This window comes from Diadema setosum, chromosome 12 (genome assembly GCF_964275005.1).
Source record: "Diadema setosum chromosome 12, eeDiaSeto1, whole genome shotgun sequence".
Classification (NCBI taxonomy): Eukaryota; Metazoa; Echinodermata; class Echinoidea; order Diadematoida; family Diadematidae; genus Diadema; species Diadema setosum.
This window is the reverse complement of record NC_092696.1, coordinates 31,510,391-31,654,569: the sequence shown is the minus strand read 5'-3', so window position 1 is coordinate 31,654,569 and position 144,179 is coordinate 31,510,391. Positions and strand designations below refer to the sequence as shown.

Genomic DNA, 144,179 nt, shown 5'->3' with positions numbered 1-144,179 from the left:
ATGGCTTGCTCGTTTTCATTTTTTTTCAAAAAATCATTACAGGCTTATCCTGGGTTTTACAATCCTCTCTTTCCAGTAGTAGGCATCAAAAAATGTAAATTAGAATTATCAGACAATTAGAAAATGTCAGTACAGTTTTCTTTTAACCATTTCTGTGCCAAAGACTTTGGACAGTGTGTACAATGCTATGGGGTTTTCTGAGCCTATCGGTATTAAAAGCACGTGCACAAAGGTTTAGTGTCTGAAACAATTTAGCTATACATGTTCTTTACAAATCATTGCCAATTGTCACGAAGTATTCTCTTTGCAATATATAGCTTTTCTTTTTCAGCCTACAGCTTTCACTTTCACATCAAGCGGTCATGATGCATTAGTTTCAAATGACGAAGATATTTTATGGTGAAGTGCGGCGACATTAAATAATATATCCCTATAGTTCCCCCTCTCTCTCTCTCTTCCTCTCACTCTCTGAAACCTGGACATTTCTGGTATTACGTACAGTACTTGTGTGCGTATTTTATTGAGTTCTTCATGCTTCAAAACACGTATACTTAGACACTTGAATTTTATTGCCTGGTTGCCTGGTTGAAGGGTTATAAGAATTTCAGGAAATGGCGGCCGTTTTGGACGCCATCTTGGATTACGGTACTTATGGGCGTCAATATCTTTTAATATGTATCTTATTGAGTTCTTCATGCTTAAAAACATATATTTAGACACGTTTATTTTGTATTTGGTTGCCTGATTGAAGGGTTATAAGGATTTCAGGAAATGGGGGCATTTTAGACGTCACTTTGGATTACGGTAGTTGTGTGCGTCAACATGTACTTTACTGAGTATTTCAGGCTTCTAAACATATACATGTATTTGGACATTTACATTTTGTATTTGGGATACCTCGGTGAAAAGTTATAAGAATTTCAGGAAATGGCGGCCATTTTGGATGCCATCTTGGGTCAAAACTAATAATCTTGGACTATATGTGACCCTGCATCACAAAACCAACAAAAAGTCGCCAGACATGGATTTTTAATTTAGGGTAGATTCTGAAAGAGCAGACTCTAAGCTTTAAAATGATGTATAACTCCATTCAAATGGACTCCCCTAACCTACCGAAATACTGGAAAGAAAGCACACACTCTGGAAAAGAGTGAACTGAGAAAAGAGGCTCTGAAGTACAGTGTCTATCCAAGTGCTTAATCTTTACCAAGCCGTGCTAGCTGTTCGATGAAAGGGACAAAAATGAGGATGTAAACCACAGGCGCAACAACAATGAAGAGATTGTCAAATTTAGCTGAAATTGAGTATGTTCTATTAACACATTCTGTTCATGATTATTGCCAACTTTCAAAGCAGTAGAATTATTATTTCAAAAGTTATTAGACTTGAAAGTGAAGAAATTGCAAGGGATTTCAAGAAATGCACAGATACCCTAAAGACATACCTGATCATTTTACTCTCCCCTAAAAAGGGTTGTAGAAAAAGTTACTGCTGAAAACACACTTTCCAAATCATGTTATGATCCCAAACTAAAGAATAATGTAGGAGAATGATAGCTCTTTTGGAAAATATGAAAAAGTAAAGACTCGATGGACCCATTTCACCTTTTTTAAATTCTACTGTAAAATCAAGGGGTGCGACTTTTTGTTTGTTTTGTGATGCACGGTCATATATATCATATATGGTAAAATCTTTGAACTTTTTTTTTTATTTGTTTCTCGTCAGTTTTCCCTTTCTTTGTTTCAATGTATGTATATACACTCAGCAAAAAAGAAAAAAAAAAAGAAAGTAAACACTTTTTCAAGTTTATTTTCTCAAAGTCTACGCATGAGTGAACACTTTTGTTTTTCTCTTCCAAGGCACAAACGTAAAAATTGCAAAAATGAACAAGTTGTTATTCATGCGTAAATGCTCTTCCATGTAACAATAACAACAAATGACAAATTGAAGACAATAAAAAACATACCTACAATGTATGATCTCCATGATATCTTAAAAGCCCGAAAGATCAATGAAAGCTACAGGTGACGATGAAAAGTGAAAACATTTCTGTCATTCCAAATTCAAATAAAGTGAGAAAAGAAGCAATATTACGACAAAATGGTAGAATTTTGCATTGATTTCTCAAATGAGGAGAATTGTAGATAATATTTGGTCCTTGAATTTGTCACATGGATTCTTAAATTACTAAATTAAATGAATTAAATCAAGATAATTTGTTGACTTAATCATCTTTTTGCCCTTACTCCCTATGTCATTTGAAGTTTCAGCTGATAAAAAATTCACATTTTCACCACTTAAGTTTCCCTCTTTGATATTGTTTGAGGTTATAAAGAGACAGAGAGAATGAAAACTTATTTCGGCTTTTTCATTCTTGTCTCTCATTGTGGTAAAGTATTTTTTATTGTTATCTCAAAAGGCATTTGCAAATGAAAGACAATTTGTCAATTTTGGTAATATTTACTTTTGTGCCTTGAAGGACAAAAACAAATGTCTTCACTCATGCATAAGGTTTCCCTTTATATTGACCTACTAGGTTGATAGCCAATTGAATTGCCTTTAATATGATATATAATACATTGATTTTCATTAAAATCTTCTATGAAAATTATGAACTCGAAAAAGTATTTACTTCCCGTTTGTTTGTTGAGAGTATATATATATGATGTATAAATTTGATTTTCTCCTGTGGGGCACATCACTAGACGTAAATTCAAAATAATCTACTTTGATACATAATTGACTTATGAATAATAATAGCAAGAATAACGATAATAACATGAAAAACTTGTATAGAACCTATTACAAAGGCATTCTAAGCATGATGGTGGTAAATTGAGAAATATTCAGAAAACGCCACCGATGATATCTTTATTATTATTATCATTACTCTTTATTCACTTCATACAAAGAACATAATTACTTTGTACAATAAGATATTTTGTAAAAACATGCAAATACACAAATACAAACATAATGCTTTCAACAAAAAAGCATACACATAAATTAAAAATGTTAAAAAGAGTGAAAGTTAAATACATTTCCAAAAGGGCTACAAATTAGAAAGTCCCTTTAAAGAGGAAAGAGATAGAAAGAGAAAACCGTGAAGAATTCGGAACATGAATTCACTTTCAAACACGCACGCAAAAGGCAATAATATTAAACACACACATGTATCGATTTTGAAATTACATTTCAATCTCATTGCTTATACAGGGTGGCCCAAAAAGATCGGAACGCCTAAGATTTTTAATTTTAGCAATATTGCTCCTAATATGTCATTATTCTGTATACTATTGAAAAGGCCATTCTTTTTCCAAAAGAATGATACCAAGTTCTTTAATTTTGGTTAATGCATCATGGTTTTAGGACCATTTTTGTCAACCCTTGCAATTTTCAAAATGTGATCATTTTGCACTCTCAGAGACACCGAAATCAGCGAGAATTCGGCTTGCCATGGAAGCAGTAACGTTTACAATGTGTGGAATGTGGCTGTCATTGTCCGTTACCATTGTAAATGAGGCAACCTGACGACAATAACACTGTCCGCCCCGCATTCCGCACATTGCGAACGCTACTGGTTCTACGGTAAGACGAATTCTCACTGGTTTCTGTATCTCTGAGAGTGCGAAATGATCACATTTAGATAATTGCAAGGGTTGACAAAAATGGGCCTAAAATCGTAACACATTAATTGAGATTAAAGAGCGTGGTCTCATTCTATTAGAAAAAGGATGGCCTTTCTAATATTATGCAACATGACGACATTATTTGCAACGATATTGCTGAAATTACAGATCTTAAGCGTTCTGTTCTTTTTGGGCCACCCTGTATAGGAAAAATAAACTAGGCGAACTTAATAACATAAATATCACACATCTTGTGTTTTTATACAAGTGGACTATTTTCTGACATGCCTATACAACTGTTTGGATGATATGCTTATCTTTGTGTATATGCATACTAAAGACTGTAGTCAGACCCGACCTCACATATTCCAATAAACCGTCATGTGATCGACTTCGGGGACATTCACTACTTATATCGCAGAATATAGCTCTTTAAATTGTGACGTAAGGTTTTGTTTTTTGTTTTTCATGATTGGTATTATGATTGGTGAATCAGCTGCGTTAAAGGTATTTGAGATACTTCATGTCGTACAATAGCACATAGTAGTGGGTGGATATCATCTGTTGTTGTTGTTGTTGTTTTTTGTCCATCTTCAGTTGTTTATTGCTTTTTGATAGGTTTACAAAATTACTTCCTATAAGATTATAAGTACGTCAACCAGTGACTTTAATTATCGTCAAGTTTGACATGGCTATATCCAATAAACTTTCACGTGAGCCCCGTCTGGGATAATGAGTACTTTAGGAGAACATTACTTGTTGGGACATAAGCTTTCGTTTAACTTTTCTTTTTATAATTGCAGAAACATTGAAGTTATTTGACGATCTTTGTGTCGTATAATAAGGCCTATAAAAGTAGATATAATCTGACATTGTACCGTCACCCACCTCTGCTCTTCCAGCTGATTGTCTGCGATTTTATGGACCTCATGTCGCTAAAAAGATACCCTATGTTCCTCTGCGTCATGCAATGAATCCATCTCCATCTGATGTCTGACCACTTGTACTCTAGGCATGCTGGAATCATGTATGTCTTCGTGACATAAGGTTTTGTCCCAGAGCTTTTGCTAATTGCTCAATCAATTTAAGTTATTTGCCGATCTTCGTGTCGTACCGGTGCTGGAAGATATCCTCTAGTTTTTCTGTGGTCATAAGAAACTGATCTTCCAGCCGACTGATCTATGATTTCTGGGGTTCCATTGACATAAAGATGCTGGGGAGATCCCTTTTCCTCAGCGCCATGCAATGTTTCTATCTCAAGGCTTTATGCTGTGTGATCTTGCAAGAGGGTTCGTGGTTCTTGATCCTGCACAATACGCCTGCCAGCAATGGTTGCGAAAGACTAAGATGACGATGGAGACTACGACCACAGTAATTGTGATCACGCAGAAACTCTCTACGGATAAATCTATTTATCTCGTCAGGAGTTGGTGGTACTGGAGTGAGGATTGGAAATGCTTATGCTGATGGTGACTGAAGTATACCACACCAGATTGGTTTGTCATTCGAAAGGGTTCAAGTATGATGCTTAATGAATGATACGTTTTGAGGTCTTGATCCTTTGCATACGTAAACGTCGAGCCGCTAGGCAATTTCACTTTGGCATCCTTAATATGCAGGCTATGAAGTCTAACTATCCAGTCATACACTTCACTTTGTAGTCCCATGATGTCACAGTTCATGGTGTTGTCCCTTGGGTGTTTGTGGCCTGAACGTGCGTCAAAGAAACAGGTGCATCCAAACACACAGACATGGTAGGTGGTCATCCTTGTATAACTCGTACCACGGCCTGCTATTGAAAGTGTATAGTTGCTCGAGTCTCTGTAGGAGATATTAGTGAAAGACAGGTGAGGGGATCCAATTCCGTCCACATCTTCTACATATATGTGCTGATGGCGTGGTAATTTATGATTTTAAGTCTTGGTAAGTTTTTGTCTAATTTTGAGTAAACTCCGAAGTACTCGTAGTTGTTCTTTGTATTCCTAGCTTGGTCCCCATTCTCGGAAAACCGAAAAGAGACAGTACCTACATAGCCACTGCATTCCAATGTCAAATTATCTTCTGCGTTGACAGATATTTTGACAAAGTCCTCTCCATTGCATACCACGCAGACTTCCAAGATCATCGCAGAAAATAACACGTCTGACAAGAAGAAAATCATTCCAACGTGAATTCCAATTGACTTTAAGGGACTTCATCATGCCGTTCCGTCTCTCTCCGCGATTGATACAAACAAGACAATATTGTTTAGTCTTTTTGCGAGTAGACATGCAATGATTTAGTTACCAAAAGACGTAAACTCATTCCATATCAGCAGTCTTACCACATGAAAGTACAGATCATCAGTATAGCAATTCACCACGATGCTATTATCCCGACTGCGACAAGATGATACAAATCACTTTCTTTTTTGCTTCCATCTAAGCGGAATATCAAAAGAAACGTCGCGGCAAAATCAGTTAACATGAAGTTTGTGATAAGATGTCAGTGAGTCTTGGTCCTGATCACAGAAGTCCTTTCTTTCTCACTGCCGATACTTCTAAATGATTCGTTCTCAGAAAGAGGAAGCGACATTCTATCTTCAGTGACAAAGATGAAAAATACTGTATAATTTCTCTCCTGCCGGTCACCACCCACAATACGTATGAAAAGAAAGACAGTCAAAGTAGCTAAGCCCTAGTTTCATGTCCTTCACGAATTTCGGTTGTATATACTTCTATGGTGGCTGGAGAGAATATACAGAGAAATATATCCAGTTCCAGCCTTCTTGAACATGAGTGCTTTCTATAATGTTTGCGAAGACATATTAGTTAGTTTGGATATTGATGTTGTGTCTTACTTGTCAATGTCCATCATGATGTAAATGGTGCTTAAATCGAATGTGCGGAAGGGATATTACCTTTGCATTTGGAGGATGCAACCAACAACCGAAACAACAAGCAACAAACAACATCTTACCACTACAAGATTGTCAAAGTGACTTAATCCCAGTGTTGCCTCGATATTTGGTACTTTATTGTCAATAGCACGTACTATCAATATCAAATTGAGATGTGTGAAAACTTTGCCCGAAACTTTACACAGCAATATATTGTTTCCCATTACTCAAAACACTCTTAAAAAACAGGTTGTGTACTAATCGACACCACGGCACTTACAACGATAATTTTCCTTCATATTGTTCTTCTGTTACAGGCTACATCTTTCACTTTCATATCAGAATGTAGTGACGCAGTTGTTAAATGACCAAGACATTAAATATCTTCTAATGCGGTAGAGCGATATCAAATGAAGTGTTCTTATATTTACCCTTTTTTAAATCTCTTTGTAACAATTCCTCTTGTCAATTATATCACGTGACGGAAACTAAGCACTTGCATGCTAGTTTAATACAAGATGTAATGGATGTTCATGAGATCAGATGTTGCAAACAGGGCCAGTTTAGAGAGTACAGATATGAAATTTGATATATTGTTTATGTTTTGGGCTGAGATTCTAAGATACACAAAGATAGAAGAACACGATGGACAGAAAGGGAGAGAGAGGGAGAGAGGGAGAGAGAGAGAGAGGCCAAAATACACAATGTAAAACATGATAGATTTGCATACACTCAGGTACCACATACAATAAGGAAACGCAAAATGATATATCATTCAGTTAACACTTTGATTGAATTCAAGAAGACAAAATAAGCAAAAACGAATAATTCATGAATTAATGACAAATCAGATATTTTCGGAGAAACACGTTTTTCTAACGTTATATGGGTCTACAGGTTGTTGGATGATATCATGCTTATCTTACGAGAATATGACTTTGTACAATTATGGCCTCGCTAACTCAAATTTATCATTCAAGGGATATTGAGTTGTTTGTCCTTCGATTCGACGAAAACTATCTCTACACGAAGATAGCGAAATTTAACAGCAATTATTGTTCTTTATCACGATGAAAGCGTACATGGCTTATTAGTCAAGTCCGTACCTTAATCTCGAATTCAAGGATGATGAATAGGAGTTAGATATCTCAGCTATTTAAAAACCGAAACAGAACTTTGAATTGCTCATAACTTGTATGTTTCTAGATATTTCATAAGTAGTTTCTAGTTATCTCGCAAAAACTATAAATATCAATCCCCTGTCTCAACCAAATCTATATCCATCCCTTTAACAGGTCTGAAATGTGTTAAATGAAAACAATCAATTGATATCATAATTATTATCAAAAGAGGTTAATATTCCTATTGTGTCATAATTCTGTCGTTGCCAACTTTGGGAGAAAAAATTGGGAGTCGCGAGGTTTAAAGGGGATGCTAGTAACGGATCAGTGGGAATCAGTGGGAAAGCTGGGGGATGATTGTTCCGATCCTTGTGGGATTCGTTTAAGAGTACATGATATATCTATTGTTGTGTGAAAATTATGCGCTTCAGAATGGGCTCAATTCAAGTAATGTGCAGTTTAATGTTAATGATCGCCCCGTCATTGTACAGGCATGTTAACCTTGAAACATCAAACTGCACATTACTTGAATATGAGACCATTCTGAAGCAACTAATTTCCACACAATAGATATTTAATGTACTCTTAAATGAATTCCACAAGGACTGGAACAATCATCCCCCAGCATTTCCACTGATTCCCACTGATCACTTACTGGCCATCCCCTTTAAAGCTTGCATAAAAGATCTATGATCATACCATATATGACCCTGCATCACAAAACCAACACACAGTCGCACCCCTTGATTTTACATGAGGACTCACCAAAAGGTGAAATGGATCAACCGAGTCAATCTTGAGTTTTTCATATTTTCTGAAATAGCTTATCTTCTAGATTATTCTTTGGTATGGAATCATAACATGAATGGGAAAGTGTGTTTTCAACACCTTTTGTACAACCCCCTTTTGGGGGAGAGTAGAATGATGAGGTCGTCTCGTCTTTGAGGCCCCTTTTCATTTCATCCTTTGCACACTCTTCACTCTCAAGTCTAAGAACTTTTGAAATGATAAAGTACTACTTTGAAAATCGACATTAATCATGAACAGAATGTGTTGATAGAACATGTTCAATTTCAGCTTAATCTGATAGTCCCTAATTCCCATTTCTGTTGATCCGGTGGTTTACATCATGTGTTTTGTCCCTTCCATCGCAAAGCTAGCACAGCTTGGTAAATATTAAACGTTTGACCAGACCCTGTACTTCAGAGCCTCATTTCTCAGTTGACACTTTTTCAGAGCGGGTGCTTTCTTTCCAATATTAGTATAGGTTAGGAGAGTCCATTTTACTTGAGTTATACATCATTTTATAGCTTAAAGTCTGCTTTTTCAGAAAATGCGCTTAACTAAAAATCCATGTTTGGCGACTTTTTGTTGGTTTTGCGATGCATGATCATACATACAACCGAACATATATAGACTGCGTTTTAAAATGTATCATCGCGGGTTCCCTTACTTTGTGTTTTATATTTCGATTGAATGGTGCTTCTTATTAGATTAATATTCCTTGTTGGAATCACGTTGTTTGTTTGTTACATCGCTGGATACGTAGAGTGGGTTGACAACCACTTCGTCGTCCTCGGCGAAAAAGTCATAATCGTACAGGTGAAGATCGATGTCATCCAACGTTTCATCCTCATCTCCAAATGATGTTTGCTTTGATCGATCTGGAATTGTTTCGTAGACCGGAGGGTGCTGCAGAGACGCACCCTTCTCAGCATCATCTCGGAGTGCAGTTGCTCCGGGTGAATGAGCAGGGATCGTTTCGTAGAAGTCACCTTGCTGAAGAGATCCACTCGTCGCGGTTCTGTCGCCCACTGAGTCTGCTGAATCCCGCTGATTCCTCTTATGTTTCATTCTGCATGTGTGTTTCAGTATCCTGTGTCTGCTAATTAGACAAAGAACGATCACGAGAGCGAATATCACGCTGCCTATGATGATGCCAGTTGCTGACGAAGTAGGGGGAGATGGCATAACATCCGTAAATGTAGAATAAAGTGGGAATGGCGAAGTAGATGGAAACGGCTTTGCTGATGGTGACGGAAGTAGCCCTATATCACACAAGATCGGAGTGACATTTGAAAATGGTTCGAGTGAAATGTTCATTGAACGAAATATCGGAAAGTGTTGATCCAATCGATATGTAAATGAGCCTCCCGACATTTTCACTTTGACTTCCTGATGCAGGCTACGAAGTCTAACTGTCCAGTCATATTCTTCGCTTTGTAGCCCAGTAATGTTACAGCTTATATATATATTTGGTGTTGAATTTTAGGTTTTTTATGGCCTAATGTCCGTGCATCAAAGAAACAAGTGCATCCGAACACACGCACAAGAAACGTTGTCGTCTTTGTATAACCAGTATCATTACCACGACCTGCTATTGAACATGTATAGTTGCTGGTGTCACTGTATGAGATATTAGTGAAAGACAAGTGCAGGGAACCAGTTCCGTTCTCATCTTCTATGTATAAGCTGCTGGTATGGTCATTTATGACTTCATGAGTTGAAAAAACTTTATCTAATGTCGAGTAAAAAGCAAAATAGTCGTTTGTATGATTTATTTGATGGCCCCTTCTGGAAAACCGAAAGCTGTCTGTTTCTTCATAGCCATTGCACTCCAATGTCAAATTATCCCCTGAGTTGACGGGTACATTTACAACGTCCTGTCCATCACACAATATGCAGACCTCAGAGAACACCAGAGATAATACCACAAGAAGAAAAATATTCCAATGTAACTTGCAGATGACATTAAGGAACTTCATCATGCCGTTTCATTTCTCTCGGCGACTAATACAAACGATATCAATATTGTTCAGTCTTCTGGCGAGTAGAATTATTCATTGGTGTCGAATACTCAAGAGACGTAAGCTCACTCAATCCAAAGCATTCTCATCAAATGGATGTACAGAGCATGAAAATCAACAATTCATCATGATGCTATAATTCCGAGTACAAGGATTAAATACAAATCATTTCCTTTTCCTTTCCATCCGTGGCAATATCTCAAAGAAAGTAACAGCAAAGATCAGTTCTGAAGTTTGTGATAAGATGTCAGAGAGTCTTGATCGGGAGCGCCTTTTCAAACGTCCATCTCGCACTGTTTTTTACTTCTTAATGATTCGTTCGCAGAGAGAAATGAGGAAGTGATATCCTAACATTGTGATGAAGGCGTCAAGGCGTATACTGCAGCTCTGTTGTCTTCATTGGGTACATCTGCAAGGATCGCCTTCCTCATAAAGAATTTTCAACCCCTGGATTACTGGATTAACCCAACTACTTTTGGATCTTGAGGCGACTGAACAGGAACGTACAGACTCTTTCCCAGGTCGAGCATTATGTGAATATGAGTACTTACGATTGGAGAAACAACAGTTGGTTTTGATATCAGTGGTCCTTCATTAATGGTGATTGTACCGAGTATTTCTTTCAGAAAGTACCCTCTTTAAATTGAGCGTGAAGAGAGATGCACATCGTATTTGCAGAGAGCACGTCTGCACAGTTAAGATTGTTTAAAGGAGACTTCCGGATGATTTTCAGACTTTTACATAAACAACTATAAATTGGTTATACTGAATACAGAGTTTCAGAATTTATCGTGATTGGGATGAGGCATAAGAATGTTTTCAAATTGTATAACAAATCATAATGAGCAAGGATGATGACATGGTATATCCTCACTATGAGAATGCATGAGTAAGGGCCCAAGGAAGCAGAACAAAAGAAGAAAGCATGCATAAACTATACATAGGTGAACTTGTTAAGCATGTGGTATCGTAATGGAATCACATCACTACAATTCTGAAACATGTGAGGCTGATATGTCATCATCATTGTTCAGTGTAATTTGTTTTGGAAATTTCAGAGTATTAATTTCTCTATTCAAGGGCCACAATGAATTCCACAAATCTGTACACGGAGCTGCTGATTTATGTACTCCATGATGTCAAATTATGAAAGTCGTCTGGAATACCCCTTTAAGTGACGTCCTGCCAGAGTCGCTACAATATAAAGTGCATATAATACTTTTTGTCGTTTGTTGAACACCCCGTAGAACAAGTTCCAGAGGGGGAAAAAGTTAAGTGATTTTTTTTTTTTTCAATATGTAGCTGGTGTAGTATGTTGGTATAGTGTGAACAAATTCTTTTAAGTTCTTTTTCAGAAAGTGAGAAATTACGAATAAAAAGTGATGTTATTACCATCTGTTATGTCACAGTTCAAAATCATTCTTCCTTGATAACTCCAGGCTTTCCATGCTGGAATGATAATAACTATAATGATAATGAGACCTTTAAACTTCGATCCAAGTGTGATATTTCAACGGTCAAAAGCAAATCTCACATACTCTCAAAACCAAACTGACATGAACAAACTTTACCCGAAAGCATGAACGCTGTGATATCTTAACCCTTTCTGTGTCAGGGACTTTGGACAGTGTGTACAATGCTATAGGGTTTTCTGAGGCAATCGGTACTAAAACCACGTGCACAAAGGGTATAGTATCAGAAACAATTTAGCTATGGTATACATGTTGTGTACAAATCATCGCCAATTGTCACGAAATATTCTCTTCGAACTCCTATTTTTCAGCCTACAGCTTTCACTTTCACGTCAAGCGGTCATGATGCATTAGTTTCAAATGGCAAAGATGTTTTATAGTGAAGAGCAGCGACATCAAACAATATCCCAGTAGTTAACGTAATCCCCTCTCTCTGGCTCTTCTTCTCTCTCTCTCTCTCTCTCTGTTGTCTTTGTATGCCAGTTTTATCTCTTATAGTCCTATTTACATGTCAATTGTTCTCTGTATTGGGCTTCTGATATCAAAGTATGTTGTATTTTTTTTTTTTGTTAGAAGGTCCAACATTATGACAAGGGCTGTCTGTTTAATAGGTCCATCCACTTTCATACAGTATGTATTAAAGTTTGTTCTCCTAGGTGATTAATTACAATGTTTTGCTATGTCAATGATGTATCACAATTTCTTGCCATTGTTTTACAAAGTTGCTTTATCAATTTGCCTCTTATAATATGAATGTATATGTTTTGTCGAAAAATTTGCATAAATTTTTATTGAATTGACTTGAATCTTAAGAACTCGTATCATAATAATGCATGTCTACAAATAATTATTAAAACTAATCTCGTAATGTTGTAAAGAAATTGATATCGTCTGCTTCGAGTATGGTTAAAATAAAAATGAGTAATGGTTAAAAATTTGCACATAGGCGATTCTTCAACTTATGCAAAGACTATGCCAATACCATGCCAAAACTGGTAATACCCCATCTACGGTGAATCAATGCCAGTCTGGTGAAACCTGAGCAATATTCAGTCGGCGGACGGTGTATCATCCTTACTGAATGAAAAATAGGGAAAACTAGTGACCACACATGACCAATGAGAATGTAGGATTCATCGTATGACGTATTGATTATTATCTTATAATTACAATAGAAAAAGTAGAGAAACGGCTCAACGTGCCAATTAACATAGTTATTTGATTATCATGCCCAATGCCCGAGCTCATTTTTTTTTTTTTTTTTTTGCTCTTGTTGGTCTTATTCAAATCATCGAAAGGCTTGAGTTCACAGAGCACTCAAACAGTTTGCGAAGGACGCAAGTAGTCCAAATTTAAAAAGAGTACTTTTTTCCTAAAAACTGATGAAATCAACAATAATATTTTATCTGATCTGCCATGAAAAACGCTGAAATAAATGAAGGAAAAGGAAAATACCCAGGTTGTGTGTGTGGGTGTGCGTGTGTGTGTGTGTTTGCTAATATTGCTGCTGATAGATTACATTTATATTTGCCGTTTAGGCTTTGGTTTTTCTTTAGGAGCTCTTCGTATTACTGGTCGTTTTACATTATGTTGGTCCTGAATCGAGGTGCACTTAACACTGGATGTAGGTATTGTATTATATCACAAACGATAAACTGAACAGTTTTGCGAGGTTTCACCGTCCCCGCCACCGAACACCTGGAAACCTTCGTGTCACGTACCTAACACTCACACATCATCTTATGGACAATCCTTGCTGTTTACTATCGGTTTGTGAATTTGAAAGAAATCAAACAAAAACCGTAAACACGCACGCACACACACACACACACACACACACGCGCACACAGACACACACACACACACACACACACACAACAATAGTCCAAGAAAATGTTACTGAGCTTCCATTTTGATATTGATTTAACGACACCCGCGTTCACCAACACTTACAATTATTACTGTCTGTTTAAACAATGATAAGAATCTTCAAGCTTAATAATTAACATTAAAGAGAGGGGGACTTTGTTTAAAACTCTAACGGTCTTCGTTCTACTTTGTTTTTCTCTACATAAGGACATATTGTCTGGATTGTAGGGTGATCATGGTCTTAATGACACAAACGAGTCACTCGAGTTATTCCCACTTTGTTATCAGAGTTGAAAGGCATTTTATGTCATTTGTGCGTTAGGAGACAATGTGAGTGATATTTTTATTCTATCTCTTTACATTTGCCCTACCTGGCATGGACTCAAATTTGTTTGACAGATGTGACTGAAATTGAAAAGAAAATGCTGTGCTTGGTAGGGTTCAGGGTCTTTACCTGTTATTGAATTTCCACATGCAATTGGAGCTGGTGTTATTGTTTCACAGAAATTGTAGAAATTCTATTCCTTCCTTATGTTACATTCTTCTACCACCTTAGATCATCCACTCTTTTGTTGTTTGGACATTAGTTCAATGTAAGTTAGTAAAATTGAGCAATTAATAAATGAAGTAGGTTACCATACATTTATAACATTGTGGATTCATGAGACCAGTGACACAACTCTTAAAGCTCTGATTGAGAACAAAGGTTACGTGTGATTGATAAGGTCTGTCTGTATCTGTGTTAAGCACAGAGTCTCTGTGGTATAGTGTATGAATTATGTGTGTTCATCACGTTTATTCAATTACCAGGACCTCATTTTGGTGGATGCCTTATTATTTACAAACTTATGCTTGAACACTTCTACATTGTGTAGGTATGTCACACTGTATAGACCTAGTAGGGCGTATTTCTTACACCTATAGGATACACAAATGCAATGGTGTTTTTTTCCGAATTATAATTTCAAATAGATAAGTGTCATCTTACTTGGATGAATTGCTAATAAGCTTGTACACTTTCCATGCTTTATCGAAAAATCACTTTTTCGCAAAAAGCAATCTAATAGGTGTTTTAAAAACAAAGCATACTCACATAAACAAACAGACAAACAAACAATCAAGAGGTATATCGATTGCTTTTAGATTCAGTGGAGACAGACAAACTTTTTAGTTTATAAATATTCTCCTCCTGGCTTCATTCAATATCGACAAGACAATAATCTGAGATAACCTATGTCACAATAAAGCCATTAATTCATGATGACAGTATGAATTTCATCAAATTCAATGAAGTTTGAAAACTATTCAAGACAAACAAGGTTAATCACAAATGTCTACCCAAGATCATCACAAATTAATGTCTACCCAAATCTAATAGTTTTGCATTCCCCTGTCATCATAAAATGAATCAGTTGTACTCTTTCATTCATATCATAATTCTAATATGTAATTCACGTCAAACTCACTCACCTCACCTGAAACACAACCAAAATGGAAGCATGCTTTATAGAGAAAGAATTATGTATATTTTTATTCCTTACTTTTGTATGTTTATCCCTTTATGTGCCCCCTGAATTTTGCACACCAGTGCATAAATTGCACAGGGAATAGTAATGATGGGTGATGCTTGTTATTCCGTAGGTCCGTTATTCCAAAACACACAAATTCCGTATTCCACCATGTTCGCTGATCCCCAAATGAAATTGGGTTTGTTAAAATGGTCATCTGAAGCCTTAGTCCAGAAGTTTGTTACTCAGAAGTTTCGGTGTTCTGAAGGATATATATATATATATTTTTTATTGTTTTGAATTTCGAACCATATTTCAATGTCGGATTAATGAAGTTTGGAAACCGTGAACGTACAAGAACACCCGACACACTGGTATATCTGTGCCTGTGATCAAGATTAAAGCTAACGTACTTCAGAGATTGTCATTCGTGTGGCTTACTTCTTGTGCCCTTTATATATATATATATATATATATATATATATATATATTTTTTTTTTTTTTTTTTTTTTTTTTTTTTTTACAGCTCGTTATTCCGAAGGTTCTTTAGTCTGAAGGTTCGTTAATCCAAAAATGAAACAAAGCTCGTTGTTTCGAAGGTTCGTTACGAACCCTATATCACTTCGGATCAACGAACCTTCGGAATGACGAACCCTATTTCATTTTCGGAAGTAACGAACATTCGGAATAACGTCACAAATGTTCGGATTAACGAACCCTTTTCCAAACTGGGATTAATGAACCTCTAGGTATAGGAAATTGTGTGTTTCGGATTAACGAACTTTCGGAATAACGAACAGCACTGTCACTGAATATTGAGAAGACAAAGTATATCGTCTGTTGAGAATGAGAAGGGCGTTAAGTTGTCTTGAACACTATGGGTTTACTGACAACTTAATGCCCTTATCATTCTCAACCGACGATATGTTTTTCAGTAATTCTTTAGATAGATTACCAGGTAATGTTATATTTGATACTACTCCCCTAGAAGAGGTTTCGTCTATCAAATTCTTAGGTGTTTGTGTTGATAATAAGTTATCATGGAAGTGTCACATAAACAATATTTGTAATGTAATTGCACGTAACATAGGCATAATGAATAGATTGGAATATTTTCTTCCTTCTTCGGCTTTGATTACGCTTTATTCAAGTTTGGTATTGCCGTACTTGAATTACGGAATTCTTGCTTGGGGGAATACACATTCGACATTGTTAGATAAAGTTTTTCTTCTGCAAAAGATGGCGCTCAGAATCGTTTTTAACCTTCATATCCGAGCACATACTGACAAACTTTTCTTTGTAACACAAAAGTTGTATTTGTTTCAACTTGTCAATTTATGTTTAATTACAATTGCAACCATCTACCAAAATTTTTTAATTCTTTATTTCACTGTAACAGCCACGTACATAATTATCCCACGAGACAATCTAAAGAATTTCATCTTCCCTTAGTGAGAACTGTACACACTCAAAATACATTTGTTTATACCGGACCCAGATTTTGGAATAGCTTAGATAATGATCTAAAAGAATCTGTGAAGTTAATTACATTTAGGTATAAACTAAAAAAAAAAAAAAAAAATGTTTTCTAAATATACCAGTTAATTCTGTTCAATGCAAAAACCCGTCATGTTTCACTTTTCCTTGAGATTTTGAGACTTTTCCATCCCTCTCCTTTTCCCTCTCCTTTTCCTTCTCTATTCTTCCCTGCTCCTTTTTCCTCGTTTTTCGTTGTCCAGTATCTGTGCATTTCCTCAAATTCTGTTATTTCTGTGTATAGTGTTATTGTTGTTCTTGTCGTCGTTATGTTTTTTTTTTTTTTTTTTTTTTTTTTTTTTTTTTTTTTTTTTGCGGCCGATTGCATATCTTCCTTTCCGTTCAATTTTCCTGGCACACCTGGTCCCATAGCGTATGTGCCACAAATGTGATATGCTACATAGTTTATACGTTTGCATTCTAAAATCCTATAGGAAGTATTGCTCATAGTATCAGCATCAATGAGTAAAATGTACAATACTATATAATAGAAGAATTTAAAATGAATATGTCTTATTGGTATAACAAATTGGTGGTGTTGTTGTTTTGTTGCACGTCTTACAAGCTTGGCTTTTTGAATAGTGGAACACTGTTTTCCATCATTGTGATTATTTACTATTTTTGTTGCCATGGCAAAGTGCATTGTTTCCTTTTTACGACATCATTCGTGTATAATATACTTTATACTGTATTGAAAAAATCCTTTATCAGTGTACGAGTGTAAGAGAAATGAAAAAAAAAATGTATCACTTTGGATTATGTCAACTTTTTCTTTTCTTTTCTTTGTGATGATGGAAATAAATAAACTACTACTACTACTGAACGAACAGCACCTCCTCCCCCCCCCCCACCCCCGTGGCACAGTTTATTATAACGCGATCACCGAAAGCACTGCGTCGTACTGTTGTATCTGTCGATTTAACGCAGTTGTTTAGGAGATTACATGAACAGCACCAGCATTAACTGGAATGTACAATTTATGCTTTTCAAAATTTTTCAATATGTTATCATCCATTACCTTTTTTCTTAAGGCGATATGAGCATATCGAGAACAAATATACGATAATTCTACCGAAGACACTAGTACCGTAAAACTTGCAAAAATAAGGACAAAATTGATGAGGCATTAAACGTTACATTTACTCTCTGTGCAATGGTGGAAACCCCCTGTGTGCCACATTATTCTGAGACACCAACGTAGTCGTGCTTTGAGAAAACATTCCGTTTTTTTTTTTCAAATCTTTATATCTCTATATAGATTTCAGTTAGGATGGATATTCAGTGAGCAAAGTTGTAGAAAAATATTACCGAGCTTTGCTTTGAAGAAACTTGTATGGGCGGGTTTGTCAATTTGAGCAAAATATGCGAAGTTGGCACGCCGTCGACTAAGTCGATTGTGAGAACGTGGCACTTAATGATTTAAACTGTCAAGATTTTACCTCATTGTCATCAATGTGAAAGCCAGGTCCTGGTTTCCTGTTACATTACATGACAGTATTTCCCCATTGCATTCAGATAAAGGTCAGGATATATATATATATATATATATATATATATATATATATATATATATATATATAATATATTATATATATATATATATATATATATATATATATATATACATATAACATATATAATATGTATATATATATATAACATAAATGATATGTATATATATATATATATATATATGATTACTGTATGTGTGCGTTTGTTTGTGTGTGTGTATGTGTGTGTGTGCGTGCGTGCGAGCGAGCGTGTGATCAAGCAGTGGAGTCATCCCAAGAGGGTCATTCCAAGCTAGTAGTGCCAAATACCCATATTCATATTATACGGCAGGCGAGCTAAACATAGAAAAGAAAAGGATCCATTAGTCATGCACCCACGAGTTACCCTTACACAATACTAGACTCATCCTGCTCACAAGCTAGACATCAGATAAAACAGGCCCCTCAGTTGGACATTTCTAATGTCAAGCTCGGCATAGGCTCGTTTCCAATTCTTTGGGACTTATTTTCCTAGTGTCTAACTCGTGGTCTGTATTTGCGTAGTATCTAGCTTGTGCATAGAATAGCTCGTGGGCCTCATTCATTTTAGTGTCGAGTTTTCGGGCTGTTTGAAAATCGAGCTGTACCACTCATGGGTGTCTAACTCGTGACGTACACCACTCGCAAGTACCCAATTTGTAACGTGCTCATAACGGGAATTATACGCAGGAAATACTATGGCGGGTGCTTTAGCAGTTATCTCAACTAACACTCTTCATCATAACTACAACACGATGTCGGCCATGCATTGATCTGAAGACTGTATGATCATTCTCCAATTCTATTGTACAGGTAGCATTCCTTAATTATCTTCAGGTTGGTCTTTGCCCGCGGAAAAAGAAAGCAGAAAGAAAAGGTCAAATAAGTTTGTACGCGTTGTACAAATCATTATTATACACGATATGAGCAAACAGGCAAGTTTACTCCTCCTCACTGTACCTTGGACTATGTCCCCTCCGAACAAACAGTGCCAACATAATGTTGTTTGCTACATAATCTGGAAATATGAAAATTTTAACAAGCTAATAAGAATAGCAAGCAAACGACCGTGACGCGGGCAGGAGCGTCACATTTACTTCCACGGGCGCACAGACGAATCCATTTTGTCCCGCAAGGGTTTATTACTTGGGATGTATTCCACTATTTTCATTTTATTATGATTATTGTGATTGCCTGAGAGTATTTCAGGACATTGGAATCCAAACGTGTATTCAACTTATTCTTTATGAATCATCTCAGTCTCTCAGACTACCAGCGATGGAAAGAATATACAACCTCTTCCTCCTTTTGACACTGATTGCTACTATGTTCTGTGACCAAAATATAAAAGGTAAGTGCAACTTTATTTTGTGAATCTGCACTCAATTTTATCGTTGCTGAGTAATAACCAATAATCTATTATGATGAGTTGGTTTAAAACGACAGATCCTTTCCAAAAATTACAAAATTCTGAGAATGTCTTAAATTACTTTTATAAACAGAGTCGTTCGTTGTTGTTGTTGTATCTCTTTCACTTAACCCGTTCTATACTGAATTTCAAAATGGCCGTAGACGTAATATACAGGCTTCCAGGTTCCCGTACGGAGCAGCTACATGTAGGTTAAACCGTTTGAAATTTAGCCAAATAAGCCAATAAGTTGTAGACTCGTGTTGTAGACAACGTATCAAATTTAACTTGAATGATGAGTGTGCTCACTTCAACTTTTTACCAGGTATCAGTCCTAGATATAGGCAAGCAGCAATCTATTCAAAGTAGAGCATGTTTATCACTTTTGGGGCCAAAGAATGCGGGAAAGAGGGACAGTCATTAAAGGGTTAATATCATTAGCATAAGGTGCTAATAATAATTGTAAGGGGAAAATTTAGATTTGTATGCTATTTAATGATTTTCAGATAAACATCCGTGGTGTTTCAAAAGAGGATTTTGACATTATTTTCTTTAATTAGGATTCACCTGGTACAATATAAATAACGTCAAGACTTTTTTTGTCAGGACAATATTTTGAATTTTTATTGAGGACACTGTTGGTTTAATTCAAAACGTGCAAGAGTAGAATGCACCATGACTATGTGCTTGTAATGTCATTTGTGTTCTTATATACATCTTATCTTTATGATCATTATTGATTTTGATTAAGATTTAGCTGTTATCATTTTAAATGGAGAAATGAAAACAATTTTATATAGGTTCACTTGGACAGCATTGATTATTTTGATTTAAGCTCAGAGTAGCCTACTAGTTGTTTCCCATTCTTTCGGACCAAAAAAAAAAAAAAAAAAAAATGATTTAACGTCACGTTAAAAATAAGACTCAACTCATCCGCAGTTTTAAACCTTCAGTTACGTATGGGGAAAAAATTATTATCTGTATGGCCTTTACATTTCAATGATTATAAATAATAATAATAATACAATACATTCATAAGGCGTTTAATACAGTTGTTTCTAACCGCAGCGTTCACCGAAAGTACAAAAATACAAAAACAAAAACTGATACATTGTATGAATATGATAAATAATGAAAATCAAAATCAGTGTGCACCTCCATCGACCGACCCACAACTGGACTATTCCAAAGGACTATCTACTAAAAAGATAAGTCTTCAGCAAAGTCTTAAACTGACTAACGGATGTGGCTTGATGTGTTATAGGCAGTTGTCAGGTAGGGAATTCCAGAGAGAAGGGGCAATTGTAGAAAAAACACGATCACCGTATTTTGTGGAAGTACGTGGTCCAGGAGTCAATTACATTGTAGAGGATGAATGTGCGTAAGAAGGACATTCAGCGCACAGCTTTTCGCTAGTTATTCCAGACAAACTGCAGTATCAAAATAATAGTAATGATGATAATAATAATAAAAATCAGTCTGATCTCTTGATTGATAAATACTTTATTTTCTGCAAATCAATAAACATTTAATACAACAAATGAATACTTTATTTTCTGCAAATCAATAAACAATAAACATAAGTTACATGACCATGAACATGTAGGAAATATACAAAGTAAATCTAACACAGAGTCGTTGACTTGTATAAACAACGATATAAAAGAAAATGAATGATATAATATACAACATGCATGTCTATGCAGCGGAGATTACAATAACAATTGTAGTTAAGAGGCGATTATGCAGAGGGCCGCCATTGTAAGCATTGCTTAAAAAGATTGCCGGCCCGAGGAAAAAGTAGGGACGTACTAAATACGTAGCAATACCAATTCTGCTGCGAAGATAGCAGGGAAAAATAAACTCTGATGTGTGATGGTGGTGAAATGTGCGTGCAGGTGCTTGAAAGTGCACAAGGGCAGATAGGCTGGAATTTTGAATAAAGAATTGGTTTGATGGAAGAGGGAAGATATACGATGTTGCTATCGGGAGACCAACATAAGTCATACAAATTATTTGTTTTTAGTTCGTATTTAAGTATACTGTAATAAAATGTGCTTTGAATGAAAACAAGGAGGCACACTGTTTCAACTCCTCAAGAAGAGTGTTCCATGTATCCGGACCGTGATGTCTGATCGACTTTTGAGCAAGTAAAAGCTTTGGATTACTTAAATGAAAATCATGGGAACGACGGGTAGGGTATGAGTGTATATGGTCATTGGTTACTAGGGCATTATGAAAATATGTTGATAAATTTCGAGAGTGTTTATTAAATATGGCAGTTAGGTATAAATGTATATCATGGGCCTTTAAAAGTTTTTAGGCGACAAAATATGGGATCAGTGTGAACCAAAATATTTAAATGCGTGCATATACGAAGAGCCTCTTTCTGGAGAAGAAAAATTGTGTTCAATTAGTTTTGCTACAGTTGCCCCATACGACATTGCAGTACATTACATGATTTATGGTATAAATAAGGTGTTACATAACATTATTAAAGTTTTATGTTTAATTCAGTATTTTATTCTCCTTGAAACACCAGTTGCTTTGCAAATTGCTGTTGTAATATTCTGGACATGAGTATTCCAAGTTAGATTGCTATCTAGGGTCACTCCTAGGAACTTGGTAGAATGCTACACCTCTCCCATTTCTGGGGGGGGGGGTATGAAGACAGGCATCATGCATACAAGCAGTTTAGAGTAGAAAGCCATAATTATGTATGAAGTTCAACTAGTGCATGCATACAATCACGCGAATTCAAATCTCTGCCGTCTAGCGTCAGTGGTAGGCACTGCCCCCAACGTTCAAGGATGGAAAGGAGAAGACATCCTATTGCGGTGTGACATCAAAGAGGAGCCACTCGTTGTGCAGTGGGTCAAGGAGAAAATCTCACATCAGCAGCAGAGGACGGCGAAGGCCAAATTCATCGATGGAGAATTTTTTAGCTTGGAGGAACGGTTCGTCATCGACAAGAACTTCAGCCTTGTCATCAGCAGCTTGCAGATGGCAGATGAGGGTCGTTACTATTGTCTGGTGCTGCTCAAGAACACCCAAAGTCTGGAAAATTCCACTGTCGTGACGATAAGCTGTAAGTTACATCTGTCTCTATTCATGTCGTTATTACTGACAGGGGAAAAATATTGTTATGAATTAGGGAAATAGAAGAAGCTTTGACACTCAAGCTATCTGAAAAGAAGGAGACAAAAGGACATGTCAGTGATAGTTCGTCACAACATTATAGTGTGATATTGACTTATAAAAATGCTAGCAATTAAGCCAATTTCAAGAATAATCGTGGTGGTGAATAACTGAGAAGGAATGCTATCAAACCGTTTGCTTTAAAGAAATACAACATGACACATTAAATATATCAATGTTATTAGTCAGAGCATTTTTCACAAGAACAATTAACCTTCCAATTGTTTCTTTTGATACAGCATGACATTACTTATTAGATTTGCTACAATGACATATCTGAGACTGTTTTCATATCACACGTTTAACAGCAAACAGATAAAGCAAGATAGAAGAGACAACTTTGTAAAAGAAATATTAAAGTTTTGTGTCAGAGAGGAAGGTTTACATTTAAAACAATTTTTAGGAAATGGACATTGTCTCCTTTTTTTTTTTTTTTGGTGTCATAGCAACTGTCCTATTTGACATATTATTATGTTAAAGATAATACGAAAACAGCTGTTTCTACAAAGGCGTTACCATGGCAACCACCAAGTTTAAAACACAGTCAGACTTTTGTTGACTGCGTTTTCTATGGCAGACAAAATTTTCACTTGTAAAAGACATATTCAGACAGGCTCAGTCACTTGTCTCACATTTGCCTTTCGCGTAATTGGATGTAACTGGTCCGTACGTGGTTTCACCCAGCCGTTACTTGGCAACAGGGTGAATGCACCTGCAATAGTATTGTATTTGTACATTGTATTATTACACAGTGAACGAGGAGTCTTTCTATTTCTCTCTCTCTCTCCCCTGTTCTTTTTAACCATCTTTCATTATCGCTGTCCCCTTCTTCTGTTTTTATTTCTTTCTTATCATCACATGTGTAAATGACCGTATATGTTTTGTTATGTACATGTAACTGATTTGTTTTGTAAAAGTAGTTTGTTTTTGCTGTAGTTAAGAAAGCCGATAGTTCGTTGAAACTGTTTATTTATTTATCTGTGAACGAGGCTCCAATATTAAGGTCGGCTTAGGGTGGGATTTCACGGAGCACGCGAACGATTTGCAAAGGACGCGAATGACAAAATCCAACATTCGGAAAAGTTTTTCTCCGAATGTGTTCCGAAATGAAGCCGAAAACTATTCTTGCGCAATTTGTGCGAAGTTTCCACGACGTATGTGCGAATGTCGTGTGTATCATTGCTAAAGTACAGCATGTTACGTACACGAAGAACACGCCACGGAAATGCGAACAACGAAAATTTTTCAATAATCATGGGAGAAAATGTACCCAAGGAGAGGTGGAAGCTGTCTTCAGTTGATTTTTTTTTTCTTTGCTCTGTTTCTCCTTTCTTTTTCTCTCATTTCTCTATCGTGTGCTTGCCTACATTTTTTTTTCCTATAGGACCTATCTCCACTAGTAAAGCATTTGATTTTTTAGCAGTTCCTTCCACACATAATCTCTATAGTTCAATTCATGAAATTTTACATACTTGAGATTAATTTTAAGTGTATTCTGCGATTTTTTTTTTGTATATTGTATCAAACATATCTTTCTCTTTGCTAGTTTTTAATTTCTTTTGTTACTATAGTTGTTAATAATTCTTTGATGTTTCGATGTATTCTACGATTTTTATCTGTAGATAACGTATAAGTCATACATCCCCCAAACGTGCGGTAAACGTTCGCGAGAATGTCTCAAAAGGTACGCGAACAGTTTGCGATTACGTCGTAAAATGATCGGAAAAACTTCGCAGATTTCGCGTAACATACGCGAGACATTCTCCAAAGTTTCGGAGTCTGTTTGGGGTTTCACGAACATTTTGCGAATATCGCGCGTGTCTTGCGAAGGTCTTGCGCCTATGACGAAGCTTTAAAGACACTTTCGAGAACAATTCACGAGCAAATCCCGATTAAGTGTGCGGAAAAGGTTCGCAAAAAATTTCAAACTTTTTTGACATTCTCGCCGAAGTAAAAACGACATTCGCGAACAATTGACGACGCTTCCGAACCCTCACGTTTGTTTGGCGATCTTTTGCAGACCAAAATGCGAATGCTGGATTTTGCCATTCGCGTCATTCGCAAATCGTTCGCGTGCTCCGTGAAATCCCACCCTTACTAGGGATCCTCCTGTATGGCACCTTGATTTTTTTTTTTTTTTTAATTATCATTATGTCTGTTCTTTGTCACAATGATTTGATTACCTGTCATGTGCAAAATCCTCCATGAATTATTATGAACTATGTGTTTATTTCTGAAAGTGATCAGAGTTGATTATATTGTACCATACGGAAACAATAAAATTAAATATAATTAAAATGAAATGTTTATTTATATTACTAGCTTTATAACTACACTGTGCATAATTGTTATTCTTTCTGTTTCATTTTGTTACGCTGTTCTTTTTTGCGTTTATCATATTACTTATACATTTCTACGTATATAAACAGTGATTTTGATATTAAGTCATAAAGGTATATAGATGTAATTATCCTAAATTTTAAATTCAATTGTAAATATGTGTGTTTTGTTTAGATTGTGTTATGATTCTATTGACATAATTATGTTTCTTCATTTTTCAGGTTTTAGTCTCATTTATAAAATAGCAAATCCAAAGAATAGACAACTCTTCGTTACATCTACGCAAAATATCAGGTAATATTATGTCATGTCAGTTATTTGATGTCAGATTAGAATACGTATATAACATGTATGTCAGTTCAAAATATGTTGTTGTTGTTTTTTTTCCTAGCAATGGCATCAGGACATACGATTGAGGAATGTGCTGATAGAAGTCAATCTCGTCAAAGCCGGTGTACATATCAATCGCCCTCCAACATCCCTTCTTTAAATCTTACGTGTGTCGTGAGTGGATTCAAACCTAACATTTCCATGCTATGGACCGAGGAGTCGGGAAAGAGACTGAATTCCGTAGTTTCACAACAGAACACACTTTCTGACGGCACATACGAGAGACGAGAGACAATCACTGTTTCAGCCAAACATGGGACAGACCAAACCTCCATTTGCTTGGCTACCGGTGACTCACTGAATGGAACGTCGACCCGAGAAATCACAGTTCTGCATTTATCAGGTTTTGTGAAATATTGCCAATTCTGTGCTTCTGAATAATAACTGGCAAACAATTGATATTACGTAAACAAATGTTCTTAGAGGTTTGTAACGGGGAAGTAAAATTTGCTCATTTATATTTCGAGCAAAGTAAGATTTCCGCACAAAATGTGTCCATTTTACTGGTCTCCAATTTACTATATTAAAGAAAAGATGCATTTAAGAGGAATTTTAATCAATTTCAATCAATAAAAAGTAGGAGAAGATGAAGAAGAGAACGAATACGAACAAGAAGAAGAAGAAAAAAAAAGAAGAAGAAGAAACTTACCACAATTGACAGGGGTACGTGTCACAAGTGCGGTACCAACAAGCTATGCAGCACACGAGTCGCACAGTCCGATTAAGGCGTGATATCGACACTGCCAGGGAAGTGTATGAAGGCCCATATGAGTTTAGGTGATAAAAATAGATCCACGAGTCCGATTCCTATTACTGTCATAATTATGCATTGTTTTTCTCGTGAACCGCTTTTTTGTTTTGTTTTGTTTTATTTTGTTTTGTTTTGTTCTGTTTTTGCCTGTGAAGTGTCGGAATCGAAGGCATTGCCTAGTGCAGGAATTTTGCCATTTTACCTACATGTATTAATGTCAAGCTATAACAGACTGTAACATGTCTCGTGAGCTGTGTGACTCATGTAATGGATCTTTCATCAATCTCGAGCTCTTTGGTTGTCGGTCTCGTAGGATGACTAAATTAGAATTGTGTCCTTTGAATAATTTGTTTTATCATCATAATCATGATAATAGTTATGTGACCGTGCATCACAAATCAACAATAATCGCACCCCTTGATTTCACATGAGAACTCAAAAAACGTAGAACAGGTCAACCGAGTCGATTTTAAGTTTTTATGCTTTTTTCAAGAGCTAGTCTTCGTCTTATTCTGATGTTTTGGATCATACAATGAATGGAAAAGTGTTTTCGAGCAGTTTTTCTACAACCATTCCTTGTAGAGTAGTGTGATCAGGTACGTCTTACAGGTCACTTTTAATTTCTTGAAAATCCTTTGCACACTCTTCACTTTTCCAACTCTAATGACTTAAAAAATAACCAAATATGATACTGCTTTGAAAGTTTGCGTTGTTCATGAACAGAACGTGTTAATGGAGCATGATCAATCACAGCTTAATCTGATAATTTCTTCATTGTTGTTGCTCTGGTTTTTTAGATCCTGTGTTTTGTCCCTTTCATGTTATGGCATCACGGCTTGATAAAGATTAAGAGCTTGAATAGACCCTGTACAGAGCCCCTTTTCTCAATTTATACTTTTCCAGAGTGAGTGCTTTCTTTCCAATATTTAGATAGGTTAGGGGAGTCCATATGAATTGAGTTATACATCAGCTTAAAGTCTGCTCTTTCCTTTCAGAATCTGCCCTTAACTAAAAATCCATATCTGGTGACTTTAATTGGTTTTGTGATGCAGGGTCAGATATGTATTCAGGTAATCAACCACTTCGTTTTCACTATCAAACATAAACTCACACACACACACACACACACATACACACACACACACACACACAAACATATACTGAAATATTAACATTGTATCGCATATCTAAGTATTTATATGTGTTTATTTTGCTGTCTTCTAAATGGAGTTATTACGAATGAAAAAGTGTCTCATTTGTGTCTATGTCACATTTCAGGAAAACGTGTTAATTCAGGTCTCATCACTGGACTCTCCATTTGTGTGCCTGTAACCGTAGTCATCCTAGCTGTCTTTGTTGGGAAATACCTGCAAAGCAAACATCCGGATTTCCTACCGCGAAAAGGTATTGGTTTATTTTCTTTAAGGTTAGATATTTGCATTCATTGCGTTAATGATTATGCGCGTTTTTGTCTTTGTGTGTGGGCGCGCGCGTGTGTGTATAGGTATTTCTTTGTTTTTGTATATTTTCGTATTTTTCCACAAAAATAGAATTATTACTAATATTTGTCAACATTACGGAGACCGAAAAATTGTCCAATGTAATCAGAACTTACAAATCTATTGTTAATGATGATTACTGTATATGTCAAATACAAGAAATGATATTATTCGTGAAGGGTAATTGCATCAGACCACACATCGAAAGCGTATTACACTTGAAATGATGTTGGCCTGAGAATCTGGTGGTGAAAAGAAAGGAAACAAGAAAGGTGTTGAAAATAAGTTGTGCACCTGATATACAGTATATGAACATCTTCATTTATAGTGATGCTATTGTTGTTATTGATGATGATTATATTTCAGGATGTGGCTGGAACCCCTGCTGGCGAAGACCAAACATACCAGAGCGATTTCACGAGGAAGAAGAATTAATGCTGAGTAAGAAAAATATGTAGATAATTACAATCCCATTCGTTGTCTTTAAAACTGCACTATTCCATTATGCACTTTTATAATTATGTTCAACATTATGAAACCTCATCTCTTTTAATTACATTCTTTGTACAATGATACAGCTGTAATATGTAACACAGTAAGTGGAAAGAACGATCAATTGTTTTCCAGCCCCCCCCCCCTCTCTCTCTCTCTCCATCCCTGTCTGTGTATACAGGTTATTCCTACATGTCTACGGGTATGTATGTACACTCATATATTTATAATATTAATGATTATTTTATGTCTTTGTTTTTTTTTTTATTTTATTTTGGTTTCTCTTCTAAGAACCACCATCGCTTACAAAGGCCCAAGTACAGCAATGCAAAGACGATCTGAAGGCATTTTACAGTGTGTCACGACGCAAGGTCACGGTGGATCCACTCAACTTTATGGAACGTGTTGAATTGGATGATATTTACACGAATTTAAGTATAATAGACCAAAATAGCAATAGTAAGACACCGATAACATACGACGATCTCCTGACAAACAATGAAAATGGACACCTTTCAAAGCACCTTCTGATCCAGGGTGAGGGAGGTGTCGGTAAAACAACGCTTTGCGCTAAGATTGCTTGGGACTGGTGCCAAGGAAGGATTTTCCAGGATCTGGACATGGTACTCCTAATACCTCTTCGAGATATCAAGGACGCAACAAGTATTGGTGGTATTGTCAAAACGTACCTCTCTCATTCAAATACGGCAACAAAGACGAAGATAGATGACTATATTTCAACAAATCTAAGTAGGATTCTCATTATATTTGACGGTTTCGACGAGTTTGACGAAAAATTAAGTGAAACGAGCAGCAGTGAAGTCATTCGCATTCTACGAAGAGACCAATACAATTCATGCAAAGTAATTGTCACAACACGCCCTTGGAGGACAAATGAATCCATGATGGACAAGAGTCTTGCCGAAACTTACACTTTTCTAAGTGTGGAAGGATTAAACGAGGAGAATTTATCAACTTATATTAGGAGGTACTTTCGGATTAGAGAGAAGGACAATCTTGCAGAAAACTTGATCAGTTTTATGCAGGAAAATGATGCCATCCAGTCGCACATGGCCCCGTTTCCTATTTACTGTGCAATGCTTTGCCTCTTGTGGAACGACTTCAGTGAAGAAAGACGAAGAGAAATGCAAAAATTGCGCACTTTCTCCCAGATTTTTGGAGAAATGATCTCTTTCCTGACAGAACACTACGCATCAAAAATTTGTGAAAATGTACAGAATAAGAACATGGTTGAACATTTTAACGAAGCTGGTAGGGCAATTCGAGAAATAAGTGAGATAGCGTTAGAGGGTTTATTTGACAGGAATCTCACATTTCCTGAAGAACAATTCAGAGAGTGCCATGATGCCATGGTCACATGCTGCAGAGTGGGTGTTTTGACTATAGAAAAAGATGTCATCCCAAGGGAACGTCGGCGCGATGTCAACATTACATCCTTGGTTACATCAACTGTTTCTTTTCCCCACAAACTGTTTCAAGAATACATTGCAGCGGTATATATTAAGTATTTATTCGACGATGATCGTGCTAAGTACGACGAGGTGAAAAACGAACTTTTTAGTCGACCTGAGGAGTTTCGCTACGTGCTGTACTTCAGCTCGGCTTCAGGGAATGAACTCGGCCTAGGTATCATTAAGGGCCTGGTGAAGTCGTATCCTCATCAGGAGCTCTGCATTGACGTTGCGTTTGAATGTCACACTGAAGAGGCAGCAAGGGCAGTGGGAGAAGGGTGGAATGAATACAAACTATGGTCCGATTCACCAGAGCACACAGTATCAGGAGTGGTGTTCATGGTGCGCTATAACCAAGTGGTAAGTGACACAACTTGAATATTGGTATGAAATATTCTATAAAATATCATGTCGAACGAAAATAAGATTCCTTGTGTGTGCTCGTGTGTGTGTGTGTGTGCGTGTGTGTGTGCTGTGGCTCCCCTGTGTGAGTGCATAATCTACAACCTCATCAGCTGTACTCAAAGTTGGTTTTCAGAACTGGAACAGGTCCTATGAATGTGGGACATTGTTTTGAAGTACAAAATCCTGTACAATGTGTTCACCGTTTAGGTATGGTATTGTTATGTTAAAAGATTGCATTCCTCGCATGATGCAGTTGTCATAACTTGCTGTGTGAGTTTAATCTGAATCGCTATGCCACTTATTTCATGTCTTGTTATTATTCAGAACGTTTGGTGGTGAATTGTATCAAAACGTTTGTGATCGTGGCTTTTAGAAAAAAAAAATAAGTTATGAGGAGTCTAGCAATATGTTCTTATGGCAAAATAATTCGACTCCATGGAGTCAGACCCATTTGCGACTGTTCCGTTGTCAAACTTCCCTTTGTAGTAATCATCCAAGTTTGGTTCTACTAAAGACGCCGTGTAAAGGGAGATGTCAAACTGGTTATCGTGTATAGAACGTACCTATGTGTTTGGGCATATATCCACTTAGGGCACATAACACGTCGAGTAGTGATGCAATCTTTGTGGATTATTCATTGCTCCTCTGCCTTTCTCATAATATATCTAATTGAAAATGCATTCTTTCTTTCACATGTTGTGATTAGCGAATTGACGATATGAATACAACGTGTATCAAATGATCCTCTTTGCTCTTTGAGGTTCAAACCTCGAATCAACTGCGAGTACTTTATCAACCTTCTTCTGTGTATAATTGCTTTCCTCTATCGTCAATTCATGTTCGTTCTATTAGCAATCGCTATATATGGGCCTGGTGGAGTGTGGAAAAACTGTGTCACGTGACTTGGCGGAGGGCATGTGTTCCAGCAGTGTACTCCGTACAGTACAGGTATGGGACTCACAATTTCACTTGGAATTCTACAAGATCCTTCGGGCAGAGGCTTTAAACTGTCAGGTAAGAACTTATATGAATTACCACGATCTACAACACGTATGCCTCTTTTATGTACAGACTACAGATGAAATGTTACTACGATATTTCATAGAGGCAATACATTAACTGGATGACAATTAAAAAAAATGTAGAGAAAAAAACAACTCTTGGAAACAAAAAAAAAAAAATTCTTGCAGAAAATTCTTCTCAAACAAAGAATCCAAGGTACATCTGAAAGTATATGTAATAATCATGTTTTCTATCGTAGATATTATATCAACTGCCATTAAGTATGATGATCACTTACTGTAGTGAATGACGAAGCCATCTTTCATCCCCTGACTGAACTGGTTTGGTATTTACACTCCTATGTATAAAAGGAGAGTATACTGCTTCCAAGAAAGTCGTTCTTACTGTTATCTCAACATAATCATATTAGTGTGTTGATTAAGTAAAAACTAATGTAGCCTGATCTTATGTCTATAGCTTTAAAATGACTGCACATTACATCATTACCATATGGTTTTTGTTTGTTTGTTTGTTTTATTTTTATTTTTTGTATTTTCCATCTGAGAAGATGGCTGGATAGCCCATATTCAGCTACGTTAATCTGGTCTTCCATGGGGTCCAATTGGTAGTCTACGATCCACCTCTACAACGATTTTTTTCTTCTTGTTCAATTATTAATTCTTCCAAAGTTCACACCATTTCATAAATGTCTCTCTTTTTAGTTTCACATTTCGAATACGTAATTCTTTATATATACAATATATATATATATATATATATATATATATATATATATAAAGCTATATATATATATATATATAGAGAGAGAGAGAGAGAGAGGGAGTGATTGAAAGAGAGTTCAGTAGGGGATCCCTATATGCGGTAACGTAACTTGTGCAGGTGCATAGCGCTGTACTATTCCCTGGAAGTAAACATTGTACACATTATTTTTTTTTCTTTTGATAGGAAGGGATAAGGCAAAGGACATTGTTACTGAAACACAGACACAGAGACACACATAAATGTGTCGGGTTAAGAAACAAAAACTTTGGCAAATTCAATTCAATTCAATTCAATTCATTCATAGTAAAAGACAGAACTACACAAAACTAATGATGATATGTTAATTTTGGCTTGAAATAAACATTTTTTTTTTTTTTACTCAAATGAAGAAAGATCCTTGCAGCAAATTAGTTTTTAAAACAACCAGCGACGTCACTGGCTGTAGCTATCTCACGTCTAAAAGGAGTGTATTAGGCCTATTTAAACAATTATCATATAGACCGGGAAAATCGTTTTCATAAGATGCTCGGGATCGTGATTTTTTTTTTCTGTCGTATATTGAAATCTTGCAATACAAAAAGACTGCACGCTACGTGTGCGTCTGCGCAGTGTTTGTGCCTCATAATAAATGCAACTTTTAGAATAAAATGGAATAGAGTAAAGATACTTAAAGACATTTTAACCTAGAATGACACTGGACGACTCTATGTGCGAAAATGTGATAGGTATTTATAATCACTTCCTCGATGGCAAAGACCCCAAAAAGCAAGGCGATGGAAAAGTAATTTGCATTCGTAAATCACAACTCATTATTTGAATCTAAACGGAAGCAATATACCGTAACGCGAAGGCTACTCAGGTGTCTTTGACTCTAAGAGGACGTCAAGTCATACAGTAACAATGATACACCTTCCTATCATCTGTCAAACGGTTTATTCTCTCCAGGCTTTACATTGTTTTATGCTGCTGTCATTGACGAGTAGTCATACATAATGTTACCTTTGGTAGAAGAATTCCATGTCGCATAGCATCGCTCAATAATGTAACTCAATACTAGACGTTGTGATTTTTTTGTTCGTTTGTTTGTTTTTCTTTTAAAGTGATGAATCCTTCTTATTTACGCTAGAAACGGGTTATTATCATTTCGATGTGTTCCACTGCGAAGATCGTAACAAATACACAACTTAGTGGATTCTATTTCGTTGTTAGCTTCCAAAGAGTATAAGTTCACTATTTTGTAACAGATAGTAACGTGTATAACACCTCTACAATAATATTTTTTTTTTTTGCGTGTTCAAATATTTCTTCTTGAGATTTTCACACCATTCATTAATCTCTCGTTTTTATTTCCACATTTCGACTCCGTTGTTTTCTTCAGATTGAAGGTCTAGACTTACGTCCTTATGATGATGATATCCTTAAGCTCTCCTCGGTGGGAGAAGGCTTTGCCCAATGAGTGTGTACTATGCCACGTCTTTCCAAATTCAGACTGGAATGCGCCTACTCGACCGATAGTTTCCTCTCAACAGCCGCCACCTTATCATCATCATGTCAGGTATGTACATGTAGTATTTGAATTTAATTGATATGAGTGATGCAGTGTTGGGAGAGGACTGATTTTTTTTTTCTCGATATAGATGAAAAAGAGTCTGTATTGTAGGGTAGTGTAGTGTCACCTTTAGCAAATCAATCATATTTTACTTCATATTGACATAACTTTATTTGTAACTCCAGTCCTCCAAAGTCAGCATTATGAAATTCAATGTATAAACGAAAGTATAGGTATGAACGGTACGGTAGTGACAAATGTGTGGAAATCGAGAGCAATGCGTTTCTTCCGTTACCCAGTTGTGCTTCACATATTCTTTTCTTTACTAACGATACAATGTTTCTCTCAGACAACTTTCATAGCGACAGGATTGGGGGGGGGGGGATGGGCTAATGCGGCACAATGAATCCTTGTTTTACGATAAAATGAATAGAGTAAAGATACCAAAAGATATTCTGACGGAGAATTACACTGGTACACTGGAGAACTCTGTGTGCGAAAGTGCGATAGGTATTTGTGATCACTTCCTCGCTGACAAAGACCCCCCCCCCCCCAAAAAAAAAGAAAACAAACAACCAAACAAAACAAAACAAAACAAAAAACAAAACGAAATAAAACAAGAAAACAAGGCTGTGGAACAGTGATTTACATCCGTAAGAAGTCACAACTCATTATTTGAATCTAGAGGAAACAATATACCGTGACGCGAAGGCTACTCATGTGTGTATGACTCTTCGAGGACGTCGAGTCATACAATTACAATGATACACCTTCCTATCAGCTGTCAAACGGTTTATTCTCTCCAGGCTATACATTGTTTCATACTGATGTCATTGACGATTGACGATTGAGAATGTTACCTTTGCTACAAGAATTCCATGTCGCTCAATAATGTAACTCAATACAGGACATTGTGATTTTTGTTTGTTTGTTTGTTTGTTTTTCTTTTAAGTGATGAATCCTACTTATTTACGCTAGAAACTGGTTATTATTATTAGGATTTTCGATGTGTTCCACTGCGAAGATCGTAACAAATACACAATTAGTGGATTCTATTTCGTTGTCAGCTTCCAAAGAGTATAAGTTCACCAATTTGTGACAGATAGTAACGTGTATAACACCTCTACAATGGTATTTTTTTTTTCGTGTTCAAATATTTCTTCTTGTGATTTTCACAGCAATCATTAATCTCTCTTTTTTATTTCCACATTTCGATTCCGTTATTTTCTTCAGATTGAAGATCTGGACTTACGTCTTAATGATGATGATATCCTAAAGCTCTCCTCGGTGGGAGAAGACTTTGCCCAATGGGTGTGTACTATGCCACGTCTTTCAAAGTTCAGACTGGAATGCGCCTACTTGCCCAATAGTTTCCTCTCAAAAGCCGCCTCCTTATCATCATCATGTCAGGTATGTACATGTAGTATTTGAATATAATTGATATGAGTGATGCAGTGTTGGGAGAGGACTGATTTTTTTTTTTTCGATGTAGATGAAAAATAGTCTGTATTGTAGGGTAGTGTAGTGACACCTTTAGCGAATCAATCTTATTTTACTTGATATTGACATAACTTTATTTTTTGGTTCAGTCCTGCAAAGTCAGCATTATGAAATTCAATGTATAAACGAAAGAATAGGTATGAACGCTTTGCATGCAGTGACAAAAGTATGGAAATCAAGACATTAGTGCAATGCGTTTTTTTTTTTTTTTTTTCGTTATCCGGTTGTGCTTTACACATTCTTTTCTTTACTAATGATACAATGTTTCTCTCAGACAAGTTTCATTATGGATTTTTTTGCCATGAAACAAACATTGCACAAGCAGGGGGGGGGGGGGGAGGGAGAGAGAGAGAGAGAGAGAGAGATTGAGAGTAAGGTCAGTGTGGGCTCCCTTAATGCGGTATACGTTGTGAAGGTGGCGCTGTATCCCTATTTCCAGGAAGTAAACATTGTGCTGATGTTTTTTTTTTTTCTTTTAATAGGAAAGGAGAAGAAAAATGATATCGTTACTGAAACACAGACACACAGACACACATACATGTGTCGGGTTAACAAACAAAGACTTTGACAAATTTAATTCAATTCAATTCAATTCATTCATAATAAAAGAAAGAACTACACAAAACTAATGATGATATGTTAATTTTGGCTTGAAATAAAGAAATGTATTTTTTTTTTTTACTCAAATAAAGAAAGATCCTTACAGCAAATTAGTTTTTAAAACAACCAGCGACGTCACTGGCTGTAGCTATCTCACGTCTAAAAGGAGTGTATTAGGCCCACTAAAACAATTATCATATAGACCGGGAAAATCGTTTTGGTAAGATGCTCGGGATCATTTTGTTTTTTTTTTTTCTGTCGTATATTGAAATCTTGCAATCCTAATGACTGCACGCTACGTGTGCGTCTACGGAATGTTTGTGCCGCATAATAAATCCAACTTTTAGGATAGAATGGACTAGAGTAAGGATACTTAAAGACACTCTGACCTAGAATGACACTGGACGACTCTGTGTGCGAAAATGTAATAGGTATTTGTGATCACTTCCTCGCTGGCAAAGACCCCAAAAAGCAAGGCGGTGGAGCAGTAATTTGCAATTCGTCAGGTCACAACTCATTATTTGGATCTAGACGGAAACAATACACCGTAACCCAGGGGCGGATCCAGGAATTCTGTATAGAGAGAGAGAGAGAGAGAGAGAAGGGGGGGGGGGTGACTAATATTTCTGGTGCTACTTCTGTGTTTCATTTCCTTTATTTAATTTATTTTGGTTTTAACGAAAAATAAAGGGGGGCGTGCGCCCGGTTGCGCCCCCCTCTGGATCCGCCACTGCCGTAAAGGGGAGGCTACTCAGGTGTCTATGACTCTACGAGGACGTCGAGTTATACAGTAACAATGCATGATACACCTTCTTATCATCTGTAAAATGGTTTATTCTCTCTCGGCTTTACATTGTTCATGCTGCTGCCATTGACGCTAAGTCATGGAGAATGTTATAACCTTTGTTACAAGAATTCCATGTCAAATAACATTGCTAAGTAATGTAACTTAATACTAGACGTTGTGATTTTGTTTATTTGGTTGTTTGTATGTTTGTTTTTCTTGTAAGTGATGAATCCTTCCCATTTACGCTAGAAACCGATTATTATTCTTGCGTTGTGCTTCATCGCGAAGATCGTAACAAATAGTGGATTCTCTTTCGTTGTCTACTTCCACGGATTATAACTTTAGGCATTTGTAACATAGTAATGTGTATGAGACCTGTACATGATAATTATCTCTTTTCTTCGTGTTCAATTATTCCTTCTTCCCAATTTCTTACCATTTCACTAATCTCTCTTTTTTATTTTCATATTTCTATTCCGTTATTTTCTTCAGATTGAAGATCTGACTATCTTTCTTAGCAGCCGTGATGATGATATCCTAAAAAACTCCTCCGTGGGAAAAGACTTCGCCCAATGGGTGTGTGGTATGCCAAGTCTTTCGAAGTTCACTCTGTGGTGCCCCTACTTGCCCGATAGTTTCTTCTCAACAGCCGCCACTTTAGCATCATCATGCCAGGTATGTAGTTTTTTACTGTAATTGATATGAGTCATGTAGTGTTGGGAGAGGACAACATTTTTTTTTTTTTGTATCAAGAAATGAGAAAAAAAAAAGATCCTGCATTGTAGGGTAGCAAAGAGACTCCGTTAGCAAATCAATCCTATTTTACTTGATATTAACATAACATTATTTGTAACTTCAATCCTCCTCAGCATTATGACATTCAATGTATAAACTAAAGAATAGGTATGGGCGCTTTTCACGCAGTGACAAATGTATATAATATATATATGTATATATATATATATATATATATATATATAGATATATTATATATATGAAGAGTTTGTTTGCAAAAACCGATAAGTCCATATTTGCCAAATGGAGATATTTGCGATTAAATGTCAAGAAAAATAAGGAGAATAATAAGAAAATGTTTGCTTCTTTTGACCATAACTTCAAAAATATACCTTTACATGTAGTGACCAATATATCATTTAAAAGGTATTAATTTGTACATTATGACAGAGATCGTACTTCAAAATCTTCAAAAATGGACTTATCGGTTTTTGCAGACAAACCCTTCATATATATATATACATATATGGAAATCGAGTGCAAAGCGTTTCTTCCGTCATCCGGTAGGGCTTTACACATTCTTTTCTTGATTGACGATACAATGTTTCTCTACGATAAGTTTAATTATTGAATTCTTGCCATGAAACAAACATTGCACAAACAGGCAGAGAGGAGTGAGGGAAGTTGGAGAGAGAGGGAGAGAGAGAGAGAGAGAGAGGGATATATATATATATATATATATATATATATATATATGTAGAGAGAGAGAGAGGGGGGGGGGAGACGGGGAGGGAGAGGGAGAGGGAGAGAGAAAGATTGAAAGAGAGTTCAGTGGGGGATCCCTAAATGCGGTAAGGTTGTGCAGGTGAATCCCAGGAAGTAAACATTGTGCACATTATTATTAGCATTATTTTTTTAATAGGAAGGGATAAGGCAAGGGATATCGTTACTGAAACACAGACACACAGACACACATACATGTATCGGGTTGACAAACAAAGACTTTGGCAAATTCAATTCAATTCAATTCTATTCAATTTATTCATAATGAAATAAAGAACTACACAAAACTATGTTAATTTTGGCTTGAAATAAACAAATGTATTTTTTTTTTTACTCAAATAAAGAAAGATCCTTGCAGCAAATTAGTTTTTAAAACAACCAGCGACGTCACTGGCTGTAGCTATCTCACGTCTAAAAGGAGTGTATTAGGCCTATCAAAACAATTATCATCGTAGACTGGGAAAAATCGTTTTGAAAGATGCTCGGGATCATTTTGTTTTTTTTTTCTGTCGTATATTGAAATCTTGGAATCCCAAAGACTGCACGCTACGTGTGCGTCTACGCAATAATTGTACCTCATAATAATTCCAACTTTTAGGATAAAATGGAATAGAGTAAAGATACTTAAAGATAGTCTAACCTAGAATGACACTGTCCAGAGGACTGTGTGCGAAAATGTGATAGTTATTTGTGATTACTTCCTCACTGGCAAAGACCCCAAAAAGCAAGGCTGTGGAGAAGTAATTTGCATTCGTAAGTCACAACTCATAATTTGAATCCATACGGAAGCAATATACCATAACGCGAAGGCCACTCATGTGTCTATGTCTCTACGAAGACTTCGAGTCATACAGTAACAATGATACACCTTCCTATCATCTGTCAAACGGTTTATTCTCTCCAGGCTTTACATTGTTTCATGCTGCTGTCATTGACAATTAGTCACAGAGAATGTTACCTTTGCTACAAGAATCCCATATCACATAGCATTGCTTAACTCAATAATAGACGTTGTGATTTTGTTTGATTGTTTTTCTTGTAAGTGAGGAATCCTTCTCATTTACGCTAGAAACTGTGAGATATTATTGCGATATGTTTCACCGCGAAGATCGTAACAAATGCACAACTTACTGGATTCTATTTCGTTATCTTCTTCTACAGAATGATACGTAACTAATTTGTAACATAGTAAAGTGTATGATACGTTACCAATGCTCAGAAAATTCAAAGAGAGAGAGAGAGAGAGAGAGAGGTTCAGAAATAGACAAAGGAAAATGGTTTCGGTAGAGTTTAGACATTTGTGACTGATTTTTTTTTTCCTTTTTCTTTTACAGATAAGCCAATTGAACATAAGTAAACTGTCTTACTTGTCAGTGGGAAAATTCATCTCAGAGTCAGCAGCAGCAAACTTGGCTGAATTTCTGTGTCGTCTGCCTCATCTTACATCTGCCAGTATCAAAGGGATATACCTGCCAAGGACATTCTTCACGACAATTACCTCCAAGGCTTCACCCAGTAGAGTAAGAATCAGTCATTGTCATCTGTCCAACAGTGTTGTGTTCAAAATGGGGGGGGGGGGGAGGGGCATCGATTACCTTGAGCGCGATATTTCGATTTATTTCACCATGTAGTAATGTCATTCCGGTTCCATTAATTAACGAAATCTGCTAACTGAACCCCATGAAATATAATCGCATACTTCCCCAATTCCAATATAAGGTGTTGTAAAGGTTGACGACAAAAGGAAACGTCTCAAGCGTGACATTTTAGTCATGTGTAAACTCAATCCGTACCAACGTTCGACAATCAATTAAAGTCTGTGAAAGAAAATGTATCAAAATGAACACGTTTTTGCAACGAAGGCGGATGTTCGAATTCATTAAATTCTTCGAAGTGTTTTTAATGCAACTGATTGACAAATTGCACTACATTGACGTAGATAACCACTTAATTGATCAGTGGTTTTAATAATTATAATATAAAAAAAAAAACATGCGCGTAGCAGGATTCGAAAATACAAATCTTGAATAATTACGCTGCGGCAGTACCCACTGCATGCTATAAGGATTAGAACCAACACTTGCAGTCGTAGGTTCGAGTCCTGCTCGAGTATTTTACGCCCATGGATTTTTAATCATCTTTGCTATAAAAACACTGATCAATTCAGTGCTTATTTACGTCGATGTAGGGCACTTTGTCAATCACTTGTATTGAAGGTGGATATGTCATCCCATATTCGTAAGAACACGTGATTCAAATATTCAGTATGCTGCCATTAAACTATTTCCTTCAGAGAGTATCAAAATCTATCTATCTATACAGCTATACGAAGAGCTTGCTTCCAGAAGGCGCTAAATCCATTGAAAATTGACGGATTTAGATCATTTGGAAGAAAGCTCTCTGTCTCTCTGTCTCTCTGTCTTTCTCTCTTTCTCTCCCTCTCGCTCCCTCTCTCTCTCTCTCTCTCTCTCTATATATATATATATATATATATATATTGATGTAAAATATGAGCCTTTTTTCCATTGTGTTCATAATGCTACAGGTGGAATGCATCACCATCGATGGCAAGCCGTTAAGCCAGTTGATAAATGCATGACTATCATGGAGGCACAGAGGTATACATATTGTGTTTTTAACTCACTATCATTATACCTTATTAATGATTAACTAGCATTTTCTACCTGGACAAACAGAAAAAAAAAAATCAAATCAAATTCTCTGTTAAAAAGTGCACTCATTAATTGAAACCATTTCATCTAGCAACCTCTATATGAAACAGTTTCGTGCATTTCAATTTTGATAGCCATATTTTTCTCTGTAAAAAAAAAAAAAAAAAATGTGCTGTGTCATGCTGTGATGACATAATTATCATGTTTGGCACTAGTATATGTCTTGAAGATCAGGTTCAATAAATTGATCTATATTGCATTTTTGTCGACCATAATATGCGGTCCGCCAATTTTTATTAACTACTTAATTTTTGACATTATTTTTCTGCCAGATTGCACAAAGACAGTATCAAAATTTGGCCCGTGGCTTTTTATGCACCTTTGAGATTTTAATGTAAAGGTACATCTTGCTATACTGTAGAGGCAACTTCGAAAATGTTTCAACCTTAAGTCACAGTTGGTACGAACATGACAAGAGGAAATACGGGCGACTTTAAAAGTGAAATTTTTGCAAATCGCTACCGAACACGTGCTGAAGAGATGGTCGGCCGAAAAAAGAATAGTTAATATTTAATTCCGTACTAGTAGTACGTTTCACAATCGATTCACACAGTACTTTCCATTTTGGTCATGATAATTTCGGAAATCAAATTTCGATGTGCAATGCTAACCCAGTACATTGATTATTTCTTTGATATAAAATATATCAATAACGTAATTGTGATCAGTGAAGTGAAACAAGAGAATGTAAAGGTGAGAAAAACATGGAGAAAAAGACGAAAAAATACATCAACGTTGCGTTTTATACTTTTACATTATCCGTCTCATAAAAAAGTCTACTATGTTACATAGGCCTACATTTTCTTTTAACGACGCAATGTCAGTAGCTTCAGAAGAAGAAGCAAAAGTAAACATAAGGACATAATACACTTTAGTTAAAGAAATTTGTTCCATTCCAAAATTACCGAGTACCAGGAAGTAAATTCTTAGCATGAATTGGAAGAGATGTACTAAACAATATAGAAGGGGCAGAAATAAAACATTTCAATTAGTTGTGTGTCATGATGGTTTAGAAAAATTCATGTCGAGCAATGTCTGGTTTCGGAAATGACGTGGATTACCCAAATGCGATAATATCGACGTCAACTCGCATGTCGTTGCAGAAAACATTCACTTTTCGAGATCTTCGCGACGTGCGCTGCTGCCTCCGCAAAATGTGTGAAGTATCTTTCTTATGTTGGTGCTTTCAAATTTGCGCAAAAGTAGGTTGCTAAATTTAGTTTCAGATTTTAAAGGTAGTGTAAATAGTGAAGGGTAAGTTATTTTGAGTGACGACATGCAACACCGCATTTTCTTTTTTCGTAAAATGTGCACTGCGAAGTTCCAAAGGCGAAAAATTGGCTGAACTTTAAAGATGACATCAAATACGAGTCGCGAATTAACACTAGCTATGCTGACGATAAGAGGTCACGTAAACGAGGTATATTACTTGGATCAGACAAGAAGATACAAGTCGTCTATAACTATCTGACAAAACTTGGTCATTCTATTCAATCTCCTCTCACTCTCCAATAGACACTCTGTGACGGAAACGGCTCAGAAGGCGACAGCAGCCGCGAAACTGGCCAGGGTTCTTGGCAGGAAAACTAACACCCCCTGGATGAATCCGAAACAAACAGCTAATGAAGCATGTTACTATTTGAGGATTTGGTTTCTTGAGAGGAAAAGGAAAACGAAGGACACATGGAAGAGGAAGAAGCGAACAATTCCAGAGAACAAAGTCATTGGTGGAGAGATGTACTAACCACGGCTAAACACCATAAAGAAGAGTCACATCGATTTTAGACATTGATAGACGAGAACCAAAAAAAAAAAAAAAAAAAAAGGGGGGGGGGGGGGCGATGAAGTGAAGAAAGGAAGTGAGGGAAGGAGGAGGATGAGAACATGGACCAGAACAAAAAGACGCTATCAGAAAGATATTGAAGCAACATTCGAATCGGGGAAAAAGAAAGCGAGAAGGGACAGGAATCAGTACGAAGGGAGGACGGGACGTATAGTACTGAATAGTGAAACACCGGGGGACAAAAAAATCATTCTAGTCAGGAATCCACGTGCTGGACGACGCCACAACCAAGATTCAGAGAGCCTCAGTGAGCTGAGCTGAAATACAGTTAACCCCCGTTACAACGAAGTCCTCGGGACAGGCAGTTTTCTCTCGTTATAGAGAAATTTATTTATAACCGAAAAATAAACAATTACAAATATATAGCGGGTAATGTCGGGGCCTGAATGTTGTACTACCTCGTAACTGGAGTTTCGTTATTATCGTGTTTGTTGGAACGGGAGTGTATTTTAGTAATAATGGAGAGCTCTGTTGATTTACTACAGGCATGTGCATGTATACTGACGAAATTTGGAAAAAAAAAAACATAGAAAACGCTCACAAAGTTAAATAAGACAGATACCATCTTGAGTAACTGCTTCAACATTGTGAGAGTAACTTGCGAAGATGCTCTTTTATGGCTGAATGATTTACCTTGTTGAATGGTCTTGTAGATTCACTTGTGTTTCATGTATTTCCTTTACTTAGTGTTGTTTTTTTATCAGTTTTCGTGTTAAGTACAATAATTAGTCTGTTTAAAAGAACTATGTGTTTGTGTCATGCATAATGATCAATTATTTATCGGTTTTCGAGGAGCAAGAATACGAACAGCAAGCAAGAGTGTGAGCTTGTAGCTCCATGGCTGTAAGCATACAAAAAAAAAAAAAAAAAACACAACCACACACACACACGCACGCACGCACCCATACACAACAGGCAACGTATTGCATTGTGCAGAAGACCAATGTGTTCGTATGCTGTTCCCAATTTCACTATGTTCGCACGTGTCCACCTGTGGATTCAAGATCCATAGAAAACAACTTTTTTTTTGCATTGACATCAAGAAGCAATGTCACCGTTCTCACAAAGTTGTAAGAAAGTTAGTAAAATGATAATCATTGACTCATGAATTTGCATTTTCACATTTTGTACTTGCAACGTTCTGATTCAAACTTTAAAGTGATCTTGGAACTACTTCTGATCAGACGAATAATTTGTACCGAAAAACAACAACCAAACAAATACAAAGTCATAGAACCTTGAAGGGGATGAAGAACGAGGTCATGACACACACACAGACACACACACAAACACACACACACACACACATACACACACACACATGATCATATTACATTGCACACAGGAGCTTCCGCACAACATTCGTTTGACACATAACAATAGGAATATACAATCATTAAACTACTCCAGTCATATCCCACTCTGGGGACAGTGGACCATGCAGTTCAGAATAATATTCGTCTCCAGTCAACATAATGCGTACCGACAGATTTCGAAATTTGATTGTCACAATTGTCACTCTCATAGTTGTTTGACAAGTAAATTATGCTAAATTATCATTAGTACATGTAATTCAATTATGATACATTTCGTGTCCAGACGGCTTGACATGCTGAGGCATTTGTAATTGAGCTGTCTATAATACATAGAAAAAGGTGTTGTTTATAGACCACGAATGCAGTGCGTAAATAATACAGTAGAGAACGTTCATTGTAAGGGTATTCGTTCGTAGTTCTTTGAAATTGCTACAATGTGTCTTGCAATGAGACTCTTCATTATTATTCTATAGCTCATAGGATGTTATCGCCTTTTGTCTTCTTCCACGTTATGTATTATTTTGATGGAGACTCATTGCGTTGTGAAATGTCATAGATATTGCTTTCTTGAGGACGAGCTTTCAGGCCTGCTTCGGGATTAGACTCGTTATTTTGTAACTTTTTTTGTTCATGTTGCACCCAGGATAGGTCGATTTATGAATGATTTGAATGAAATCAATAAATATCAAGGAAAAAAGTGTTGAGTTGGTTTGTTTGCATTATGAGGTTTGTTTGAGTGTTTGTTGGTGTTTGTTTGTATTACGTATGTACTAGCGGTGTGCAATGGCAGTTCGTTTGTGCTAATTAATCAAGTAACAATTGACAAATTTTTTACGGCGTGTGGAAATTATTCGCTCGTGCATAAAGCATGCCAAACCTATCCTGGGACAAAGAATAGTGGTATGGACGTTCTAGTTTATAAGACTGATGGAAGAAAATGACTGCAGGGAAAAATGAACAAAGACAAATAAACATTTGGGGAGGGTACCTCCCTCGTATGTATTTTCTCTCGGTCTCTCTCTCGCCTAGCCCGCCTCACCGCTGATATTTGGTTGACACACCCATACTATTTTTAGATCAACGCTGGTGTGAATTCTTTAAACAAGTGCTCATACACTCTGAAGGCGTTTGTATTGCCACAGTAGCGCCACTATATTCCACATACACACGTAAACATACAGGCACACGTATACACACAGACAAACAAACCACTACTTCTATGTAACCACCACCACCCAAATCCTTACCAATCATTACGTGATGAATCAGTAACAAGGTAAGGTGGCTCAGTAGGTATAGTCATACTGTGTTTCTCTCTACAGCTTCCAATCGAAGAACTCGTGGACCCCGCGCTTAACTCCCCTTGAGTCTTTCGCTTAACTCCTCTCGGCGTCTTTCTGAGTAATGACGTGTGCTATCATGTCCTTCTTAGTAAGACGAAACCTGCATCCGTCTGATAGGAAATACAATGGAGGTCTTGTTTTTGAGACAGTCACACGTCATGCATGCAGGTAAAAGATCCAGCTTCAATACATTGCAAAGAGCAGAGTGCATACACTGGTGAAGTGATCCACCCCAAGTACTCAACCAGACTGTATAAAAGAACATAACACAATCAAATTATAATGTAATTTGTTTTTGACATTCACACATCAAACACACATACACACACATACATCCAACACACACAGACAAACAGACACACACACACACACATAAACATACAAACGAAAGAGTTATCAAATTAAACACAAATTAAGCTTTTTGTCTGATGTATTATCATAAATTTATATTTACTTAAAGCTAGCATTACCACGGTTTGTTTGTACGGTACGTATATAACAACAAGAGATACATTGAAAACTAAGATTAATTTTGTATTCTCCATTGTCTCTATTTTCTATCATGGAACAAACAAATAAACAAGAAAAAAAAACTATAAAAATTCCAAAGAGTCAGAGAGAGAGAGAGAGAGAGACAGACAGAGAGAGACAGAAAAGAAAGACAGGCTTCTTTTTATCTGTATAGTGTTAAAAATAATTGGTTTTGTAATGACGAAATTTATTATACCATACGAATTGAGAAAAAGAGAATGCTGCTATAATGATCATTCAAGTCCAGAAATAATGCTGAAAACAAACCCATTTAAGTTATAGGAGGAATCCCCTCGTCTCTTGGCAGGATGTAGACATAGAATAAAATGAATAATTAGAATTTGACTGAGCTGGACGTTTACACACACACACTCACTCACACAAAATAAAAATGAAAGCACACATGATAGTATCATAAAAAGGTTTCGATAATCATAACAGCCACTACCTAATATGGCATGGTAAGAAATCAAAATAGAAGTGTAGTAAATACACGGAAAAAAAAAAGATGTTTTCCCTGACTTGGTATCAGTTTATGTGCTTGTTCACATAATTTCTTTACCAGTTCCTGTATTTCCTAAGGCAGTTAGGACTGACATTATTGCTTTATGAAAACATGAAAAAAACCTCGGAATTCTATACGTCTTTCTCATTCTGTGTCTTTTATAGAGCATCCTCTATTCTTTTGGTTGGACATTATTATTTCAAGTAAAAAGTCATATTTCACATGAATCGATAGTTAACCCTTTTAACCCTTTGCGCATGCGTTGTGATCACGTCAATGCTGGCACGACTCTCGCATCTCTTTACAGAACAATGTATATGATGTGCACAGTGTTCGAACATGTTGCTTGATTCTATTCATAATCTGTGATTCTATTCAAATCCTGAGCCGAGTTCAAAGTCCATGCTGCGCATAATACATACTGTTATGTATTTTAACATCATGCTATCAAACGCTGAATTTTAAACGTTACTTTTGTATCAATGCACACAGTTACTGTTTCTGCTTGGACACATCTACACTGTAGTTACAAGACATATTTTTATAGATAAAGACAGAGCGTATTGCCTATCCAGAGATGTTTAGCTTCAAACAGTCACGTTTTCATGATAATTGTTTTGATTTTAGGTCAGTTAGTGCTATTTCAAAAGTGAGTTACAGATATAGTCTCTGGATACATTTTCAAGCATACGTTTACAGGCCAATGATAAACACTTAATAGAATAATGATCTTCCGGTGGACATGAAAACATAGAACACGTACGCGCACATACACACACACACACACACACACACACACGACCGGACATGCCATATACACACTTTCTTGAAACCTCACCGTGACTTTTTACATGGCTTGTTTGCATGGATGTAGCCATGCTAGTAATGTGTTGGTATGTCAATGATTTATGTCAAGAATAATGTTACCACCAAAAATGTGCTTCGAGGGCGGGCGACAATTTGTGCCGTCAGCCCTTTGCATAGTTTGTCGCCTGTTTCAGGTGGCAACAATTTGTGCCGGGGCGAAAATTTGTCTCATCCCTACTGCCACTACCTGGTATGGCATGGCAATTAATCGAAACAGTATACTCCAACATAGATTTTTTTTCCCCCCTGAAATGGCCCCATCAGATAGATTGTGTGATATTATATAAATATATTACAGGGTATATCTATAAATCTATATTCAAGTAATGTGCAGTTTGATGTTTCCAGATTAGCACGCCTGTACAGTGATGGGGGCATTAAACTGCACATTTTTTGAATATGAGACCGTTCTGAAGCAAATATTTTTTCACACAACAATAGATATGTAAAGAACTCACAGGAATTGGAACAATCATCCCCCAGCATTCCCACTGATTCCCACTGATCAGTTACTAGCCATCCCCTTTTACTGTTCTATCGGTTTGGGCATTTGATTTCATGTTGGCCCTAAGTCAAATCTGACATTGATTGAAGTAGATAATCCTTTAGTTCCTACTTATGCCATGTGATCACGTGACCACTGAGACGGCTCCCACAGCTCCTAACGGATAAGAGGTTATGATTGGCACGCTGTTAGAAACCTGTTGGTTGATTCGATTTTTTTTTTTTTTTTTTTTTTTTACTTATTACCATGTCACACGTAGTTTACTGCTTGGACTTTTCTACAATGTGTAGATACGGGACACTTATACATAAAGGCAGTTGATGTGGATTATACCCACGCATGCTCACAATTGATGCAAAAAAAAACTTTTCATAATAATTGTTGTATGCCAATGCCAGCCCTAGGAGCAAGTTGAAGTAACCATTGCATTCCTATTCATTTTCTCGTTTTTAAGATCTCGTCCACTTCTTCACTGATCATCCCCTTCTTGCGTGTGAGGAAAACAACAAAGGAGACGAGTAAAAGTTTTCCCCGAAAGACGCTATCGCAAAATGTGCGTATAATAATGATGTGTGTTCGTCCCTCGTTCTCGAGGATGACCAATGACATCAATTGGCTCGATGGGTTCGGAGGTGGCTGATGAGGCCAATCTGGGCAAGAAAGCCTCTCCCACAGGTAGGGCAGAAGTGGGTAGGGGCTACACTGCTGGGGTTGGCTGCTCTTGCTTTTCGCATCTGGCGTTTGTGCTCTGCCTGCTTGACGCGCTGCTCCTCTGCTCTACGGGCCCCTACAGCAATAGCGTGGCGCCAGGAAGGGCGATCTGCGGCAAGTGTCTCCCAGGACTCGGCGTTGATGGAGAAGTCTTTCAGGTAGAACTTCAGGTTGTCTTTGAAGCGCTTCTTTTGTCCTCCCACCTTACGCTTATTCCCATCAGCGAGTTCCCCATAGAAAAGCTTTATCGGGATGCGGTCGTCAGACATGCGGGTGACGTGGCCTGCCCATCTCACCTGGGCCTTGCGGATTTTGGAAATGATGCTGGGGATGCCTGCCCGCTTCAGTACCTCTGTGTCCGGAACTTTATCCTCCCAGCGGATGCGAAGGAGGTTGCGGAGGCATCGCATATGGAAGTGGTTGATTTGCCTCTCATGTCTCCGGTACAAAGTCCAAGTTACGCAGCCATAGAGAAGCGTGGTGAGAACAACTGCACAGTAGACTTTCAGCTTTGTTGAAAGGCTGATCCCTCTCCTCTCCCAAACATTTTTTCTGAGTCTCCCAAAAGCACTGCTGGCTTTAGAAATCCTGTTGTTGATCTCAGCATCAATTGTGACACAGTTGGAGAGGGTACTGCCGAGATAGGTGAAGGTCTTTGCTGCCTGGAGGGTCTGTCCGTTCACCTGGATTTGTGGTTTGTGGTACTGGCTCCCTGGAGCTGGTTGGAACATCACTTCAGTCTTCTTGGTGCTGATGGTGAGGCCGAAGTTGTCACAGGCTGAGGAGAATCTGTCCATCTGCAACTGCATCTCGTCCTCACCATTGGCATTGAGTGCGCAGTCGTCAGCAAACAAGAAGTCTCTGATGACGGTCTCCTTCACCTTCGTGATGGCCTTCAAGCGCCTAAGATTAAAGAGCTTTCCATCCGACCTGTACCTAATGTTGATGCCAGCTTCGCAGTCTTTGAAGGCGTCTGAGAGCATTGCCGAGAACGTCATGCTAAATAGTGTCGGGGCCAGGACACAGCCCTGCTTGACTCCATTTGTCACTGGAAAGGCATTGGAGGGTTCACCATTGTCAATAACTTTGGCAGTCATCCCATCGTGAAACTGGCGGACAATTGTGATGAACTTCGGGGGGCAGCCAAACTTTCCCATAATTTTCCAGAGTCCCTCACGACTAACCGTGTCGAAGGCCTTGGTCAGATCGACAAAGGTTGTGTATAAGTCACGATGCTGCTCAATGCACTTCTCCTGAAGCTGGCGGGCAGCAAAAATCATGTCAGTGGTACCTCGACCTGCACGGAAGCCGCATTGACTTTCAGGGAGATGACCCTGCTCCAGATGTTCCAGTAAGCGATTGAGGAGGACTCGGGCCAGGATCTTGCCTGCTATAGACAGGAGGGAGATGCCTCGATGGTTGTCACAAGCCTGGTGATTTCCTTTCCGTTTGTAGATGTGAACAACTGTAGCATCTCTGAATTCTTGTGGTAACTGTTCTTTGCTCCACATGGATTGGTACAGCTTGGTGAGCTTCATGAGGGTGATTGGGCCACCCTTTTTGTACACTTCAGCAGGGATGGAATCAGAGCCTGGGGCTTTCCCACTAGACAGCTGTGTGACGGCTGTGTCGATTTCCTTCTTTGAAGGGGGCACATCAAGCTTGTGATTTATGGGCACCTGGGGGAGGCGATTGATGGCTACATTGTTGATCTGGGCTGGTCGATTTAGTACGCTGTTGAAGTGTTCAGCCCATCTTTCTAGAATCAGCTTCTTCTCTGTGAGCAGCGTAGAACCATCAGCACTGAGAATTGGGGATGATCCGGACGGTTTTGGCCCATAGACTGCTTCCAGGGCATCATAGAAGTTCTTCATGTCGTTTCTGTCGGCAAAGCTTTGGATCTCATCGGCCTTAGCACTAAGCCAAGAGTCTTTCATGTGGCGTAGTTTTGCTTGGACCTTGCTGCGGGCCTTGGTGAATGCAGCTTTCTTTGCCATGTTGGAGGGATCATTCTGATGTAGACATAGAAGGTTGTGTTTAGTATCTAGTATAATAATGATAATGACACTGGAAATGGCACGAGCGATTAGTTATTATACCTGTGGAGATTCAGGAGTATTCATATCACTTGTGGACAAAACAACAACAACAACAACAACAACAACAACAACAACAACAACGACAGATCAAATGACATACAAGTGTACCAGGCTCCTTATTTCATGACATGACATAATCTATATTTTTCGATTTCGTTAAGGTCTTCTCCGAGGACTACTAGTAATCCTAACATGCCTAATACACGTGTTATATAAGGTAACATTTGTGAAGTGTGTTTCTAATGCCCCTAGCAATATCATATCAAGTGGCAAATTGAAGCCATTTTGATTTGTTTCAATAACTTCATGCCGGCCTAAACATGCCGGCCTAAACGTCTGTAGACGGATTTGACTGTATCTGTAACTACATATCATATTCAGCGAGATAATTCATCTCGCCATAACGACATATACTATCTCGTGAGGTCGAGTTGACTGTATAATTCATGTACAGACGACATTCACATTTTGTGAAGGATACTAATGTTTAAAGAGTGTAAGTGTCTCTGCAGGTATAACACACGTATACATGCATTTGGAAACGACTTTTGTACAGCAAGATAGATTTTATGTCACCATGACAATTTTTATTTTTCAGGAAGCAGACTTGGAACGCCATATCGACATAATATACTTTTTTTTTAAAAGAAGTTAACATGGAATGATGAACTGCTTGAATAACAGTGATAGTTTATTAGATTTATAAACCAGGACCCAGATCGGAGCTTACCAGGGAGCAGCGCACTGTACGAGTTTGACTGCAGTCACAGACAGACAGAAGTGATCAATATACAGTGTGAGGGCGCTATTATGTGGGGGTTACTTCATGTGGAGACAAACATTGTAGATGAAGTAGAAGGAAGTAAATTAGAAATGTTGCTTTATTGTTCTCTTCCTTTAATTCACTGGCTATTTGCTCGAAAGTTCTGTTTCTCTTGAAAAACAATTTTGATGTTCTCATTCTATTGTATGCATCACACTTTTTGCAGTTAAAGTCGGGGAGCCTGGTTATTTCAGTATAATATGATGCTTCGAATAACGATATGTAATAAATCAGACAGTACGTTGTATCCTGCTTGCATTTTATAGCTACAGGACTGTACATTACAATGTTGAATTGTCCACTAACGGTATATTCCTCTTGATTAGGCAACATTAATGTTCAATAACAATGTTCAACAAATGCTCTTTCCTTTAGAGATTGCCTTCATAAAATATGGCGCGACTTTACTCCTCTTACATGTCTTGTTACTGTTCAAGGAGACTTTGAGACCATTTCGTCCAGTTTTGTCCCGCCTTTTTTGTGCACACGGGTCATCAGATTGATTCTTATCTTTTTAACAATTTCACCCATTATTCATTATGTTTTATGATATCATTTTTACTTTGATTCACTCGGTGTACATGTGGATCGTTATGACTGGCAATACATGCATTGATCCGAACCTGACCAAGAACGGTAGAAAAGCATGTGATATTAACTGCCATTAAGTATGAGGATCACGGACTATAGGGAATGACGAAGCCATGTTTCATCCACTGACTCAGCTGGTAGGGTTTGTACACTCCTAGGCCTATGTGTAAAATGAGAGTACATTATACTGCTTCCAATAAATTTGTTATTTATTCTTATCGAAACATAATCATATGGCGTGTTGATTAAGTAGAAAAAAAAATGGCTTGATCTTACGTCCATAGCTTGAAAATGTCCGCACATTACATCATATGATGATCTTCGACCCACCTCTGCAATGGTCTCTTTCCTTCGCGTTCAATTATTCCTTCTTTCCATTTTCACACCTCTCTCCATTAATCTCTCTTTTTTTAGTTTCACATTTCGAATCCGTTATTCTTTTCAGATTGAAGATCTGAAATTCGATCTTAGCAGCAGTGATGATGATATCCTAAATCAGTCCTCGGTGGGAGAAGACTTGGCCCAATGGGTGTGTGGTATGCCACGTCTTTCCAAGTTCACCCTGGTGTACCTCTACTTGCCCAACAGTTTCTTCTCAACAGCAGCCACCTTAGCATCATCATGTCAGGTAGGTAGTATTTGACTATAATTGATGTGAGTCGTGTAGTGTTGGGAGAGGACTGCATTTTTTTTTTTCGAGAAGTGAAAAAAAAAAGAACCTGTATTGTAGGGTAGTAAATAGACTCTTTTAGCAAATCAATCCTATTTTACTTGATATTGGCATAACATTATTTGTAACTATAATCCTCCTCAGCATTGTGACATTCAATGCATGAACGAAAGCATATAGGTATGAACACTTTTCATGCACTGACAAATGTATGGAAATCGAGTGCAATGCGTTTCTTCCGTTATCCGGTTGGGCTTTACACATAAAGTATTTTCTTTACTGACGATAAAATGTTTCTCTCCGTTAAGTGTGATGATTAAATTTTTGCCATAAAAAAAAAAAAAAAAACATTGCACAAGCAGGCACAGAGGAGTGAGGGAAGTTGGAGCGAGAGAAAGAAAAGGAGAGAAAGAGAGGGATATATATATATATATATATACATATAATGTTTATATATATATATATATACAAATATATATATATATATATATATATATAGAGAGAGAGAGAGAGAGAGAGAGAGAGTGATTGAAAGAGAGAGAGAGAGAGAGAGAGAGTGATTGAAAGAGAGAGAGAGAGAGAGAGAGAGTGATTGAAAGAGAGTTCAGTGGGGAATCCCTAAATGCAGTAACGTTGGGCAGGTGTATGGCGCTGTACTATTCCCAAGATTGAAGTAAACATTGTACACATTATCTTTTTTTTTTTTTTTTGGGAAGGGAAGGGATATAAGGCAAACGATATCGTTGCTGAAATACAGACACACAAACACACATACGTGTGTCGGGTTAAAAAACAAAGACTTTGGCAAATTCAAGTCAATTCAATTCAATTAATTAATTCATAATAAAAGAAAGAACTATGACAGAAAACTAATGATGATATGTTAATTTTGGCTTGAAATAAACAAATGTATTTTTTTTACTCAAATAAAGAAAGATCCCTACAGCAAATTAGTTTTTAAAACAACCAGCGACGTCACTGCCTGTAGCTATCTCACGTCTAAAAGGAGTGTACTAGGGCTATATATTAAAACAATTATCATATAGACCGGGAAAAATCGTTTTGATAAGATGCTCAGATCATGATTTTTTTTTTTCTGTCGTATATTGAAATCTTGCAGTCCTAAAGACTGCACGCTACGTGTGCGTCTACGCAATGTTTGTGCCTCATAATAAATCAAACTTTTATGATAAAATGAAATAGAGTAAAAATACTTAAAGATATTCTAACTTAGAATGACACTGGAGGAATGTGTGCGAAAATGTGATATGTATTTGTGATCACTTCCTCGCTTTCAAAGACCCCAAAAAGGAGGCTGTGGAGAAGTAATTTGCATTCGTAAGTCACAACCCATAATTTGAATCTATACGGAAGCAATATACCGTAACGCGAAGGCTACTCAGGTTGACTCTACGAGGACGTCGAGTCATGCAGTAACAACGATACACCTTCATATCATCTGTCAAATGGTTTATTCTCTCCAGGCTTTACATTGTTTCATGCTGCTGTCATTGACGAATAGTCATAGGGAATGTTAACTTTGTACAAGAATTTCATGTAGCATAAAAATTGCTTAATAATGTATCACAATACTAAACATTGCGATTTTTGTTTGTTTGTTTTTATCGTAAGTTAATGTTATGAACTGATAAACATTATAGCGACGTGTTCCATTGCGAAGATCGTAACAAAGACCCAACTTAGTGGATTCCGTTTCGTTGTCTGCTTTTATAGAGCAATAACTAATTAATTTTGTAACACAGTAACGTGTACGATACGTTACGAATGCTCTGAAAATTTCGAAAGAAAGAGAGAGAGAGAGAGAGAGAGGTTCAGAAATAGACAAAGGAAAATGGTTCGGTAGAGTTTAGAAATGTGTGACTGATTTTTTTTTTCTTTTTCTTTTACAGATAAGCCAATTGAATATAAGTAAACACTTACTGTCTTACTTGTCAAAGGGAAGATTCATCCCAGAGTCAGCAGCAGCAAACTTGGCTGAATTTCTGTGCCGTCTGCCTCATCTTACATTTGCCAGTATCAATGTGCGAATGCTGCCAAGGACATTCTTCGCGACAATTGCCTCCCAGGCTTCACGCCATAGAATAAGAATCAGTCATTGTCATCTGTCCAACACTGTCGTCTTCAAAATGGGGAGGGGGGGGGGCGTCAATTACCTTGAGCGCGATATTTCGATTTATTTCGCCATACAGTTATGTCTTTCCGGTGGCATTGATTTATGAAATTCGCCAATCACATAGATGAAATATAATCGCATACCTTCCTAATTCCAATGGAAGATGTTGTAAAGTTTGAAAAAAAAAGGAAACGTCCCAAGCAGTGGTATTTCAATCATGTGTAATCTCAATCCGTACCGACGCTCGATAATCAATGAAAGTTTTGTATCTATAAAAGAAAATGTATCAAAACGAAGACTTCTTTTTGAAACGAAGATGGATTTGTCATTCCATATTGGTAGGAACACGTGATTCAGTTAATATTCAGTATGCTGCCATGAAACGATTTCCTTTAGAGAATATCAAAATCTGGTAATGTATATGAAGAGCTTGTTTCAAAAAGGTGCTAAATCCATTGGAAAATGATGGATTTAGATCCTTTTGGAAGCAAGCTCTCTCCCTCTCTCTCTCCCTCCCTCTCTTTTCCCTCTCTCGGTATGCATGTATATATATATATATATATATATATATATATATATATATATATATATATATATATATATATATGTATATATATATATATATATATATGAAGAGTTTGTTTGCAAAAACCGATAAGTCCATATTTGCCAAATGGAGATATTTGCGATTAAAGGTCAAGAAAAATAAAGAGAATAAAAAGAAAATTTTTGCTTCTTTGACCATAACTTCAAAACTGTACCTTTATTTGTAGTGACCAATATATCATTTAAAAGGTATTATTTTGTACTTTATGACAGAGACCGTACTTCAAAATCTTCAAAAATGGACTTATCGGTTTTTGCAAACAAACTCTTCATATATATATATATATATATATACATATATATATATATATATATATATATATAATTATGTGTGTGTGTGTGTGTATGTAAATATAAATTGTATATATGTATATAAGTTATATGTTGGTATAAAATATGAGCCTTTTTTTTTTCATTTTGTCCATCATGCTACAGGTGGAGTGCATTACCATCAATTACAAGCCTTTGAACAAGTTGCTGAATGACTATCAAGGAGGCACAGAGGTATGAGTTTTTATCTCATCAATTATTATTCCTTATTAATGTTGAATTAGCATTGCCTAGCTGGACAAACAGAAAAAATATACAATGCTCTGTTAAAAACTGCACATATTAATTGAAACCATTTTTCCATCTAGCAACGTCTATATGAGACATTTTTTTGTGCATTTTATTTTTGATCGCCATTTTTTTTTCTCTGTAAAAACTTTGTGCTGTGTCATGCTGTGATGACATATCATGTTTGGCACTAGTATACGTCTTGAAGATCAGGTTCAATAAATTGATCTATATTGCATTTTTGTCGACCATACAGGCGGTCCGCCAATTTTTATTTACTACCTAATTTTTGACATTATTTGTCTGCCAGATTGCACGAAGACAGTATCAAAATTTGGCCCGTGGCTTTGTATGCACCTTTGTGATTTTAATGTAAGGGTACATCTTGCTATACTGTAGAGGCAATTTCGAAAATGTTTCAACCTTAAGTCACAGTTGGTACGAACATGACAAGAGGAAATACGGGCGACTTTATAAGTGATTTTTTTGCAAATCGCTACCGAACACGTGCTGAAGAGATGGCCGAAAAAGAATAGTTAATATTTAACTCCATACTAGTAGTACGTTTCACAATCGATTCACACAGCACTTTCCAGTTTGGTCATGATAATTTCAGAAATCCCATTTCGATTTGCAGTGCTAACCCCCTAAAATTGATTATTTCTTTGATATAAATTATATCAATAACTTAATTGTTATCAGTGAAGTGAAACAAGAGAAAGTAAAGGTGAGTAAAACATGGAGAAAAAGACGTAGAAATACAGCAACGTTGCGTTTTATACTTTAACATTATCCGTCTCATAAAAAAGTCTACTATGTTACATAGGCCTACAATTTCTTTTAACTACGCAATGTCAGTAGCTTCAGAGGAAGAAGCAAAAGTAAACATAAGGACATAATACACTTTAGTTAAAGAAATTTGTTCCATTCCAAAATTACCGAGTACCAGGAAGTAAATTCGTAGCATAAATTGGAAGAGATGTATCAAACAATATAGAAGGGGCAGAAATAAAACATTTCAATTAGTTGTGTGTCATGATGGTTTAGAAAAATTCATGTCGAGCAATATCTGGTTTCGGAAATGACGTGGATTACCCAAATGCGATAATATCGACGTCAACTCGCATGTCGTTGCAGAAAACATTCACTTTTCGAGATCTTCGCGACGTGCGCTGCTGCCTCCGCAAAATGTGTGAAGTATCTTTCTTATGTTGGTGCTTTCAAATTTGCGCAAAAGTAGGTTGCTAAATTTAGTTTCAGATTTTAAAGGTAGTGTAAATAGTGAAGGGTAAGTTATTTTGAGTGACGACATGCAACACCGCATTTTCTTTTTTCGTAAAATGTGCACTGCGAAGTTCCAAAGGCGAAAAATTGGCTGAACTTTAAAGATGACATCAATTAAGAGTCGCGAATTAACACTAGCTATGCTGACGATAAGAGGTCACGTAAACGAGGTATATTACTTGGATCAGACAAGAAGATACAAGTCGTCTATAACTATCTGACAAAACTTGGTCATTCTATTCAATCTCCTCTCACTCTCCAATAGACACTCTGTGACGGAAACGGCTCAGAAGGCGACAGCAGCCGCGAAACTGGCCAGGGTTCTTGGCAGGAAAACTAACACCCCCTGGATGAATCCGAAACAAACAGCTAATGAAGCATGTTACTATTTGAGGATTTGGTTTCTTGAGAGGAAAAGGAAAACGAAGGACACATGGAAGAGGAAGAAGCGAACAATCCCAGAGAACAAAGTCATTGGTGGAGAGATGTACTAACCACGGCTAAACACCATAAAGAAGAGTCACATCGATTTTAGACATTGATAGACGAGAACCAAAAAAAAAAAAAAAAAAAAAAAGGGGGGGGGGGGGGCGAAGAAGTGAAGAAAGGAAGTGAGGGAAGGAGGAGGATGAGAACATGGACCAGAACAAAAAGACGCTAGCAGAAAGATATTGAAGCAACATTCGAATTGGGGAAAAGGAAAGCGAGAAGGGACAGGAATCAGTACGAAGGGAGGACGGGACGTATAGTACTGAATAGTGAAACACCGGGGGGGGGGGGGTAAATCATTCTAGTCAGGAATCCACGTGCTGGACGACGCCACAACCAAGATTCAGAGAGCCTCAGTGAGCTGAGCTGAAATACAGTTAACCCCCGTTATAACGAAGTCCTCGGGACAGGCAGTTTTCTCTCGTTATAGAAAAATTTATTTATAACCGAAAAATAAACAATTACAAATATATAGCGGATAATGCCGGGGCCTGAATTTTGTACTACCTCGTAACTGGAGTTTCGTTATTATCGTGTTTGTTGGAACGGGAGTGTATTTTAGTAATAATGGAGAGCTCTGTTGATTTACTACAGGCATGTGCATGTATACTGACGAAATTTGGAAAAAATAACATAGAAAACGCTCACAAAGTTAAATAAGACAGATACCATCTTGAGTAACTGCTTCAACATTGTGAGAGTAACTTGCGAAGATGCTCTTTTATGGCTGAATGATTTACCTTGTTGAATGGTCTTGTAGATTCACTTGTGTTTCATGTATTTCCTTTACTTAGTGTTGTTTTTTATCAGTTTTCGTGTTAAGTACAATAATTATTCTGTTTAAAAGAACTATGTGTTTGTGTCATGCATAATGATCAATTATTTATCGGTTTTCGAGGAGCAAGAATACGAACAGCAAGCAAGAGTGTGAGCTTGTAGCTCCATGGCTGTAAGTATACAAAAAAAAAAACAACCACACACACACGCACGCACGCACCCATACACAACAGGGAACGTATTGCATTGTGCAGAAGACCAATGTGTTTGTATGCTGTTCCAAATTTAACTATGTTCGCACGTGTCCACCTGTGGATTCAAGATCCATAGAAAAAACTTTTTTTTTTTTTTGCATTGACATCAAGAAGCAATGTCACCGTTCTCACAAAGTTGTAAGAGAGTTAGTAAAATGATAATCATTGACTCATGAATTTGCATTTTCACATTTTGTACTTACAGCATTTTGATTCAAACTTTAAAGGGTATGTACAGTTCTGTCGAGGTGAGAATTTTGCTTTTAACGTTTTGCGAGATATTCAGAAAGCACTCTATGAGATGTCAAAGATTATGCAATTCTAAGGGGTATCAAAAGTTTATTTGATGAAAATCGGTTTTGAAATGGCTGAGATATCCAAAAACAAGGTGAAACAAAGAGATCCCAATAAAGGTGGGGCATGTCGCCTTTTATTATTATCACTTTTTGGGATATCTCAGCCATTTGAACACCAATTTTCATCAAATAAACGTTGAATCCTTTTTAAAATTACATGCTCTTTCATATTTCATGAGATGTTTCTCACTATCTCACCTAAGAATGTTCAAAACATGAATCCCCACCTCAACCAGTACTGTACAGTCCCTTTAAAGTCATCTTGGAACTACTTCTGATGAGACGAATAATTTGTACCGAAAAGCAACAACCAAAAAATACAAAGTCATAGAACCTCGAAGGGGATGAAGAACGAGGTCATGACACACACACAGACACACACACGAACACACACACACACACACATACACACACCACACACGCACACACACACACACACATGATTATGTTACATTGCACACAGGAGCTTCCGCATAACATTCGCTTGACACATAACAATAGGAATATACAATCATTAAACTACTCCAGTCATATCCCACTCCAGTGGACCATGCAGTTCAGAATAATATTCGTTTCCAGTCAACATTATGCGTACCGATAGATATCGAAATTTGATTGTCACAATTGTCACTCTCATAGTTGTTTGGCATGTATATTATGCTAAATTATCATTTGTACATTTAATTCAATTATGATACATTTCGTGTCCAGACGGCTTGACATGCTGAGGCATTTGTAATTGAGCTGCCTATAATGCATAGAAAAATGTGTTGTTTATAGACCATGAATACAGTGCGTAAATAATACAGTAAAGAACGTTCATTGTAAGGGTATTCGTTCGTAGTTCTTTGAAATTGCTACAATGTGTCTTGCAATAACTGGACTCTTCATTATCATTCTGTAGCTCATAGGATGTTATCGCCTTTTGTCTTCTTCCACGTTATGTATCATTTTGGCGGAGACTCATTGCGTTGTGAAATGTCATAGATATTGCTTTCTTTAGGACGAGCTTTCAGGCCTGCTTCGGGATTAGACTCGTTATTTTGTAACTGGATGAAAACTTCTATACTTAGAGAGTGAATTTGACTCAAATCAAATGATCAAATCTACCTGATTCACGGAACTGTACACTCAGGCAGGAGAGTAATATCATGCATCGTGCAGTCTGCTTGAGCAGCAGAATTGGGGTTACATCCTGATCGAAAAATAATATTGGGTTGGTACCTTTCTTGCTTAAAAACTGAGTTTGGGCCTCGCTCGAATAATGAAATTATGTTTGCACCCTCCTGGAGAAATGGAGTTGGGTTTGAGCCTTGCCCAACAATTGAAATTGTATTTGGAGCTTCCTCGAGCAGTGCATTTGAATTGCACCTTGTCAGGAAGTCAGATAGGGTTTGCAGTGTGGCTGAGAAGTGAACTTGGGTATATATTCATTTTAATCAGCGAACGTATATTTCTTTTCAATTCGAGTCATATCCGACCCAGATTTCCCACTTACCTCATCGAATATCAGGATAACATTCTTTTCGGCACAATCAGTGTTGGTACCCGTTCAATCATGAAAAATAGAATACACAATCTTAGTGATAACATTTCAGTATTCCAGTTACGGTACACCATTCCGATGAAAATACTTTAACAAATTCTGAGTCACTATGCGTTGTTAAATTAAGCTTCGGATGACCCTTTTCTAATGACTTGGATGTCGATGTTTCTGGAATTTAGAGTTGCTGTTAATAGTGCGCTGTTTGTTAAAAAATGTACAGGAAATGAACATAGGTGTTGATGTTTTTATACGAGTGTGTATGTTTGTTATTACATAATTCCATATAATCGAGATTTCCTGTATAGGACTTTGATCACATGCGAAATTTACAATGTGTGTTATTTTGTTGCTACAATCGTATTACCGAATGTAGCGTTGTCTCTCTTCAGTGTATTTACGAAATTCCTTCATTTTCCTTTTATTCTGCACATTCAAAACACACTGCAAAGCTACAGCTGCACTTTCCGATAAACATTTGCAGGTCACTGTCTCCATGTATTTACCTCTTGCTCTCTCTCTCTCTCTCTCTCTCCTTTTCTCTCTCTGTTCTCTTTGTACGCCAGTGTTGTCTCTTATAGTCCTATTTAAATATTTTTTTTTTGTTCTCTGTATTGGGCTTCGGAAATTAAAGTATGTTGTATTGACTTACTTATTCTAAGGGCCAAAAAAAAAAAAAACAGAATAAATTACTGCTGAATTGAATTGAATCTTAATGAACTCGTATCATATGCATGTCTACAAAATTAGTAAAACTAATCTCATAATGTTGTAAAGAAATTGCTGTAATATCGGCTGCTTCGAGGCAGTATGGTTAAAATAACAATGACTTTGGTTAAAAAATTGCACATAGGTGATTTATCAACTTATGCAAAGACTATGCCAATACTATAATATATGCCAAGACTGGTAACACCCCATCTACGGCGAATCAATGCCAGTCTGGTGAAGTCTGAGCAGAATTCAGTCGGCGAAAGCTGTATCATTCTTACTGAAGGAAGTGGGGAAAACTAGTGACCACATATGATCGATCAGAATGGATGATTCATTATATGACGTATTAATCATATCATATAATATATTAGAATAGAAAAAAGTAGAGAAACTGCGCAGCATGTCAGCTTCCAATCAAAGAACTCGTGGACCGCGCGCTTAACTCCCCTTGAGTCTTCGCTTAACTCCCCTCGGAGTCTTTCTGAGTAATGACGTGTGTTATCATGTCCTTAGTAAGAAGAAATATCCATCCCTCTGACAGGAAATAAAATGGAGGTCTTGTTTTTTAAACAGTCACACGTCATGCATGCACGTAAAAGATCCAGCTTCAATACATTGCAAAGAGCAGAGTGCATACACTGGTGAAGTGATCCACCCCAAGTACTCAACCAGACTGTATAAAAGAACATAACACAATCAAATCATAATGTAATTTGTTTTTGACATTCACACATCAAACACATACACACACATACATTCAGCACACACAGACAGACAAACACAGACACACACATAAACATACAAACGAAAGAGTTATCAAATTAAACACGAATTAAGCTTTTTGTCTGATTTATTATCATACATTTGGATTTACTTAAAGCTAGCATTACCACGGTTTGTTTGGATTACGGTACGTATATAACAACAAGAGATACATTGACAACTAAGATTAATTTTCTATTCTCCATTGTCTCTATTTTCTATCACGAAACAAACGAATAAACAAGAAAAAAAACTATAAAATTCCAAAGAGTCAGAGAGAGAGACAGAAACAGAGACAGAGACAGACAGACAGACAGACAGAAAAGAAAGACAGGCTTCTTTTTATTTGTACAGTGTTAAGTATGATTGGTTTTGTAATGACGAAATTTATTATACCATAGGAAGTGAGAAAACGAGAATGTTGCTGTAATGATCATTCAAGTCCAGAAATAATGCTGAAAACAAACCCATTCAAGTTATAGGAGGAATCCCCTCGTCTCCTGGTAGGATGTCGACATAGAATAAAATGAATGATTAAAATTTGGCTGAGCTGCACGTTTACACATACACATACATACACACACACACACACACCCACACACACACTCACACACACTCACACACACAAAATAGAAATGAAAAAGGCACGGCAAGAAATCAAAATAGAAGTGTAGTAAATATACGGAAAAAAAAGTTTTTTTTTTTTTTTTTTTTTTTTTTTTTTTTTCCCTGACCTAGCACCATAATTGCTTGTTCACATAATTTCATTACCTGTTCCTGTGGTATATTTCCTAAGGCAGTGAGGACTGACATTATTGATTCAGGAAAACATGAAGAAAATTTGGAATTCTATACGTCTTTCTTATTATGTGTCTTTTATGGATCATCCTCTGTTCTGTTGGTTGGACATTATTATTTCATATAAAAAGTCACATTTCACATCAATAGACAGCTAACCCTTTTAACCATTTGCACATGACTTGTGATCACGTCGATGCTGGCACGACTCTCGCATCTCTTTACTGAACAATGTTTATGATGTGCACAGTGTTCGAACGTGTTGCTTGATTCTCTTCATAATCTGTGGTTCTATTCAAATCATGAGCCGAGTACAAAGTCCATGCTGCGCATAATACATACTATTATGTATTTTAACATCATGCTATCAAATGCAAACGCTGAATTTTAAACGTTACTTTTGTATCAATGCACAGAGTAACTGTTTCTGCTTGGACACCGCTGCACTGTAGTTACAAGACATATTTTTATAGATAAAGTCAGAGCGTATTGCCTATCTAGGCATGTTTAGCTGTAAACATGTTTTCATGATAATTGTTTTGATTCTAGGTCAGTTAGTGTTATTTCAAAAGTGAGTTACAGATAGTTCTGGATACATTATATGCAAGCATACGTTTACAGGCCAATGATAAACACTTGTCTGAATTGAATAATGATCTTCCGGTTGACATGAAAACGTAGAACACGTACGCGCACACACACACACACACACACACACACACACACACGACCGGACGTGCCATATACACACTTTCTTGAAACCTCACCCTGACTTTTTACATGGCTTGTTTGCATGGATGTAGCCATGCTAGTAATGTGTTGGTATGTCAATGATTTATGTCAAGAATAATGTTAACACCAAAAATGTGCTTCGAGGGCGGGCGACAATTTGTGCCGTCAACCCTATGCATAGTTTGTCGCCTGTTTCAGGTGGCAACAATTTGTGCCGGGGCGAAAATTTGTCTCATCCATACTGCCACTACCTGGTATGGCATGGCAATTAATCGAAACAGTATACTCCAACATAGATTTTTTTTTTTCTTCCCTGAAATGGCCCCATCAGATAGATTGTGTGATATTATATAAATATATTACAGTGTATATCTATAAATCTATATTCAAGTAATGTGCAGTTTGATGTTTCCAGATTAGCACGCCTGTACAGTGATGGGGCATTAAACTGCACATTTTTTTGAATATGAGACCGTTCTGAAGCAAATATTTTTTCACACAACAATAGATATGTAAAGAACTCACAAGAATTAGAACAATCATCCCCCAGCATTCCCACTGATTCCCACTAATCAGTTACTAGCCATCCCCTTTTACTGTTCTATCGGTTTGGGCATTTGATTTCATGTTGGCCCTAAGTCAAATCTGACATGGATTGAAGTAGATAATCCTTTAGTTCCTACTTATGCCATGTGATCACGTGACCACTGAGACGGCTCTCGGAGCTCCTAACGGATAAGAGGTTATGATTGGCACGCTGTTAGAAACCTGTTAGTTGATTCGATTTTTTTTTTTTACTTATTACCATGTCACACGTAGTTTACTGCTTGGACTTTTCTACAATGTGTAGATACGGGACACTTATACATAAAGGCAGTTGATGTGGCCTATACCCACGCATGCTCACAATTGATGCAAAAAAAAAAACACTTTTCATAATAATTGTTTTATGCCAATGCCAGCCCTAGGAGCAAGTTGGAGTAACCATTGCATTCCTATTCATTTTCTCGTTTTTAAGATCTCGTCCATTTCCTCACTGATCATCCCCTTCTCGGCGTGAGGAAAACAACAAAGGAGACGAGTGAAAGTTTTCCCCGAAAGATTCTATCGCAAAATTTGCGTATAATAATGATAATGACACCGGAAATGGCACGAGCGATTAGTTATTATACCTGTGGAGATTCAGGAGTATTCATATTACTTGTGGATAAAACAACAACAACAACAACAACAACAACAACAACAACAACAACAACAACAACGACAGATCAAATGACATACAAGTGTACCAGGCTCCTTATTTCATGACATGACATATTTTTCGATTTCGTTAAGGTCTTCTCCGAGGACTACTAGTAATCCTAACATGCCTAATACACGACGTGTTATATAAGGTAACATTATTGTGAAGTGTGTTTATAATGCCCCTAGCAATATCATATCAAGTGGCAAATTAAAGCCATTTGATTTGTTTCAATAACATTATGCCGGCCTAAACATTACTTCTACTTCTTTGAAAAAGTTTAGGTTTAATCATTTGTATGAATGATGAAGTGTGTGTTAGAGTTACTGTCGTACACGTAACATGTGAATATGATTTGCTATCAGATGAGCCATGGTTATGTCAGTGTTCTGTTCGGGTATATCTGGTTCAGAAAAAAATGAGTAACTGTGTATGCATGCTATTTTTGTTGTAAGCCACTGAACTTCTAACACTTGATGGGTGCTGAGGTGCCCTGCGCTAAATTGAAGACTCCATACAACTCAGTTGTACAGATAGCGCTTCTGTATATTCAGATTGGAGACCTGCCTTTGGAATTGGGAAAAGAATGTGTGTATTGTACGATGTCATTCATGCATGATATGAGCAAACAGTCATGTCTCCTACGAACTCAATTGTGCCAAGAGTATCAGCTGTAAAGGACATAATATACGAGACATACTAGTAAAAGAATTCACGAACATGTCCGCGAGCAAACGGCTTCCGTCATGGGTAGGAGCATTGCACTATTAAACTCCCATGCACTCACTCAACGAAAGAGTTCGGTCCGTCTCGGATCGGTGCATTAATTTGGGTGTGTGTGCAATCGGCGCCATATTTATTAGTGTAAGTGTGATTACTTGACAGTCTGCTGAGACAGTATGATCTTAACGTGCATTCAAATAATTCTCGGTTAATTATCTCAATCTATGACTACCTGTGATGGATAGAAGATACTACCTCGTTCTCCTGTTAAAATTGTCTACTACTGTGTTTTCTGGCCACTCTGGCGAAGGTAAGCGCTTGAACCTGCTATTACAATGATACTGCACTGCATATAGACACTAATCGCTCGTTAAATAATTCGTGCACCATGTCCTGTTTCTGCAGTAGTAAAATGATATAATTTTCCTACTTAAATCTTGCTATGTCCACCGACGTCCAGTCTTGATAAAAACAAGTCTACAGCTACAATTTTTGTAATGAGAAATAATCTTTCAGGCAATTTCATTTGCGAAATGCAGGTGTTTTACAATAGCATACATATAATTAAGGAGGTCAAAGATTGTGAGAGGTAATATATTTTTTTATCACTTTTCGTTCATTGTTTCAAAAGCCCCGTGTCTTTAAATAAGGCTAAAATGGGGATACGATACTCTTTGTACAGTTACCATAAAAAAACTGCCTGATGTCTTTTTACTCCATGTGTCATCATAATCTGACAAATCATAAACATCCAACTAGACCGTATAATCGATAACCATAAGTTGCTTTATTGCAGTGACGTAAACATCACGTGGTGATTATGTTACTTGACTAATAATTTCAAACGTTTGCACAGCTTGCGTGTTTTTTCTGAATGTGTTAACGTAAACGAATTTTTCTGTAAGACCTTTTTTTTTTCAGGCACACTTCCATTTTGCGGAATTAAAATGGAGGCACCCAACAAAAAGAGAATACATATAATTAAGCAGGTCAAAGATTGCGACAAGTAATCTATTTTGTTATCACTTTTCGTTCATTGTTTCAAAAGCCCCGTGCCTTTAGATAAGGCTAAAATGGGGATACAATACTTTTTGTACAGTTATAATCAAAAACTGCCTAATGTCTTGATACTCCATGTGTCATCATAATCTGACAAATCATAAACATCCAACTATAGACAGTAAGAAACTCCAATAGCATTTGCTAAGAATCGTGCTAATTTAGCAGACATCTATCCATACAGGTCCAAGTTTCTGCAACTTCCTTTTTATGGACATAAAATATGCGCCTTCATTGGATTCGTTTAAAACAAGATCGAAACTGTTTCTTTTGATAAAATGATGCTATGGAAAAAAACAACAAAAGATTGTTATTTCTTTTTTATCATGTGTTTTGTAATCACGTCATTTTCTTTTCTTCCCAGGCTGGATCCGCTTTTATAATACATCCCATATCGCATTCCACCTTCATTTAACTTCCTATTCTATATACCTGCTTTCACAGATAGATACATTGTAGTCAACTCCGCTGCCAGCAGTTCAGTATGCCATCATTCTTTGCAGGTGCTTTATACGATTCACTGTCCTGGTATGGCTAATCGTCTTGTGGGCTTTGACGACTTGTTTATGCATCAATCTAGGCTATTTAGAACTCTGGTTTCTTTCTTCAATAGTTTCTGTTTCTTCTCTTTTTTCTTTCTTTTTTTTTTGGGGGGGGAGGGGCGAATCCCTTTTCTTCATAATAATTATTTGATACCCTCTTCCCTCATTTTTGTGCGCTCTTTATAGTTGTAAGCCCGTCACGTATCCCTTATTTCTCCTTCCCTCTCCCAGCACCATCTTTTGAGTCGGTGCCTCCTTTTATATTCCGCAGAATCGAAGTGTGTCTGAAAAAAAAAAAGTCTCACAGATCCATTCGTATAAATTATCACATTCAGAAAATGCATGCAAGCTGTGCAAACGTCTGAATCATTAATCTAGTGATATAGTCACCACATAATACAAACTTCACTGCAATGAAAACAACTCGTTCTTATCGAAAAATTTGGTAACAAAATAACTGTCACGTATATATTTTCTCGTCCCTGTTGTCCTGATACACTTACACTGTTCGCTTACAGAGTTGATTTTAATTATGCTACATCTCTACTTCTCTCTGTTTCTCGATATTTTCGTATCCTTTTCACGCATCCCATTTTTTTTCTCGAAATTGTTCTGTCGAGGTTCGCTGGCTCTTTTTTGCCTTTCTGTCCGTTGTTTTTTTCTTCTTCTTGTTATGTTCTCATTCTGTCTTGTCTTTAAGTCTTTTTCTATTATTGTCGTCGTCCCAGTCTCGTTTAACATTCGCATGTGTATGTGTGTTTGTTTGTTTGTTATTTAATGATTTTCAAGTGAATATTCACGGTGCTTCAACGGAGAGTTATAAAACTATTGACTGTAATTAGGATTTATCTGTTAACATTTCGATAACTTTACGATTTTTTTTTCGGACAATTTTTTGACATTCTATTGAGGAAACTGTTGGTTAATTTCAAATCGTTACATCCTATCTTTATGATCACCTTAAGCAAATGGCTGAGAAGAAAACAATTTTATATGTTCATTAAGACAACATCGATTATTTTGATTGAAGCTATCAAAGATTTTTTTTTTTTCCATTCTCTCGGACAAAATATTTTAACTTCACCTTTAAAATATGACTCAACTCATCCTCAGTTTTAAACCTTAAGTTACGTATGGGTAAGGAAATTTTCATCTGTATAGCCTTTACATTTGAACAATTGAAAGCGTAAGAAGGACATTGAGTGAACAACTTTTCGCTAGTTATACCAGAGAAACTTGGGTATCAGAATAAGCAAAAGCAAAAAAAAAAAACAAAAGAAAAAAAAAACCCTAACAACAACAACAAAAAACATTCTGATCTTCTTGCTGCACCTCCCCCACTTTCTGGGGGAGAGGGCATGAAGACAGGCATTATGCTTACAATAAATTTAAAGCTGAAAGTCATATGTAAAGTTTAAAACATGTATACAATGACGCGAACTCAAATTTCTGCCGTCTAGCGTCAGTGGTAAGTACTGCCCCCAACGTTAAAGGATGGAAAGGAGAAGACGTGCTGTTGCGGTGTGACATCAAGAAGGAGCCTGTTGTTGTACAGTGGGTCAAGGAGAAAATCTCAGATCAGCAGCAGAGGACGGCGAAAGCTGAATTCGTCGATGGAGAATTTTTTAGCAGGGAGGAACGGTTCGACGTCGACAAGAACTTCAGCCTCGCCATCAGCAGCTTGGAGATGGCAGATGAGGGTCGTTACTATTGTCTGGTGGTGCTGAAGAATTCCCAAAGTTTTGGAAATTCCACCATCATGACAATTAGCTGTAAGTAACAACTGTCTCTATCCATGTCATAATTAGTAAGAGGGAAAATATTGTTGTGAATTAGGTTACCGGTAAATAGAAAAAAGAAGAAGCTTTAGACACTCAAACTCATTGAAAAAAAAAGACAAAAGAACGACATGTCAGTAGTCCGTCACAATATTATAGTGTCACATTGACTTATGTATAATGCTTGCAAGTCAGCCAGTATCAAGAATAATCGTGGTGATGGATAATGAGTCTAATTGCAATCAAACATTTTGATTGAAAGAAGTACAACATGACACATAAGGTACATTAAAGTTGTTAGTCAGAGCATGCTTACATATTTTTCATTTTCTCGCAAGCACATTTGACCTTCAGTTTAGTTTCTTGTTAATAAAGCATTATTATTCATTAAACTTGCTACATCGATAATTGTATCTGACACTATTTTCATATCACAAGTTTCACAGCAAACAGATAAATCAAGATAGTAAAGACAACTTTGTAAAAAAAAAAAAAAAAAAAAAAAAACACTATATAGCGGATTTTGTGTCTCAGAGGAGGATTTACATGTAAAACTATTTTTTTTTTTTTTTTGGCAAATGGACCTTGTCTTCTACTTTATTTCATTTCATTTTTTTTTTTTTTTAATTGGGAGAGGGGGTACATAAAATCGGGTGTCATAGCAACTGCCTACCTAACATTACGTCCAGGCTCGGGGTGGGGGGGGGGGGACACATTGGCCCCCCTACATAACTTCTTTATTTTAAATGACGTATGACCGTCATATTTGGCACATGTGCAGAGCAACTCATGCTCTACATGACCCAACATTTGAAATTTCTCAAGGTCACCCACTGAGGGCGCTTTTTCCCAAAATATAACGAAATTCACAGGAAATACGCTGAAATCATGTTTTTTCTTTCTATTTCTTTATCCCAAGTACATATGTTTTTATTTCATATCAATCATTTTCATATTTACTACAAAGGAAGAGCAAGTCGACCTTCACTATTTGTTATGGTTGAAATTTCTCAAGGCCAACATGTGGGGGCGCAATTCATTACAATATAAAGTACTATATGAAATCTATAATGTATTGCTTGGAATTGATACATATATTGCTATCACATTTCATATTTCCAAAATATCAAAATTTTGAGTTTGCAGATTGATATTGTGATAAACAAATGATATCACAAGCAAAGCTTGTGTGAAGATAACACAAAATGAAAAGGTAATCTTTGAAAAATGCTGTATTTTCGATTATTTCTATCATATCTATTGTTTGATACCTATGTCACATAAAAAAAACAAAGGAAATAATAAGAAGACCATTTCAGGGTAATTCTGAACCATAATTACTTCACATTTCGGTCCTTCAGCAAATAACAGCCAAGAAAACCCCCATCACATCCATAAGTATACTGTTAACTGAAATTGAAACAGAAAATCATGCAAAATCTGACCAACATGGTTGTCAGTTTCCAGTTGCCATGGCAACCAGGAATATGGGACATATCGAAATTATATATCAAAATTTTTGCAATAAGATTTTAGGACAAGTCACCAAATATAGTTGAAATCGGGTAAAGGGTGTAGGAGTGGCAAACGAAAATATGGTAGGGGGCACAATGTCCCCCCCCCCCCCTTGGGCTTTATAGGGTTAAAACAAACCACATGTAGACTGCGGACAGTTAGTGCGTAAATTTTCAGTGTAAATCAGTCATGAATAATGTTTTGATACAAATTATATTAAGTTTTTTTTTTTTTTTTATAAAACAACAGTCTCTACAAAGGCGTTACCATAGCAACCACCAAACTTTTGATGACCGAGTTTTCTATGAGACACAATATTTTGACTTGTAGAAGACATACTCAGACAGGTTCAGTCACTTGTCTCACATTTGCAGTTCGCATAATTGGAAACATGTTTAATGGTTTTACAAGCTTTATAACTACACTATGATTGGTGCCTTTCTTTCCGTTTCATTTTTTTTTACGCTGTTCTTTTGGCGTTTATCATATTACTTATACATTCTTAGGTACGATAACAGTGATTTTGGTATTTAGTCATAAAGCTATATACAATGTACATGTAGATTGTAATCATCCTACATTTCGAATCCAAATGTAAACAGATGAGTTGTGTTTATTTTGTGTTATCATCCAATCTTCATAATTATGTTTCTCCATCTGTGCATTGATCGCGTTGTAGTCCAAAGACAAAAAAAAAACATAACAAAAGCGAAAACAACTCTTCGTTACATCTACTCGAAGTATCATGTCATTTTTCATGTCAGTTATTTGCCGAGTAAAGATCATGATACGTTTATAACATATACATCATTTCTAAATAATTTTCTTATTTCCTAGCGATGGCATCAGGACATACGATTGAGGAATGTGCTGATAGAATTCAATCTCGTCAAAGCCGGTGTACATATCAATCTCCCTCCTACACCCACTCTTTAAATCTTACGTGTGTCGTGATTGGATTCAAACCTAACGTTTCCATGCTATGGACAGAGAAGTCGGGAAACAAACTGAATTCCGTGGTTTCACAACAGAACACACTTTCTGACGGCACATACGAGAGGTTCGAGACAATCACTGTTTCAGCTGAACATGGGACAGAGCAAACCTTCGTGTGCATGGCTACCGGTGACTCGCTGAATGGAACGTCGACCCGAGAAATAACCATTCTGCCTTCATCAGGTCTCGTGAAATGTTGCCAATTCTATGTTTCTGAGTAACAACTACCCTACAATTTTTATTACTTAAACCAATGTTCTTATTGAGATTTGTAAGTAGGAAGTATAATTCGCTTATTCGTATTTTGAGCAAAGTAATCTTTCCTCACAAAAAGTGTCCATTCTACTGGTCTCCAATTTTATTATATAAAAGATGCATTCAAGAGAAATGTTACCCAATATCAAAGAACAAACAGTAGGAGAAATAGAAGAAGAGAACGAAGAAGAAGAAGAAGAAGAAGAAGAAGAAGAAGAAGAAGAAGAAGAAGAAGAAGAAGAAATGTGCAAACATCTTGCCGGGAAATGCGCAAACGCCGGGAAACGTGCAAACGTATCGCCGGGAAATGTGCAAATTTCATCAACGGGGAATGTGCAAACATGACGCCGTGAAATGTGCAAAAGTTCATGTGCAAATCATTTACTTTATAGCGATATTGGTGTCGCATGGAATATTCCGTTACGAAATCAGTAATTTCGTCGATAAAATGATTATTTTGTAACGAAATGACAACATTTTGTAACTAAATGAACATTTCGTCCACGAAATGATAATTTCGTTAACGAAACGGTCATTTTGTTGACGAAATGACTAATTTCGTAACGAAATATTTCGTGCGACACTTGTCGCTCCATGAATTTTGTCAATGGTTTAAACCATAGTTTCATTGTACCACCTTCTGTGAATTCGGGCGTATGTGTATAAAGATGGTAGATAAACTACATGTCAAAAGTGCGCATGATCCTCAAGCATTTGTGAAATCCTAGACAGATTTTTCACAAAATTGGCTGGTAGCACCCTCATGGCAATGGGATCTCCATTTGTTTACATTAGCCACCCCCTCCACCCCCTGAAAACTGGGGGGGGGGGATCTCAAAGTCCCAGAACTACGGTTTTATCAAAATTCTTCTTATACTTTATACCCAAATAAGATAGAACTTGGTTGGTGCTATAAAGATATTGTTGACAGTAGTTAAAGTTTAATGCCATAAATCCAGGGCACTAGGCCATAAGTGGGGAGGAAGCTTCAACTCCGGGGGGGGGGGGGTTGAAGCCTCAGAGTCCCTATTCTAGTGTTATGAAGACATTAATGACTGAAAATGCACGTTTGATATTACGGCGGATTCAGGGGTGCCCAAATCGGGGGGGGGGGAGGGTAATGGGGAAGGGGGTGATTTATTACATTTTTCATCTTCTTGAAAAGTCTATAATACATACTTTCAACAAACTTGGCAGATAGCATCTTTACCATGATATGATCTTTATTTGCTAAAATGAGCCCCACCCCCACCCCATCCCCACCGCCAAAAGGGTGGGGGGGGGGGGTTGAAGCTTCAGGTTCCTAAACTCTGGAATATTAATAATCTTCTTCTGTCGAACCGAACAAAATAGAGCTACGTTAATGCTATGCATGAAGACACTAGTTACTAAAATTTCAGATTTCATGATGACTGTTCCAGGGGTGCCCTGATCGGGGTTGTGAGAGGGAGGAGGGGGAGTTTCCACCTTTCCTGCGTGTTCTCGTAAAATCCTTGACTGATTTTCACCAAACTTGACAGGTAGTATCGCTATGGTAATATCATCTTAATGGTGCTAAAATGAGCCCCAACCCCACTCTACCCCCACCACCACCAAAAAAAAAAAAAAAAAAAAAAAAAAAAAAAAGGGGGGGGGGTTGAAGCTTCAAGTTCCTAAACTCTGTAGTTTTTAATCTTCTTCTGTTGAACAGAAGAAGATAGAACTACGTTAATGCTATAAAGACACTAGTTACTAGAATTTCAGATTTTTATGACGGTTCCAGGGGTGCCCTGATGAGGATTGTGAGGGGGAGGAGGGGTATTTTCCACCTTTTCTGCATGTTCTCGTAAAATATTTGACGGATTTTCACCAAACTTGGCAGATAGTAACGCTATGATGATTAAGATCATATTATGATCTCAATATGTCAAAATGACCCACTCCACTTAAGAGGGAAGGGGGAGGGGTTGGGGGTTGGGGGTTGAACCCTCAGAGTCCCTAAACACTTGATTTTTTAAACTTCTGTATATCAGAAAGAGTTAGTGTTATCAAGACATTAATGACTGAAATTTCATATTTGATTATGACGGTTCCAGGGGTGCCCTGATGGGGGTTGTGAGGGGGAGGAGGGGGAGTTTTCACCTTTCCTGCATGTTCTCGTAAAATCCTTGACGAATTTTCACCAAACTTGACAGGTGGTATCGCTATGGTAATTATATGATCTTAATAATTATGTTAAAATGAGCCCTACCCCCACGCCACCCCCACCGCCAAAAGGGTGAGGGGGGGGGGGGGGAGTTGAAGCTGCAGGTTCCTAAACTCTGTAATTTTTAATCTTCTTCTGTTGAACAGAAGAAGATAGAACTACGTTAATGCTATAAAGACACTGGTTTTCCAGACACTAGAATTCCAGATTTGATTATGACGGTTCCAGGAGTGCCCTGATGGGGATTGTGAGGGGGAGAAGGGGGATTTTCCACCTTTTCTGCATGTTCTGGTAAAATCTTTGTCGGATTTTCACCAAACTTGGCAGATAGTAACGCTATGGTGATTAAGATCATATTATGAACTCAATATGTTAAAATGCCCCCCCCCCCCCACACACACACACCGCTTTAAGAGGGGGGGGGGGGGTTGGGGGTTGAAACCTTAGAGTCCCTAAACTCTTGATTTAAACTTCTGTCTATCCGAAAGAGTTAGTGTTATCAAGACACTAAAGACTGAAATTTCATATTTGATTATGGAGAGTTCAAGGGTGCTCTGATAGGGGGTAGGTAGAGGTGAGGGGGAGAAGGGGGATTTTTCAAATTTTCTCCATCTCCTTGAAAAATCTATGACGAATTTTCACCAAACTTGGATGATAACATCTTTGTAGTGATACGGTCTTGTTTGTTAGAATTACCCCCCCCCCCCCCCAATCCGCCGAATATTGAGGCCAGGGAAATTGAAGTTTCCTAGTCGCTATAAAACTCTGGATTTTTTTTTTTTTTTTATCTTCCTAGATCTGTCTAACCGAAAACAAAATGAGCTAAGATAGTGTTGTGAAGACTTAAATGACTGAAATGTCGTGCCTAATTATGCCGGATCCAGGGGTGCCCTAGCAGGAGTGGGGGGGGGGGGGGTGGGGGGGGAGGTGTGGGATGAGGAAGAATTTTTACACTTTCAGCATCTTCTTCAAAAAATTTTGACATATTTTCTCCAAACGTTGGAGGTAGCATCCCTAGGGTAATAGAATCTCACTTAGGGGCAACAAACCGGGAGCTACCCTGGTCCTATCCCTCGCTTTGTGGAAGGGGAAAAAAAATCGGACTTTTGCCCCTTCGAACATAGTGGTATTCTATTAATGTAGAGATGGTACCTCCCATCATGTTTGGTGGAAGAAGATGCAGAAAATGTGAAAAATCCCCCTCCGTCCTCTCAGTCACCCCCCCCCCCCCCCATAAGGATACCCCTCGATCCGCCACAATTAAACGTGAAATAAAATTTCAGTCATTAATGTCTTGTTGTTGTTGTTGTTGTTGTTCATTTCCATCTGTGAAGATGGCTGGATAGACCATATTCAGCTACACTAAGCTGGTCTTCCATGGGGTCCAGTTAGATGTGGGGTGGGACCACTTCACCGGGTTAGACACCCTGCTCTTTGCGATGAATGAATGAATGAATCTTTTACGTCCATGAGCTGTGACTCTCTCATACACGGGACCTCCATTTTATGTCCTATCCGAGGGACAGAGTGTTTTGCCTCTTGCTAGAGGGGACGGTATGTTTACACACAACATTGCTCAGTCCAGACTCGGGTTCGAACCCGGGCCGCGTGATCGTGAAGCAGACGCGCTACCGACTGAGCCAACTCACCGCCCTTATTCATAGCAATAACTTAGCTCTATCTTTTCCGATTTTACTGAAAAAGAGTTTAGGGACTCTAAGGCTTCAGCCCCTCCCCCTCCTTCGGCGGGGTCTGTGTGTATGGGGGGAGGGGGGATCTCATTTTAACATATCACCATGAAGGTGCAATCTGCGAATTTGGGTGAAAATCCGTTGTAGATTTTTCAAAAATATGCTGAGAATGTGGAAAATCCCCTCCTCCCCCTCACCCCCCCCCTCCATATCATGGCACCCCTGGATCCGCCATAATGAAACATAAATTTCAATCATTAATGTCTTCATAGCACTAACTTGGCTCTATGTCTTTCGGTTCCACAGAAGAAGAAATAAACATCAAGCGTTTGGGGACTCTGAAGCTTCAACCCCCCCCCCCCCCTTAGGCGCTGTGGGGGGGGGGCTTATTTTAACAAATTACGATAATACAGTATTCATCGCATAATCGGGACAGGTTGGGAGTAGCAAACACGGCCCCTTTAAGCGGGGTGCCCGATTTCGCGATGAGCACTCACCATACACTAACGGCATACGACATGTACATGTAGTGCACACACACGCACACACACACACACACACACACACACACATGCATATACTGACGTACTGTACATGTACATGAATACACAACCACGCTTCCCCTCGGCGCGACCCTCTAGCTCTCCCTGCATTCTCGCAATGATGTAGAGTAATCGCAACCGGGTTCTTCTTCTGTCACCTCTCTTCGAACACAAAATATGTGGATTAAAAGCTAGCACTTTCTTATATTCGTAGAATTCTTGGACACGTAGGGCGTTCCGTATAAATACATATCCACAACCATGGGAAATGATTACGCAGAACTGATGTGGGAACGTCAATGAAAAGTCCTTCAATCATTCAATCATCACGGCTTCATTGTTTACTTTACATACCGCGATCACTGCACTGTACATGTGTTGTCAATATGTAGCGATCTAGCTCGCCATATATACACATGTACAGAAAAGCGAAGGCGGGCAGCGAGCTGAAATGTATGTGTACTGGATGGATGGAGGTCAAAACACACCAGTCCGAAGCTTGCTTTGTAAGTTTGATGTAAACGACAACTGATAGGGAATCTTTGAAATATTGTTGTGGTATTTTGGTAGATTTTTTGTGTAAAATATCAACAAAATCAAAGATCGCTTGAAGAAAAATTGTCCCGTTTATCAGAGGTCCCCGCCCGATTATCCAGTGAAAATAACGTGCATTGGAAATGTTTCTGGGAAGTGTATGTCATTTAAGCGAGGTTCCCGATTATCAGATGCCCGATTATGCGATGAATACTGTATCACCATTGAGATGCAATCTGCCAAATCCGATGAAAATCCGTTGTGGGTTTACGAGAAATTGCTGGAAAAAAAAAAGACAGATGGTCGCTATTAAAGACAGGTGGCAAAGATGGTCTGATGGTAATGGTCCATGCGCAGCTTTGTTTTCCATGTATGCATAATGTAGGTGAACTATGAATGGTTTGCACATTTCCAAGTGGCTTTACACATTTCCCGGCAAAATTGAACATTGCACATTTCCCTGCGTCACGTTTGCACATTTCCCGTTGATGAAATTTAGAGATTTGCACATATCCCGGCAAGACGTTTGCACATTTTCCGGGCGTTTGCACATTTCCCGGCGAGACGTTTGCACATTTCTCGGCGTTTGCACATTTCCCGGTGTTTGCACATTTCCCGGTGTTTGCACATTTCCCGGCTCTACAACGCGTCACAAGTCAGACACCAACGAGCTAAGACCCATGAGCTCATGTATCAAAATAGTTTAGCACGGCTTTAATAATAGAGATTAAACGCTTGAATAGACCCCGTACTTTTCTCTTTTCTCTTTCTCTTTTCTCTTTTCTCTTTTCTCAGTTCACATGTTTCCAGTGTGTGTACTTTCCCCCCAATATTTAGATAGTTTTGGGGAGTACATTTGAATTGAGTTATACATAATTTTAAAGCTTTGAGTCTGCTCTTTCAGAAATATTTGCCCTTAACTAAAAATTCATGTTTGGCGACTTTTTGTTGGTTTGTGATGCAGGGTCAGATATGTATTCAGGCAATTAACCACTTTGTTTCACCATCAGACATAAAATGTTTGTTTTTTTTTTCTCTCTCTCTCTCTTTCTCTTTATCTATCTACCTCACAAACACACACACACACACACATACATACACTCGTACACACACAGAATTATACAAATATTAACATTGTATTGTATATTTAAGTATTCATATGTTTATTTTACTGTCTTATAAATAGAGTAATGAATGAAAACGTGTTTCATTTGTGCCACTATCAAGTTTCAGGGAAACGTGTCAATCTGGGTCTCATCGTTGGACTCACCATCGGTGTGCCTGTTGCCATAGTCGTGCTAATTTTCTCTGTTGGGAAATATCTTCAAAGCAAACATCCGGAATACCTCCCTCAAAATGGTATTGTTTTATTTTCTTTAAGTTTAGATATTTGCATTTATTGCGTTAATTATTAAGCGCGTGTGTGTCTGTATGTGTGCGTGTGTGTGTGCGTATAAGTGTGTATTTCTTTGGTATTATATATATGAATTCTTTCATAATTTTGATACCAAAAGTAAAACTATTACGAATATTTGTCAACATTTCGGAGACCGAAAAATTGTCCCATGTAAGCAGATCTTGCAGACCTATAATCAACACTGATTATTCTATGTCAAATGGAAGAAATATTATCATTCATGAAGGGTAAATTCATCAGACCACACAACAAGAGCGTATATGCGTGAAATGATGTTGACCTCAGAATCTGTTAGTGAAAGAGGGGAAACGAAAAAGGTGTTGAAAATAAGTTGTGCCCCTGATATACTGTATATAAACATGTTCATTTATAGTGATGCTCTTGTTGTTATTGATGATTATAATATTTCAGGATGTGGCTGGAACCCCTGTTGGCGAAGACCAAACATACCAGAGAGATTTCACGAAGAAGAGGAATTAATGCGGAGTAAGAAAAATATGCAGATAAACACATTCGTTGTCCTAAAAAAAGTGCATTATTCCATTAAGCACAGCGACTTGTATATTTTCAAGTCTGTTAAATCTCTTTACTTTTAACTACATTCTTTCAACAATGATACAGCTGTATCATGCACACAGTTATTTGAAAAAAAAAATTATAACATATTTCAGGCCTTCTTTCTCTCTATCTCTCTCTCTCTCTCTCTCTTTACCCTCTCTCCCCTTCTCTGTATTCAGGTTAGTCATACCTGTCTGCGGGTGTTTATGTACGCTCATATATTTATGATATTGATTTTATGTTTTTGATCATTTTGGTTTCTCTTCTAAGAACCACCATCGCTTACGAAGGAACAGGTACAGCAATGCAAGGAAGAGCTGAAGGAGTATTACTGTGTGTCACGACGCAAGGTCACGGTGGATCCACTCAACTTTATGGAACGTGTCGAATTGGATAATATTTATACGAATCTAAGTATAATAGACCGAAATAGCAAAAGTAAGACACCGATAACATACGACGATCTTCTGACAAACAATGAAAATGGAATTCTTTCAAAGCGTCTTTTGATCCAGGGTGAGGGAGGTGTCGGTAAAACGACGCTCTGCGCTAAGATTGCCTGGGACTGGTGCCAGGGAAAGATTCTCCAGGATCTGGACATGGTACTCCTAATACCTCTTCGAGATATCAAGGGCGCAACAAGTATTGGTGGTTTTGTCAAAACGTACCTCTCTCATTCAAATACGGCAACAAAGAAGAAGATAGATGACTATATTTCAGCAAATCTGAGTAGGATTCTCATTATATTTGATGGTTTCGACGAGTTTAACGAAAAATTAAGTAAAACGAGCAGCAGTGAGGTCATTCGCATTCTAGTATCAGAGCAATACAATTCATGCAAAGTAATTGTTACAACACGCCCTTGGAGGACAAATGAATTCATGATGGACAAAAGTCTTGCCGAAACTTACACTTTTCTACATGTCCAAGGATTTAACAAGGAAAATTTATCAACTTATATCAGGAAGTACTTTCGGATTAGAGAGAAGGACAATCTTGCAAAAAGCTTAATCAGTTTTATGCAGGAAAATGATGTCATCCGGTCGAACATGGCCCCGTTTCCTATTTACTGTGCAATGCTTTGCCTCCTGTGGAACGACTTCAGTGAAGAAAGACGAAGAGAAATGCAAAAATTGCGCACTTTCTCCCAGATTTTTGGAGAAATGATCTTTTTCCTGAAAGAACATTACGCATCAAAAATTTGTGAAAATCTACAGAATCAATATATTGTTAAACATTTAAAGAAAGCTGGTAGGGCAATCCATGAAATAAGTGAGATAGCCTTAGAGGGTTTATTTCACAGTAATCTCTCATTTCCTGAAAAACAATTCAGAAAGTGTCGCGATGCCATGAAAACATGCTGCAGAGTGGGAGTTTTGACTAAAGAAAAAAATGTCATCACAAGGGAGCGTCGGCGCGATGTCAACATTTCATCCTTGGTAACATCAACTGTTTCTTTTCCCCACAAACTGTTTCAAGAATACATTGCAGGGGTATATATTGAGTATTTATTCGACAATGACCGTGTTAAGTACGATAAGGTGAGAGACAAACTTCTTAGTCGACCTGAGGAGTTCCGCTACGTACTCTACTTCACGTCAGCTTTAGGGAATGAAATCGGCCTGGATATCATTAAGGGCATGGCGAAGTCTTCTTCTCAACGTGATTTCTGTGTTGACATTGCGTTTGAGTGTCACACTGAGGAGGCAACAAAGGCAGTGGGAGAACAATGGAATGAATACCTACTATGGCATTCACCAGAACACTTAGTATCAGGAGTGGTGTTCATGGTGCGCTACAACCAAGTGGTGAGTGACACAACTTGAATATTGATTTGAAATATGTCAGAAAATATAATGTCGAACGAAAATAACATTCCTTGTGTGTGGGGGTGTGTGTTTGTGTGTGTGTGTTTCCCCTGTGTGAATTTGAGTGCATAATCTACAACCTCAACAGCTTTATTAACATTCTTTTTAGACCTGGAACAGGCCCTATTATTTAGGGAAATCGTTTTTATATAACAATCTGTGCAATTGTATCAACGTTTTAAGTATTATTGTTATGTAAAATAATTGCCCTCCTCGCATGATACATTATGATGACTTAATGTGTAAGTTTAATCTGAATTGCCATGACACTTATTTCATGTCTTGTTATCAATCAGAACGTTTGATGGTAAATTGTATGAAACGTTTTTCGTCGTGGCTTTTAGAAAAAAAAAAAACATGTTATGAGGAGTCAAGCAAAATTTTCTTATTGCAAAATAATTGGACTCCACGGAGTTTCAACGTCTACTGAAATGAGACCCTTTGCGAGAGTTGCAGTTGTCAAACTGCCCTTTATAGTAATCATCCAACTTTGGCTATAATAAAGACGCCGTGTATATTAAAGGGAGATGTCAAACTGAGTATCGTGTATAGTGTTTTGAACATACAGCCACTTAAGGGCACCAAACACGAGTATTGATGCAATGCAATCATATTCATCGCACCTCTACCTTTCTCATCGAACTGAAAATGCATTCTTTCCTTCCCGAGTTGTGATTAGTGAAATGACGATATGAGTAGAACGTGTATAGAATGATCTTTTTTTTTTCTCTCTCTCTGTGAGTTTCAAATCTCCAGTCAACTGCGAGTAAGTTATCAACCTTATTCGTTTGTGAATAATTTATTTCCTCTATACTGTCAATTCATGTTCGTTCTATCAGCAATCGCTGGATATGAACGCAGTGAAGTGCGGAAGAACTGTGTCACGTGACTTGGCGGAGGGCATGTGCTCCAGCAGTGTACTCCGTAAGGTATGGCTATGTCGCTCACAATTTCACGTGGAATTCTACAAGATCCTCCGGGCAGAGGCTTCAAATTGTCTGGTAAGAACTTTCATGTATTATCATGATCTACAACACATGTCTTTATGTACAGACTACAGATGAAGTGTTACTAAGACATAAAAGAGGAAATACATTAAATGGATGATAATAAAAAAAATGTAAAGAAAGCAATCTTAGGTGCAAACAATGTTTCCTTGCAGAAAAAAAAAAAATCTCAAACAAAGAATCCAAGTTACATCTGAAAGTATATAACGATCATGTTAATCAAGTGTAGGTGTTTTTAAATATATATATATATATATATATATATATATATATATATATATATATATATATATATATTGTGACCATCATCACTGATTAAGAGGGAAGATCCTTAACCAGTCACGAAGAACATAATGTGATCTAAATTATAGTATGCAAGTTTGAGTGAAATCAATTAGGTCGACTTGTATAGAATAAAAACATCGTTAAAAAATATATGGAATGTTTCTAGATATACATTCACCGCAAAAGTGATGTTGAGGGTATCATAAATCAACACAAATCGACATGCATTTAGACTTCAGGGGCCCTTTAAGATGAAGGATTATCCCCATTTTTGGCTGCAAGATCTTCAACTCTCCCTCCCTCCCCCTTCCAAACAAAAGACAAATGCGCTCAAAGCATTGCGGTAAACTAGGACTATGTAGTCACTTTCTGTAGACGCAAAAGGCAACACAGAAACAAGGCTGCAATAATATATTATGGTCAATAAAAAGGCGCACCTGGCATCCTTTTTAACGCCATCATCGTTATCGTCAACTAAGCATGTTATTAGAATTAATTGAGTAATACATTTTCCCATCTTCTTTGTGACCAACAGCAATAAGCCCTCAACATTTTTTGTCCTTGCTAAGTTTGCTGAATATCCTTGCCAAGATATACACGAAATGGAAACTAGGATATGATCTACCTTAATAATTTGTGTAACGAATGACAATCAGCCCGCAAAGTCAATGCAAACCAGGTCAGTATATGCAGTGTTCTATATAGAGGAGCCTTTACAGGGGTTTTCACTCAGTATAAAGCTGCTACAAAGATGGGGAGGAAGGAAGGCTTCTAGATCGGCGTCCGGGGACATGTAGGCGAAGGTACCTCTCCATCTAAGAGTGCCACACAAAGTTGACAATTACATTCGAAACGCCTGACATATATTCCGCCTCAAAGCGTATATACTTCAGGCATAACATCACATAGCGACGAGTGAACCCCCATGATGATTATGCACATAGATTATAGGCGATTGTTTACTATCATCATTAGGACACTGGACGTTCGTACTACAATGGGAAGTTATATCTGAAACCGAATGGATTATGACGTGCAATGAGTATTTCTTGTAATACCTCTTGTCGAAATGGAAACCAAATCCTAGCCTCGCCACTGTGTCCATGTATTTTTATTTATTTGTGTATGAGTCTTCTTCAAAAACAGGGTAGTCCCATTCAGTGCCACAAAGGCCTGCTTTACAAGGGAGCCCTGCGTTGATATACATTACATTCAAGTGACATAAAAACAAGAACCAAACGAACGTGTAGAAGTGAATGAGTGAAAAATAATCCCCCCCCCCACTTAACCGAAATGAAAGGCAGAGTTCAAAGTCTGACGTTAATGGACGTTAATGCCCTCATGCAAGGTCAATACAGGTGTGATATCTTTTATTCGTTATATTTTTAACCTCGTGTTTCGATATAATAAAGTCATTTTCAGGTCAAGTATCTCGCCATCAAGTAGAATGTTTTTTATTAAGTTGTATTTAACTACAGTCAAATCTGTCTTCGCGGCCACCTGTCTATAGCGACCAGCCGCTTATAGCGGCCAATGAAAAAATCCCCCGCACAAAATTTCTGTGTCAGACCCTTTATATAGCGTTCACCTCTGCATAACGCAGCCAGCGACCACTCATTTTGTGTCCTGAGGTTAACCTGCGTATAGCGGCCACAAATATTTAGCTGAACTGTAGCCATAAATATAAGTTGGCTTTCTACTTCATTGCGTGAATTATACCGACTCCTATCTCAGTCACAACCACACAGACATAATTGACAAAATTAATGCAGCTCTTTGCCATGAAAAGCCGTCTTTCCACTAAACTTGGCTAGATCTAGGCTCTAGTAATGTCGCTCTAAATAAAGGTTACAAAGGCACAGACAGCTCCTAAAATGATATAACGGCGCAGAATTTGACAAAGATTAAATGCCATTGTATAAGGGGAATGGGGTACTTGTCTGGGTATTGTTTGTTGCTTACGTCAACTTCGCACAAACTCATTTGTAAACCCATTCATTTAAACCGGTACGAACCAGTACAGATCCTCAGGATCAAAAGATCAAAAGAACAGAAATAGGAAAAAAAGAAAACAAATAAAATGAAGCAAAAAAAAAAAAAGACATACAAAAATACCTGCACATGCAAACTTATTCGCTCGTTTGTTTGCTGTTGTTTTTTTTCTTTAGAACAACGTGCGGTATTTCATGCTGTTATGCAATGCAGGTGTTGCAATTCAGAATGGCCACTGACCTGTCTTTGGCGGCCACCTGTTTATGGCGGCCACTTTGGTTGTTTCCCTTGGGTGGCCGATATAGACAGGTTTGGCTGTATCTGTACTCAGCAAGATAATTTATGTCGCCATAACGACATGACTCTTGAAGTCGAGTTGACTGTGATGATTCATGTTGCTATACGATGACATTCACATTTTGTAAAGGGTACTTCTTGAAAATAGTGTAAGTGCATCTGTATGTAGATATGCACCTATGGACGCATTTGGAAACGAATTTTGAATAGCAAGATAATGTATGTCACCATGACAATTATTCTTTTTCAGGAAGCAGACTTGGAAGATGATTATTTTGTATGTCACAATGACAGCATGAGTTTGGGGAAGTCGACTTAGCAAGATACTTCAAGCAGCTATATCGGCATTATTTTTGAGACGTTGACCTGGCATGCTGATCCTTTGAACTGCTTGCAAAGCAATTAGAGTTTATTGGATTTATATATCAGGGACTCAGATGGAAGCTTGCCAGGGAGCAGCGCACTGTACGAGTTTGACTGCATTCACAAAAAGACAGAAGTGATCAATGTACAGCGTGAGGGCGCTATTATGTGGGAGTTACTTCATGTGGAGACAAACATTGTAGATGTAGTAGAAGGAAGGACATTAGAAATGTTGCTTCGTTGTTGTTTTTTTTTTCCTTTACAGCGCTTGTTATTTGTTTGAAAAGATTTTTTTCTTGAAATTCTATTTTCTATTGTATTTAATGAACCACACGTATTTTCAGTTCAGTTGGGGAGCCTGGTTAATTCGGTATATAGTACTTCGAATAACGATATGAAATATATCAGATAGTACGTTGTATACCCTACTTGCACTTCATAGCTTCATTACAATGTTAAATTCCCCACTTAAAAACACATTACTCTAGATTAGGCAACGATAATCTGTGTTCTTTACTTTGGAGAATGCCTTCATAAAACATCTGAGAAGATGGCTGGATAGCCCATATTCAGCTACGTTAATCTGGTCTTCTATGGCGTCCAGTTAGTAGTCTACGACCCTCCTCTACAATGATCTCTTTTCTTTTTGTTTACTTATTCCTTCTTCCAAAGTTCACACCATTTCCTTAAACTCTCATTTTCAGTTTCACATTTCTTTTCCGTTATTTTCTTCAGATTGAAGATCTGACTTTAAATTTTAGCAGCGGCGATGATTGTCTAAGTCAGTCCTCGGTGGGAAAAGACTTGGCCCAATGGGTGTGTACTATGCCACGTCTTTCGAAGCTCATTCTGTGGTGCCCCTACTTACCCAACAGTTTCCTCTCAACAGTCGTCACCTTAGCATCATCATGCCAGGTAAGCCTATGTTTTATTGAAATTAGTGATTTATTGTTGGGAGATGACTGTATTTGTATTTTCGAGAAATGATAAAGAGCCTGATGTGTATTATAGGTTAATGCAATGACTCCTTTATCAAATCAATCCTATTCTATTTGATATTGACGTAACATTATTTGTAACTTCAATCCTCCTCAGCATTATGACATTCAATGCATGAACGAAAGCATAGGTATGAACACTTTTCAAGCACTGACAAATGTACGGAAATCGAGTGAAAGGCGTTTCTTCCGTTATCCGGTTGGGCTTTACACATAAAGTATTTTCTGAACTGACGATACAATGTTTCGCTCCGATAAGTGCGATTATTGAATTTTTGCAATGAAACAAACATTGCACAAGCAGATAGAGAGGAGTGAGGGAAGTTGGAGAGAGAGAGAGAGAAATAAAAAGGGAGAGAAGGGGAGGGATATATATATATATATATATATATATATGTATATATATATATATATATATATATATATAGAGAGAGAGAGAGAGAGAGAGGGGAGAGAGAGAGAGAGAGAGTTCAGTGGGGGATCCCTAAATGTGGAAACGTTGTGCAGGTGTATGGCGCTGTACTATTCCCAGGAAGTAAACATTGTACACATTTTTTTTCTTTTAATAGGAAGGGATAAGGCAAAGGATATCGTTACTGAAACACAGACACACAGACACATATATGTGTGGGTGTGACGGAGAACCGTGATGTGCCTTGGTAAAACCAGGGTGGGGTGGAATAAAAGTGTCCATTCGGGACATGAGAGTTGGAGTTAGCAAACATGGCGTGAACAGTTGCAGTCATTCGGTACTGATCCAGGAATGTTTTGTCGGTGTATGACAGATATTATGTCGGTGCTGACGGGTGTTCTGTTGGTGCATGACATGTGGGGAACATGTCCGGGAAATGAACATACAAACAGGCCGTCTTTTGGTATTTCGGTGTTTGGTACATCGTTGTAATCATTGATGCCCGTTGGAGGTACAGTATGTGTAGTGTTCGCACTCATGTCGGCCGTGATAAGGCAAAGGAACGTAACTCAAAATTTGGGCATTTTGAGTTATGAGCATATGGCTCCTAAATAAAATGCGCTCTTTTTAATGGTGAATGTCTCAATTCTCAAATGTTTACCATTTCAGAGATAAAAAGCGTATCTCACACACCTTTTTCACAACTTTGCCGTTTCCAGCTAGGCAAAACAACGTAACCTGAGATACGTATAGAAATGACAAAGAAAGCATTTTCGCTGTTACGGCAAATGAACGTATCTTTACATACACTGTTTTTTCATGGTGGTTTCTCAAGAAAAAAGAAGGAAGTTGCGACGCCAAAAGAACGTATGTCATCATACAGCGCTTTGCTGCATGAAATCAGGGCCATGCGCGCTACAGTCAGCACGGCAAAAGAACGTATGTCATCATACAGCGCTTTGCTGTATAAAATCAGGGCCATGCGCGCTACAGTCAGCACGGCAAAACAACGTAACTATCAACATCGTGGCCATCACAACACACGCGACACAGCATAACTCTATGTGTAAGACCTACGGCTACGTGCTGCAGATCCATTTCAGCCGCGGCAGTGAGTGTAGTGCCGCCGCTGCTGCCGGGCCGCTTGCGACAACAGCTGCAGCAGTGCTGCAGCAGAGTACTGGTTGACTGGCAGGCAAGCTTTGCTGCAGTGTGAACCATGAAGTCAAGCCAATTGTTCTGTTTTGCAGTCATGGAATGGATATTCTCCTGACCAGTTAATGCTACCACAAAAAAAATCAGCGGTAACACCGGTAAGTTTTATTTTGTTTTTGTCAGGGCTAAGTTTGATCTAGCCCGACCAGACGCCGTGCGAAGTACGGCGATTGGGCTGTACAGAGTAGATGACAGTACGCTTTGCTATTAGGGTCCAGTACTTTCGATAATAGTTTTCACTAAGATTTAAGAAAACGATGAGTAAAAAAAAAATAAACAAAAAACACAGCAAGCTATGAAAATAAAGAGCAAATTTAGATCTATGAGTATGACAGCCTTTCCTGTCGATGGGCTTGGCAAAACGTGGCTCATTGGTGTGGTTGTGGTTGTGGTTCTACTAAAAAGGACTGACGGTATATTATGTAAATGTAGGCTACTTGTATTACTACTAGTGGTCTGGTAGATCAAGTAGTGATTCTCAAAAGAAATTTACATATGCGCAAATAAGTCAAGTGGACCCCAATATACTGTTATGATCATCGACATCATTCAACTTGACGTATTGTACCTCAAATTCAGTTTTCGTCTAAAAGTCTAAGTAACAGCTTTACAGTAAACAGTAGACTCGCCTTCAAGCTAATGACAATGAAGCTTGATACTGATGAATTCCATTTAGTCTTCAGTGGCAACATTAACTGATGGCGGACGATATGTTCTAATAATAACATTAACATCATTACTTTGGCAAGAAAAGTAGGGACAAAAAATAATGATTGGTCTACATCTTTAGTTAAAGGGACTCTACAGTACTGGTTGAGGTAGGGATTCATGTTTTGAACATTCCTAAGTGAGATATAGAAAAGCCTCTCATGAAATATGAAAGAGCATGTACTTTTAAGAAAGATCCAACATGTATTTGATGAAAATCGGTTTTCAAATGGCTGAGATATCCAAAAAAGTGATGATAACAAAAGGCGACATGCCACAACTTTATTAGGGTCTCTTTGTTTCACCTTGTTTTTGAATATCTCAGCCATTTCAAAACCGATTTTCATCTAATAAACTTTTGATACCTCTTAGAACTGCATGCTCTTTGACATAATTATCATAGTGTGGTTTCTGAATATCTCGCAAGATGTTAAAAGCTAAATCTACACCTCGACCAGAACTGTACACACCCTTTAAACACAACAGGATAGTCTTCGATCTTGTTTGTTATTTCTTGAAAGGATTGTGGTGTTTTCATACATACAGGAATTTACCCACTTAAAATTAACTTCAAAAATAAAGTCATATTTAATGGATATTTATTTAACTATGGAGGCCTGATTTATTTATTTTTATTCTTTGTGCAATTTTAGTCAGCTGTATATATTCTTTGAAACATGTCTCTTTTTTTTTTTTTTCATTTCGATACAATATAATGCATTGTAGCCATGGCAGATCCTATACATGCTGTACGTTCCATCCCCCATAAAAAATGTTGAGGGGGCAAAAGGTCATGGAATTCAAATATTTATTCTTAAGTTAGAGGTGGTTTTAAATGCTATGGAAAGTTCAAATATTCAGACCCAATCGTCTACTTTAAATGATATTAACATTCGTGTTGAAATACATTTTGCTTGTCTCTCTTTTCAGTGTCCCCACCAACCGCCAGCCTAAACCAGCACAGAAAAGGAATGCAGTGTATCAAGTACAATAAAAGGTACAAGTTGAATAATCATCTATTAATTCATACCAAAAAAGTAGAAAAAGGGGGCAGAAATGAATCCCACTTTTGTCATTATCACTGGCGACACAAGCCGGCATTTGGAAAAAAAGAAGAAGGCAGAATCCATGATGATGACTCTCTGATAATTTGAGAATACCACATTTCACAGTTCATTCCTTAGCGTTAAAAAGAAAATGATAATATTAAATGAAAACTGATGAAATAGTCACCATATTCTCTCTAAAAAAACAAACACACAGCCTTGTGCATCCTCAAGTGGTATTTGTATGATGTTGAATATTAGATATTGTGAGGGTATTTCAATATTTGAAGAGTTTGTTTGCAAAAAACGATAAGTCCATGTTTGCCAAATGGAGATATTTGTGATTAAAGGTCAAGAAAAATAAAGAGAATAATAAGAAATTGTTTGCTTCTTTTGACCATAACTTCAAAAATGTTCCTTTTTATGGACTGACCAGTATATCATTTAAAAGATATTATTTTGTACTTTATGAGAGAGACTGTACTTCAAAATCTTCAAAAACGGACTTATTGGTTTTTGCGAACAAGCTCTTCATAAATACTCATTCTCATATTCTTTGCTTTTTTTTTGGGGGGGGGGGGTCTGTGAGAGAGGATTTGTTTGATACACAAAACCATGTCTAATGAAGAATTTAATCACATAATATAAGTAAAGCAGAGTTGAAATTCACTAGCTGTCTTTTATGAAAAATACAGAGTGCCTTATTTTATTTTGTGTTAATTATTCTCTTCCGTTTCTTTTGCATTTTCCTGCAGTGGTCTACCGAGCAGTTCGAAAGCAGAGAAAAGAGCAACTATACAAATTTCAGAAGAGCTGTGCACGTCCGTCAGAATCTCATGAAAGATGGAGTGGATTGTGCACTAGATCAGTCAACTCTAAAAGAAAAATAATAACACTCGGATTGTTTCTATAGGATCAAGTAAATCTTTCACAGTTAGATTAAGAACTCAAAAAACTCAATTGTGAAGTGTTAATGACTATTCTCACGTTATGAAGGCACAAGAACGATTTTTTTTTTGATATATGTATTAATATGAAACTAAAGATTCTATTTCAAAAAAATATGATGAGGGCTTGTTGCCCTTTCAAATGATGATTATCAACTTAAAACTATCACTTGTTCATATCAAATATTGTTGTAAATGCTTGCCCTCAAAATCAATATCATGTCGATTGAAACATGTCAACATATTTCAGAAAACCAGGGAAATAGTAACCTCATTTCCTGCGTAATTTTGATTTATTTTGAGCCTAATTTCTCCGGGAGCTCTCAGACAACGCAGATGGATTGCAGCACAGCAAATCGCTGTTGTGATAAGACGTTTATTGAAATGTGTTTGAAGTGAATACTGTTGCAAATTTTCCCATCGTTTCAGCTGCCTAATAATTGTTCTTTACCCAAGTATTTACCTCTTACTACACTTGATCTTCAACAACAGTAAGGATTAAAAATACTTTGTGTGCTATTCATAATTTGTAATTTGTAGATGTTCTGATCTTCCAAGGTAAAAAAAATGATGCGAAGGTCTGATATGGTAATAGTATAACTAATCTCCAGAAAAAAAAAAAAAAAACAATTATGTTCTGTTCTATTGAAATTGAAAATTTTGTTCCCGGGGTTTTGTTCAACTGTGGTACGTAATATGAAAGCTACTTTACTCGGGAGGTAAATTACATTTTTTTTTTCTTATTCACCATCATGATAATAATTAGTTACTGCTGATTTGCTTTCAATGTGATAAAAGCATAATGGCATATCAAACTCTATCTTAAATTGTAAGAAAAAAGCATAGATATCTATTTCATATTTATAAGACTTGCAAATAATCGAATGATTTCTATAATGCTGTTGTCTTTGAGAACCAGATGTACACACATTTTTCCCTATAAACCTTTCAGAAGATGTAAATCAGTCTCTGCATCTACGTTTCTGTCATGTCTATCTCAAAGTTATTCTACTGAGAGAATGTTTGCGCCTCTGACAAGTCTGAGGTGTGTGTGTGTGTGTGTGTGTTTTGTGTGTTTTTGTACTTGCTTGATTGTGTGTGTGTGCGTGTGTGTGTGTGTGAGTGGTCAAGTTACACCTAAAAACATTAAAACCTGAATTCATAATTACCTGATGAATCATTATTATTGTTGTTCAAAGAATTGAGGCATATTATCATTAGAAGTTTTAACCTAACGGATACAAGTCATGCAATCAACCAAACATTAACAACTTATAACGATAAACAAAGTACATTAACAAAGTATATTAATCCAAATCCATGTTTTTGTTAAAACAACATGAATGATAAACCAAATATAATTATGTTCCCAATAAAAAGTCTTACATCACGAGATAAAAAACATACACTTAAAGATAATAAGAAAGAATGAACATCTCAATAAATTATAAGCTATTATGCAAATGAAGTAAAACAAAAATTTACGGTAATTGGTAGATAACAACTAATTACATTTTAGTGCAAACTCGGTAATTTTTCAGAAAAAAAATATGAAAATGTTAAATTGCATCGATAATTTTGCAAGCTACTGTGTTTTATTATTCTTGATATATATTTAAAAACATATAACGGGACTTTTATCATCCAGTTAATAAAATTGTCAAAGTAAATGAATGATAGAGATTGTTGCCATTGAGTCGGGATACGTCATTCTGCCTAATTACATTTATGAAAGGGTTGAGGCGCAGATATTTGTAAGTCAAGATACGTTCTTTTGGCATACTGAAGTGGCTTCACGGGAGAATGCTTACGCGCCGTAAGTCAAGATACGTTCTTTTGCCTAATTGATATGTTGCCGCGTGAGGATTCTCGCACAACGTAAGTAAGGATACGCTCTTTTGGCAAACTAAAATTACTCATCAGAACAGTGCTGTGATTCGGTAGAATGCTGTATCTATTCTAAACATGGCAATTACTCTAAAACGGGATGTCCTATTTTACTGAAATTTTCCCGAGATATTCTTTATTAATGCCTTAGAAACTTCGTTGCTTCAAAAGTGTTTTGCTCCTATAACGGAAAAATGGGAACCAATTGAATTTTCAAACTCGTTTTTCTCAGAACATGATATTCTGAGTTACGTTGTTTTGCCTTATTACGGCCGATGTGAGATGTGTACACAGGGTAGCGAACGAAACAGTGTCGTTCGTACCGTTCGTAGCGGTATTGTTTACTGCGTGACATTGCACGGTATGTGTGATGGGGCTGCGTTAGCAGTGGTTGTGAATGGAAGTGCGATTCGCGAAGCGATGCGATGAGTATGTTTTGCGCACTTGTACTGGTCTTCTCGCTAGCTGAATACCAGGGTTGCATGAGCATTGATTGCTGGAAAGGAAGGGTAGGTATTATCGTTTCCTTAATGTCATTTTATCAGATTAGTATGTCACTTTCTGGTTATTTTGGTCATTATCGTTAGATGTGGCTTTACGAGGAAATTGGCCTCGAGATATACGAGTGTTTGTCCGGTCTGAATTGCTTAGACTACTCTCGTAGTTCGGTACCCAGTGGAGTGTACTGTGGAAGTTGCGTTAGCGACGTAGTCTTGAAATCTAGTCGGAAAGCTAGATGTGAATAAATCATGGCAGCCAAGTCCGATGCTGCAGAGTTTGTGAAAGACGTCACTCTTGGTAGATTGAGAGGGTTGGTGAAAGCTCAATTGATTGAGGTTGCAACTCATGTAGATGCTGATATCAGAGAGTGTAGTCGAAAGAAAGACATCTTTGCAGTTCTGGTGAAGAAGCTAGCTTGAACTGGGTGGTGCAGAATATGAACACACAGACCAGAGTGAGAGTACAGATGAGATTGAGAGTGCTGGTAGAAAAACTGCTCCAAGTACTACTACTATTGCTAGACCTAGTGAGATGAGGGTAGATTCCACACAACTAGAACTGGCTAGATTGGAGTTAGAAAAAGAAAAAATGAAGGCAGAAAATCTGAGACTCGAACAAGAGTTAACGAAACGTCAAATTGAGTTGACTCAGGCACAGGCCAGTAGCGTCCCAGGGGATAGGCCTAATGTTACTATGTCGAGACCAAAGACGCCTGACATTGCAAAAATGGCAAACACAGTCCCCCGCTTTGATGAAGAGGATGTAGACTCTTTCTTTTTCTCCTTTGAGAGAATAGCCAGGAATTTGGAGTGGGAGAAGAAGTAATGGTCTATGAGTGTACAACAAAAGCTCACAGGCAAGGCACATTCAGTAGTGTCTGCTCTCTCGGATGAGGAGGCAAATGACTATGACACAGTTAAGGAAGCAGTCCTCCTTGCCTATCAGTTAGTCCCAGAAGCCTACAGGCAAAAGTTTCGAGGATATAGGAGAGGTTCGGGACAGACCTACGTAGAGTTTCAGAGAAAAAAGGAAATCATGTTCGATCGATGGGTTCGATCAATGAAAGTGGATTTCACTTATGAAAATTTGAGAGAGACAGTGTTGATGGAGGAGTTCAAGAAATCGACACCTCCAGATCTGAGAACATATTTGGAAGATCGAAGAGTACATGATGTAAAGAGTGCAGCAGTCACCGCTGATCAGTATGAGTTGACACATAAAGTGAAAACAAAAAGTCCTGAGGGAAGGAGGAAGTTTGATCAGTTGAGAAATCCTGACACTCAAAAGTGGCACGGTAGTCATCGGGATAAAGTAAAGACTGAATCACAGAAAGAGCGCCCAAAATCGCCACGGCCTCAATACAAAGAAGTGAGATGCTTTTACTGTGGGAAAACAGGTCACATTAAGTCTGAATGGAGGCGATTGCTGGAACAGAATGAAGCAAAAGAAAAACAAAAGCAAAAAGCAACACATGGTTTAGTCCATGCAGACACACGTACACAGGACAGTTCAAATGCTGAAACAAACGAGAAACCGAACCAGACAGCCACCAATGGTTTTGTTAAGTCAAGTGTAAGTGATGAACAGCGTCATCCAAATGTGAAAAGCAGTGTCTCAAAAATGACAGATACGTGTTCAAGTGGTGTGGATGAAAAGTACAAGGACTTCATTTCCAAGGGTACAGTTACCATTGCTGAATTTAGAGTACCAGTAGTCATCCTTCGTGATACTGGAGCTACACATTCCCTCATGGTAGGAGATGTGAAGAGTATGCCCATAGAATGTAAGACGGGTAGAAAGGTACTGATACATGATATCAACGGAGGAACGCAGGCGGTCCCTCTATTCCGGGTGAATTTGGATAGTGGACTGATTTCAGGGGAAGTGATTGTGGGAATTGTTCCATTTCTCCCTATGGATGGAGTTTCCTTTTTGCTTGGTAATGACCTTGCAGGAGGTCGAGTGAGTGTCCTTCCGGTTGTTTCTGAAGTCCCAGTGTACGAGCGGGAAACCGAAAATCTTATCGATGAATTCCCAGAAGTATTTCCAACATGTGCTATCACCAGGTTTCGAGCAAGTGAAGCAGAGCGTGAGAGAGAAGAGTCTGAAAGTGAAATTTCTCTTGGTGACACATTCTTTGGAAAGGTGACTAGTGAAGGTGAAAGAGAACAAAGTTGGGAAGAAGGTGTGTTCAGTCAGCCGGCTTTAATCAAAGCACAGATGGAAGATGAGGAGTTGTTGAAGTTGAGAGAGGGTGCATTGACTGTAGATGAGGTGAAGGGAGTGCCAGAATGTTTTTATGTAAAGTCTGGTGTTTTGATGAGGAAATGGCGTCCTCCGGACCGTCCCGCAGATGAGGACTGGACGGTTGTCACCCAGATAGTTGTTCCTCCGCCGTATCGAAGGAAATTGTACGTCTTGCACATGAAATTCCAATGTCCGGACACATGGGTGTCAAGAAGACTTTGTGTAGAATTGGAATTCATTTCTTCTGGCCCAAGATGAGAAAGGATGTGTCTGAATTTTGTCGAACGTGTCATGAATGTCAAGTGGTAGGAAAACCACAACATGCCATTAGAACTGCGCCGTTGATTCCTATTCCGGCTTTTGAGGAGCCATTTAGCCGTGTGATGATAGATTGCGTTGGTCCATTGCCGAAATCCAAATCAGGATGTCAGTATTTATTGACTGTGATGGATGTTTCCACGAGATACGCAGAAGCATTTCCGTTGAGGAGCATAACTGCTAAGTCAGTTATGGATGCCTTGTTGACTTTCTTTACTAGGTACGGGCTACCAAAAGAAATACAGTCGGATCAAGGTAGCAATTTCATGTCTCGTGTTTTTCAGGAGTTGATGTACCAGCTTGGTATTCAACAGATCAAGTCGTCTGCATATCACCCGCAATCTCAGGGGGCCTTAGAAAGGTACCATCAGACGCTAAAGACGATGTTGAAGGTCTACTGTCAGGATAATCCCAGGGACTGGGATAAAGGTATCCCTTTTCTTCTCTTCGCTGCTCGTGAAGTGCCTAATGAATCCACTGGATTCTCCCCCTTTGAGTTGGTGTTTGGGCATGAGCCAAGAGGGCCCCTGAAAGTTGTGAAGGAGCAGCTGTTGTCTGATGAGGAAGAGAAAGATTCCAATGCCTTAGACTACATTTCCATGTTCAGAGAGCGTCTTGTGAGAGCGAATGAAGTGGCGAGAGAACACGTGAAGTCTTCGCAACGGACAATGAAGGAACGCTTTGACCGAAAGGCAAAGAGTCGTGTGTTTGAGGTTGCAGACAAAGTCTTGGTTCTACTTCCATTGTCAGGAGATGCATTGAAGGCTAAATTCAGTGGTCCCTATGTAGTAGAGAGGAAGCTTGGGAAGGAGACTTATGTGGTGAGCATGCCTGATCGTAGAAAAAGCAAGAGAGTTTGTCACGTGAATATGTTGAAGATATACCATGAACGTGTAGAAGATGTAGGTGCAGTTGTGAGTGAGAGTGTCGTACACAGTGCTGAGAAAAGTGCAGAGGAGTTTGAACCTGATGCTCCAGATTCTCAGAGTGTGAGTTTCAAGTCAGGAATGATTCCGCGAGTAGAGAACTCAAAGGCACTAGAAAATCCAGAGTTACTGCTCAGTCTTTTGTCTGATTCGGAGAGGCAAGATGTTATCGATATCTTCCAGGAATTTCCGGAGGTTTGCAGTGATAAATTGGGCTGTGCGAAAGACACTGTTCATACGGTAGATGTTGGTGACAATGCACCCATAAAGCAGCATCCATATCGGATTCATCCGGCTAAGAGAGCACAGGTGGATAGGGAGATAGACTTCATGCTTGCAAATGGAATCATAGAGCCCAGTAACTCAAATTGGAGTTCCCCAGTGGTGCTAGTCCCAAAGTCAGACGGAACGTCCAGGTTTTGTATAGATTACAGGAAGGTCAATACCATAACCAAGACTGATTCATTTCCGCTTCCTTTGATTGAGGAATGTATTGATCGGGTAGGAAGTGCTGAGTATGTCAGCAAATTGGATTTGATGAAAGGGTATTGGCAGGTGCCATTAGACGAGGATGCAAGAGAGATCTCGGCGTTTGTCACGCCCTCCGGGTTATACCAGTGTCGTGTCATGCCCTTCGGGATGAAAAATTCCCCCGCAACTTTTCAACGGATGATGAATCGAGTTATTGCTGGTCATGATAACTGTGTTGTCTATATAGACGATGTGTTGGTTTTCAGCAATACGTGGGAGGAGCATGTTGCTCATCTTCGAGAGCTGTTCCGGAGGTTGTCACATGCAGGACTCGTGGTGAATCTGGCCAAATGCGAGTGTGGGAAAGCTTGTGTGACCTACCTAGGTCACAAGGTAGGCCGAGGAAGCGTCGCACCACGAGATGCAAAGGTCCGAGCCATCATGGACTTCCCAGTGCCGGCATCGAAACGGGAGCTTCAGCGCTTTTTGGGAATGTGCGGATTCTACCGGAGGTTCGTTCCCAATTTCAGTCACTTGGTGATGCCCTTGACGTACCTGTTGAAAAAGGGAACAACGTTCCAGTGGTCGGTGAGCTGCCAGGATGCGTTCCAGAAGCTGAAGGCCGTCCTCATGAACGATCCCGTTCTCATCGCACCAAACTTCGAGAGGAGCTTCCAGCTAGCTACCGATGCTAGTGACCGAGGAGTAGGAGCCATGCTACTTCAGGACGACGACAACGGACACAGCAAACCCGTGTGTTTCTTCTCCAAAAAACTGAATCGCCATCAGCATAAGTATTCAACTGTGGAGAAGGAATGCCTCAGTGTCGTTCTAGCGGTGCAACATTTCGAAGCGTATTTGGACGGTGGAATAGACATCGTGGTGTACACTGACCATAACCCATTGACATTCTTAGAACGCTTGAAGCACAAGAATCAGCGTCTCTTCCGTTGGAGTTTGATTCTCCAGCCGTACCCACTGAGAATTATGCACATAGCAGGAAAGGACAACAAATTAGCAGACGCTTTGTCGCGAGTTTGAAACTGTGCCCGCGCTGATAATGTTGGCGAACGATAACAATCTCAAACCTACATCCAGCTGAACATTTCAAACAAGACTCAAAATAGACAAGAAACTGATGTTGATTTCTTTTTTTGTGTATAAATATGACAAGGTATACATTTGTTTATATATTCTCGTTCAGTTTTCTTTCTTTCCCAAGGATCTGTGAAGGAAGAAACTGTAATTGTGTTAATCATGTTTGTTTTAAACGAAAACAGTATATGTGAATGATGCTAGGAAGTATGAGAAAGTACTAGTACACAATATTCTGTCTTTATAAGGAGACATCACTTGAAAATTTCATGATGTGTTACACGCCAAGCATTGTATGATATTTTGAAAACCCAACATTACAGGAAGCGCCCGGATACAACATTTGTGGTGTGTAAGATTACAGTGAAAGTTGTACTTCAGTTGCACACTTCTATTTTGATGTCATTCAATTTACACCAAAGGGTCAAAGGATTCACATTGTTATGTAAACCGATACGTTACAGACTTAATACAAAATCAGTCTAGCGAAACACACCGGCCTCACAGGAAAACTGTTGATCAAATTTTGAGTTTTATGTCAACCGGTTTGTGTTAAAACAAAAGAATGCGTGTTGTTTTGTATTAATGAAAACGTGTTGAGTGACAGTGAGGCATAAAGAAGCCAAGATGTTATAATGTCACTTTTGTAAATTGATAACCTGTGTATCTGTTTCGTTACAGAGTGACAGAGTCACATTTGTGTGTCGAGTATGATCTCGATATTTTCCAGAGTTTGCACATACATTGTATATTATAACATGCTAACGAGTGACAAAACATATATGTGTGCAGTGACAAAGAGAAATGTCCGGTGGTTACATCTTTGTTGTTGCTTTGGTTAAACTTATGACGCAGAGTTGACATAAGTTTAAGATTGATTAGCAAGTACATTGAGTAGATGTACACATATGTCATGGTGTTTAAATACGATGTTGTTATAATCAAGAGATGTGTGCTGTTACCTCATTCAGTCAAACTTCAGTGAAAATTTGTGTTGGAGAAACAAATATTATCTTTGCAACAGTCAGAACAATTTCAGGAAGAAAGTGTATTTTTGGTTTTCACATTTAAAGATGCAGTGTATGTGTTACAAAAAAAAAAATATACTTTTCGTGCCTGAAGTTATGTAAGTTTATTGATCAAGTGTGTGAGGATATAATTGCAGTCGAGACTACCAGAAAGCACAGTCTCAGTGAAAATCTTGATACTACTGGAGAAATGATTGATTACATCTGCTGTAATCTTTCCGGATTATGTGCACCCATATGTGCACCCGTTGAAAACAGTTTCACATGTGTATTACTGTAGACATATTGCGAAATTATTGTGTTTACATGTTTTGTAGGGGGCTTGTCAAGTTTTCATATATATTGTTCTAAAAGTGGACAATTGATGCCGGAGTTAACTGATTCTGATAAGGCTCAAAATCAGTAATGATAAGTGTAGTATGCCAGGTGAGGTTGTGAGAAAACAACACAAAACTATTTGAGTTTGTAATCGTGTGAGCTGAATACGTGTAGTAAGCAAGAACAGTGAAGTAAGCCTTACAACGAAGGTGTTTATAGTCGAAAAGTTACATTCATAACTTTCCTCTTGTTGGAGGGAGGTGTGACGGAGAACCGTGATGTGCCTTGGTAAAACCAGGGTGGGGTGGAATAAAAGTGTCCATTCGGGACATGAGAGTTGGAGTTAGCAAACATGGCGTGAACAGTTGCAGTCATTCGGTGCTGATCCAGGAATGTTTTGTCGGTGTATGACAGATATTATGTCGGTGCTGACGGGTGTTCTGTTGGTGCATGATAGTGGGGCTAACAGACAAAGACTTTGGCAAATTCAGTTTAATTCAATTCAATTCATTCATAATAAAAAAAAAGAACCAAACACAACTAATGATGATTATGTTAATTTTGGCTTGAAATAAACAAATGTATTTTTTTTTTTACTCAAATAAAGAAAGATCCTTACAGGAAATTCGTTTTTAAGACAACCAGCGACGTCACTGGCTGTAGCTATCTCACGTCTAAAAGGAGTGTATTAGGCCTATTAAAACAATTGTCATATAGACCGGGAAAATCGTTTTGATAAGATGCTCGGGATCATGATTCTTTTTTTTTTCTGTCGTATATTGAAATCTTGCAAACCCAAAGACTGCAAGCTACGTGTGCGTCTACGCAATGATTGTGCCTCAATCAGCCTCATACCTGATAAATGCAACTTTAGGATAAAATGGAATAGAGTAAAGATACTTCAAGACATTTTAACCTAGAATGACACTGGGCGACTCTGTGTGCGAAAATGTGATTGGTATTTGTGATCACTTCCTCGCTGGCAAAGACCGCAAAAGACAAGGCGGTGGAGTAGTACTTTGCATTTGTAAGTCACAACTCATTATTTGAATCTAGACGGAAACAATATACCGAAACGTGAAGGCTACTCATGTGTCTATGACTCTACGAGGACGTCGAGCCATACAATAACAATGATACGCCTTCCTATCATCTGTCAAACGATTTATTCTATCCAGGCTTTACATTGTTTCAAGCTGTTGTCATTAACAATTAGTCATTGAGAATATTATCTTTACTACAAGAATTCCATGTCGCATAGCATTGCTCAATGTTGTAACTCAATACTAGACGTTGTGATTTTTGTTTGTTTGTGTGTTTGTTTTTCTTTGAAGTGATGAATCCTTTTCATTTACACTAGAAACGGGTTATTATCATTTCGATGTGTTCCACTGCGAAGATCGTAACAAATACGCAACTTAGTATTGGATTCTATTTCGTTGTCAGCTTCCAGAGAGTATTAGTTCACTAATTTGTAACATATCGTAACGTGTATAACACCTCTGCAATGGTCTTTTTTTTGCGTGTTCAAATATTTCTTCTTGCGATTTTCACACCATTCATTAATCTCTCTTTTTTTTTATATCCACATTTCGATTCCGTTATTTTCTTCAGATTGAAGATCTGAACGTACGACTTGATGATGATGATATCCTAAAGCTCTCCTCGGTGGGAGAAGACTTTGCCCAATGGGTGTGTACTATGCCACGTCTTTCAAAGTTCATACTGGAATGCGCCTACTTGCCCGATAGTTTCTTCTCAACAGCCGCCACCTTAGCATCATCATGTCAGGTATGTACATGTAGTATTTGAATATAATTGATATGAGTGATGCAGTGTTTGGAGAGGAATTATTCTTTTTTCGATATAGATGAAAAAGAGTCGGTATTGTAGGGTAGTGTAGTGACACTTTTAGCAAATCAATCATATTTTACTTGATATTGACATAGCATCGCTCAATAATGTAACTCAATACTAGACGTTGTGATCTTTGTTTATTCGTTTGTTTGTTTTTCTTTTAAGTGATGAATCCTTCTTATTTACGCTAGAAACTGGTTGTTATTATTTCGATGTGTTCCACTGCGAGGATCGTAAGAAATGCACAACTTTGTGGATTCTTTCTCGTTGTCAGCTTCCAAAGAGAATAAGTTTACTAATTTGTAACATATAGTAACGGGTATAACACCTCTACAGTTGTCTTTTTTTTTTTTTTTGCATATTCAAATATTTCTTTTTGCGATTTTCACACCATTCATTCATCTCTCTTTTTTATTTCCAAATTTCGATTCCGTTATTTTCTTCAGATTGAAGATCTGGACTTACGTCTTCATGATAATGACACCCTTAAGCTCTCCTGGGTGGGAAAAGACTTTGCCCAATGGGTGTGTACTATGCCACGTCTTTCCAAGTTCAGACTGGAATGTCGCTACTTGCCCGATAGTTTCCTCTCAACAGCCGTCACCTTAGCATCATCATGTCAGGTATGTACATGTAGTATTTGAATATAATTGATATGAGTGATGCAGTGTTGGGAGAGGACGGATTTTTTTTCGATATAAATGAAAAAGTGTCTGTATTGTAGGGTAGTGTAGTGACTCCTTTAGCAAATCAATCCTATTCTATTTGATATTGACATAACTTTATTTGTAACTCCAGTCCTCCAAAGTTAGCGTTATGAAATTCAATGTATAAACGAAAGAATAGGTATGAACGCTTTTCATGCAGTGACAAAAATATGGAAATCAAGTGCAATGCGTTTTTCCCCGTTATCCGGTTGTGCTTTATTCTTTTCTTTACTAATGATACAATGTTTCTCTCAGACAAGTTTAATTGTGGAATTTTTGCCATGAGACAAAGGTTGCACAAGCAGGGGGGGGGGAGTGAGAGAGGGAGAGGGAGATTGAAAGTGAGGTCAGTGAGGGCTCCCTTAATGCGGTAACGCTGTGCAGGTGGCGCTGTGCTATTCCCAGGAAGTTTTTTTTTTCTTTTTAAAGGAAGGGAGAAGAAAAATGATATCGTTACTAAAACACAGACCCACAGACAATTATACATGTGCCGGGTTAACAAACAAAGACTTTAGCAAATTCAATTCAATTTATTTCATTTCATTTATAATAAATGAAAGAACTAAACAAAACTAATCATTTATGTTAATGTTGGCTTCAAATAAGCAAATGTATTTTTTCTTGTATTCAAATAGAAAAGTAATCGTTTTTGTTAAGATTAGATACATGACATTATAATTATAATAGATTAACAGGTATAGATATTTTTTGAGTGATTTAAATGTTTGCATGCAGTAGACGTACGAGAGTGCACGGACCTCTTTTTCAATGTACCATTCGTTCACAAAATGTGTGTGTGTGTGGGTGTGTGTGTGTGTGTGTGTGTATAAGTTCATTGTGCCCATATGATGCAAATACATAGCTTATGTCAGGAACTTTGATCTTTACAGCAAATTAGTTTTAAAAACAACCAACGACGTCACTGGCTGTAGCTATTTCACGTCTTAAAGGAGCGTATAAGGCATAAATAATAATTACTATAGACCGGTAATTTATTAAGATGCTCGGGATCAAGAGTTTTCTTTCTCGTACAGTACCCTGTATATTGAAATCTTGGAATCCCAAACACTGCACGCTACGTGTGCGACTTCACAATGTTATGCGGCACAATGAATCCTTCATTTACAATAAAATGGAATAGAGTAAAGATACTAAAAGATATTCTAACCGAGAATGACACTGGACGATTCTGTGTCCAAAAAATGTGACGTGTTTGTGATCACTTCCTGGCAAATACCGCAAAAAGCAGGGCGGTGGAGCAGTAATGAACAGCCCGATGCATCTTTGCAAGCAGAGCGGCTCCAGGAAATCCTTACTGCTCGCTATCATTCTCATTTTGATGAGGTGTCCATCAAACGTCGAGTGAATGACAAGGTGTGGATGAACATTCGCATTAGACGACTCATAACCACGCGAAATGACCATCATGACAGGGGTGATATGCAATCTTATAAACAGGCTCGTAACCTTGTTCAGAGAGAGATTTCTCACGCAAAAAAGAACTTTGGAGCTCGAAAAGTACATCACCTTAGGCGGACTGAACCTGGAAAATGGCACCAACAAATCAAGGGCCTTACAGGGATGCGCAAGTCTTCTGTCTCTAAGCTGGCTTCTGATAAAATGCCTGCTGAATTTGCCCACGAACTCAACTGCCATTTTGCCAGTATTTGCAACCGACTTCCTAGCCTTGATGTATCTGCCTTGCCCGCATATCTACCTTCCCTACCTCCTCCAAAGATCAATCGACATGAAGTCTACAAGCGTCTCAAGAAGTTGAATGCATCCAAGGCTGGACATCCTAGAGACATACCTATTCGCCTCATCAAAGAATTCGCATATGAAATCTCTGAACCCTTGACCACCATCTTCAACAACTGCTTACAGACAGGACACTTCCCATCCTGCTGGAAAACTGCATCTGTATGTCCAGTCCCAAAAACAACACCCGTTGTCGATTTCAGTCAGCTGAGACCTCTTTCAATTACTCCTATCCTTGCCCGTGTTTTTGAGGGTTTCCTAGCAGAATGGATGATGGCAGATGTCAAGCCGATGATTGACCCACAGCAATTTGGGAATATGAGGGGCAGTTCTGTGTGCCACTATCTTGTGAGTCTTCTCGATGAGGTATATCGATGTCTTGAGAGACCAGGATACGAGGCCACTCTCTGCACTATTGACTTCCTAAAAGCATTCGACTTAATTGATCACTCTATAGCACTTTGCAAGATGATGGAGCATGGTGTCCGCCCAGCTATCATTCCTGTTATTTCAAGCTTCTTGTCTTGTCGCACTCAAACAGTGAAGTATTGTGGCACATCTTCGACCGAGCAGAAGCTCACGTGTGGAGTTCCTCAGGGGACCAAGTTGGGGCCCATAATCTTCCTCATCATGATCAATGATGCTGCAATGAGCACCGAGAGGAGATGGAAGTATGTTGATGATCTGTCACTTGTAGACATAAGACACAAATCTCATGCTGGTCAGCTCCAGTTGCAGGTGGACACCTTGTAACAGTGGTGTTCCGTCAATGGTATGACGCCCAAACCTGAGAAATGCAAGATCATACGTGTTAGCTTCCTACGCAATGCTCCAGCTCCGCCTGTTATCATGCTTGAAAGCACAGCACTGGAAGCAGTACCTGCCCTTCGTCTACTTGGTGTGATTATACAAGCCAACCTGAAGTGGGATGCTCAGGTTGATCACAAGATCTCACAAGCATCTCGCAGCCTGAACATTCTTACCATGTTGAAATCATTCGGAGTTTCTCGTGGTGATTTGGTGTTCGTCTACGCAACTTACATTCGCCCCTTGATGGAATTCTGTGCTCCAGTCTGGGGAAGCAGCATCACAGCACATCAGTCCACCAGAATCGAGAGAGTTCAAAAGCGGGCTCTTCGCATGATCGCCTCTCCTGAGAAACATCATTATGATGAACTCTTAGTGTTGTAGGACATCCCAACCCTGGAGTCTCGTCGAACAGACCTCATCCTGAGCTTTGGAAAATCTCTGTTGCTCTCTGACAGACATAGAGGTCTGCTTCCCTCAAGTAGACAATCTGTATCTCGAACAGGACTCCGAAATGGTCACAAATTAACACTGCCAAAAATCAGAACGAAAAGGTACGCACAATCAAGCATCCCAGCAATTGTGAACCTATTGAATTCTCTGTAATTGTATATACATCACTCAACTATAATTAGAGCAATAACAAATTTTATTTTGCTTCTTTCATACGTGAATTGATATATTTGTATTAAGAATAAAATGTGTGCAATCAAGTATTTAAACAATTATGAAATTTTTGAGAAATTTGTTATTTCATCATGTATTTGCATTTGGAATCTCATGATTTATATTCTTTATAGAGTTGGGTAATCAAGTACTCCGGTAATTGTGAAACTTTTGAACATTTTGCAATTACATTACTCATTGGTAAGTTGAACAGATATAGCCTCATTGTGCCCAATGCATTTTGTAATTTGATAAACCAAGAAATCAATAGTTACGTAGAATCAATTTTTGGAAATTTGAATTGCAATTTTTATATTTGAATGAAATCTGATTTTGATATTATATATTGTCGAAATTATATCTGTTAGTAATAACGATATAATGTACAAATAGATTGAAACTGGCGTTTCTATCTTTACGCTGTTTATATGTATGTACATGATACATCTGTTTATTATATATAGTTATGAGCGTATATCTGTGTATGGTTATGTTGATGAAGATAATATTTTAGTAAAAGGGGTATGTTTCATTGATTTTTTTTTTTTGTCTGGACTCATGGTTTTCAAATTTGTTATGACATACACACATGTATTTCCTGTTTCTCACTGTTGTGAGTGTATGTGTACAGTTTACCTACATGGTATGTCCAATTTCATACTCCCACCATGTGATATATATATTTTTTTCCTGAAGTGCAGTGCAATAGTAATATGATACTAATGATATAGTGTATAGTGCTGAAAGGTGATTTGATATCAGTGCAATGTCTGTTTGTTTTATTTTTCAAAGATATGAACTGTTGTAATTTCGTTTTTTTTTTTCATAGATGGCATTATACATCCGCTGATTTAATGTTGTTTTTTTTTATTCGTTATGTTGCATGTGGAAATTTATTCTGCTCTAGCCATAGTACATGTATATTGTCTGTTTTTGAATGTCTGCATCTATGTTTACAGCAATATCACCACATGTGTAATCCAGTTTTAATCTTGTGTAAATGTAATGTGTAATTATAGGACAGTAAGGAATACGCTTTGTATGATATTGGTATGACTGAATAATTTAATAGGTTTTTTAACTTTTTGATTTTTTCTTGGATTGTGAATGTTCTGTAATCATGCATGTATTTTTATTCTGTACGCATGACACTATTAGTCTGCGGACTAACTGTTATGCTTCTTTTGATTTGAAATAAAACCGAATTGAATTGAATTGAATTAATTTGCATTCGTAAGTCACAACTGAATCTAGACGGAAACAATATACCGTAACGTGAAGACTACTCATGTGTCTATACATGGCTGCGTTTATCAACTTTCCCCAGTTTAAACGACTTTCGAAAGCCCTTTCGATAGCCCTTTCGATAGCCCTTTCGATAGCCCTTTCCATAGCCCTTTCGAAAGCCCTTTCCATAGCCCTTTCGAAAGCCCTATCCACTCCCTGTACTATTAATGTGCCGCTTGTTTTCGTCGGCTGCGTTTATCAACTTTCCATAGCCCTTTCCATAGCCCTTTCCATAGCCCTTTCGAGAGCCCTTTCCAAAGCCCTGACTGCCTGTACTATTAATGTGCCGCTTGTTTTCTAAGAAGGGACGGCGAAAAGCAATTACCATCATAAAGACATATCTTCCTTTGAGAGTGAGGAGTCATGATACAATGCCACATGAATCAATTGTCTTCCTATCTGTGAGGCAGCTCCAGTTTAGCACATACTTCAAATATTTCTGAGTAGCGGCATGAGACATGGAATCAAAGGGAATGAGACTGTTGTTACTTAATTTCTCAAACCTTGTTGGTGAGAGAAACATCTCCTTGTTCAAGCATATGCGTGCATTACACACAGCTGTATGTATACACCTGTGTACACGTACTCGTGTGCACTTTACGTGGCGCGCGTCTTTTCAGAAACTGGAAACGCATGGTTACGCAACCGCAGTATAGGGCGACCTAAAGGGCTTTCAAAACAGCTTTGCGTTTATCAACTTCGAAAGGCTTTTACAAACAGGTTTCTGATAACCTGTTTAGGAAACCTGTTTGGATCGTCACAAATTTCGGGCTTTCGAAAAGGCTTTCCTAAAGGGCTTTCAAAACAGCTTTCCGTTTATCAACTCGTGAAAATTCCTTGAAAGCTGTTTGCACAACCTGTTTCTGCCGAGAAAGGAGAGTTGATAAACGCACCCTTTCGTAAAAGGCTTTCCTAAAGGGCTATCAAAACAGCTTTGCGTTTATCAACTCGTAAAAATTCCTTGAAGCTGTTTGGATAACATGTTTCTGCCGAGAAAAGGAGTTGATAAACGCACCCTCTGACTCTGCGAGGACGTCAAGTCATACAATAGCAATAATACACCTTCCTATCATCTGTCAAACGGTTTATTCTCTCCAGGCTTTACATTGTTTCATGCTGCTGTCATTGACGATTAGTCATAGAGAATGTTACCTTTGCTACAAGAATCCCATATCACATAGCATTGCTTAATAATGTAACTCAATACTATACGTTGCGACTTTTTTAATTGTTTTTCTTGTAAGTGAGGAATCCTTCTCATTTACGCTAGAAACTGTTAGATATCATTGCGATATGTTTCACCGCGAAGATCGTAACAAATACACAACTTAGTGGATTTTATTTCGTTATCTTTTTCCACACAATAATACGTAACTAATTTGTAACATAGTAACGTGTATGATACGTTACCAATGCTCAGAAAATTCAAAGAGAGAGAGAGAGAGAGAGGTACAGAAATAGACAAAGGAAAATGGTTCGGTAGAGTTTGAAATTTGTGACTGATTTTTTTTTCTTTTACAGATAAGCCAATTGAAGATATGTAAACTGTCTGACTTGTCAGAGGGAAAATTCATCTCAGAGTCAGCAGCAGCAAACTTGGCTGAATTTCTGTGTCGTCTGCCCCATCTAAGACGTGCCAATCTCGATGAGCTAAACCTGCCAAGGACATTCTTCACGACAGTTGCCTCCCAGGCTTCACGCTGGAGAGTAAGAATCAGTCATTTTCATTTATAAGTCCAACACTGTCGTGTTCAAAATGGGGGGGGGGGCGCATCAATTACCTTGAGCGCGATATTTCAATTTATTTCTACATGCAGTAATGTCATTCCGGTTGCATTAATTAACGAAATCTGCCAGTCCCATGAAATATAATCGCATACTTCCCCAATTCCAATATAAGATGTAAAGGTTGACAAAAAAGGAAACGTCTCAACCATTGACATTATAGTCATGTATAATCTCAATCCGTACCGACGCTCGACAATCAATGAACGTTTTGTAAAAGAAAATGTATCAAAATGAAAATTTCTTTGCAGCGAGTGTGGATGGTCAAATTCATTAAATTCTTCCGTCGAGGTGCAACCCATTGACAGATTGCCCTATAACATCGACGTAAATAACCACTGAATTGATCATAGTTTTAGTAGTAGCCATGATAAAAATGAAAAAAAAAAATCTTTGGCGTACGCACTCGAGCAGGATTTGTTCCTACGAATCGCGAATAATTAGAGGATTAGAACCAACACTTGGTGCCGGGTGAAAGCTCGGTGGTCTAGTGGAGATGACGCCTGTCTGGTGATCAGGAGGTCGCAAGTTCTAATCCTGCTCGAGTATGTGCGCCCATGATTTTTTATCATGGCTACTACTAAAACTGATCGTTTAAATGCTCATTTACGTCGATGTAGGGTAATTTGTCAATCAGTTGCAATGAAGGTGGATGTGTCATTCCATATTGGTAAGAACACGTGATTCAATAATATTCAGTATGTTGCCATGAAACGATTTCCTTTAGAGAATATCAAATCTGGTATATGAAGAGCTTGCTTCCAAAAGGCGCTAAATCCATTGAACAAAGATGGACTTAGGTCCTTTTGGAAGCAAGCTCTCTTCATCTCTCTTCCCTCCCTCTCTCTCTTTCTGTCCCTCTCCCCCCCCCCCTCTCTCTCTCTCTCTTTTCTCTCCCTCTCTCTCTCGTTCTCGCTCTCTCTCTCTCTCTCTCTCTCTCTCTCTATAATCAATATGTATACATTGATATAAAATAAGAGCCTTTTTTCATCATGTCCATCATGCTACAGGTGAAGTGCATCACTATAGATGACGTGCCGTTAAGCCAGTTTTTGAGTTTCTATCAAGAAGACACAGAGGTTTGCATAATTGTGTTTTAATCTCATCAATTATTAAACCTTAGTAATGATGAACTAGTATTGCCAAGCTGGGCAAACAGGAAAAAAAAAACAGATAATGTGTTAAAAAGTGCACACATTAAACCATTTCATCTAGCAACCTCTACATGAGAGAGTTTTTCGTGCATTTTATTTTTGGTAGCCATATTTTTCTCAGTAAAGACTTTGTGCTGTGTTATGCTGTGATGACAACATTATGTTTGGCACTAGTATACGTCTTGAAGATCCCGTCCAATAAATCGATCTATATTGCATAATGTTGTTGATCATAAACGCCCATTTTTATTCACAACTTTATTTTTTTTACATTATTTGTCTGGCAGATTGCACGAAGACAGTATCAAGATTAGGCCCGTGGCTTTTTATGCACCTTTAAGATTTTCAAGTCAGCGCACACTTTGCTTATACTGTAGAGGCAAATTTGAAAATGTTTCAACCTAATTACGTCACAATGTTTTCAAACATGTCATTAGGAAATACGGGCGACTTCAAAAGTGAATTATTGCAAATCGCCACCACACACGTGCTGAAGCAATAGTCGGCTAAAGAAGAATAGTTTATACTTAATTGTATACTAGTACTAGTATTACGTTTGGCAGTCAGTATATTCTTAGACAGTACATTCTCAGTAGCGTACTTTTCATTTGCTCAGGATGATTTCAGAAATCCCATTTTGATTTGCACTCTTTACCCAACATTTATCATTAACGTAATGGTAACATTGAAAAGAAACAAGAGAAAGTAAAGTTGAGAAAAATGGAGAAAACAGGTAAAAATACATAAACGTTGCGTTTTACACTTTTGCATTATATGTATCCGTTTCATTAAATGTGTACTATGACACATGGGTATTCATTTTTGTTTTAGCTACGTCATGTCAGTAACTTCAGAAAAATAAAACAATTAACATAAGGAAATAATACACTTCAGTTAAAGAAATTTGTTCCATTTCCAAAAATACTGAGAGTAAGTCGATTCTTAGTATGATTTTGAAGAGATTTATTAACAATATGGGGGGGGGGGGTAAATATTTCAATCAGTTGTGTGTCATGATGGTTTAGAATCATTCATTTCTAGCAATGTCTAGTTTCGGAAATGACGTGGGTTACCCAAAAGCGATGTCGTCAACTCGCATGTCGTTGCTGAAAACATTCACTTTTCGAGATCACGCGACGTGCGCTGCTGCTTGCGCAAAATGTAAATGGAATTAGCCTTTTTATTTTGCTGCTTTGATATTTGCCCAAAAGTAGGTTGCTAACTTCAGTTTCAGATATTATAGACAGTGTAAACAGTGAAGAGTAAGTTATTTTGAGCGACGACATGCAGCACCGCATATTTGCGTGAAATGTGCAGTGCGAAGTTCCATGGGCGAAAAATTGGCTGAAGTTTAAAGGGATGATACAGTATTGGCGGAGATGAGAATTGGGCTTTTCAATTTTTGCGAGATACCAAGAAAACACTTATGATATGATACAGAGCATACCATTTCAAGACAAAATTCAAAGTTTATTTGATGAAAATCGGGTTTGAAATGACTGGAACATCCAAAAACAAGGTAAAACAAAGCGATCGTAATAAAGTGTGGGTCCCACGTTTATTAAAATCGCTTTTTTATATCGCAATCATTTCAAAACCAATTTTCATCAAATAAACGTTGAATTCCTCATTAGAATGACATGCTCTTTCATGTTTCATAAGAGGTTTCTCATTATCTCACCCCCAAAAAAATGTTAGAAACCTGAAATTAGGTCTCAACCAGATCTGTACGATCTCTTTAAAGATAATATCACGTAAGTTGCGAATTAATACTAGCGATGCTGACAATAAAAGTTCACGTAAACGAGGTACGCTGTATATAACTTATTTGGATCAGACGAAAATTTACAAGTCACCTATAACTATCTGACAAAACTTGGTAATTCTTTCAATCTCCTCTCACTCTCCAATAGACACTCAGTGACGGAAACGGCTCAGAAGGCGACAGCAGCCGCGAAACTGGCCAGGGTTCTTGGCAAGAAAACGAGCACTCTCCGGATGAATCTGAAACAAACAGCTAAGGAAGCAGTTTACTTGTCACGGAGTTGATTTATTGAGAGGACCAGAAAAAACGAAGGACAAAGATAATGCTAGAGGAAAAAAAGAACAAACCCAGAGAGCGAGTTCAATGCTGGAGAGGAAAACTTACTATAATGCTTAACGTCATAAAGAAAAGTCACAACGTTCTCAGACATTGATACCCAAGAGCCGGGGGGGGGGGGGAGAAGTGAAGAAAGGAAGTGAAGGAAGGAAGAGGATGAGAACATTGACCTGGACGAAAGGAAGTAACATAAAGCATTGAAGCAACATTCGAATCGGGAAAGAAAGCGAGAAGGAACAAGAATCAGTACCAAGGAGGACGGGACGTATTGTACCGAATAGTGAAACACCGGGGGAATATCATTCTAGTGAGGAATCCACGTGCAGGACGACGCCACAAACAAAATTCAGAGAGCCTCAGTGAGCTGAACTGAAATACAGTCAATCACCGTTATAACAAAGTCCTTGGGACATGCAGTTTTCTCCCTTTATATCGAAATTTCTTTATAACTGAACAAACCATTAAAAAAAATAGAGCGGATAATGTCGGGGACTGAATTTTGTACTACGTTGGAACTAAAGTTTCGTTATTACCGTGTTTGTTGTAGCGGGAGTGCATTGTAGTGATAATGAAGAGCTCTATCGATTTACTAGAGGCATGTGCAAGTGTAGTGACGAAAGTTGAAATATATGGAAGAAAACATGTAGAAAACGCTCAAAAACTTAAATACGACAGAAACCATTATTTTTGAGTCACTGCTCCAACATTGTGACAGTAACTTGCGAAGATTGTATTTCCTTTGTTTAGTGTTGTTTTTATTAGTTTTCGTGTTAAGTACATTAATTATTTTGTTTTCAAGAACTTTGTATTTGTGCCATGCACAATTATCAATTTATCGGTTGCGGAGGAGCAGAAATACGAACAGGAAGCGAGAGTTTGAGCTAGTAGCTCCATGGCTATAAGTATATTGAAAAAGTACAACAGTAACTTCAACAACAACAACAAAAAAACAACAACAACAACAACAACAACAACACACACACACAACACACACACACACACACACACACACACACACACACATACACACACACACACCAGGAAACGTGCCTAACAATTTCATTGTGTATAAGAGGAGCAATGCGTATGAATGATGTTCCAAATTTCGCACGTGTCCACCTGTAGATACAAGATCCATAAAACTTTTTATACATTGACATTAAGAAGCAATGTAAACGCTCTCACAAAAGTTGTAAGAAAGTTTGTAAAATTATTATCATTGACTCATACATTTGCATTCCACATTTTGTACAGTATTTTGATTAAAACGCTAAAGCCATCTTCGAATTACTTATGAGACGAATAGTGTATCGAAAAACAACAACCAAACAACACAATAAGTCATATAACCTCGAAGTGGATGAAGAACTAGGGCGTGACACACACACACACACACACACACACACACACACAAATGATTACATTGCACATAGGAGCTTCCGCACGACATTCGTTTAACACATATATATAGGAATATAAAACCATTATACTACTCTAGTTATATCCCACTCCGGTGGATCATGCAGTTCAGAGTAATATTTGTCTCCAGTCAGCATTAATGCGTAGACCTACTGGTAGACTTTGAAATTGTATTGTCACAATAATTGCCAATCTCATAGTGTATTGATTGACATGTAAATTATGAATAGTAATTTTATTATCATACATTTCGTGTCTAAACGGTTTGGCATTCCGAGGCATTTGTAATTGAGGTGTTGTTGTTTATAGACGAATACTGTGTGTACAGTATTATCAAGCAATGTTCTTTGTAAGGATATTCCCTCGTAGTTCTTGGAAATTGCATACAAGGTGTCTTGTAATGGGACTCTTCGTTATCAGTGTATAGCTGATAGGATGTTATCATCTTCTGTCTTCCTCGAAATGTATTATTTTGATGGAGCCTCATTGCGTTTTGAAATGTCATAGATATTGCTTTCTTTAATAGGACGAGCTTCCAGTCCTGCTTTGTTATTTTGTGAATGGATGAACACTATCTCCTTCAATGAGACTGTGAATTTGACTCAAATCGAATGAACCCAATCAAATCTACATGATTCACGAGACTGTACACTCCGGTATAGGAGAGTAATATCATGCATCGTGAAGTCTGCATGAGCAGTGGGATATGGGTTACATCCTGATCGAGAAATAATAATGGGTTGATACTTTTCTCGCTTAAAGAAACTGAGTTTGATGGGCCTCGCTCGATTAATGAAATTAGGTTTGCACCCTGCTAGACAATAGTTGGGTTTTAGCCTTGCTCGACAAGAGAAATTAGATTTAGACCATGCTCGAGCAGTGCATTTGAATTGCACCTTACCAGGAAGTCAGACTGGATTTGCAGTGTGGCTGAGAAGTAAACTTGGATATATACTCATTTTAATCAGTGAACCTATATTTCATTTTAATTCGAGTCACATCGGACTCTGGTAACCTGCTTGCTTCATCGAATATCTGGATAACATTTTTCTCGTCAAAATTATTTGTGGTACCCGTTCATTCATGAAAAATAAAAACAAATACACAACTTAGTGATATTTCAGTATTGCAGTTACGAAACACCATTCCGATGAAAATGCTGTAATACATTCTGAGTAATTGTGCGTTGTTGAATTAAGCTTTGGATAACTTGTTTCTAATGACTCCTAGGACGTTGATGTGTATGGAATGTATACTTGCTGTTAATAGTGCGTTGTTGGTTAAAAATGTATAGGAAATGAATATTGGTGTAAATATATTTGTATCCGTTTGTATGCTTGTTATTTTATAATTCCATGTAATTGGGAGAGACTGTATAGTATTTATATCACATGCGAAATGTACAATTTGTGTTATTTTGTTGCTACAATCGTATTCCCGAAGCTAGCGTTGTCTCTCTTCAATATAATGTCCGAAATGCCTTCATTTTCTTTTTTCTTCTGCGCATTCAAACACACACTGCAAAGCTACAGCTGTACTTCCCGATGAGCATTTTGCTGGTCACTGTTTCAATGTAGTTAACTCCTAACCCCTCTCTCTCTCTCTCTCTCCCTCTCTCTCTCCCTCCCTCCCTCTCTATGTTGCCTTTGTATGCTAATGTTGTCTCTTATAGTCCTATTTACATTTTTTTAATATTTAGATTACATTTTTTCTGCAAATAAGGCTTCCGAAATCAAAGTATATTTAATATTGACTTACTTATTCAAAAAAGCTAGCATTATGGCAAGGGCTGTCTGTCCCATAGGTCCATCCATTTTTCACACAGTACGAATCGGTTCTCCTGTGTAATTTATTACAATGTTTTGTTATGTCAATGATGCATCATAATTTCTCGCTATTGTTTTACTTTTTTTTTTTTTAATTAACCCATTCCGTACTCAAGTCTGAAATGCCCGTTATCTTAATACACAGGCCACCAGGTTCCCATATGAAATGGGTTAATTTGCGCTTATAATATGAAATGTATATGTTATGCCTTTATTTGAATACATTTCCACTGAATTGAATTGAATCTTAAAGAACTTGTATCAACATACATATGTGTGAATATATATATATATATATATATATACATATATATACATATATATATATATATATATAGGGATGCATATCAATGTATAGCGTAAAATGGAGAAAAAGATTATGAACTATCATTTCTCATTACAATCTGATTTTTTTTTTCATTTCCATAAAATTAATGTTAATGTTTATTAATAATTGTTTCGCAACATTATGGACGACGACACATTCAGCATACATTTAAAACAATTGCCAGATTTTCAGAGTAATCAATCTTTCGTTGATTTATTTTCATTGCAATAGATTAGTACATTTGTCTTTATCGATGTTGGTGAACACCGATTATTCCGTGTACATCAGTTTATAGTAACAGAGACGCTAAAAGCATGAGGCATACAAATGTCTGCAATGTTATGTTTGGGCCTACCCCTATTTTTATTTCAATTCAATTAAATTCCAAGTTTATTTCATTTCTAGACAAAACATATGAAGAGTTTGTTTGCAAAAACCGATAAGTCCATATTTGCCAAATGGAGATATTTGCGATTAAAGGTCAAGAAAAATAAAGAGAATGATAAGGATTTTTTTTTGCTTCTTTTGACCATAACTTAAAAAATATACCTGTATATGTAGTGACCAATATATCATTTAAAAGGTATTATTTTGAACTTTATGACAGAGATCGCACTTCAAAATCTTCAAAAATGGACTTATCGGTTTTTGCAAACAAACCCTTCATATGTTTCACTGAGAATTAGATTCACAGATAAATATATTTACTATCATTGACGCGAACAAACATGAAACAAGACTATAGACAACAAAACAACTTCTGAAGAAATGGCTGTTTGGGGCAAAACGGAATGGACAAGACTAACAAACAGAAGACAAAAAAAGCGAACAAAAACTCACAATGGAGACAGCGATCTTCGGCAGAAGCATGTCAAGAGAATCAGATGATAGTTATGTAGAAAAAAAAAAAAGTGATATTGTAGCGCCTGAAAAGAGACAAACACGGAAATAGTGGGCCGTATGAACAGGAGTAACAGATGGAAATTCAACTCCTAGACGCTTCTGTCAATAGCATAGATGACAACAAACATCCAAAAGATTACAATTAATTCTTCAAAGAGGAGAAGAAGTGGGTAAGTCAGTATGTGAGAAAAAGTACCTAATGGCTAGTTTAGTACTGTAGATTCATATTACGATTGCAATAGAAAGGACTTCAGTCTCCTCCTGAAAGAATATATGGATGGGACATTATTTATACAATGATTCAAAGAATTCAAATATTTTGGCCTACATAAATAGGTGTGTTTTTAGCAAGGATCGTTTGTAAAAGGGTTAGAAAAAATTCATTGGAACGCCTAGTGGGATATTCATGGACATTATTGATTTTGAGGAACATAAAACAACAAGTAAATGGAAGAAAATTTTGATATACTTGTACATAAATTACCCTAAGTTGTGTAAAAACAAATTCTTAATTCTAAGAGCTTGAAAGAGGAAAACAATGTGTTTGTACTAGAACGTAGAGGGGAATGACAGACGCGGAGAGCTTTCTTTTGCAAGAGGGACCATGTTTCAAGTAAATTCTGATGCATGTTGCCCCAAACTGAAACTCCATAATTCGAATGAGGCAATATTAACGACGAATATAACATAAGTAATGATTTTTGTGGAGTATGAAATTTCCATCTATTTATAACGCCTATATTACGCGGTATTATGTTACAAACATTATCAACATGTGATTTCCAGGAAAGTTTATCATCCACAATGACCCCAAAGAATTTGATATTTGATACTCTTTGTAGATGGAATCATCTAAAAATATATTTGTGTTTAACCTATCAACATTATTACTAAAAATCAGATATTTCGGGGTTTTTCTAGCATTGAGTGATAACTTATTTGCTCTGACCCAGTTTGGCACTTTATTCAATTCAATATTGATCTTGTGAACGAGAAAATCAATATCATTATGGGTAAGAAATACATTTGTATCATCTGCAAAATGAATAAAAGAGAGGTCATCAGATACGCGACAAAAATCATTTGTATAAATAATGAACAATAACGGCCCTAAAAGCCACATTTAACTTCTCTGATAACTGACTAATTGTTTTTAATTGTAACAATTTTTTTTTCTATCTTCTAATGTAAATAACTTTTGAACCATTCCAAGGCCTTTCCATGTATTTCGTAATGCGATAACTTATGATGTAAAATGCTATGATTGACGGTGTCGAAGGCCTTGGAGAAGTTCAAGAAAATACTAACAAAATGCGAGTGATTATCAGTTGCATGAACTACTGAATCAACGAAATGTAAAAGAGCATGCAAAGTACTATGCTTCTCATTTTCATGCCAATGTTTATAAAATGATAGACTTGTGATGGCCCTATAAAAGCATCGGTTTGATACCTAACATTGTCATACTAAAAATCGTTGTCTCATCTCCATAACAAAATTAATGTGAGGATAAGCCAAATCTCCTTTAAAGGCTGTCCAGACAGTATTCGAACTAGGACATGTCATCAATATTGAGCACAAATCATTTCCTTTAAATAACAACGTTCAATACACTACATTACAATGTTCCCAGCGAGATTTTTTTCATAAAAACAATGAAAATTATACTAATCAAATGATTGAGAACAGCCAGAACAAGGGATATCTCCACATTTTCTACTGTTATGCGAGTGAGGTTAAACCGAAATTAACTTTAATTGGTAGATGATAACTAAATGCAATTGGTACTTTAAAAAAATCATACCAAAGTGTCATCAGTACGTCATTTACTTATCAACAAAAACGCTACACATTTTTAAGGCAATAAATATTTCTGCTTACACCTGCACATACTCTAGGATGGAACTCGAACTTACGACCTCCTGGTCGCTAGAAAGGCGTCATATTCCATGCGTGGATAGTTTTGATGTGTGTTTTGGCTTAGAAAAAAAGGATGACATAGCCAAGTTACACTATCTATTTTGACTACTTTACTTCAATAAAAGGTGCATTTTAAAAGGCTTCATATTCGGTTTGTTTAAACAATAATGAATAAAAGGAAATCAGTAATATGATGAAAATTTCAGCAGTGTGTCGTTATTAAAGCGTCATCTGTGAAACAGAGATTAAAGAGTTGTGAGGTAAATGTTTTCATGAGAAGCAGACAGTCATGTTTAGCTACAACCTGGCATTATATACCGTGAAAATATATTTAGCCATTTCAATATCTATTCCAGCAGATTCTATTAGTTTGTGATAACTACCAATGACTGGTGTTTCCTATTCGATTAATCTTCCATGTTCGGATTACTTTCGTGGTTTGTTCACATCGCTGAATTCGTAAAGGGCGGTGACGACCACTTAGTCATCCTCGGCAAAGAAGTCGTAATCGTACAGGTGAAGATCGATGTCATCAAACTTTTTATCCTCATCTCCAAATGAAGAGTTTGTTCACAAAAACCGATAAGTTCATTTTTGCCAAACGGAGATATTTGCGATTAAAGGTCAAGAAAAATAAAGAGAATAATAAGAAAAAAAATTGCTTCTTTCGACCATAACTTTAAAAATGTACCTTTATAATTATATAGTGACCAATATATCCTTTGAAAGTTATTATTTTGTACTTTATGACAGAGACCGTACTTGAAAATCTTCAAAAATGGACTTATCGGTTTTTTGTGAACAAACTCTTCAAATAATGTTTCCTTTGATTGATCTGGGATTGCCTCGTAGACCTGAGGGTGCTGCAGAGATGTACGATTCTCTGAGCAATCTGGGCGCGCAGCTGCTCCGGTTGAATGAGCAGAGATCGTTTGGTAGACGTCGTGAGAATACTGAAGAGATTTCCCCTTCCCTGCGTCATTCCGGAGTGCTGCTCCTGGTGAATGACCGGCGACCGTTTCGTAGAAGTGACCTTGCTGAAGAGATCCACTCGTCGCTCCACCACACTGTGAATCAGCTGAATCCCGCTGATTCCTTTCACGTTTCGTTTTGCAAGTGCGTTTTGGATCACTTATTTTCAGTCCTCACGCAAAATCAGTGTGTGCCACTTTTTGTTCATTAACGTTTTGTGATGCACGGTCATATATATATATAGATATATATATATATTTATATGTAATACTTTATCATTTCACATTATATTATATTATAATACCATATGATATGATATGATATTATATTATATTATATTTTATTATATCGTATTATATTATATTATATTATATTATATTATATTATATTATATTATATTATATTATATTATATTATATTATATTACATAGTGTGTATTATAGTAAGTTGAAGCGAAAATATCATGAAAAATAATATAATTATATATACCAGTACATGTACATCGTCTTACAACAATGCCAAGTGATCTTCAATATTAAACAGGTAGCATGTTGGTAGTGTTGGAAGCGAGAAAGTGCAAATGATTACTGGTGTCATTTCCATACAATACGTTTCCAAACAACTGTTCCTTGAGTACTTCAGGCTACCATATCCGAGGAATTCATTACCTAAATGTCCCTTCGTTGACAACACCGCTTAAAGCCCCCTCACACCTGAGCGAATGTAGGGGGACGAAGGGGGACGAATGGGCAAAACGCACGAAATGCGCGCGAATTCAACGATTTCAAATGAAATTGCCTTCAAATCATCCGATTATAAGCTAAAGTCAAATATGATTAACGAACGGTAAGCGAAGGATAAATATGACATGCGAAGGATAGCGATTTTTCGGTTCACTTCTTTGAGTAAATTGCGGCCGAAGACGAGCGAAGGGTTGATATGACCCGATAACACGAACGAACAATGAGCAATGGTTTGATATGGCGAGCGATTGGAAACGAAGACAAAAGAATATAGATCAGGCGTTCTCGTACGTGTGTGTGCGCTCCTCGGGGAGTATAAAAGCGACCAGGTCAGTCCAGATTTCAGTGCGGCCAGAGAAATCATCTACGCAACATTTACATTTAAAGGACGTCAAAGATAAACAGTAAAATCAGCCGGAAGATTCCAGTATTTTTGGCATTGTAAACATTAATGTTTGTTTTTTTTTTCCGCAAAAGTTGTGCGAGTACGTGGAAGGTGATATTTATCACGATGACGAGTTGGGTAGATATGAAAAGAGTTATTTGTTATGAACATAAGTGGAAAAATATCAGGAAGCTCATCAATTGAAAATTTATACATAAAAATACCAACATTATAATGAAAAAATTTACATAGTTTTTGTATTTTTTGCAAGAGATTTAAAAAAGTACAGATATGAATATCTTATGATAATCAGTGGCACATAAATCTGTAACGCTGGATGCATCTGGAAGGGATATAGGTTAGGGCGGTCCGCGGACTACAGTTATTTAGTTAACTTGCCCAACGCCTGGCAGCCCTGTCAGGTGCATTCAGTGTTACGGTATTTTTGTGTTATTGTATTGATTGATTGTTTTGAGCTTTGTAATTGATTATATATTACATGTTTTCTGCCAAATAAAATAATAATAATAATAATAATAATAATAATAATAATAATAATAATAATAATAATAAAATCAATCAATCAGTTTCAGATTTTTGCTTCTACACAAAAGATCATTTGTGTGAAATAAACATCCAATGTTATTAATTATTCTTAAAGCACGTTTTTGAAGAAGAAAAAGGGTATCAAGCAAAAACTGAAATGAATTGCCCCAATTGCTATCATTTTAGCAAAAAAAATAGATAAATATTGAAACAGTAACAATGGAGGTGAGGTGATAACAAATCTGACGTACCCCTAAATTGACTCGACCTACCCCCTTTCCCCTATTGTATCATACCTACCACCAACATCGCACCAGATAAATTTGTAGTCACTGTCCACTATAGCCAACAGGATTATACTAAAAAGCCCTTGTAGTTGCAGCATAGCGAGCCGGACAGAGGAGGCTTTCTGATGGTCACATGCTTGCCATCAATAGCTGCCACACAGTGAGGAAAATTCCACCGCTTGTAGAATCCACCTCCAGCAAGTTGTTTCCATCCATCAGGGGTTGAAGGGGCTGTCATGACTTCATCTGCATACTCGTCACATATGGCCTGACACGCTTCCCTGGCCACTACAGATAGGGCGTTTTCAGGCACCCTCCACCCATACTGCATGTCGGAGTACTTGGTGCCAGACACAAGATGACGGAGATCGAGTAGCTGCCAACTTGAGACCTTCTTCCAGCGGCTCCCTGTACCAGGTGTACTGCCTCCTGATTCTTCCTCTGACCGTCTCCAGGATTTCATCGTAGAGTTCAGGGGGCATGCAGAGAAATTTCTTGAAAGTCGAAGGGTCTTCTCTTCTGAGCTCAACCAACAGCTGGTCGTAGATTCCAAAAGCCCTTCTTCTGGCAGGGTTCAGCCACGTCCTTCTCCAGATACGACGTCGTCTGAAGCCTCGTCTCCATCTGAAGCGGCCTCTGATGAACTGGTGTAGGTTCAGCTGCTGATGTATAATATCATTCTGAGCCATTGCCAGTAAATAATGGACTCTGAGGCGGGCTGCATCTTCCATTTTTCTGAAGATACTTTGAAACTTTCAGGTGGAATGTTTATAAAAATATATGGGTTGCGTGGTGAGTGGCTGGTCACATAGAGCAGCTCAGCATTCGCCAATTTTTTTTCGTCAGGTCATTCGCTCGTATTCGTATCACTTCGCAATCCATAGTTTGCCATAGTATCTCTTCGACTTGCCTTCGTGTATGCATCGCCTTTCAAATTTAGTAAAAGTCAATCTTAGTTTCCCTTCGCATGGAAGATGGCAAGCGAAAATACGTTTGTCATAGTATCTTCGTTTCTATGCGCAAGTCATATTTAGTCATCGTGTTGCTTCGTTTAGAGTTCTTTCGAGATCGGTCCACCTTGGCAAAAGCGCGATGAGGGACTATGCGTGACAATAGCACACGAACGATCAACGAACGATTACCGCAGACTAAATAAGACATGCGAATGACAGACGATTTTTCAATTCGTCGGGAAATTTTAAACATGTTCAAAAATCCCGTGCGAATTTGAATAATCGCAACTGTTAGTTCAGAAGGTGTACGAACCCAAACACGAAGGGTAAATATGACTTACTATCAATTACCATTGAAAACGATTTTTCCAAAAATGCCTTTCGCAAGCCATCGCAAGTCATATTTCAGGCAATTCGCTCAGGTGTGAGGGGGCCTTACGTTAGCCACCGACGATAAAAGTCATGGTTATAGAAATGTCTGCAAGATCATGCGTTTACCTGTTTTCATCTTTATTATGCTTAAATTTCCCTCCCCCCCCCCAAAAAAAAAGAAGAAGAAATGAAATAAAATAAAAAATACCTGATACCTGGTGAGCTTGATGACATTGACATTCAAACAATACTGAAAATCGTACTTCCAGATTCATCTCGTTACCATGACAACAAAAACTGTAAGGATACTCTCTGCTTTCAACGCTTTCCAAATTTTATTCTAACTTAGACTTTAGTCATCAATATTGATCACAAACGAATTTGCTTGTATTTCAACGAAATAGATGTATACATACATAAAAACAAAATCAAAGAATAGCCAGAGTAGTGAAATCTGAACATTTTTTATGGTTATGCCAACGAATTAAAACTCAAATTTACTGTAATTAGTAGATGACAACTGATACATGTACATCGAAGTCCTCTCCAGGTACCAAAATTTCATTACAAGTCATATCCAGGTACCAAAACTCCATCACTCATTTACTTTAAAACAAACTAAATATTTTTAAGGGTACGAACAATTATGCTGTCATCTGTACATATTAGGATGGGATTCGAACCCAGCATCTCCTGAATGCTAGAAAGTCCTTATAAGTCCACCAGATGGCCCGTCCATGCCTAGCTTTGATGGATTTGGTGAGTTGAGAATTTTGAAGATGGCACTCATGTGGCCCGATTACAATTAGTGTATTATTTTGACTACTTCATTTCAATAAAGGGCATACTCAGCATACTCTATACATCCTATGTTTCTTCACCAATTAGTACAATTGAGTAAAGAGTACTTATCTTAGCAGCATGTCACAGGATTTCTGCGTTGCCAACTTTGGGAGGGAAATTCGCTAGTAGTGAGTTTGAACGCTTTCCCTAAAATCGTACAAGCATGTTGGCCTATAACCGGCCTTTATGTCAGACTAAGGACAATCATTACATTTCGCCAATTTAAACAAGTTCTCGCGGATTCCCATATATCGTGTACATGCGTTGTGACGTTTGTATAATACTTTCAGTGCGATTTATCTTCCTCATTGGCATCATTCCAATGGTTTGTTACATCGCTGAATTTATAGAGTTTGTTGACCACCACTTCGTCGTCCTCGGCGAAAAAAAAAAAGAAATCGTAATGGTGTAGATGAAGATCGTTGTCATCCGGCTTTTTATTCCCGTCCCCAAATGCTGTTTCCATCTATTGATCAGGAGTAGTTTTAATAGACGTAACGATTCTGCACTGATGTACCTTTCCCTCCGTCATCTTCAACTCTTGTTCCTGCGGTGAATGATCAGAATTCATTTCAAAGACGTTGCCTTCCTGAAGGCCACCCCACCACCGACCGAATCCCGCTGATTTCAATCACGTTTGATTAGGCAAACGTGTTTCATTTCCTTGCGCCTTCCTAATCAAGCAAACGAGAATCACTATAAAGATGTCGATCACGATCACGATACCGATGACGGCTACAGTTGAGATTTGTCCACCACTCCTCGGAAATACACAACGGATTGCAGTGGTATTCGAAAAGTGTTCAAGTGTAATGTCCAATGAGCGCTTTGTCACCAATTCACGTTTTGAAGGAAAGGTAAATGAGCCACCAGACAAATTCACCTTGAATTCTTGATGCAGGTTACGAGATCTAACTGTCCAGTCATACTCTATGCTACGAAGCCCCGTGATGTTACAGATTACGATGTTGACTTCCCCGTGTGTGTGGCTAGAGCTTACATCAAAGGAACAAGTGCATTCAAACACACGAACATGAAACGCTGTCGTCTTTGAATACCCAGTACCAATCCCTGATACTGAACATGTATAGATGCCTGAGTCGCTGTAAGAGATATTAGTGAAAGACAGGTACAGGGAACCAATTCCGTTAACATCTTCTACATATGTGCTGATGGTGTGGTCATTTATGATTTCACGTCTTTGAATGTATTCATCTAATTTCGAGTAAAAGGCGAAGTAGTCGTCGTCCCTGGTACTATTTGTCAGGTAGCTTGCTTTGGAGAATCGAAAACTGTCAGTGCCTTCATAGCCATTGCATTCCAAAGTCAAATTATCACCTTCGTTGAGAGGTATATGAGGAAAGTCCTTTCCGTTATTAACACTCAGCATGCAGACGTGCAAGAACACCACAGTAAAGGGGATGAAAAAGCAAATATTCCATTGTAAATTGCAAATGACATAAAGAGTCCTCATCATGCCGCAACTGCTTTCTACGATTTATGCAAGCACGGTCACTTAAGATGTTAATTCATGTCGCGGTAAAGCTTGATCGTACAATCATTGCTAAAGAGACGCAAGTTTACCCCATTTCAACGGTCTCGCCAAATGATTAAACAGAGCTTTTTCCTTTCATTTCTGTCTGTGGCGAAATTTCGGAGAAACCACAAAATGAAGAATTTGATGTTCGATGAAGCTTGAGATAGGATGACAGCCTTCTTGATCGCGTCTTTTCAGAACTGCTTTGCGCAATGAATGGTTTGTTTGCTGAGAAACATGAGAAAAATAATAAGAAGAAACAGTCTTCTGTCTTGTACAGGACGTGTAGACTCTACTGTTATGTCTATAAAAAATGTCTGTCTGCCAGGGGAATGTCAAAGAAACTTTGCAACAAAATCAGTTAACGTGAAGTTTGAGATAAGATGTCGGCGAGTCTTGATCCTGATCACAGAAGTCCTTTCTTTCTCACTGCCGGTACTTAAAAATGATTTGTTCACAGAAAGAGGAAGCGACATTCTTCTGTGGCGAGTTGACAAATACTGTAAAATTACTCGCCTATGTGTAAGCCTGCGAATCATCGCCCACAATATGCGCGCAAAGAGAGGCAGTACAAGTCGTTAAGCCCTAGTTTCATGTCTTTCACGAATTTTGGTTGTATACTTCTATGATAGAAAGGCGGCTGAAGAGAATGTAAAAGGAATTATCTCCAGGTCCAGCCTTCTTGAACATGAGTGTCTTCCATAATGTTTGCGAGGACATATCAGTCGGTTTGGATATTGATGTTGTGTCTTACTTTTCAGTGTACGCCATGATATAAGTGGTGCTTGAAGTGGATGTAAAAAGGGATATTACCTTTGCATGTAGAGGATGCAACAAACGATACGCATATCCCCCTAAAGATTGTTGAAGGGACTTGCTCCCAACTGGGGTGCCGCAATAAGTGCTTCTATCGTCAATCAAAATACAATCATGAAGAAAAAACATGCAAAACAGTCGTGTGATACTTCGATAATAACATATATGTGTAGCATATTAATTGATAGTGTAGACAGATTCCTATAACCAACGGCAAAAATAACGCGAATGATTATGAATGAACTTTGATCTGAGTTTGATATTACAGCGGTCTCAACAAGATGTATATTAAATTTGCCTGTCGATGGCACGTACTGCGTACATGTTGATCAGCTTTGCCCGAAACCTGACATAACACTTATTGTTTCTTATTACTCAAAACACCCTTACCAGACAGGTTGTGTACTATTCCCCTTCATATTTCTCATCTATTGCAGCCTACATCTTTCACTGTCATATCGAGGGGTAGTGACATATTAGTTGAATTACCAAGACATTTGATATATTCTAATGTGGTACAGTGATATCAAATGTAATGTTCTTATATTTTCCCTTGTTTGTTTTTTTCTTAATAAAGAAAAAATTCCTCTGGTCACTTACACCACATGACGGAAACTAAGCGCTTGCATTCTAGTTTCATACAAGATGTTATGAATTGTTTATGAGATCAGATGTTCAAAACAGGACCAGTTTAGACAGTACAGACACAGGAAATTTGATGTTTACGTTTTGGGTTGAAATTCTAAGGTACAGAGAATTAGACGAACATGATAGACAGAAAGAGAGAGAGAGAGAGAGAGAGAGAGAGAGAGAGAAATATACACAATGTAAACATGATAGATTTACATACACTCACGTACCACATACGATATTGAAACGCAAACCGATATATCATTTAGTTAATACTTTCATCGAATTCATGGAGACAAATTAATTAAAGCCAATAATTCATACATCGGTTACAAATCAGATATTTTCGCAGAATAGAGTCATCTCTTTTTTTTATGTGATATGGGCCTACAGCCGGTTGGATGATATACATGTTTATCTTACGAGAATTTGACTTTGTACAATCATAGTCTCGCTGATTCAAATTTTAATCATTCGAGCGAAATTGAGTTGTTTGTCGTTCGATTCGAAGAATAGTATTTCTACATCAAGATAGCGAAATTTAGCAGCATTATTGTTCTTTAATACCATGAACGAATACGTGACTTACTAGTCAAGGACGGCTAGGACGTACAAGGATGGCAAATTATGCGGAGTTGGAGTTGGATATCAGAGCAGAGCACAGTGGTGTCATATTTCCATCGTTACCAACTTTTGGAAAGAAATGTGCGAGATGCAAGGTCCAAAGCTTTGTATAAATGACCTATTATCATGCTTTGCAACAACCGAATATTGTAGACTGCGGATAATAATTTTCTCCGTTTTAACATCTATCTTCGCGGGTTACCCAACTCTGTGTTTTACTTGCAATGAATGCTGCTTCTTTTTGAATCAATATTTCTTGTTCGAATCACATTTTGTGCTTGTTAAATCGCTGAATTCGTAGAGGGCGTTGACGACCACTTTGTCATCCTTGGCAAAGAAGTTGTAATTGTACAGGTGAAAATCGATGTCATCCAACTTTCTATCCTCATCTCCAAATGATGTTTCCTTTGATTGATCTGGGATTGCCTCGTAGACTTTAGGATGCTGCAGAGATGCACCCTTCTCTGTGAAATCTGGAAGTTCAGCTGCTCGTGGTGAATGAGCAAGGATCATTTGGTAGTCGTCGTGAGGATACTGAAGAGATGTCCCCTTCCCTGCGTCATCCCGGATTGCTGCTCTCGGTGAATGACCGGCGACCGTTTCGTAGAGGTGACCTTGCTGAAGAGTTCCACGCCGCGGCTCCACCACCCACTGATTCCGCTGAATCCCGTTGATTCCTCTCATGTTTCGATTTGCATGTGTGGCTCAGGATCCTGTGGCTGCTTACTAGACAAAGAACGATCACGAGAACGAATATCACGCTACCAATGATGATACCAGTTGCTAACGAAGTAGGAGGAGATGGCATAACATCGGTAAATGTAGAATGAGATGGAAACGGCGAAGTAGATGGAAATGGCTTTGTTAATGATGACGCAAGTATACCACACAAGATTGAAGTCACATTCGAAAAGGATTCAAGTGTTATGTCCATTGTACGAAATATCGAAAAGTGCTGATCCAAATGATTTGTAAATGAGCCACCAGACATTTTCACTTTGACTTCCTGATGCAGGCTACGAAGTTTAACTGTCCAGTCATACTCTTCACTACGTAGCCCAGTGATGTTACATCTTACGGTTGTGACTTCCGCGTTTTTGTGGCCTGATGGGCGTTCATCAAAGAAACAGGTGCATTCAAACACACGTACATGAAATATTGTCGTCATTGTATAAATCCGTACCTTCTCCCGATATTGAACATGTACAATTGCTGGAGTCGTAAAAAGTGATATTCGTGAGAGAAAGGTGCAAGGAACCGGTTCTATTCACATCTTCATATGTGACCGTGCACCTCAAAACGAACATAAAAGTCGCACACGCTGATTTTGCGTGAGGACTGAAAATAAGTGAAATGGGTCAACCTAGCCGAACTTGACTTTTTCATATTATCTGAAAGAGCGGGTCTTCTTTTACATTATGCTAAAATTTGGTATCATAAAACGGGCAGCAAAGTGTGTTTTTTAGCAGTTTATCTTTGTTATTTTTGGTAGAATAGTGTGATCAGGTGTGTCTTTAGAATCCCTTTTTCATTTCTGAAAAACCTTGTCCACACTCTTCACTTTCAACTCTAATAACTTTTGAAAAGATAGTGCTACTGCTTTGAAAGTTGGCATTAATTATGGACAGAATGTGTTAATGAGGCATGCTTAATTTCAGTTCAATCTAATAATCCATTTATTGTTGTTACTCTGGTGGTTTACTTCCTGCGTTTTGTCCCATTCATGGCACAGCCAGCACGGTTTGGTAAAGATTAAGCGCTTGAATAGACACTTTACTTCAGAGCCTCTTCTCTCAGTTCACACTTTTCCTGAGTTTGTGCTTTCTTTCCAATATTTCACGTCGCGGACTGTTTCCTCCTAATTTGGAGTAAAAGGCGAAATAGTCGTCATCCTTTACATCATTAGTATGGTGTCCTTTCTTGGAGAACCGAAAACTGTCAGTTCCTGCATGACCATTGCATTCCAACGTCAAATTACTGCCTGCGTTGACAGGTATATTGACAACTTCTTCTCCATCACACAACATGCAGACTCGCGCGAACATCACAGAAAACAACACAAGAAGAAACATATTCCAACATGTCCAATGCATTTTGCGAATGACATCAAGGGACTTCATCGCGCCGTTTCATTTCTCTCCGACTGATATAACAAGATCAACATTGTGCAGTGATTTTGCGAGCTTAATGGCACATAGTATTCAAGAGACGTAAGTTCACTCCATATCAGCAGTCTCATCAAATAAATGTTGGGCCTACAGAGCATTTAGATAAACACGTCATCGCAAAGCTATACTTCTGAGTAAGAGAATATGATACAAACCGCTTCCCTTTCGTTTCCTTCTGAAGAGCAACTTCGAAGAAACGTAATAGGAAACGCATTAGCTAACGTGAAGTTTGGGCTAGGAAGTCGTAAGATACCGTTGCCAGTCTGTACTACGCTTCAACTCTGAAATTCTTCGCTCCCTGATGTAACTTGTGAATGACTTGGTTGCAGACAAGGAAAGAGGAAACACTATTTCACGCTGCTCTTGTGTGAAGAAAGAACAAAGTACTTTTATTCTATTGTCTTCAGTGTATACATCTGTCAATCACTTTGCACATTACGAAATAATGCTGTTCTACCCCTCGATTAATGTTTCATAGCCATGATAGCAAACTCGGTTATACTCCTAGGATAAAGAAGCGACTACAAAGAAAAGCATAAAATGTTTGTCAAGTCGAGTATTTATGAACGTGAGTGCTTACTGAAATATTATTCGTTTAAGGAGATAACAGCTGGTTTTGATATCGATGCTCCGTCATTCCCGGTGATTGTACTCAGTGTTCCTTCAGAAAGTATCATCTTTAAATAGAACGTATAGGTCCTTACCGTTTGGGAAAAAAAAAAGTCATTATTGAGAAATGTTCAAAATGTCACATTTGATGCATGGGTGTAGGTTTGTTATATCACAAAACATCCTATCATATAAAATTTTCGCAATAAATCCTAAAATATACGGAGATATCAATATTTTTTCTCGCATTGGAAACCATTATTGTACACGGTTTTGTCTGGAAACATTTTTATTATAACTATTGTTCACATTATGAAACAATACTTAACATTGATTATACGGAATCAATTTCTTACAGTAGTTGTTTCTATCCCTAACTCATATTTTAGAACTATCCTTAACCACTAATGCTGGATTTTGTTTCATCTGCAAATGGTAAACTATGCCTTTAATAAGAACGCACATAATGTCACGTTTGCATAAAGCTCGCTTTTCTCAATTTTAAGATTGCTTATATATGTAATTCGTAAAATACTATATTGAGTAAACGGTCAACGTGTTGATGTGAAAATATCATGAAAATAATGTTTCCATTTTGTATTGTTTCACGTGTTGATGGATTGAGCACAACAAAGATTGCAGTAGTACGCTATGGTCTAGTTTAATTGTTGCTATGTGTCACATTTACATAGGTATATGCATATTATTATGATGATGAAAATAAAATATGTGCATTTACTTTTTGGACGCATATCATAAAAATGGAGAAGAAAGCATGACTTGTTAATCTCTCATTACCATGATTGCAATCTGATTTCTTATTTCTTTATTTATACTCATTTATTTTCGAAAAAAAAAACAATATATGGAGAATGATGCACTTAGCATACACTCAACGCAATTTGCAAACATTCTGAGCATAATGATTCTTGGGTCGACTTGTTTTGAATTATAGCTGATTTCCTAATTTTCCCTTCGTTGACATGAGTGAACACCGCTTACTTCGTGTACTAATAGCCACCGACGATAAAAGTCATTGTTATAGAAATGTCTGTATAGGCCTTTTATGCGTATTCATGCTTTTCATCTTTATTTATGCTTAACTCCCCCCCCCCCCCCGCCCTAAGAATGGTACCTGATACCTGATGAGCTTGATGACATTGACATTTAAACAATACTAAATATCATACTTCCAGTTTCATCCCATTACCATGACAAAAGAAATGTGATGATTCTCTCTATTTTCAACGCTTTCCAGGCTATATATAGCTTAGACATTAGTCATCAATATTGATCACCTACACTTTGCTTGCATAATAACAACATTCAATGGACTAGATTTATTTAAAAAAAAAAATAAATTAATTAATTAATCAAAGAATAGCCAGATCTGGGGAAATCTGAAAAATGTCTGTGGTTGTGCAAATGGAGTTAAACTCAAATTAACTGCAATTGGTAGATGACAACTGATATAGTGATTTTGTACCTAAAATTCATACCGAAGTGCGACTATTCTATCACTCACTAATTTGCTTGAAAATAAACTAAACACTTATTTTAAGGCTTCAAGGGTTTTACATTCAAGGGTACAACGATCAAATTCTTTCATCTGTACATACAGTACTAGGATGGGATACGAACTCAGCTCAGTATCTACATCCTGATCGCTAGAAAGGCCCTATTAGGTCTACCAGATGGTCCATGGCTATCTTTGATGGGTTTGGTGAGTTGATAATTTTGAAAGGATATGCCTGTGGCCCGATTACCCTTAGTATACTATTTTGACTACTTCATTCCAATAAAGGGCATACTCTATAGATTCAATGCTTCTTCACCAATCAGTACATTGAGTAACAGCAGCGTGTCACAGGATTTCTGCGTTGCCAATTGTGGGAGAGAAATTTGCGAGTTGTGAGGTTGAAACAATCATGTTGTCCTATGACGGGACATAGCAAACTAAGGATAATCATTACATTTCGTCATTTCAAATCTACCCTGTCGGATTCCCTTACTTTGTGCTTTTCTACAAGTATAGACTTCCAATAAATGTGTTTTTTTTTATTAATTGTCCTTGTTGGGATCAGTTTGGTGGTTTGTTATATCGCTGCATTTATAGAGTTCGTTGATAACCACCTCGTCGTCTTCGGCGAAAAAGTCGTAATGGTTCAGGACCTGAAGATCGATATCATCAGGCTTTCTGGCCTGCTCCTCAAATGTTGTTCCCGTCGATTGATCAGGGATTGTTTCATAGACGTGACGATTCTGCACAGATCTACCCATTCCTCCGTCATCGTCAATTGTTGTTACCGCCGGTGAAATAACAGAATTCATCATTTCGTAGACGTTGCCTTCCTGAAGAGATCCACTGGTCGCCCCACCACTCACTGAATCTCGCTCATTACGTTTGATTTGGCAAGTGCGAATTATATCCTTGCACCTGCTGATCAAGCAAACAAGAATCACTATAAAGATGCCGATCACGATCACGATCACGATGCCGATGATGGCTCCAGTTGCGATTTCTCCACTGCTCCTCGGAAATACACAACGGATTACAGTGGTATTCGAAAACTGGTCAAGTGTAATGTCCAATGAGCGCTCTGTCAAAAAATCGCGTTTTGAAGGATACGTAAATGAGCCACCAGACAAATTTACCTTGGCTTCCTGATGCAGGCTACGAAGTCTAACTGTCCAGTCATACTCTTCGCTACGAAGGCCCATGATGTTACAACTTAAGGTGTTGACTTCCCCGTGTGTTTGGCCTGAGCTTGCATCAAAAAAACAAATGCATCCGAGCACACGGACACGAAACGTTGTCGTCTTCATATAACCCGTACCATTACCAGATATTGAACATGTATAGTTACCTGAGTCGCTGTAGGAGATGTTAGTGAAAGACAGGTGCAGGGAACCAATTCCATTCACATCTTCGACGTATGTGCTGCTGGTATGGTTATTCTTGATTTGATGAGTTGATATCTTTTCATCCAATTTCGAGTAAAAAGCAAAATAGTCGCCGTCCTTCCCATTATCCATTTGGTGGTCTGATTTGGAAAACCGAAAACTGTCAATTCCTTCATAACCGTTGCATTCAAAAGTCAAATTATCGCCTACAGTTGCAGGTTTATTGATAATGTCCTTTCCATTGCACAACATACAGACCTCAAAGAACACTGCAGAAAATAGCGCAAGAAGAAAAATATACCAATGACACTTGCAAATGACATTAAGCAACTTCATCATGCCGTTTTATCTTTCTCCGACTGATGCAAACAAGATCATTATTGTTTATTCTAGTGGCCAGTAGAGTTATTCACCGACGTATACAGTATTCAAGAGAAGTTAAGCTCACGCCATATCAGCAGTCTCATAATGAATGTACAGAGCATTAAGATGAGCATTAGTTCATCACAATGCTAGAATAGTATACAAATTACTTCCTTGTTCGGTTCCATCTGTACCGAATACCAAAGAAACGTAGCAGCAAAAATCCGTTAATATCAAGTTTGTGATAAAATGTCAGCTAGTCTTGATCGTGAGCGATTTTTCAAATGTCCAAATCGCACTGTTGTTATTCTGAGTGATCCGTTCGCAGAGAGAAATGAGGAAGCAACAGTCTAACAGTGTAACGAAGGCGTCAAAGTCGTATACTGTAGATCTATTGTCTTCATTTGGTAAATCTGCCAGTCGCCTTCCTCGTTTAAAATAAAAATGTTCAACCCCTGGATTACTGGATTAACCCAGCTACTTTTGGATCTTGAGACGACTGAAAAGAAACGTACTGGTACAGACTCTTTCCCAGGTCAAACACTATAATTTATGACCATGAGTACTTAGATTGAAGAAACAACACTTGGTTTTGATATGCTCGTTCATTAATGGTAATTGTACTCAGTTTGGCTTTCAGAAAGTACCCTCTTCAGATCGAGAGTGAAGAGGGATGCTTATCGTACACAATTTGTAGAGAGCACGTCTTCACAGTGAAGATTGCTAAGAGGAGAGTTCCAGATGATTTTTTTTTTTCAGAATTTTGCATAAACGAATAAAAATTGGTTATACTGAATAGATTTCCAGAATTTATCGTGATTGGGATAAGGAATAAAAATATTTTCAAAATTTGTAACAAATCAAAATGAGCAAGGATGATGACATGTCAGCCTCACTATGAAAATGCATGAGTAATGGCCCAAGGAAGCAGAACAAAAGACGAAAGCATGCATAAACTATACACATGTGAACTTGTAAAGTATGTGGTATTGTAATGGAATTACACTGCTACATTTCTGAAATATGTGAGGCTCTTATGTCATCATCCTTGTTCAGTGTGATTTGTTTTGGGCTTTTCAGAGTATTAATTCTCTGCTCAAGGGCCAGTTTCAGGAAATTGGGGCCATTTTAAACGCCATCTTGGATTACTGAAAACGCTAAAAGAGGATTTATAATCAGTTTTAGTATATCATTCTAGACACATTTCTGAGGCTACCCAGAAAAAAAAAAAATCAGCTTGTTACCAGAAATGTAAAGGTTAATACTAATACCCTTGGCCTATATATATGAAGAGTTTGTTTGCAAAAGCCGATAAGTCCATATTTGCCAAATGGAGATATTTGCGATTAAAGGTCAAGAAAAATAAAGAGAGTAATAAGAAAAAATTTGCTTCTTTTGACCATAACTTCAAAAATGTACCTTTATATGTAATGACAATATATCATTTCAAAGGTATTATTTTGCACTTTATGACAGAGACCGTAATTCAAAATCTTCAAAAATGGACTTATCGGTTTTTGCAAACAAACTCTTCATATATATATATATATATATATATATATATATATATCCTATCTATCTATCTATATACATATATATATATATATATATATATATATGTATCCTATATACATATATATATATCCTATATATATATATATATATATATATATATATATATATATATATATATATATGTGTGTGTATGTATATGGTGAAAACTTTGTGCTATTTTTCTTAATTGTTTCTGGTCAGTTTTCCCTTCCTTTGTTTCAACGATGTTCAATGTGTATATATTATATATTGACCGTGCACCTCAAAACGAACATAACGTCGCACACATAAAATAAGTGAAATGGGTCAACCTAGCCGAACTTGACTTTTTCATATTTTCTTAAAGACCAGGTCTTCTTTTACATTATGCTAACATTTGGTATCATAAAACAGGCAGGAAAGTGTGTTTTTTAGCAGTTTATCTCGAACATTTTTGGTAGAATAGTGTGATTAGGTGTGTCTTTAGAATCCCTTTTTCATTTCTGAAAAACCTTGTCCACACTCTTCACTTTCAACTCTAATTAACTTTTGATAGGATAGTGCTACTGCTTTGAAAGTTGGCATTAATTATAAACAGAATGTGTTAATGAGGCATGCTTAATTTCAGTTTAATCTGATAATCCCTTCATTGTTGTTACTCTGGTGGTTTATTTCCTGTTTTTTGTCCCATTCATCGCCACAGCCAGCACGGTTTGGTAAAGATTAAGCGCTTGAATAGACACTGTACTTCAGAGCCTCTTTTCTCAGTCACATTTTTCCTGAGTTTGTGCTTTCTTTCCAATGTTTAGATAGGTTAGGAGAGTCAATTTGATTTGAGTTATACATCATTTTAAAGCTTAAAGTCTGCTCTTTCAGAGTATGGTCTTAACTAAAAATTCATGTCTTGCGATTTTTTGTTTGTTTTTGAGGTGCAGGGTCACATATATATATATGTATATATATATATATATGTATAATTTTCTCCTGTCGCTCACATCACTAGACGTACAGACACATGCTAGTTTGATACATAAGTGACTTGTGAATATTAAAAACAAATAATAATATAATAACGTGAAAAATTTGTATAGGTCCTCATACAAAGATAATTATTCTAAGCATGATAGTGGTAGATTGAGAAATAGTCAGAAAACGCCACACGTGATATCTTTATTATCATTATCATACTCCTTAGTCGCTTCATACAGAGCATAATGTTATTATGTACAATAAAACATTCATAAAAACATGCAGATACACAAGTACAAATAAAATGTTTTCAACAAAAAAGAACACACATAAATTTAACGTTCAAAAAAAAAATGGAAATAAAATACATTTACAAAAGGGAAGCAAATTAGAAGGTCCCTTTAAAGAGGGAAGAGATAGATGCAGAAAACCGTGAAGGCTTCGGAACATAGATTCACTTTCAAGCACGTACCCCCCCCCCAAAAAAAAGCAAATTTTAACGCACAACAAAACATGTATCGATTACTAAACTACATTTCAATCTCTAATGAAGGAAGAATAAACCAGGCGAACCTGATAACATAAACTTCACACATCTTGTGTGTTTATGCAAGTAAACTCTTTTCTGACATGCCTACACAGCAACTGCGTAAATCCGTACTGAGGAGTGGGGGGATTGTCACCATCACCACAATCACAAGCCCATAACCGGACCGGGCGCAGCCTTGGGGGGGGGGGGGGGAAGCTTTGTGCCCCCCCCCCCCCCACAAACACGCACACTTTACAGGGATCGGATGTCCCGCTCTTTGCATGAAAAATATACAGTGAGAGGAGAGTGGCAGCAAAATATGAAGACTTTCTGTTCTTGTTGTTGTTTTTTTTTTTTTTTTGCTTGCCGATGACTTGCGGCGGAAAATCAGTTTGTTTTTGAAAATATCTGTGAGAGCAGGGAGGTGAGACAACTTTCCTCTCACCTCCCTGGTGAGAGGGAGCGGAGCGACCGAACGGGGGGAGGGTGTGTATGGGGGGGGGGGGATACCTCTCCCACACGAGGAAGATTTTGCTTTTTAAGAACCTGAAATTCAGCGATCTGGTGCACACTTTTGGTGAAATTTTTGTTTTGTTTTGTTTTTTCTTTAAAAAACCCAATAGAAAATTAATATGCACAATGTATTATTGAATGACTAAATTGTGGTATTTCAGCTCTTGCTCCGCCTGTGCGACATCACTGCGAAGGCCTACTAAATAGTGGGGCCTATCACCGGCGTAGACAGGATTTGATCTTAGGGGGAGTGGTTATGAGATCGTGAGGGAGCGAAGCAAGCGGGGGGGGGGGGGGGTTGGTAGGGGGGGGGGGGTCCCCCTCTTACGGTGAAATCTTTTTTCATTGAAAATTTTGACATTTTACTGTCCAAACACTGCCGTTTGTAGCTATATATTCTTCGCTTTGGAAACTAAGGGGGGGGGGGGCACACCGGCGCAACTGCTGTCAAATCACTGGCAGCAACGTCAGTAGAATGGTGTAGCGATTAAATGCGAGCGAGCTTGAAAATTTTGGCATTTTACAGTTCAAAAACTGCCGTTTGTGGCTGTAATTTTTTGCTTTGGAAATTAAGGGGGGCGCATCGGGTGCAACTGCTGGCAATTACTGGCAGCAACATCAGGAGAATGGTATAACAATTGAATGCGAGCGATTGAAGCAAGCGAGCTTAAACATTTTGACATTTTTCAGTCCAAAAACTGCCGTTTTTTAGTGTATTTTTTCGCTTTGGAAATTAAGGGGGGCGCACCGGCGCAACTGCTGGCAGTTACTGGCAGCAACATCAGGGGAATGGCATAACGATTAAATGCGAGCGGGTGAAGAGAGTGAGCTTGAAATTTTTGACTTTTTACAGTCCCAAACTGTCGTTTGTAGCTATATTCTTCGCTTTGGAAATCAGGGGGGGGGGGGGGGCGCACCGGGCACATCTGCTGGCAATTACTGGCAGCATGCAACATCAGGAGAATGGCATAACGATTGAATGCGAGCAAGCGAAGCGAGCGAGTTTGAAAATTTTGACATTTTACAGTCCCCCAAAGTGCCGTTTTGGGCTGTATTTTTTCGCTTTGAAAATTAAGGGGGGGGGGCACACCGGGCCAACTGCCGGCAATTACTGGCAGCAACATCAGGGGAATGGCATAACGATTAAATGCGAGCGAGCGAAGCAAGTGAGCTTGAAAATTTTGACTTTTTACAGTCCCAAAACTGTCGTTTGTAGCTATATTTTTCGCTTTGGAAATTAACGGGGGCGCATCGGACACAAGTACTGGCAATTACTGGCAGTATGCAACATCAGGAGAATGGCATAATGATTAAATCCGAGTGAGCGAAGCGAGTGAGCTTGAAAATTTTGACATTTTACAGTCCCCAAACTGTCGTTTCTGGCTGTGATTTTTCGCTTTGGAAATTAAGGAGGCGCACCGGGCGAAAACTATACTGGCAATTACTATCAGCAACATCAGGAGAATGGCATGATTAAATGCGAGCGAGCGAAGCGAGCGAGCTTCAAAATTGTGAAATTTTACAGTCCAAAAACTGCCGTTTGTAGCTATATTTTTCGCTTGGGAAATTAAGGGCGCGCATCGGGCGAAAACTGCTGGCAATTACTGGCTGCAACATCAGGAGAATGGTATAATGATTAAATGCGAGCGAGCAAAGCGAGCGAGCTTCAAAATTTTGACATTTTACAGTCCAAAACTGTCGTTTGTAGCTATATTTTTTGATTTGGAAATTAAGGGGGGCGCACCAGGTGAAAACTGCTGTCAGTCACTAGCAGCAACATCAGGAGAATGGCATAGCGATTAAATCTGCCCCCCCACGGAAAAAGCAGTAACTGACATTTTTATGAATGTTACTTTTTTGCAAAATGAATAGTTTACCCCAATGCTCTCCAATGTTATAGGTCAGTTTTGCAAAAGAAAAATGAAAGTGACCAAAAATACATTTTTCACTTTTGCAAAAAGCAGTAACTGCATCCAGTTGATTCAACTTTGCAAGTTTCCCCACGGAAAAAAGCGTAACTAACAAAGCCCACGGAAGAAAGCAGTAACTAACAATTTAGTCTTTATCATTCAGACTCTGTATAGTCTTCCTGTATATTTTTTCCCTAATACCATTTATTTTTTCTACTAATTTTTTTTTAAACAATGTAAACAGCAGTTTCTCCCATAATTTAGGAGAGTAGATATAAAAAGATTGTTTCACCAGTAACTTGACTCTGCCCGCAGGGAATCATATGACAAGTTGTAGAAAAAGCTTCTTTCTGGAGACTAGCAAACCTGGCAGACTCAGCGCGCTCAGAGTGCAGAATACGCGTGCAGCAGCTGCATGCGCATATTAAATTCTGCAGCATACAGTAACTAGCTAAACATTGCATCACATCACAGTCATCACTTGCATGCACAGTATTGCAGGTCTGGTACAGTCTGAGTGATCATGCCAGTGCTAACTATGCTGTCACACAGTTTCTGCGGTCCAGGCATGCATGTAAATCTATCATGAATTGCAGAGGAAAAGTCATGGTAGCCATGGCTTTGGCCAGAACCAGAAAATCTAGGTGAGCTGAAAATATATTGAAGGGAGATGAGCACTAGTATTAACGTTAGTCTAATGTTAGATGTAGGCCCTAAAGTTTAAAATAGGTCTACCAGATCTAAAGTTACAGAGTAGATCTAGATTCTAATCTATTGTTAACTGTTTAGTGTTAGACAAATGTCAGTAGGCCTAATCTAACGTAATAGATCTAGGTCTAGCACTAACATTGGGCATAGATCTGTAGTCTAGCTTAAGTGTAACGTCAGAGTTCGACTAGGATCTAAGACGAAGAGACTTGACTTTATTGTCTAGTCCAGGGTATGTGTCAGGGGCCAGGCCGGGCACTCCAAAGTTCAATTAGGGTACATAGGTGTCTACCTTATTTTTACACAGAATGCCATTCAATCTACAAGACCTAGTCTAGGTCTAGCGATAGGTCCTAGATCTTATAGATCTAGACTAACCAGAAAGTAGAAGAACTTTATAACCTGGTGGTGGTAACAATTCTCCTCCTATGGTCATGTGACATGTGCAGTTACTGCTTTTTTCCATGGGGAAAACAGCAGACACCTGGCCGTCTGCAGTTACTGCTTTTTCCGTGGGGAAACTACCCAGAATCAAGGGTGAGCCACCGCAGTAACTGCATTTTCCTAAATAACATTTGAAAAATAACGGAAACATCATTTTTTCCTAGGTATTGTTAGACAACTAGGTATGGTGCATAATCATACCACAAAATTATTTTTGAATGTTTCTGTGTTTTTAAAGAATCTGCAAAAAAACACAAAATCGCATTTATCTCAGCTCAGCAGTTATGCAGTTACTGCTTTCTTCCGTGGGGGGCAGAAATGCGAACGAGAGGAGCGAGCGAGCTTTAAAATTTTGACATTTTACACTCCAAAAACTGCCGTTGTGGCTATATTTTTCGCTTTTGTTTGGCCCACTTTTATGGGGGAACCATTCCCCCCCCCCCCTTGTATAGCGGAGCTTTTGCATGTTTAAGATTGCAATACAACGATCTGGTGCATAGTTCTGGCGATATTTGGACAATTTTCCATTAAGAAGGTTCGAGATTTGTCCTCATCTCGGGAATTGCTTGGGGGATAAATGATTTGTCTGCCTAAACACTTCCGTAGGGGCGGGGCAAATGCCCCTTTGCCCCCCCCCCCCCCCCGAGATAGATTCGACGCCCCTGATCTTCCCTGGGTATGCCTATAGATGTATCCTGACTGAGTCACCAGTCACCGTCGTTTCTCAGGAATGATTCAGGAAACGGAGGGGGTTCAATTGTGGCGATATAGGTTTTGTTTATTGTTTGTTTGTTTTCGTACATATTTTGCAGATGGTCCCAAGTTACTCGCGTCATAGCATGTTTACATGTAGGCCTATACTATGTGACGTTGCCAACGTCTGAGCCATACCTTACATTGTACAGTAAAATTCTCGTCGGCCTCATGCCAAAAGGGCACTAATAGTGTACAAAGTCTATGGTGTTAAGGCCCTTTTGGCATAAGACCGACGGTTATGTCGATGTTACTTTCTTCGCGAGCGAGCGCTTGAGAAAATTATGTAGACATTTTCCTACAAGAAAGATAGAATACTGTTCAACTCTCTTACCTGTCTGAGGGGGGGGGGGGGTGGGATTGTACAGGCCATCCCCCCTCCTCCATTTCAGGGGGGGGGGATATATCCCCCCCCCCATCCCCCCCCCCGGGATTTACGCCCATGCTACACAGCTGTTTGGATGATATGCTTATCTTAGTGTGTATATGTATACTAATGACCAGTCAAACCTAACCTCGCTAATTCCAATAAACCTTCACGTAATGGGATTCGGGGACATTCAGAACTTACATATGGCAGAATGTTGCTCTTTGTGACGTAAGGTTTTGCTTTGTTGTTTTCATGATTGGTGAATCCATTAAAGGTATTTGAGAGACTTCATGTCGTAATACTGCATATGTGACCCTGCGCCTCAAAACAAACAAAAAGTCGCCAGACATGAATTTTTAGTTAAGACCATATTCTGAAAGAGCAGACTTTAAGCTTTAAAATGATGTATAACTCAAATCAAATGGACTCTCCTAACCTATCTAAATATTGGAAAGAAAGCACAAACTCAGGAAAAGTGTGAACTGAGAAAAGAGGCTCTGAAGTACAGTGTCTATTCAAGCGCTTACCAAACCGTGCTGGCTGTGCGATGAATGGGACAAATTTACACTGAAATTAAGCATGCCTCATTAACACATTCTGTCTATAATAATGCCAACTTTCAAAGCAGTAGCACTATCCTATCAAAAGTTATTAGAGTGAAAGTGAAGAGTGTGGACAAGGTTTTTCAGAAATGAAAAAGGGATTCTAAAGACACACTTAATCACACTATTCTACCAAAAATGTTCGAGATAAACTGCTAAAAAAAAAAAAAAAAAAAAAAAAAAGGTGCACGGTCACATAGTTATGATGGTGGATAATCATTGTTCTGTTGTTGTTGTTGTTGTTGTTGTTTGTCCATCTTCAATTTATTGTTTCTTGCTTTTCTGATAGGCCTAGAGCTGTCTATCTATATATATATATATATATATATATATATATATATATATATACTTAATAGTATGTACAACAGGTGACTTAAAGTCAAGCTTGACATGGCTGAATCCAATAATTCTGTACGTGAGCCCTGCCTGAGATATTGAGTACTTTAGGAGAACATTATTTTTTTGTGACATAAGCTTTCTCTTAACTTTCTTTTTACAATTACTGAAGCATTGGAGTTATTTAACGATCTTAATTGAGTATAATAAGACCTGTAAAAGGAAATATAATCTGGTTTTGTACCGTCACCCGTCACTGGTCTTCCAGCTGATTGTCTGTGATTCTAGGGACCTATATAATGATGCTAAAGAGACACCCAAGTTTCTCAAGTCTTTCTGATGTCTGAGTACTTGTATTCTAAAAGCATGTAGCTTTTTGCGTGACAGGAGGTTTTGTTTTATTGTTTTGCTAATTGTTTAATTCATTTAAGTTATTTGCCGATCTTTGTGTCATACCAGTGCTGATAGATATTCTCTGGTTTTTCTGTTGTCGTATAATAGACACTGATCTTCCAGCCGAATGATCTACGATTTCTGGGGTTCTGTTGACCAAAAGACGCTGGGGAGATTCCCCTTCCTCAGCGCCATTCAATGTTTCCATCTCAAGGCTTCCTACTGTCTGATCTTGCATTGGTGTGTCATTCGAAAAGGGTTCAAGTGCAATCTTTAATGAACGATCCGTCGACAAGTCTTCATCCATTGCTTACGTAAACAAGCCACCAGACAATATTTAACTTTGACATCCTCAATAATATGCAGGCTACAAGGTCTAACTGTCCAGTCATACTCTTCCCTTTATACGAAGCCCCGTGACGTAACAGCCCTAGGTGTTGGTCCTAGGTGTTTGTGGCCTGAACATGGGTCAAAGAAACATGTGCATCCAAACACACAGACATGGTACGTGGTAGTCCTTGTATAAATCGTGCCATGACCTGCTACTGAACATGTATAGTTGCTCGAGTCGTTGTAGGAGATATTAGTGAAAGAAAGGTGCAGGGAACCAATGCCGTTCACGGGTCTAGGGCAATTACCCCCCGGGCAATTACCCCGGACCCTTATCCTGGCCCTAATCCTAATCTTAAACCTGAACATAATCTTAGTCCTAACCCAAACTTCTGACCCTTAACCTAACCCTAACCCTAATCTTTACTCTAACCTTACCACTAACCAGTATTCAGCCGGGGGTAATTGCCCTCTGGGGGTAATTGCCCGGATACGCCGTTCACATCTTTTACCTAGGTGCTGACGGTGTGGTCATTTATGATTTTACGCCTTGGTAAGTTTTCATCTAATTTTGGAGTAAAAGGCAAAACAGTCGCCGTCCGTTCGATCATCTCTGTGATATAGTCTGACTTGGAACACCAAAAGCTGTCAGTTCCTTCCAAGCCATGGCATTCCAGTGTCAAATTATCTCCTTCATTAACAAGTATAGTGACAAACAAATGACAACATATAGCAACATAAGAAAATCAAGGGTTATGGGACGACCACCGAACTAGGGCTTTCTGTAGCTCAGTCGGTAGAGCACCGGTCTAGCAATCCGGAGGTCTCGGGTTCGAATCCCGTTTCTTTGCTCAAAATTTTCACTATTTATCATGTTTCTCGTCAGTTTACCCTTCTTTGCTTATATATATATACGTTTGTTTGCAAAAACCGATAAGTCCATATTTGCCGAATGGAGATATTTGCGATTAAAGGTCAGGAAAAATAAAGAGAATAATAAGAAAATTTTTGCTTCTTTTCACCATAACTTCAAAAATATACCTTTATATGTAGTGACCAATATATCATTGAAAAGGTAATATTTTGTACTTTATGACAGAGACCGTACTTCAAAATCTTCAAAAATGGACTTATCGGTTTTTGCAAACAAACTCTCCATTTGTTTCTGGTCAGTTTACCCTTTTTTTTTGCTTACATGTATGTATATATATATATATATATATATATATATATATATATAATGGCCCTTCATTACTAGTCACTGTATTTTGTATTCCTTTCAGAACATAACCATTTGATAAACTCTTCGAATGGAATATAAGTATTTGATATACAATTTCATCTAAAGATTAAAACACACAACAGGCATTTCCCACTAAAAAGTGTTAAAGTGACTTCCCAGCGTTTTTGCTGTAATCAGTGTATTTATCGTCAGTTAAAGGCATAATTTACCATTTGCAGATGAAAACATTAGTGCTTTAAAATAGTTCTAAAATGTGAGTTAGGGATAGAAACAGCCACTGTCGAAATTTGAATCCGTATAATCGATGTTAAGTGTTGTTAAATACACAAAATGTGAACAATAGTTATAATAAAACTGTTTCCAGACTAAACCGTGTACAGTTACGGTTTATTGAGAAAAACCCTGATATCTCCTTATATTTTAGGTTTTATGGCAAATATTTCATATGGTAGGATGTTTTATGATACAACAGACCTACACATATGCATCAAATGTAATATCTTGAACATTTTTGAAATCACTGCTCCCAAAGGTAAACTGGACCTTTAAACAGAACACATTTCAGTGGGAAAATCAGTCATGTTATTCTTTAAACGTTTCAGGTGTAGCATATCTGTAGTGAGGCTCATTTTTTGAAACATTTGTCATCAGTGGAATAATACGAATGATTTCTATTAAATGCTATCAAATAATGCTACATTCATTTCTATCCAACTCCTTGATTGCTTCACGAGAAAGTCGAAGGATACCGAAATTAAACATTTTGAAATAAAGAAGTGAGACAGCTCTTCTGACTTCGACCCGAGTTTAACATATCAGTGGTTTCAAAATGATCTAAATAATCTTCTGTGGATTAAAGTCTCAAGACCCGTCACTGTCCAATTAACATTGTGTAACGCTGAATCCTAAGGCGTACATTTCTTCTTTTTTTTTTATTCAAAAAATCCTGTGAAACCAAACAGTTTATGTACTAATTGACATCATGGTACTAATTGACATCATGGCACTTATACAACAGATCATTTTCCTTCACCCTTCTCCTCTATTACAGCCAAATATCTTTCACTTTCATGTCAAAAGGTATATAATGACTATTATTAGTTCCGCATTAGTCAATATGATCATGACATCAAATAGCTACGAATGTGGTACGGCGATGTCAGATGAAAAAATTCCCTTTGATTTTTTTTTTTTTAAACAATCCCTCTTGTCACATATATCACGTGATGGAAAATGAGCACACGCTAGTTTGATACATTACAGGTTATGGATTGTAAATGCGATAATGTTGCAAACAGGATCAGTTAAGAAAGTACAGACATGAAATTCAATATCATTTACAACGTGTTGCGTGGTGATTGGAAAGTTCCTTAAGATATGAATACGTGAGAGAGAGAGAGAGAGAGAGAGGGGGGGAGGGAGACGTGGACAATGTGGATCATAATAGATTCACATACACACATGCACGTACATACATAATTATTCCGAAACGTATAACTATACAGTTAATTAGTTGGTTATATACACTTTGATCTAATTCAAGGAGACAAGGAACTACAAATAATAATACATACAATTATTAAAGTACTCTTTATGTGCCACGTTCGCACGTCCGACTCAGTCGACGGCGTGCCAACTTCGCATATCTTGCTCAACAAACAAAGCCGCCAAAACCGATCGATAAATCACTAATCACTGCTAATCCCGCGGCACAATGAAAGCG

The 144,179-nt window shown here is 37.8% G+C and overlaps 3 protein-coding genes across 3 annotated transcripts; 2 read left to right on the top strand and 1 right to left on the bottom strand.

The window, feature by feature from the left end:
- The first annotated feature begins 19,618 nt into the window (after positions 1–19,618).
- Positions 19,619–39,562, top strand: LOC140235884 (uncharacterized). The gene is made up of 10 exons (XM_072315878.1): positions 19,619–19,700; positions 22,534–22,845; positions 25,687–26,028; positions 27,685–27,840; positions 28,302–28,376; positions 28,719–30,259; positions 31,157–31,318; positions 34,872–35,048; positions 37,018–37,200; positions 39,497–39,562. The coding sequence occupies exons 1-10, from the start codon at positions 19,628–19,630 to the stop codon at positions 39,560–39,562; spliced, it is 3,087 nt and encodes a 1,028-aa protein (XP_072171979.1). The 5' UTR covers positions 19,619–19,627.
- Positions 39,563–65,789: 26,227 nt separating this feature from the next.
- On the top strand, positions 65,790–110,595 carry LOC140235883 (uncharacterized). Its single transcript, XM_072315877.1, has 15 exons — positions 65,790–65,862; positions 68,614–68,925; positions 71,284–71,625; positions 77,877–78,008; positions 78,478–78,552; positions 78,895–80,432; positions 81,332–81,493; positions 85,172–85,351; positions 95,000–96,039; positions 96,379–97,147; positions 100,168–100,344; positions 100,857–101,033; positions 107,157–107,342; positions 108,431–108,499; positions 110,488–110,595. Exons 1-15 carry the CDS (start codon positions 65,790–65,792, stop codon positions 110,593–110,595), a joined length of 5,340 nt encoding a protein of 1,779 aa, XP_072171978.1.
- Positions 110,596–120,071: 9,476 nt separating this feature from the next.
- LOC140235882 (uncharacterized) lies at positions 120,072–120,467 on the bottom strand. The gene has a single exon (XM_072315876.1). The coding sequence runs from the start codon at positions 120,465–120,467 to the stop codon at positions 120,072–120,074; it is 396 nt and encodes a 131-aa protein (XP_072171977.1).
- Positions 120,468–144,179: the final 23,712 nt, after the last annotated feature.

Coding starts and splice junctions, on each gene's coding strand:
- LOC140235883 (XM_072315877.1), top strand. CDS start 65,790: ATGGATAGAAGATACTACCTCGTTCTCCTGTTAAAATTGTCTACTACT. Junction 78,553..78,894: donor AGAAGAGGAATTAATGCGGA/GTAAGAAAAATA, acceptor TTCTCTTCTAAG/AACCACCATCGCTTACGAAG. Junction 101,034..107,156: donor CCTTAGCATCATCATGTCAG/GTATGTACATGT, acceptor TTTCTTTTACAG/ATAAGCCAATTGAAGATATG.
- LOC140235882 (XM_072315876.1), bottom strand. CDS start 120,467: ATGAAATCCTGGAGACGGTCAGAGGAAGAATCAGGAGGCAGTACACCT.
- LOC140235884 (XM_072315878.1), top strand. CDS start 19,628: ATGGAAAGAATATACAACCTCTTCCTCCTTTTGACACTGATTGCTACT. Junction 22,846..25,686: donor CACTGTCGTGACGATAAGCT/GTAAGTTACATC, acceptor TTTTTTTCCTAG/CAATGGCATCAGGACATACG. Junction 30,260..31,156: donor TGGTGCGCTATAACCAAGTG/GTAAGTGACACA, acceptor TCGTTCTATTAG/CAATCGCTATATATGGGCCT.